At 43.8% G+C, this 144,179-nt stretch overlaps 2 protein-coding genes across 7 annotated transcripts; one reads left to right on the top strand and one right to left on the bottom strand.

Annotated features, from left to right (window-relative positions):
* Nucleotides 1-9,399: 9,399 nt before the first annotated feature.
* Nucleotides 9,400-75,858, top strand: Pard6g (par-6 family cell polarity regulator gamma). The gene is made up of 3 exons (XM_074069584.1): nucleotides 9,400-9,762; nucleotides 32,953-33,175; nucleotides 71,517-75,858. Exons 1-3 carry the CDS (start codon nucleotides 9,691-9,693, stop codon nucleotides 72,371-72,373), a joined length of 1,152 nt encoding a protein of 383 aa, XP_073925685.1. The 5' UTR covers nucleotides 9,400-9,690; the 3' UTR covers nucleotides 72,374-75,858.
* Nucleotides 75,859-104,003: 28,145 nt separating this feature from the next.
* Adnp2 (ADNP homeobox 2) lies at nucleotides 104,004-130,451 on the bottom strand. 6 transcript variants are annotated; one of them, XM_074069588.1, is made up of 4 exons: nucleotides 130,303-130,451; nucleotides 122,568-122,688; nucleotides 111,718-111,807; nucleotides 104,004-108,100 (listed from the first exon to the last, which is right to left on the bottom strand). In XM_074069588.1, the coding sequence occupies exons 2-4, from the start codon at nucleotides 122,673-122,675 to the stop codon at nucleotides 104,681-104,683; spliced, it is 3,618 nt and encodes a 1,205-aa protein (XP_073925689.1). In that variant the 5' UTR covers nucleotides 122,676-122,688; nucleotides 130,303-130,451; the 3' UTR covers nucleotides 104,004-104,680. The 6 variants fall into 6 exon arrangements, with proteins under 6 accessions (XP_073925689.1, XP_073925686.1, XP_073925690.1 ...); XM_074069585.1 differs by having other exon boundaries at nucleotides 122,568-124,024; nucleotides 130,303-130,377; XM_074069589.1 differs by lacking the exon at nucleotides 130,303-130,451 and adding an exon at nucleotides 129,725-129,968.
* Nucleotides 130,452-144,179: the final 13,728 nt, after the last annotated feature.

Genomic DNA, 144,179 nt, shown 5'->3' on the forward strand with positions numbered 1-144,179 from the left:
GAAAATAAGCATACTGGAAATAAAGGCTAATGGTAATATTAACTTGGGGTTTTAATGAAGATGAAATTAATTAAGTGCAGGAAAACACATACATCCCTGCACATAGGTAATGACCAGGATCATAATGGGAACCTGACTTAGCACAGCTTGCGGGCCTCTATATTAGATGAAGTCTTCTATGGTGGCTCAAAAACTCCATCAATAGGTTCCTTCTGCCTTTCAGATCGGCTGAACATTTACCCAATTCTGTAGTTAGCCTCCTACTCCAAGACAGCTCCTGGAGCACCAGCTATTGTATGTGTACTCTGGGCAGTAGAATACTGTTCAGAAGGAGGGGGAAGAAGCTGGACTTCACATAAGTCCTACATGATACTCCACATCTAAACCATTTCACAAAACCTAGGGTTAGAGACACAAGGTCCTGTGAGAGAGGCTGGAAAGCAAGCCTTATTCCATGTCCAGCTAAGGGGCAAGAGGTATCTTCTTACTAAGCAAGAAGGTGAAAGTGGATATTTGATAGTCAATACTTAATTACTTACTCTGTCTTACTATGCACACACACACACACACACACACACACACACAGAGGAAAATAAGCTTTAAGAAGATACATCAAAACAGTAACATTGTTTGAATGTTTCTAGTGTTTGAAGTGTTTCTAGTGCTTCTTTTTGCTTGAAATATTTTCTAATTTTTCAATAATGAGAGTATATTATTTATAGCATAAAATTCTTTTGAAGTTGAGGGGAGAACAGCTTTTCATGTTCTCATCACTGAATGTAAACTCTGGAGGAATGTACATCTTCTGAAATCACTTTTAACATCAGGCACCTAAAAGTCTGGCTGAAATCTCTGCAGGCGACTTTGGAGTAAGGTCGTCTAGGTCCCCACCTTCTTTGGTCAGTAGCCCCAACAGTGACTTCTATGAGAACAGGGAGGTAAAGCAAGGTGAGAGTTTTGTAGAAGGACTGATGCTGCTTCACAGATTATTCAGTGAGGATGTCAGTGCTTAGCACGTACAAATATGGTCATAAAGGTCAGTTCACAACAGGAGCAGGGCTTGACTATGCCTTTTAGACAATCCAGGGCAGGCACTAAATGATCGGCCCACAGCCCAGGTCAGAGTTCACACAATGGCCCTCCCTTCTTCAAACATATGACTTAGCAACACAGGGCACAGATACTAGATGAGGATAAAGTGATCAATGCAAAACCTGGTCCTCAAGTTGCCATCTAGTAGAGGAAACAGAAAATAAGCCTTGCCCCCTCCCCTGAGTAGAAATGTGATGATAGAACCAGGCACAGAGAACAGCCCCCAGAGATGCAGAAGGAGGGGTTGGCCAGGCAGGGGAGAGGACCAGGAGCTCCCAAAAGGGATTCCCACACTAACAGAGCCCTTCAAACCACCATGTGCAGAAAGAACCACTGAACACTGAGAGGACAAGCTGCAGGTGGAACAGGCAGTGGTGGGTTCTCAGATGGCAGAAAAGCAGCAGCCCTGATGCATTCCTGGGAAAGCAGGGTTCGTGGGGGAACAGATGACCACTGGGCCGGCTGGAGTGGACAGGCACCCTGCCGGGAAAGTGTCAAGGATGACCTGTTCATGGATGGACAGTTTACAACTCATGTGGTGAGGGAGAGATAAGAGCAGAAACAATGAGCTTGGCTTCACCATGTCCAGCTTCAGGTGGTGAGTATTCAGACATTGCCCAAGTATATGACTTAGGATCTGTGACATATGTGGACATAAGAAAGGAAGAAGAGGACCTGGAATACTGGGGTTTTCTTGCCACTTTGACGTCACAGGATACTAGGATTTTGCAGTTATTCTATGCAGGTATATCAGGGGATCCTGACCAAGGAAAAGATACCAGAAGGAGATGCAGAGCATTGATACTGGAAAGGGAACTGGCAAACAGAGATAAGTCTGAGTCCAGAGGGTTTCCCCATTTGTCCTTGGGCTGAGCAGCTAAGGATGGCTGCAGGGACTTCCTTGTCCATATCTTCCATGTGAGTCTGTTAGATTTACTGAGTAATGAAGAAGCAGCTTCAAGATTTCCCCACAGTCTGAGAGATGAGTCAGTGGATATCAGTTAGTTCTGAATGAATGAAATCTCCTGCCTGCTTTAGGGGTTATTGCTTTGGCCAAGAACTCACAGCCAAACAGCATGGAGGTTTCCTTAATTTGTGTTTAGCACACAGCACCATGGCAGAATTTGATAAATCAGACATTATATCAGATACAGCCATAAACTGTTCCACCCAGAAGCCATTCTGAAGTGGATGAGAGGGAAAACATTCCCATCTTTTTCTTCCACAAAGCCTGCAAGGACTTCCAACCTCTGAGCTACATTGGTAGAGGCACCCGGAGATGATCGTGGCAGCAAATGGAAGCCCAACAACTGAGCTGACCATAGTTTTCTCTCAGGAAATCACATTTGGATATATTCACCAATTCAGCAGAGGAAAGCTTGATAAATCAAAAAAAAAAAAGGTCCTAAGACTTTAACCTATGTTTAAGTGTGACCTTTGTATTTTGAATATGTGCTTTGGCATTTCAGTGCAAAACTGGAAACAGCTAGGTGATGAATTGCCTGCCTTTCTGCTTCCCACTGTGTGTGGTTCACACAGATCGGCAAGCAAGCTCTGAGTTGCAACCACATTGAGAGGGGAGCCCCATGATGGTCCAGGGCATTCAGGCAGAGCACTTTGTAAGATGAACAGATGTGAGCAACGACTTCCACATGGCTCTGGAATGAGGGGAATGTGTTCAATGTGACTGAGAGTGCTGTCTGCAGAAGGAGCTGCTGCTGAGCCCTTGCTCACAGAGCTTCCACAGAGGTGCAAAGCCTGTCCACCAAAAAGACAATAAAGGTCCTCTTGGAGCAGATAAAGAGCAAAGCATGGAAAGAAGAAATGACCCTTTAGGTGAGACTCATATGATAATGAGGTGAACTAACTTTACTATGCCATTTGCTTATTGCACTGAAATGATGCCATTTCTTGCCTCACGCAGGAAACACATTAGAACGCACTGCAAGTGCCTCAGTGTACAATTTAAATATTATCACAATGCTTCCTGATCACCAAAAAAAAAAAGTACCTCAGAGAATGTTTCCTTTGGAACTGTTTCAGCAAGTTGTCAACAAAACAATGTTTCCCCTTTTTTAGTCTTAGTGACAATATATTTAATAAGTAGTTGTCAGAACTAGCTTTTTAAAACAATTGTGTCAATGAGCCTACAAAATACAATCAACTTACAAAAACACTTTAAATATTTGGGGAGGGGGGAGATCAAAGAGACTTTGGTTATACACCTACATTTTCTACAATGCCCTTGAGGTTTTCAGAGGCGGCTCAGGCTTCCCCCTTGCCTCCAGGAGCTAGGGAGGGGGTCCACCTGAGGAGGGCAGCCCCCATTGCTAGCTGGAGCCTCTTCGCATTAGGGTCTTCAGACTCATGCTCTGTAAGGGCAGGGGCCTCCCCAGTCATCATGAATTTGGAAGTGCTTCTCTTAGAATAATCCCACATTTGTTCTTTGCTCTTAGTTTTACATGGTCACCATTTGAACCATTTGTGGCTTAAAAAGAAAAGGATAATTCTTCACTGGGAATTAGCCACTTATTTTGGTGCCTAGGCCTCTGACCCAAAGATGACCACCTTACATGTTTTAGTTCTGATATATGGAAGTTGGCCCCAAAATCCTAAAACTACTTTGTCTCCTGTACATCTCTAAGTCCACGGGTCACACAACCTGCCCTTTGCGGAGTCAAAGGACCCTGAGCCTACTGTTCAAAGATATTTGCTTGCCTGCCAGGCTGCTGGGCAGCACCGGAAGAGGTCAGTCTTGTGTGATGTATAACAGACAGAAAATGAACACATTATGACAATGTTCCCATGACACGGGACATTGAGGATGCTGGGGAGACACCTTGGCACATGTACACTCACAAGAGAACTTGGATGTGAGGTGGAAAGGACAGTCTTCCAAAGATTTTGCAGGGCCAGCCAGACTGAGATTACAGGCAGGAAACATTCCAGGCCACAGGACGAACTTGAAATGATCAGAGGAGGGCGTTGACTGGATGGTGAGACATAACAGGAGGCTCAGCAGCATTGGGAGCTCATGGAACCCACTCCACGCCTTACACCCAACCTGTAACAACAGTGGGCTGACTCCTGACAAAACTGTGTGTAGGACATATTTGGTCTTCACCCACCTGCCAATCCTGCCCTCAGTGTCCTGGCAGACCTCCAGGACCCACAGCTCAAAGGGTGCCCAGTGTCCTCTCAGCTGTAACCCACTTCCCCAAGGTCCTCCCCACACTCCCTGCTACAGATAGGATACAGTGGAAATCTGAGTTGAATGCTCTGGGCACTTCGCCTTGAGTAATAGGAAAAGGACTCTAACCATGAAATGGATATTTTGCATCTATAATTTTACCTCATTTTTGATTCTTTAAAAACCACATTTTCTTGAGGACTTTTGCACTAAAGTAACCATTGCAAAGAAAAAGCTTAATAATGAGATTTCCACTGCAATTTCATCTTATGTACATAGGTAAGTCTTGCATCATCTGCATTTCTTTGAAGTGGTAAGGAACCCCAAGGGCAGAGCACAGACTATTTATTTTTGTTGGTTTCACAGCAGGCTGACTTTCCCCAGCCTTTATCTCCAAACAGAGACCAAGAACAAAGACAACACAGATCTGTACACTAGAATATCCACAGAAATTGCAAATACTGGTTCCTACAGAGAGCTAAAGGTTAAGGTGACTAATGAGTGGCAGGGGGTGAGAGTGGAAGCAAGTAGCCTAAGAGAAAATGCTTATTGGGCATGGTGGTATATGTTTGTAATTCCAGCACTTAGGAAGCTGAGACAGGACAATCACGAGTTCAAGGCCAGTCTTGGCTACACAGTGAGACCCTGTCAAAACAAAAACAAAAACAAAACACCAAAGTACATGTTGACTTCTTTGGAAAGTTCACCAGTGTCAAGTCAGGTGGTCAAAGAGTGAGAAGGGGGACAGACTTTGCTCTACCTAAGAGCAGGAGTTTTTGTGCAAGGCCTATCCTCCCACTTAGCAGAAGCAGAACAGCCTTGGACCTGCCAAGTACCAGTGGGACCAACTCCTAGTCCCAAGTTCAAGGTACAAATCATCATTATGTTTATTATTTACTGTGTGAGGCAATGTGGTTAGTGCTTCAAGCAGCTATAACGCTCCCATTTAGGATGAAAACATGGGACTAGGAGTGGCAGCTGGGATGAGGAACAGCCTCAATGTCTATCTATTTCATTCACACCCGCAGGCTGGAGACTGCTGGTCTGCAGCCTCCTGAATCAACTCCTGCCATCACCCCTTTTATGCTCTGCTGTGGAAACCCATGCCAAGCTTCTCCAGGCACACTTGCCCTGTGTGCCTGATGATGTCCTTCCTCCTTGGCCTCCTTCTACTCTTCTCTTTCCACTGAAGAAGGCGGTGTCACAAGACCCTGACCCTACTGTTCAAAGACAGTGCCCAGAATCCATCTGATGGAGGAAAGGTGACTCTGAGACTACCGAGACTACTGTTTGGTGACAGCACTGGTGCCCCCAGTGCAGGGGCTGCTGTAAACTCAGAAAGCACTTGAGCACTCAGTTACAACCGTATGAGGTTGTAACCTGCATTTCACAGACAAAGAAATCAAGGCAGAGGCTGCACCTGAGTGAGTGGAGCTGGGATCCAAGTCAGGTGTTACCTGTGCATGCTGCTGTGCACATCTGGCCTTACCTCCAAGAAGCTTGAGTTTCAGACCCTTCGGGTTCTGAGAGACACGCTGGTTCCTTAAAATAGGCCCCTCATGACTAACAGGCTCTCAACTAATCCACTTAGGCAAGTTACTTCAACTTAATCTGGTAAAGGACTCCTGACAGGTTTCTACTCAGCTGTGAACCCATGAAAAACCAGGGCCTGGGGAGGCAGAATAGCAACTCAGTCAGGAAGGAAGTAATGCAGAGAGCCTTGGGAAAGTGAGAGTGGTGTAAGCTGGAAGGGGAAGCATGTGTGGACATCTCTAACCCTCTCCACAACAAGCACACACTTTGTCCAGCTCTGCCAATAACAGTGCAAAGCAGTGTATGGATTCTGAGGTAACAAATAAGGAAATCTTGCTCTTGGGCCAAGAGAAGAAAAGGGTAAAACCATGTGCACCCATTTCACCCTGCTGCCTCCCAGGCTTAGCATTTGAAGACACTGACTGTCCTCGCTTCCTGACTTTTCTTTTGGAAGACAGTGCATCACAATGTAGCCCAGGCTGACCTCAAACTCATCATCCTCTTGCCTCAGCCTCCAGGGTGCTGTGATTACAGGCATGCACCACCATGCCTGGCTCGCTCCTTGATTTGAAACATTAAAAATGTGTCCTTTTTTTTAACCTGAGATAGTTTACTTGTACATAACATAATCCCTAGCATTGCATCTTTTTCCTAATGCTGTTTTCTATCCCTTCACATTTATAAATCCTGCTGTGGCTTGCAAAGTTGTGGTCAGAGCAAAGGTTTTGTGATGTGCTAAGACTCTATATTTTTTTTGGAGCAGTACTGGCAGGGATTGTTGGCAGGTGTTCTATGACTTCAGCCATGTCCCCAGCCCTTTTTAGCTTTAGTTATTTTTCAGGTAGGGTTTTGCATTTTTGCCCAGGGCTGTCCTCAAACCATAATCTGCCTACCTACTGCCTTCCATATAGCTGCAATGACAGATGCATACCATCACACTGACTTATTGATTGAGACGGATCTCACTAACTTTTTGCCCAGGCTGGCCTTGAACCACAATCTTCCTGATCTCCACCTCCCAAGTAGCTCAGATTATAGGCATGAACCACCACACCCATCATAAAACCTGGTTTCTAGTGATGGATGGCCCAGCCTTCAGTTGACCTCCAGATTCCTTGGTGAAGGTGATATCTGTAATTTTGCAATGAAGTATGAAAGTGGAACATGAACGGGCTCTGCCACGGTAGGCTCTATTAGCAGTTAAGAATTCTGGTCATTTATTTGAGAAAGAGTCACAGTGTTGCCCAGGCTGGCCTCAAACTCACAATCTTCCTGCTTCAGCATTCTGGGTGGCTGGGGCTACAAGTGTGTACCACTGTGCCTGCTTCAGTCACGGTTTTTGTGAATTCTTTGAAGCCATGACTTGAGGAAGATTGGCCCTGACCCATCTCTATTTTCTTTCCTATTGTCTGGTTGAAACCAGCCCACCAGAAAAACCTCTAAAGTTCCTGTGGCCCAATGGCTATGTTGAAAGACAGGTTTCCAGTCCCTGAAGTTGGACTGTGAAAAAAGCTGTTCACAGGCATACCCAGCCTATGCACAGGAAAACAGCACAGGCACCAGCAGCTTCCTCCTGCTTCTCCTTGTGTCAAGCAGGACCTTGAACATCAGGAGGTTAAGATCTAGGGCAGCCCCTCTGGAATGCCCCGTTCACCAGGAGACCTCATTCAAATGCAACTATGATTCGATTCAGCAGGTCTGGGTAGAGTGTTGCTGACAAGCTAGACGAACATGTTAGCCTCAGACCTCACTCTGAGCTCCAGGATTCAAAAAATTGTCTCACTCCCATCAGGCTGACCCAGAAGCCAATCTGTTGTTGCTGGAAACTCAAGGCCTCCCCACTTAACAGCCCTGAACCTGCTGTTGGCCGCTCACCCTATCCCTTCCCCAGATGCTATTCATCCTCCATTTTTGAAATGGAGGTCATCCCTCTCAATGCTCCTGAGTCTCTCCCACTCACAAAACAAGGTTCCCTTAGAGTGGGAAACTTACAGTTAGGAAGAGGCCTGTGACTTTCCACAACCCCAAAGGGCTACATCCAGTTTAGGAAGCTTCCCTTCAAAGAAAGCCAGCACTTTGTCCAGGCTGCTTGCCAAGTGTGAGTCTCCTGGCTTTTTCTCCTTGCTTGTTTACTTTATATATGCCTGTTTGGTCCTCTGAGCAATCTGGCATTTCTCTTAAGAGTTGGCATTGTGACTCTGAGCCTTTGTGGCTATAGTCCCTGGCACTAAACACCTGGCATATAAGAGGATACATTTGTAGCAAAATTAAATGATAATTAAATTTGGGGGAATGCAACTTGGCAATCTGTATTTAAGGCTTTAGATATATGTGTATTTTATGGCCTAATAATTCCATTTTTAAGAGCTGATCTTAAATAATCAGAAACAAGTGATTTTTAAATAAAGCATTATTCAAACTGTAAACACTGGAAGCCAATAAAATAGAATGATTATGAATTATGCCTATAGCTTTAAAAAGCATATTTCCAGGGCTGGCAGAGTGGTTCAAGTGGGAACTGCCTGCCTAGCACGCATGAAGCCCTGAGTTCAAGCCCCAGTACGGCAAAAAAAAAAAAAAAATTCTTCCTAAGAACACTTCATTAATGAAAACGTTCATTACACAATATGTAGTGACAAAACAGATTGCAAAGCTGGATAAACAGCATGATCATAATTTTATAAACTATACGAATATAGGCAGAAAAATAGAAATAGAATATACCAAAAGTTGATAGCTGACTGCTAAGGAGCATGACGGCAGGTAATTTTATTCTTTTCGTTCACTTCCTTCTATTCCAGATTTCTTTTGCAATGAATTTATGGTAAATTTATAATTATTTAAGTTGTAAATTACAAACATGCATACATTATTTTCTAATAGTTTTAAAACCTGTGTGTCTTGTCTTCCTAACTTCTTCACAAACTCCTCAAGGGTCAGGTTGTATGTTTGGTTTCTCCCACCCTAAGGACTCCAGATTAACAAGACTTTAGTACTGTCACTAACAATTGATGCCATCTTTCTCCAAAGTTATTATTATTTTTAATACCAGCTGCCTTAGAAAGTCTCCGTTCTTCTCAAGACTGGCCTAGAGATACTTCTGGCCTTCTGTCCCTTTTCATTTGGCCTGTGCTGGACTGTGCTTTAGGACTTCGCCTCCCTGAAGGTCTAGACCATCTACAACCTGGCACCTGGGGCAGGCAGGTGATGCCCAAGTGGCTCTCATTAACATTCTTTTGAATAATTACCCAAGACAATGGCAAAACTCAGCCCCATTCCCAGGACACCCAGTGGAGGCAAACAAAATGAGGCGACCAGGGCATGTCGGCAGTGCTTCTTTACCTAAGCTATGGAATCTCAAAGCAAGGAGCCTCGAAGTACCTCGAAGGGCACAGGGACAGAGGTTTGGCGTGCTCAGGTCCTCCGGGATGGAATGCCAAGAAGGAGAGGGCGGAGGCGGGGAGGCGGGGCCCGGGGCGCTGGGAGGTGGGGCCCGGGACGTGAGAAGGCGGAGTCCGGGAAGGCGGGACCTTGGAAGACCAGACCCGAGACGCTGGCAGACGGAGCCCGGGGAGGCAGGACCTTGGGAGGCCTGGTCCGGGAGGCGGGACCCGGGGCGAAAGGGAGGCGGGACCCGGGGTGGGGGAGCGGCGCGCGCCGGCGTCCCCCGCGCTCCTCCCGAGCGCGGCCCCTGGAGTCCCCGAGGCGCGCAACCAGCCTATCTCCGGCCCGCGGTTCACGGAGCAGCCCGGCACCAGAGAGAGCGCCGGCCGGGTACCGGGGCCCGGCCGGACGGCAGGGGGCTTTGCCCCCAACAGCCTTTCTGTGGTCCCTGAGCTGCGAAGGCGAAGGTGAGGCAGAGCGGGGCCGAAACCATGAACCGGAGTTTTCACAAGTCTCAGACCCTGCGCTTCTACGACTGCAGCGCGGTGGAAGTCAAGAGCAAGGTAAGCCCCATAGGCCCGCTCCGGCAGTCTGAACTCCTTCCCTGGCAAATGAATGGGGTGCCCCGCGGAGGGGGACTGGAGCAGTGTGGGAGGCGACCGGCGCCGGCGACAACTTTCGAACTCGGGCGCCCGTACCACTGCGCGCGGGGCTGCACGGGGTGGGCGATATGTGTACGGAGGACCCCAGCCGTCCTTCCCACCCACAGCATGGGCACAAAGCCCGGCAGCCCCGGGAGGGTCCTGATGGGGCCGAGGGCCATCAGACAGGCAGTGCAAGCTCCGGACCCGCTCCCCGAGATCTGCTCTTTTGTTCCACGAGCGAGAGGCGACCCGGGCGCTCCACACGTTGGAGAGGAGGGCGGCGTTTCCGGGGCGATCTGGGGACTGGGGGCTGCTCAGATTCGCGGCCGCAGAGGGGCCTCTGGGGGCCCAGGCTCGGGGAGGGCCCTGGCCGCGCCGCCTCCTTGGCTGTGAGGAACCGTAGTTACCGGTGAGGAGAGTGGCCAACGGCTCCCGGACAGGGCCCCGGCCCAACCCCCAACCTCCAACCTGGCGCTGGGTACCAAAGCCCAGGCCCCAAGCGCGTCTCCGGCCCAAATTCAGACTCCCCCCCGGTCCCGGCACACCCCCTACCCAGACATCTCACCCGGGCGCGTCCCCAGCTTAGACACCCCCCCCACACACACACACAGACACAGGCGTCCCTGGGCCCAGACACCTTCCCCTGCAGGCGTGCCCTCAGCCCAGACCAAGACCCACTACCAAGCGCTACCCGGGCCCAGCCCCAGACCCCTGGGCGCGCCCCAGCCCCTCCCACTGCCTGCGCCCTGGCGGAGCGTGCTAGAACTTGCGGGTCGCGGTGCGTGTCTGGGTAATTGGCTGATAGGATCTGGCGCTTCTGCCCTTGCGGGGGCGGCACCCTCGCTACAGATGCTTTTGTCTGGGAGGGTCTGCGTAGTGGACCAGGTAGGCTGAAGAGCTGCTGTTGCTGAGGTCCTGTGGTAGGGACCCCTCCAGCCTTTTGCTGACTACTGTCTAGGTAGCCCAGTGGCCCTCTTGCCCTTTCTTGCTTTGCACCACTGGTCTAGGTAAAGCAAGGTGGAGCTGCCAGAGTGGTGGAAAAGGGACCAGGGTCCTGCCCCTCCCCCTCCCCCTGCACTCACTTTGGGCCCAGGGTGGTTGTTCACTTTCCTGGTCTCTGGTCAAGCAATGCCCTTTCTGAACTACCGACCTGCCCAAAAGGGCCCTTTGGTGTAGGATTTTCAGGGTGTCTACAGAGGAGGGGTTCCAGGGCAGGGCCACACAGGCCCAGTGAATTGCAGAAACTGCCTTCTCATCTTGGGAGGGCGCTTCCCACCTCCCCCACCGAAACCTTCCTTGCTGATAAGACCCTGCCTTTCCCCACACCCATCCGTTCTGGAGCCCAGGATTGTCCCCAAGCCCCCAAATCCAGTGCCCCACCATAAATTGTAGACGAAAGATCCACAGCAAAAGTGAGAATTTGAAGTAATTGGCAAGTTTCTTTAGCTCCATACAGTAGCCACTAAGCAAGGTTGTTATTTAACTTTCTTTAAACTTTTTATTTTGAGATCATTGTATGTCACAAGCAGTTGTGAGAGAGAATACAGAGATCCCAGGACACTTAGGTGACATCTTGTGTAACTAGCACTGTGTCACATATGTAAGACACTGACTGTGGATCAGTCCAGGGTGCTGTGTACTTACTTGTGTGTATGTGTGTAGGTACAGGCCATTCTTTAAAAAGATCCCTCCTGACAGTTGAGAGGTTACTTCATTTTAAGTGTGCATTGATTAGTATTAAACACTCTGTTCTGGTGCTCATTGGCTATCTGCAGTGCTGTGCCTTATCAAGTAAGCAAGACCCTGAGACAGATCTGGAGGAAATGCCTCACCAGGCCTTATCCTGCAGTTCGGGTCTGTGGCAGTGAGGGCTGCGCAAGCTAGAGAGTAAGAATCTGCTTTTGCCTTGCCTGGTGTGTTACCCTGCCTGCCTCCCCCAGCTCCAGTCAGTAGAGAAGTGCCACCCCGTGTGCCCATGTCTCCAAGTTCAGGTGCAGTAACCCTAAAAGTGTGTTGCAGAGCTAGAGTTTTGCTTGAACTTGGGAGTACTTGGAAAGGCCACATGGACATAGGAACCACTGGACAACTATCACACACTTCATTGGGCCTAAGTTACTTATCTGGAGGGTTCACATGGCTCTTCCTTTTGTATATGCCCTCCCACTCACCGCGTTTGTAATTGATATGTGTTACCATGGAGTCCATCTCTACAAGGAATGGCTGTTTCACAATGCAGGAGGCAGAACTTCATGACAGCGAAGACTTCATGCAACCTAAATGTAGTACCACAGCACCACGGGTTTGCTTGTGGGGAAATGGCAGCCAGGGAGCTGAGTGCACCCAGGTTCTATTACCTGCTGCCTTTGGGGACTTTCAGGCAAGTCATTTCACTTTTCTGAGCCTCAGTTAGGTCATCTGTAAAATGGATACCATACCCGATTTGTTTACTACCCAAGATGAAATGTGGCTATGTTAAAAGCTGCAGAGTGGCCACAGTCATGGGAGTTCAGTACCCTGTAGCACTTCAGGATACCTCATCTGAAAATTGCCAGAGGTCCTCTCACAATTGTCATCAGCCATCTGCCATGCCTGACCACCTCCTGGGACAGGATACAGCTGTATGTGCAGAGGGGACAAGACCTTGGTGGCTTACCCCCATTATATATCTCCTCACAGGGCACCAAATACCTTTAATTTCAGTGGTTCATCTATTCCTTTCCTAACCAGCAGTGTGTACTTTTTTTTTTTTTTTAGTGGCACTCGGTTTGAACTCAGGGCCTCACACTTACTAGGCAGGCACTCTTACCACTTGAGCCACTCCACCAGCCCCAGGCAGTGTGCACTTTTGATTGCCTGGTTCTGGCTGTTCTTCCCACTTACCTTTGGCTTTTGCCTCTCCTCTTACAAGACCTGCAGCTAGGAGGGGGAACTGTGCAGATGGGTAGGATAGGGTGTTTCAAGCTGAGGGAAGAAGGGAAAATGCCTAGGCCACCTTGAAGGGTAGCAGGAAGGCCAGCACTGAGGTGAGAAGTTTCACAGGGGACAAAGTAGTAGAGGTGAGTTTTCATTTGACGAGATGGAAAGCATCTGCCATCATGAGCTCAGGAAGGCCTTTCTCTCAGTAGCTTTAGTCCCACATCATTTGCTTGTGCTTGAAAGACCTGAAGGAATACAGATTCCCCATCTGGGCAGTGTCTCAACCCAGAGTCCAATGGGTCATGGTCCCAGGTGCTTTTCCACACCTGTGGTTTCAGTCCACACCTGCCTTGGCCTGCACTGCTAAACCAGGGTTTGTGACTTCTATCTGAAAGCCTCTCTGAGAATCAACCTCCTGGACTGCTCCCTCTTCTACAAAGCCATTCCAATGGTACCCACACCAGGCCAAAAGCTCTCTTTTGTCCATCCCCTTTTCTGTCATGCCAGAGTCCTGTTTGGGGCAGGATCAAAGACCACACTGACACTAATTGTCTGTGGTGTCTGGGAGAATAACACATTGAAGGTTTTCATGCCACTGTGTCTCCCTATTTAGAGAATGTCAGAGCATGAAATGAGATAAACATCACTGATAATTCTCCTATACCCAGATGAGCCATGTTAAATGTTGCCTGCGAACTTCTGATGGTGATACACATGTATGCACACTTCACATTATTGTTTTCAGAATTATAACCATAAGGCACATTATTTTGCAACCTGCTTCCCACTATTAACTTGATACTATATTGCAAATGTTTCTTCATGTCATTAATATTTTTAGAAGACATTTGTAAAAAAAAATGACTGCATAGTATTCCATTTTATGTCTAAACCATAATTCATTTAACAAATATCTTATTTACATTTCTTCCAGTTTTTTCCATAGTAAACAGTGCTGTGAGTAACATTTAAGTCTTTACATAATATTATATAGAGTTATATAAACTGTACACATATAAGGTATATTAAGATTATTGGTTCTAGCCAGGTATGGTGTCACACATCTGTAATCCCAGCACTTGGGAGGTTGAAGCAGGAGGATCACAAGTTCAAAGCCAGCATGAGTTACATAGCGAGAACCTCTCTCAAAAAATAAAAATAATTTAAAGAAAGATTATTTATTTTATAGAAAATTAGATCAGTACAAAATTCTTATTGTTTGTATAGGACAAATCCCTAAAATAAAATTACTTGGGCATAAGGTTTGCACATTTTCAAAACTTTGAATACATATCGCTAAATGTTATTCCAGAAAGTCTCTTCTGCCAGTTTATGTACGTTATCTCTATTTACACATCCATCTCTCTCCCCGCATTCTTCTTACTCCCTCCTTCCAACACTGGGCATTTCCTCATTCCTTCCCAATTATATAAGTCTTCATTTGTGTTTTTCAAGTTATTTGTGAATTGGAACTTTTCATATGTACTGGCTATTTGTATATCTATTTTTCGCTACCTGGTTTTGTCCTGTATCCTTTTCTGAATAGTGCTGTTTTTATTGACTTATAGAGCTGTTTGTCCATGGAGGCCCCCAACAATGCTGGCAGTGCTGAGCAGGACTGGTTTTCAAAGTGCTGGGTAGAACTGGTGTCCCTTTCCTGGACCTTGCCCAGGCATTAAGCTGGGCCCTCCAGGAGGGTGTAAGGAGTAAGCACCTTGATGGCCTGTTGGTATATGCTGGCTAGTCAGGTTCTTCTGTGGACAGATGGGCACACGGTGTTTTATGTCATCATTTCTCCTCTGGCCTCCAAGATCTTATCTCTGGCTGAACTTGTTGTTCACTACCATGGAGCTACAGGGACACGCCTTTCCATCTGGCATGAGACAGCAGGTGGGATGGAGCCTAGTCCAGGCCTCCCTGTTGGGTGACTGGAGATTTGCCTCCCAAGGGCCAGTTGAGAACTGCCTAGAAACAGTTTGACTCACCTGTGGGTCTGCTGCACCCTTTTGAGATTCAGGTTTGTTGTATTTGTACATGTATGTGTTTAAACAAGTTCAGAGACTTGACTTGGGAAGCAGCGTCCAGAGGAAACGCTTGTCAGGGACCCAGGTAGGGTGTCAGTCTGGATGGCATGGATGTTGTCATTGCCCCCAGAAGGCTACTCACCTCTGTAGGTGTGTGGCTGGAGTGGAAAAACATCCTGACACCTTTCTTGTGGGCACCACAGCAAGCCAAGGGGTCAAGCCCTGCCCCAGGACCCAGGAAATTTCAGATACAGGACTGCAGTTCTCCTAATTTTAGGGAAGGAATGCTCCTTTGCATGCCTCACCCCCAACTTCTTCCAGCACGCACCTGAGCTCTGCTCTGAGGCTGCGCCTGGACACTCTGGGGATATAGAGCATGGTACAGGCTGGACACTGTCCACTGAGCAGAGATTGCACTCTGAAGCATTTCTTAACATTTGTTTAATGCCTCCCATGTATATGTGATATATGTACCAGACAGTTTGCAGTCGCAAATAATAGTTCATCAGTCCCCATCATGACCGGAAGAGAGGTTCTCTTATCACTCCCATGTGCACAAGCAGACACTGAGCCACAGGTAGCTTCTCTGACTTGCCCAGGGTCTTACAGAGGGCCTAGAACCCAGGTAGTTTGGCTTAGGTGCCATAATTGTCTGTGGCCACTTGTGGGGGAGAGCTCACAGCTCTTTTTAGGAACTGTCATGCCATGAAGTCCAGAGCAGGATGCACATGCTGGTGTCCCAGCCCCCACCTGCCCCTACTGTGTAGGATGAGACAACTCTGGCTTTCCGGTCTAGCACTCATAGAAACAGCTAAAAGGGCAAGTCTCGTGCTTTGGGGAGAAGAAGTTCTATTTTTTTTCTTTTTTTGTATCATGGTAGAATGTTCTTGCCACAAGGCCTCAAGGGAAGACCTCTATTCAGTAGCTGTTCATAAAGCTCTGATTCCACCCTTCACTCATCTATTTGCTTACTATTTGATGGAATGACTATTGTATGTGGTTGTGTGTCAGGTGTAGGGCCAAGGCAGACACTATCCTTGCCTTTGTCAGGTGGGCAGATTTGGGTAGGGTGGGGTGGTCCTGTGTCTTGATAGCTGAGTGTCACCAAATTCCCAGCATCACATCTCTGTGAAGCCAGAGGTTCACCCTTCAACCAACCCAGTCATTGTGCCTGGCCTCTTGGGATACCTTAATAGGATTCTCTGCTTCAGCAGAGATAGGGATGCCTGTCAGAGGTTCTCTGGGCCAGGTCTTGGGTTGGGTCTTCTAGAAGCAGCTGGGATTCAGTCTGTACTTTTCCTCATTTGGGGCTCTTTAATCTTCCCTTCATGTCTGAGAGGTCAGCCCAGAAAGTTAATGGCATTTCTCAATCAGATGCTCCAAGGAAATAATTTAGCATCTAACTTGAAGAACAGTGCTTTGCATACATTTAGGTACCCAACAAGTGTTTGTTGAGTTGAATTCAGATGAGAAATAATTGGATTTTCCTGGTACCTACTTGAGAAATGGTCTGTTAGGGTACTTTAGAAAATACCTACTTTTTCAAGACAAGATTGATTCACAGCGGGTTTATTAGGGCATCCCAAGATGCCTGGGAGGGTAACTGATGCTAGTCCAGGAGGTGGGGATAAGAGGAACTAAATAAAACAAACTTGGGATATTAAAAATCCCTGTTGCTATTTCTGCTGCTTCTGCTTCCTTGGGGCTCTGCTTGTGGCAAGTCCACATTTCCAGGGTTCAGCATGACCTGCTTCCTCGTGCACCAGGCCCAGCACCTGGGAATGAGGAGATGGGTCACTTCCTGTGACAGGGTTCTCAGCAGTCGCCTGTGGCTGCTCCCTCTCCAGCACTCCCAGGTTCCAGTGCAGGGATGTGCTATCCTGCACCCCTGTCCTACCTGCCTCACCTTCCACCCTCAGCCTCCCTCCCCCATCTTCCATCCCCCTCCTGGGCTATTGGTATCTAGGTCTAAGGGTGGACTGTACTCCACCCCTAGCCTGAGCATATCTGCTTTCTTTCGGGATGCTTAAAAGCCCCCATGGTGTGTGATGGACTCAGCCTAGGCATCCAGCCCTCATCTGTGGCCCAGCCCACATTAAATTTGTAGTTTTTCTGCCTCCTCAGCCCACTCAGTGGTCTCCCAGCAAGCTGAAGCAGTACCCTATTGTGGTGGCGATGATCTTCCATTCAGCCTGACTGCTATGTTCTGTGCATGATGTCAGTAGTTCTTATTTCTGCTGAGGTATTTGTGTGATGCACTGTCTCCCTGATCCTCTGAGGAGGTGTGTACAATTTCTAGTATTTGGTCTAACATCCCAGTCCACATCCTGGAGTGCCACATGCATGCATTTCTCCTCAGTGTGTAAATAAAACACTTGCAGTTCTGAGGAGTCATGCAGTACCTTGTGGGATGGCCTTCACCATGTCCTTCACTTTTCTCTGGCTGTAGATGACAGGAGGCTAGCCAATGGGGGGATCTTAGCCACTGTTCTCACCTGCACTAGGACTATTCCTACTCTTACGTACGGACTATGACCCTGCCTGGATTTGGAGTGGAGCAGATCTGAGGACTCCAGAGTTCGGGAGAGTGTGAACTATAGCTTATTAACTATTTGTTAATTAGCCAAAGTAAACTAGTTTCTTATTTTGCAGAATAGGGTCCCCACTGCTGAGGTGTGAAGGGACTTTTATAGCTCTTCATTTGGTCCTGTGGTTGAATGAGTGCCTTTTATGCATTTCCTGACTTTCCGCTCATCCACAGCAGCGGATCATTCCAGGGGCTCCTATGGAAGGCTGGTTGTAGAGGAAGTGGGGACACGATATAAATGAAAAAAAGCCTGGACACCACTCAGCTGGTCATTGCTACCTTTCTTTGTATAAAAGGAAGGTTGGACAGTTCTCCTTTGAAAAAGAGTTGTATGTGTGGAATGAAGGCCCCACAGCAGCCTCACGAAGTGGTGTGCCATCGAAGACTGTAAAGCCAAGCACTTTCATTCCACCTTTACCACGAAGATGAGCCTGGCTGCCACTGGGAGTACCTCACTTGCACACAAGCTCGAGGGTGTGAGGCTCAGTGTCTTGTGGAAATGTCAGAGCACCATGGGAATTTCTCTGCTTCTCCTCAAAGTCCCACCTACTGAAAGAATACATTTATTTTCTATTTTATCACATCAGTATGCTTGTCAAAACTGAATCATTATCAGTCAGTCCATGCTGGCAGCTCTCTCTGTGCCTCTACCTCTGAAACAGGATGGATGGAACTAAGGCACACAGGACCAGAATACTACCCTTCAGGTGGCTTCTTTTGGAGACATATTCTCTGGTAGAAAGGCCCTCAGGGAGACTTTGAAAGAGAAAATTTAGGGGCTGTGAATGCTGTTGTTTTTGTAAAGGAATTTAGAAATGGAAGAAATCATGTTAGTATCTTGCTCTCCATGGCTCCGAGGCCTGAGCCCCTGGCTACCCTCACCCCCTGCCTTCCTGGCCGCTCTCCCTTGCTTGTCTGAAATAGCAGGGTATTGTCATGGAGGAAACAAACTTCTTCGCTTGCAAGATGGCCCCTTGGGAGGCAGAGGAGGTACACCTGCCCTTTTGTCCTGTAGCCATCCAGGGCCCATCAGCACCAGCACTACTACAGGGATGACAAGGGAGAGGCCACCTGGGTCTCTGCTAGGTCTAAGAGGTTGATGCTGAAGGTTGAATCCTGTGTCACCACAGGCCCTGGGTTTGGTCTGAAAACTTCACATGAATGTACTCCTGCTGGAGGTGGGAGCATTTGCCGGAAAGCTACTCTGTGATTCTGAGCAGACAATGGCCATAGATGTAGAGTTGCTGTTATAAGAATCTGTGTGTTCTCAAGAGATGAGCTGTCCTGGGACCCTGCATGTGAGTCTTTCCCTTAACAGGATCTCTCATGATCTTACATTATTCTGACCTGCCACTCTTTCTCAGAAATGTGGCCCCATTGGCACATCCCTGAGGCTAGATGGGATGTGGAAGTGCCTCTCTTAGCCCACCGGCACACGGGTTTTTGTTGATGCTCACAATACCTTACACAGTAAACGGTTTCCCTGCCATAGCAATGAGGACTCTGAGGCTCAACCAGGCCATAAATTCATGGCAGAGCCATTAAGCCATGTGTGTTGAAGTTCAGAATTTGAGTTACATCATCCTGCATCATCTAGTTCCATGATCCATGATTCCACCTCCTGGGAAACAGACAACACCTGCCTGCACTGAGGTCAGTGTCCATTCACCTCCCTCCCCAGTGTGTCCCGGATGTGGGCTCAGAGCTAGGCTGCTTCCTAAATGGCCTCCTGCATCCTGTGAGATCCCCTCTACTCAGCAGCCTGAGCCTTTGATCCTGTCCATGAGCACAGTGTGGGTGCTTTGGTCCTGTTACCATGTGTCTAGCAGATGCAGGGAGTGCAGACCAGGAGTGCAGGCTTTGTGCCTCACCCACTTCCTTCTGCAGTACCAGAGCAGGCCCCTGCAGAGATGGAGGGATCCCTGCAGCATCCCTCCAGATGCTGGTGTGGTCAGGTCACTTAGAGGCCCACTGAATTGCAAGACTGAGGCCACAGTACCCACCCAGAGTTTCAGGCTCTAGATTCTCATGGATTTATCAAAAGATTGTTTTGTTTTTAAAAATGGCCCTGAAGAACAGCCACCTCCCATCAATGTAAGTGGCTGGCCTAAGAAGCCAGACTCCAGAAGTTAGGAAGTACCCAACCCACAGCATAAGCAAGTCCCCAGGGGCTGTCATAAGTACACGCAGAAGTCTGCAAATTTGGGTCTAGAGGAGGGCTCAGTGGCAACCCCTGTGAGAGCCACAAAATGTTGTACCCCTTCTCTGGGCCTACAGAGAACAAGAAGCTCCAGGACAAGTCTCACTCTCCTATCAGCACTACATAGCATGGGACGTGCCTTCCTATTGGATTTTCACAATGGCCCTGTGAGAGCTATCTCTTCTTCCCTGTTTACCAAGGAGGCCCAGGCCCAGAGACATTTATTAAGTATGTTATGCAGTTACACAGCCAGGGAAGAAAGCAGGACTGGAAGCTGGTGTGTGCACTCCAGAGCCTGGCACTTCCTCACTTGGCTCTGTTGTGTGAACCTGGTCTATAAGTCACCCTGGCCCAGCCCATGTCCCCTTCAGCCCCCTCCAGCTGCCAGCCTGGAAACTGCCTGACCCTTCCACATATCATGAGCACACATGGGAATGTGGCCTTGTTTCCTCTACAGGGCAGAGTTCCAGCCAGGCCCAGGCCAGCTCCCAATCCTAGGGTCTCTCTGTGCCCTCTCTGTGCCCACATCCTGGGCATCCGCACTCTGTTCATGCTGCTCCCTGGCCAGCAACCCCTTTTGTCTATGCCTGTCATTGTTTTAGTCATCTCCTTTACCTAGAATGCTCTTTGCCCCTGACTGTTGCATTAGAATTCTATTCCACCTCTAGGGCTCTTTAGGGGCTTGTCTCAGTCACTCCTGGAATTTGGCCTCAGCTCCTTACTAGCCTTGTGACAGGGCAGGGCAGTAAATCCTTCCAGGTGTCACTCTTTAAAGTGGGATAGTGACACCCCTTTGAACAGGTTTGTGTCAGGATGGAAGCGCACACACAGGGTACCTGGCAGTGACTTTGTCATAGCCACTGTGCTTATATGTCTCTGGGTTCCATTCCCAGTCCTGCTACTAAACCTGGATTGGCAATGTAGAGCACATAGATGAGCTGTGGTACAGGTCTGCATGCAGGGGTGCAGAGCCTCCCAGAGGAGACCTAGGCACAAGTGGGTTCTCTACCCAGCCATCATCCTGGGCAGTCTCATGCGCCATGCACTGCTGATCCAAGCAGTACTACAGGTGTGACAGCTGTGACATCATCACTCTGGATTGAGGTAGGTGGATGGGGGCCAGACACCACCCCACTTGACTCATAGGCCTGTGGCCTGATTTTAAACTGAGTCCTAACATGTCAACCAGGAAGATATCCCAGGGCATACCACTACCAAGTCCCAAGCTCTGGCTGATACCCTGCTAGGATGTCAGCCTGTGTTTCCTCTTAGATTCATCACATCATCTTTTCCTATATAGGGTTCCTTCTACTTTTCTGTAGGGCATGTGAGTGCTCACACACCTTGGTTCTGTCCCTTGAACATCTGAGGCAGCTTGTGCTTCCTTTTCTCTCTCTCTCTCTCTCTCTCTCTCTCTCTCTCTCTCTCTCTCCCCCTCCCCCTCCCTCCCTCCCTCCCTCCCTCCCCTGTCTTTTCTCTTCCCTCCCCACCTCCCTTTCACAGCCAGGATGTGCGTAGACTTGGCTGTTAACCAGGCTCCGTCCCTTCCTGACAGACCCTGCTCTGGGCAGTATCTCAAATAGTAGGAGGCAAGTCCTGTCCCTGCCAGTGCCTGGTTAGAGTTAGAGCTGGGCATGGGCTCCACCCTGGCAGTGAGACAGGGCCTCCTTCCTCTGGGGTTGAGTTATTATGATAAGAAAATGCACCTCTATGAATATGGGAACATCAGAGATTGCTAAGGGTCTCAGCACCTGTTGGCACCTGCCTTCCTGTGAGTGTCCCCCTGCAGCACCTGATACATGACAGAGTAATCTGTGTCTGTCCTGCTCTGCCTTCCTCAGGGGCTATCCATACTCCATCAGCTTGTGCCATGGATGAAAACACTCCCTGCCCTCCCTCCTCGCCTGATTATTTCCTGTTCTTACACACCCATTTTAAATCAGGGCTGGGTTTTTCAGTCCTTTGTTGGCATTCCTCTGTTTGTAGTTACACATTCATGTGTATGGCTGCTGTCTGCCTTCCTGCTGGCCAGCAGGCCTCAGCCCCACAAAGGCGGGTTGTTTGTACAGCACCATATACTCACCCAAGCTCAGGGCCAGGTGTAGCTGGCAATTGGTGAAATTTTGTAACTGGAAAAATTCTGAAATGCAGCCCATACACCTATGACTAGTAAGATGCTCACTGGACTGTTAACAACTCTGGTTGCTTTCAGTCTTGAAAGTATAGGTAAGTCCTGAATCTTGCCAGAAAGCAGGTAATCCCTTAGGCCTGGGGGCCAAGGTCCTGCATCTCCAGTGACTCCCTGGACATTGATGCTACTAGCTCTAGGACACTCCCAGGAGCAAGAGATAGTGAGTCCTAAAAGTAGGCCTGGGCCTGCGGGCCCTGACTTGTTTGGTCTGCCAGGGAAGTCTCAGACAGGACTCCCAACCCAGCCTTGCTGCTTTGTGCTGGGTTGTGTGAAGGTGATCAGGATTACAGGGCAAATCCATAGTTGTGTTCTGTTTTTTTCACACTCACATTTGGTAAAGACTTCCCTCAGGACTTCACACTTGCTAGGCAGCCCTGTACCACTTGAGTCACAACTCCAGCCCTTTTTTCTCTGGTTATTTTAAAGATAGGGTATTGCTTTTTGCCCAGGCCAACCTGGACCAATCCTCCTATTTCAGACTTCCTGACTCAGCTGAGATGAAAGGTGCTCACCACCACATCCAGCCTTTTTCCTTTGAGATGGGGTCACATAAACTAGAGAGGAAAAAGGCTACTTCTGACCCACACTACCCCTTATGTTCAGGAGAAAATGCACTGAAGCCTGGATCATACCTCAGACACTCCTACCACCTGCCCACCCACAGAGCCCTTCCTGGTCATCCCACCTCTGCGCTCTTGTTCTTCCACCTTACTCTGGTACTTTCCTTGAAACATAGGGCAGCAAGTGCCATTCCAACAAGGTTGATTTACCTCCAGCTCCATTCTGGGCCCAGGAATAACAATAGGGGAAGAGATTCCTTGTCAGAGCCTCTAGAACACAAAGATTGACCCCACCCTAGGTGGAGTAGGGAAAAAGCCCCTCAGTCTAGAAGGAGCCAAGGAGGTATCCCCAAGCAGGGGACACCCCCAGGCACTCTGGGCAACACCCCAAGATGGGAGAGAAAGGCCTTGCCTGACGTCCACAAGCACACAGTCTGCTAAAGCCAGAGTCACAGCTACTGGGAAGAAAGGGCTGGAGAGCAGGCCACTGGGGCAGAGATCACAGGCTTCTTCCCAGAGAGGCAAGCTTTGGAGGGCTGGGAGCCTGACACCCACCAAGCAGACCCATCTGTAGAAGGCTGGAGGACAAAGTGGCCTTGGCACTGTGAAGATCTATGTCCCATATGGTCTTGAAGCCCCCCCCACTCTTCCCATGACACCACCTTCGAACACATTGTGTCTTGGCTCATTTCTGCTGAGTTCTGCCTATTTTCCAGAGGCTGCAGGTTTCCTGAGACCTCTGCTGTGCCCTCTCACATCCCCAGGTGTTCAGGACAGCACCTTGGCACAGAGGTGTTTGGGGAATAAAAGTGGGGCCAAGCAGTACATTGTTTATTCACTTGCTCACTCAGTAAATATTTTTTAGCACCTGCTGTATACCATGCTCTGTGGGGATAAAATGGACACCACTTTTCCCTTTTAGCACGCTAAAGGCCAGCACAGGACAAAGTTGCTTCAGTGAGTAAGTTCCTATCTGAAGTTTGAAGGAGTGTTTTCAACAGAGATGCGTGAAACTGCAAAGGACACTTTGTCCTTCCTGAGCCCTGGTGGTTTGGTGGTTCCTGGTTGCTCACTTGTGAGTGATGGGAAGCCTCAGCACCTGTCTTCTGGACAGTGTCCTGCCTATAGCAAGCAGGTGGTGCAGGACATGGCTTGGTGTTTGCGGCCCCAGGGCCCACCCAAGTTTAGCTAAAAGCAGAAAGTGATTTGGCCACAATGATTTACTATACTTCTTTTTTGGGTGATTTGGAAAGCCCCTCCCCAGCCCCAACATACCTTCAGGCAGCTGCTAGATATGTTGTGGGCACATGGCCTTATTTCTCGTTTACCCATTTGCAGGGATCCTTTGAAACACTGTCTCATTTTTGCCAGCATGTGGGTGCTGGAGCTGTAGCAGATACACATGTACAAGGCAAGGCTGGTGAGACTCACTGGGCCTATTTCACAACTTTTCTCATCATTTTTTTGGACATGTTCAGCCAATGTCAGCCTACAAAGTTCCAGAGTTGTAGTTTAAAGCTAGTTGTGAGGTCTAATTCATTAGTTCAATGGTTTGAGCACCTGCTGTATGTTTGTAGTCAGTGGTAATTTGGGGCAGTCCCTGTCACTTGTGATGTGGGTTAAAAATTTTAAATTTATGGTTGCTTAGGGTTTGAGAGGTGGCCCAGTCCCTAAGCAGACTCTGGTGAAGTGCATTCACCAGTCCCTGACTCTTCAGAAAACCTTCAGTGGTCAGTGTGACAGAGATGGTGCAGGTGGCATCCCATCTTTGTTCGCACCTGTCCAGGAGCCAAGTGATTTAATCTTTCTCAAGTTGGGGGGCATCTACAAGTGGTGGTCCCTCCCCTATAACACTATGGTATCCAGCAAAGGAATGTTTTCACAATATACCAATTTGGTAAGAAAACTGTAGGGTTCACCCTCCTGAACAGTTTGCTACCATTGTTTAGAAAAGAGAAAAGACATATAATCCACATGCATTTGCCTGTCTATGAATGAACTATCTTTGAAAGAGTATATTAGAACTAGAATCATTGGTTGCCTGGGGAGGAGGACCTTGGTAGCGGAATACCTTTTGAGTTTGGAGTTATGTGATTGTAATCCTGTTCAAACCATAATGAAAAGCAAGCTACACACTGTGCGGTCTTCATTTTAAAGAAATACAGGGCTAGTGGAGTGGCTTAAGTGGTAGAGCTCCTGCCTAGCAAGCACAAGGCCCTGAGTTCAAACCCCAGTACTACCAAAAAAAAAAAAAAAAGCACTTAAAGAAATGTGTGGTAGAGAAGCCTAGAGGGGCACCATGGCCATATCAGTGGTGACATCTCTATCGTAGGTAATGTGCAGAGTTTCCTCAGTTATACATCTGTGTAGGGCCCTGGAAAGCCCTATAAGATAGAACTGAGATGGCCCCAGAAAGTGCACTCTGGGCTCAGGCACATGTACACTGTTTAGTCACCAGGGGGCTCCTTAGAAAGCACCAGATACCAGACCTCAACTTTTCTTCTTTTGGGGTATCTCTGGTGAAACTGGTTCCTGCCAATTTCCCCAGAGGGGTTGCATTTACAACCACATGTGGTCAGTTTCTCTGGCTGATTCAGAAGTGAACACTACTTGACTTGGGTGTAGAAGAAGAAAGAACACTTTTAAAAAAATGTGTATTTTGAAGAAATGACAAAGGATGACAGAAAGGCAGAGTCAGACACCTGTGCCTTATAAGCTTGGTCCCCAGCTACTAGATCCAATCATTGAGAGGTGATTAGACCAAGAGGGCCCTGACCAAATTAGTGGATTAATTTATAATTTGATGGTATTGTTAGGAGGTGGTGGGAAGTGGGGTCTCTTTTGAGGAAGTAGGTCACTGGTGACGTGACTTTGAAGATATCTCATCCCTGGCCATTTCCTCTCTCCCACTCTCTGCTTCATAGCTGCCGTGAGATGAGCAACTTTACTTCTCCACGCCCTTCTGTGGTGATGTACTGCTTTACAATGACCCAGAAACAATGAAGCCAGCCAGCCATGGACTGAACCTCTAAAACTGCCAATATAAATTTTCCTCCCTTAAAAAAAAAAAAGAAACTTATGCCTTTCAAATTTAATTCTTCTTTTTCAAGAAAACCAACCTTAAAAAGGAGATGAGCTGGGGGGACAACTCAGACACTGACAGAGAGCAAGCAGAGAGACCAGAGCAAATCCACTTCTAAGTTTTCATTACCTACTTCTGTACAGGGGTAGTAAGGTAGGTATGGAAGCACACACCTGTACCCTCGACTACTGGGTAGGCAAAAAGATGGCAAATTTGAAGCCAGCTGGGGGTAAGTAGTGAGATCCCACTTCAAAATAAAAACAAGCTGGGTGCAGTGGCGCACATCTTTAATACTAGCTCCTCATAGCATCCAGGATGCAGAGAGAGACAAAAAGGAAGGACCAAGGACAAGTTATACCCTTCAAGAGCACACCCTCAGTGACCCACTTCCTAATAGTCCATTAAGCAATGAGCTCAACAATGGATTAATCCATTGACAAAGTTAGCTCCCTCATGATCCAGTCACCTCTCAAAAGCCCATCAGTTGGCAACCAAGCCTGTAACACATGAACCTTCAGGGAACATTTTTAGATTCAAACCATAGCACATGTTTCTTTGGTAAAAGGAATACATACATGGCTGGCTAAAGTGACCACTGTTTGTCCTGCAGATAGAACAGTGAAATAAGGGTCAGGAAATAAGGTCTGTTTGCAGCCTGGAATTAAGTCACTCTGTGGCTTTGTCAGTCTCTCATCCCCTCTGAGCATCAGTGTAGGGACTTGGAAGGACACCTCCAACTGAGAAGCTTAAGATTAGTTGAGGGCACAAAGCTAACCAAGCTTGAAGGACATACCCAAGTGGGCCCAGTTCTGCTGACAGTGAGACCCTCATACAATGAGGAGGTTTGCCAAGACTGAATCAGGACTCGAGACATTCCAAGCAGGCTAGGAGGATTTTGGATTTCTGTTTCTGTTAAATAGAAAAAGGGTTTTATTCTTTCTAGAGCCACTCTTACTCTAAATTAAATATGTTTCTACACAGAATGGATTTTTTAAATGTAAATTTACACATTCTTTAAGATATCTAAAAAAAGAATATTTTACATTTTAATATCTTTTAATCTGGAAAGTAAGAAACAATCATAATGATGGTACTGAATTACCCTTGGGTATAGATATTGAGTGATGAGAATAGGCTTACATTGCCCGAGCCCTATAACTCCAAAATATCATTCATATAGTTTTAGTTTCTGAACTGGAGAGGGAGGCCTGAGGAAGTTCTGCAGTTTGGAGTGAGGGTGGAGACAGGCATGTTCCACCCTGTTCACCCCTGCTTCCTTGCCATTCAAACTGGAAGAGCTTGCCCTACCAGCTGAGTGGCACAGAGCCTCACACCCCGGAAGGCCCAGCAGTAATGGAGCCTTTCTTGAACTCCTGAATTTTTATCTTCTACTCAGTTGTGTGCTGATAGCCACTGCTGGACCCCCAGTCCTGAAGGTTTCCTGTTTGCCTGAAGCAGAAGCAGAGTCTCCAGGTAGCTTCCCTGTCCAGCACCTCCCTCTGGTTTGAACATGGCTTCCACCAGCCTTCAACTGGATATTTTTTTTTAAAGAAAATTAACTTTGAGGTTAAAAACTCTTAAAATGCCAGCTCTATAAGCTATACTTAACATGAAATAAAATTCACACCTTTAATTGTAAAATCCAGCATTTTTTAGTAGTCACAGAGTTGTGCAGTCATTACCACTATCTAATTTTAGCACATTTTCTTCACCCAAAAAGAAACCCTGGGACCGTTATCAGCTGCCCTTAATGCCTCCCTCCCTCCATCCCATAGCAACATTACTGTACCTCTTGTGTCACTGATTTGCTTATTCTGGGCATTTCATATAAGTAGAATCATGGAATATACAGTCTTTCATGTCTGTGTCATTTACTTAGAGTAATGCTTTCAAGTTTACCTTTGCTGTAGCATGGATCAGTACTTCACTCCCTTGTGTGACTGAATAATATCTGGATATCTGTGTATTCATTTATCAGTTGATGTACACTTGTATAGTTTTCAATTTGTGATTAATGCTGTTGCAAACATTCATATACAAGTTCTTGTGTGACCATGTGCACTCATTTCCTTGTATACATGCCTAGGAGTGAAATAGTTAGGTCATATGGTAATTCTGTTTAACATTTTAAAGAACTGCCAAACTACTAAAGAAGTTGTACCATTTTATATTCCTACCAAAAATGTATGAAAGTTCAGAGGACCCAGTACCCCTTCAAGGGTACACCCCCTGCACAACCTAACTTCCTCCCATTAGGCCCCACCTCCAAAAAGTTCCACCACCTTTCAATCACCTGTTGACTAAGCCTTCAATACATGAGCATTTGCTGGATATTTAAGATCCAAACCCTAACATTTTAGCTTACGGTTCTGGAAGTCAGAAGCCCAAGACCATGGTACTAGCATCTGCTTGGCTCCTGGCAAGGCCTCATAGCAGAGAAATAGAAAGGCTGGCAGGTACACCCAGAGACAGAAAGAGAACTGATCTCTCATGGTAGCTTACCCATTCCTGTGAGAAAAGCATTAATTCACTCATGAGGGCTCCATCCCCTGACCCAAACACCTCCTACTAGGACCCACCTCCCAAGAATGCTGTGTTGAATAATTAACCATAACATGAATTTTGGTGGAAATAAGCCATGTTCAAGCCACGGATGGATGGATGGATGGGTAAGATGATAGAGATGACAGATGAGTTAATATGTATCTTAATTCTCTTATTGTAGTTATAGTTGAATGTTTGTTATAAAAATGAGTTTCGTTTAGAGGCTAATACAATTTTGTTTATTAGCCAGAGTTTTGTATTGAGTTTAACTTTAAAAGTTTTAAGAGGTGAAGTCCTCGCCTTCCTGTTATAGGAATAATAGTTGGGGTCACCTACAAGGTTGGTAAGTGTTGTTATCAAAATAATAATGGAATGACAATTCATTTTATTTCTGGATAACAAATGCTCTTACTTTTAAAATAAAAATGCTTGATTCTTTCCCTTTATTTTTAGTCTTCAAAATAATAGGTTGGTTGCCCTACTGTCCTCCAAAGGGTGACAAATAAATTTTTTGCTCCCAAAAGCACACGTATTTGCACATATTAGCTGGGTTCTCATCAATAATGTACTGTTGTCCAAAACACGAATGCCCCATCTTTGCCTGCAGATCATTAAGGCTAGTTGCTGGTCTCATTGTCTTCCACAACTTCATACTTCCAAAGGGTTGAATTCACCAGCTCATGAATATTTCTTGCCACCTGCCTAGAATTTGCTGTTTTAGCTGGGAATCCTGGGAATTCTTTTCATGGGAAATGATGCAGCCTAAGTCTGGTGATGGTGGAAAGGTAGGCTTTTGGTGCATTGCCTACTGACCTAGCCAGGCCAGCAAGGTGGCTTTTCTTAGTAGATACTCATCTTCAGTTGCAGTCAGCTACTCATTTGTCATGAGACTTCCCGGAACACGGCTGTCCCTTGAAGGCACTTTGCGTGGGGTGATAGATGAATAAAGGATGTACTGAGAGATTGAGGTGTACCCCCTGTCAGAAGCCCTACTATGTGGACAGTATGCACGAGGACATGAGAGTACAGGGACTGGCAAAGCTCCTGCCAGCCTCTAATGGTGGTTTGGTGCTTTTATAGTGGTCACTGGTCTTCCAACATCAAATACCTCCTGAAAGAATTTTGAAAAATTATGGCTAACTAGGGGTGTGCTCAGTGGTAGAGTGTATTACCTAGTGTGTACCAAAGCACAAAACCCACCATTATAATATGTCTTAAAGAGATAATGTGCTTTTAAGATGGTATCTAAATTTTTGAAGTATAAATAGTTTCAAAGGATATAATCTCCAGCATCCTGTAAGTACTTCACCTAAAGCTTTCAGCACATGATCTTTTAAATACAGCCAGTAACTTTAAATATGCTGTGGTGACTTGATACCACCATTTATTCCAAAACAGGACATTTATTTCAAAACAGGACAAACTGGTTCTTTTTAATGATCAGAAATTTTACCTGGCTCCTTTCCTCTCTGATTTCTCTTTGCCATTGCTCTCCTAAGAGATTTGTTCTATTATTTTGTCCTAATAATCTATGCTTGATTATCTGTCACTTTTCTCTCCAACAACAATGTTTATAAAAGTTGAGAAGTTTTTCATATGTCGGTAAGGCTGTATTTGTTAAAAATTATTTATAAGTTGTTCAATGGTATACAGTTTTAGTTGCAAGCTGAAAAGAGCTCTAGAGATTGGATGCACTGGTATGCCCCGTAATCCTTGCACTTGGGAGGCTGAGGCCAGAGGATCACTTAATTCCAGGAGTTCAATACCAGCCTGGGCAACACAAAGAGGCCCCATCTCAAAAAATAAAAAATAAAAAAAGAGAGATTGGATGTACTGTAATTAACAATCCTTAACCATACCATTAATAATGCAAAGATGGTGAATTACAGATGTTTACAATTAAAAAATTTTAGATTGTGTCACCACATTTATTATCAAATCATGACTGAAGCCAGGTGTTGATGGCTTATGCCTGTAATCCTAGCTACTTAGGAGGCAGAAATCAGGAGGATGATAATTGGAAGCCAGCCCCAGCAAATAGTTCACAAGACCCTATCTCAAAAAACCCATCACAAAACATTACTTGACAGAGTTACTCAAGTAAAAAGAGCAACTGCCTGGCAAGTGCAAAGCCCTAAGTTCAAACCCCAGTGCCACAAAAAAAAAAAAAAAAAACATGATTGAAACATAGGTGCAAATTTTGATAATGAGGCCTAGCAGAATTGCTCAGTCATAGAGCACCTGCTAGCAAGCATGAGACCATGAGTTTCAAACACTAGTACCAAAAAAAAAAAAACCAAACCCAACAATGATAGGCCATCCACAGCAAACATTTTAAAAATTCTTCACTTCATGAAAAGTGTTCATTGCTAAATGACTGGGACTATTTTTCCTTCTGGATCTCAGTACCAGTGTAAGCTTTATTTATATAAACAAATCAAATGCTTGTGTAAGTGATCCTGTGAGAACAGATGGGGGCAGGGGACGCTCTGCATGAGCAGGTGAGTAGAGAGAGGTCTCCTTGCTGAGTAGGTGGGCTAAGGGCTCTTTGAACTCTGACAGGTCACATTTCAGAAATAAGTGATCATTGAGTGTCTATTGTTAAAATTATTCAGATAATCTAGCTGAGAGTCAAGTAGGAAAATATTTAATCTTGTTGAAAGCAAATAGGATTTGATTTGCAAGACTTACTGCCTCGTCACTAGTATCATGTACATTTTAAAGTATCAATGAATGTAAGTAAAAAGGCTTTGCCAAAAATCATATGGCAGTGAGTTGTACCTACTAATTCTTTCATTTGGAGGCCCCTTGTTTAATCTGATTTTATACAAGAAATAAAATACTGGTTTTTAAATCAAGTGCTTCCAGCATATAACATTTCACATCTTTCTGTCAAAGTTCTGGAGCTCACTGAACTCATGAAGCAGTTTCACTGTGCAATGGGCAGCAGAACCTGCCACATGGTCAGACACAAGCCAGACTTATTTTGTCTCAAGAAAAGACTGAACTTCTTTTTCTTTGTGAAGATATATTTTAGGAAATGGTTAAAATACTGAGGAATAAGTCAAGAGCATCTTGGGTTAGTTGCTAAGTTTAGTTGAGATGGAAGTGTTGTGGAACTCGGGTATTCATGCATACATTTCTGGGTGTGAAGGATGAGGCATGGAAGGAACAGTAGTGTCTGGAGTGAATGTGTATATGCATCCCACTGGGGGTCACGCAAATAAAAACTACATATAAGTCAGGACATAATTACGTTGCTTTTGTGCTCAGGGGAAAAAAAGGTGTGGATACAGATGTCAGTGTATGGTGGGAAAGATGAGGGTCGCCTGTTCACAAGATAAATGTCATTGGATTGGATAACTGAATCTGAAAAAAATCACATAAAACTTACATTGTAGGATTTATTCCTTCTAAGTTTTGCAGCCCCTACCTAAAAAGGTACTTTCGTGGCCCACATGCTGTACACACAGATTGTGCCTGCATTCTGTACTTGGTTAAGGACTGAGATGAAATGTGGTGCTGGTCTGTCAATGATGGTTGCAGGGGTTCCAAGGTTTGCTGCACCTCTGACAGAGAAGAGGCCTTTCTTCTGATGTTTCCAGGGCACAGTCACATTGAGACCTATGATAGCCAGATACTGGTTCTGGAGCCACAGTTCTTTGCCTGCTAAGAATATGGAGGAGACTGTAGGCTTTTGATCAGTCATAGAAGGTGACTTTTTCCAAACTACCATTTGAATTGTCCCATTGTTGGGTGCCCAGATGCAGGGCAGGTAGCTGAAAGGTTGGTTCTGCTTTGGTGACCTGGAGCAAGTAGGAAAGAGAAATGCTGTCAGGCATGCCAGTCTCAGAAAGATGCCTGGCAGCTGAGTCTGATGGCTGGTTCCTTTAACCCAGTTTCTCACTGTGTGGCCTCTGACCACTAGCATCAGCTTCTCCTAGGAACTTCATAAAAACATAAATCCTTGGGCCACACCCAAGTTCTGAGAGCCATACTGGTGATTTTGATGCAAAGCCCATTGATTTGAGATGGTTCATCTGTGACATTCATCTAGACATCTGTGTCTAGATGATATGACAAGTTTTGTATAACACTAGATATTTAATCTTTGTACATTTTGGAACTCACTTAATCCATTTTCAGTTATACTGAAGAATGTCCTGAGCCAAGACTGCCGGCCCAGACAGATCAAAGTCTTTTTCTTGCTTCCCCCAAGAGGTAACCATAGGAGCTGGGCTGGGGTCCTCTTAGGAGGTGGCCGTGAGCTCCATGTGCAGCTGGGCCAGAGCCAGTGTATTCAGGAAAGAGGTTGGTCTCTGGGCATTTTCCAGTTGGGGCCACCAAGTCACAGTCCAAAAGGGAGAGTTTAAGGCTATCTTTTGAAGAGAGACCAACTTGGTCCTTTTGCCAGTAACAGAATTCACCATGCTGTCTCCTTTGACTTCCAAAGCAGGCCTTCTGCCAAGGTCCTTCGTTTTTTCGGATTGCCTTCCACTTCTGATGCTTTTGAAGTGTGCCCATGTGGTCCTATTAAAAAGAAATCTAACCAGGATGCTTCTTAGATAAAAATTGAACCTGTAAGGGCTCCATCTTACCCTTATAAAGAGCCTGAAAGGTTCTTCCTCTCCTGCCTCTGGGCTCCTTGAGCCCTGTGGCAGAGCCATGCAGACCTTTCTGAGGGAACTGAGGGGCCAACATCTGTCATCAGCAGGACCCCATATCTACCACGGCTGAATTTACAGTAGTCACTGCTCTTCTAACAAGCTAAGTCCAAAGTACTGTCTAATCCTACACTTAGGATCTTGGCCCACGTGGACAAGGGGCCATCCCTGGTCAGTGTGGATGAGGCAGCTGTTCTTCATCTCATTTGCCCAATGTCCACTATGAGGACATAGCCTGGGCCACTGTTTCAGGCCTCCTGGAACCCAGTAGTCACTCATGTAGTCTGGGAACAAACTGCACCTCCTCCCGTTTATTACTTACCCCATGTCTTGCTTTACAGTTTGGGGCTGAATTCCGAAGGTTTTCCTTGGACCGTCACAAGCCTGGGAAGTTTGAAGATTTCTACCAGCTGGTCGTGCACACCCACCACATCTCCAACACTGAAGTGACCATTGGCTACGCAGATGTACATGGGGACCTGCTCCCCATCAACAATGATGACAACTTCTGCAAGGCAGTCTCGAGTGCAAATCCCCTGCTCAGAGTCTTCATCCAGAAACGAGGTACTAGGAGGCTGAGCTGCTCCACTTGTTCAGCAATCATTTTAAGAAAGAAATGCAGTTTTTAATTTTGTCTGCCATGTGGGATGGGACCATAAGAGTCTACTTTCTAGTCTGTAGTAGTAGATTTTAAAAATCAATTTTTTAGTCAACATTAATTTTTTAGAAAGTCTTAAAAATCCCTACACTGTATTTTCTACCTTAAATAATATTGATTTCTGCCTTTTAAATACTGAGAAAAAATAATAATACTGGTGCTGTCAGTATTTTAACCAGCAGCAAGTGAATTCAGTAGTGAGGAGGGCAATCACAGTGCCATAAGAATAAAATTTGTGGTCCTTAGTATGTATTTTCCACATCTTTTTAGGACTGGGAAAAATGTTAGCTTTAAATTATCACTTTGATTAACATTTATCCTTGAGAGTCTAGCTTTGCTGTAGGTAATCACAACATCATTTTGTGTGAAAATAAATTACTAACATAGATCAACGGTTGAAAGGGGGCCAGGGGCTGGTTGTGGAATTGCTGTGGGACCTCATGCTGATCACAACTCAGAAGTGCATTTCAGATTTTTTTTTTATCTCAAAACGTGGATGAACCTTGTTGTTTCAAAATAATATGCTGAAGAAAAGAATGACTACATGAGAGGCTTGAAATTAGAAAAATGGCATTTTTGTAATTGATTTGTGTAATGATTATCCCTCCTTACAATGGACCCACTATGCCACAGTGCATGCTTGTTTGGAAAGGGTTGGCCATCCTGGGGAGGACCTACTATGTGCACAACGCATGCTGAGTGCCTCAGAGCAGAGCAGCCAATGGTGACACTTATAAAGCACCGTGTACTGTTACGGGTTTTACCATAGGTGTCTCTAAGGAGGGGCAGACTTGGGGACAGGATTGTGGAGGGGAACCTGTGCAGAAACCAGAGGAAGGGACAGTAGAATGCTGACTGAGAGGGCAGCAAAGCCAAGGTGTGGAAGCTAACTGTGGGGTTCACACATGTATGCCAGGTCCTCTACGTCCTGCATATAAGTGTCCTCATTTGCGAAATGGGGGTGCCAGTGATATTACCCATCAAGTAAATGATGTGATATGCTGAGCAGCATTCAAAGTTCCAGTCTGTGCTTTGTAATATTAGCTCCTGTTATTCTTGCTTGTGGTAATGGGGAATGGGAGACCCCTGACTTCACTTCAGGCCAGATCTCTGGCACAAGATCAGAGTGCTCTGCATCTGTGTTCTGGCCAAGGCTGTGTGTCCTGCTGATAGTGCTGAGAGGCCCATACTGCTGTCCCTTCCCAACAGCAGCTGGGGGACTGTGGGGACTGAGAACTTACTGTAGTTCCTGCAGCTCAGCAGCATCCCCTCTGTTCTCTGCTCATTGTCCCCTGTGATGCGGAGCCCATCAGTCTTTTTCCACTCTGTCTGTCGAGGTGGGGGCTGAAGTCTCAACAAAGCTAGCCAGAGGGAGGCACAGCCACTAACTATGGAGTCACTGAAGCTGAGGTGAGACAAGGACCTCAGGTCTATGTGTTGCAGGTGGGAATGCATCAACCTCCCACATAGCTCAGATGGTTTTGCCTCTTCTAGCTAGCAGGCTGGCACCCTGCACCCTGTCTGTATTACCTATTGGTCCTTCTTTCTCCATCCTTGGAGTAAAAGCCTGACATTTCCCAGGTTGTTGTAGAGTTTCTGAGTCTCTGGTGTTTTCAGCATGATCCTGTTGCCAATAGCCCTGCCTTTCTCTGTCACCTGAGATCAGACCTCTCTGTGAGGGAGGGGGCAGTGCCTGCCTCCTGAGTTGTTGTGAGGTCCCATGTCCACAAGCCCTTGGCTGTTGGATACACACTGTCTTGGCCCCTGATCATGTTACAAGGGAATCTCAGAGTCTTCTTCTCATGGGGTTCTGACTGGAGTTGATGTGCTTGGAGGAGAGTAGGGTACTTATATGCCTATGGGCAACTGAACACTCTTACATGCAGGACTCACTGATGAAGACCCCCTGTGATTGGGGTCCTGAGGCCCCCAGGGTTGATACTTAGTCCATCATCTCTCCATGGCATCTGTCTAGTAAGGCCATCCTCATGATGTCATCACAGCCTCACCCATTGTGTCCTTGGTAGCTTTCTACACTGACACAGATTTTAAGAGGAAACTGTATTACTATCACAAAGGAAAATTCAGCATTCTTCCTAATGTTGAAATAAACCCACAACTACATTTAGAAAATTTAATCTACTACTTATTGTAAGTGGCACAAGGACATGACAGTAAAATGATGGGCCAGCATCCCATGAAAGTGTAGATATTAAACTCCACCAGAATCGTAGCATGTTGACATCATGGGTCCATTCAAAGATCTTTCAAGTGTGCACAGCAGCACTATTCACTAACACAACCCGAGTGTCCACCAGCTGGGTAACAGAGTGCATATGTTCATCAAGGGAATATTACCCAGCCATAAGAAGGAACAAAGTGCTGACACATGCTATGGTAAAGATGAACTCAAAAAGACTATGCCAAGGGAACTAAGCCAGACACAGAATGCCACTTATCAGGGCCCTCATTATTCAAGGGATCTGTATTTGCAAGTTTGTCTATTTGCTAAATTTTACTTGGAACCCCCATAATTCAAAACCATGCACTGGTTTTGTGGTCATTTGAGGACATGCACAGAGTGGTAGAAAACTTGAGTCATCTGATATGTACTTTCCCAGCTGAGATGAAACACAATGAGGTTCTGTGTTGTGTCTAGTTCCTACAGCAAACCAGCATCCTCATCACATCCTGTTCAGTGTCCTGTTTTCACGTGTTTTGGTTTGTTTTTTGGTTTTTGTTTGTTTTGATTCTTTGCTTCTCATTGGTGATTTTGCTGTTTAAAGTGACCCCAAACTTAGGGCTGAAGTGCTGCCTAGGGTTCTCAGCACAGGAAGCTGTGACATGCCTTGTGGAGATTCATGTGTTGGAGAAGCTTCATTCAGGCATGCTGGCTATGAGGTCAACAGTACATTTTAAATAAGGTGTCTTTAACCAGACACCTGGAAAACAAGGTGATGTATCAACTGGTTTTTGAAAATTTTGTGGCCAGAACCTCACATTAAACTGACCATGTCTTTCCCCAAGAGCCATGACTCTGTATTCACTAATTCAGTGTTTGCAGAAACTTCTAAGAATCCTGAATAGTCAACTGTATGTGAAAAGTCTAGGATGAGCAAATTCATGGACACAAAACATTGGTTTACAGCTGCCATGGTGAGGAACAGGAGTGCTGGAAGGAGTAAGATGTCTTTTGGAGGTGATAGAGATATTCTAGAACTAAAGATCTCTCTGTAAATATGAAACCATGCATTTTAATGGTTGACTTCAGATAAGCTGTGTGTCATTAAAGCTGTTAAAGAGAATAACATGGTACCAGGGCTGGCTGCTGGTAGTGGATTCAAAGCACTCTTCTGATGTTAACACCTAACATGGGTTCCAGGCATGCTTCCAGCCTTTATTTCCAGAATTCAGCCATCCTTACCATGTGTGAATGCTTTGACTTTTTAACTAACATATTTGTTTAAAATATTTTAAAAAATAATCTCTTCCCCTGGTGGTAGGAAACTTCCTGTATGTTTTTGCCAGACCTGGTGTGAGCAATGCCCAGGTATGAGCTGTGCCCCAGGTGTGAGCCATGCCCAGGTATGAGCTATGCCCCAGGTTAGGTGGGAGACATGCCTCTTTCATCCTCAGCAGTAACACAGCTACAGAGCCCAGCAGTATTTTCTGCACCTGGTACTTTGTCATGAGTAGAAATCACAGCTATTTTCATATCATGAGAGACTTACATCCAGATATCTAAATATTATGTACGAATTATTATTTTTAAATAATGACACATATGTGGAGGTAAATTGTCAAGCAGGGTCTGAAAGAACTGAGACTTACCTTTGGCAACTGCATTTTGGCATGTGTTTTGCTTGCCAACAGTCAGGACTGAGAGCCAAGAGTCAAGACCTTTATGTCATGAAACTTCCTTCTCCCCACAAGAAGGTGAACTGCTGAACAGGGTCTGTAAACATTGAGACCAGCAAGACCGAGACTAGGTCTCTTAGTTCTCCCCCAGCTAGTGCATAATTCAGTGCTCTGTTTGATCTCCTCCAGTCTCTGACACATTCAGGGTCACCCCATGACTTGGACACTTACTGCCCTTGGGACACAAACCAGAGTTGGGGGTGGAACATATGGGAACTTGCCCAGCGTATAGGCTGTAAAGCTCCCTGCATACAGCAGCAGCTCTCAGTACACAAAGAGGGGAAGCCTCAATAGTAAAAGCAGCCCAGAAGTGGAAAACTGACCCTTCTACAAGAGACTCCAATTAATCTGTCCTGATCTGAGCAGTGCTGAGAATCAGGCCCAAGCCCTGAGTATGTGGGTGAATGCTTGACTACTGAGCCACAACCTCCAGCCCAGTGGTGATAAATAACAACTCACCCAGCCACTACACTTTCCTGCCTGAGACTGAGACTATTTCAGCTGAAAGACTACAGGCAATTAAAGCTTCCAACCAACAACTTGACCTCAGATACGTAAATCTCAATGTACAAACACAAGTAATATGAAAAAAACAAGACAAAGTGTCTACTCCCAAAGTTAACAATTCTACAATAGAAGATTTGAACAATAGTGAAGGGGATGAAATTTCAAACAACAAACTCAGAACAATGCTAAAATAATCAATGAAATTGAAGAGGTATATATGCACCTGAATGAATTCAAAGAGGATACAAATAAACAGCTGAAGAAGTAAGGAAGACAATACAGGATATGAAAGAGGAATTCATAAAGATACAAAAACCTTGAAAAAAATCAAATTGAAATCCTAGAAATGATAAAGCTCAATAACTCAAATAAAAACACTCAGTTGAAAGCCTTGGTGGAACAAGTTGAAAATACATTATCAGGGGAAGTACAGAAAATAGATCAATCAGACAAAAACTAAGAAAATATGAATGGAATATGCAAGACCTCTTGCATACCATCAGAAGACCAAACCTAGAAGAAAGAGAAGAGACAAAAGCTAAAGGGATAAAAAACATAGTCAACAATAATAGAAAACTTCCCCAATCTTGAGAGAGGGTCATCCGGGTACAAGAGGCTTTCAGAACACCAGACAGCAAGATCAGAAAAGAAACACCCCTAAACCTATTATAGTTAAAACAATAAATATACAGAACAAAGAATATTGAAAGCTGCAAGAGAGAAAAGTGACAAATCACACATAAACCAATCAAATAACAACAGATTTTGCAACAGAAACTCTAAAGACAAGAAGGACATAGAATGATATATTACAAACCCTGAAAGAAAATGTCAATCTACATTAATATATCCTGCAAAGTTATCTTTCATAATTAAAGGAGAAATAAAAACCTTCTATGATAAACAAAAACTAAAGGAATTCATGACCACTAAATCAGCTCTACAGAAGATACTTGAAGGGATTCCTAACACAGAAGAGGAAGATCAGTACAGCCAGGAAAATACAAGAAAGAATAAATCTCACTATACAAGCAGGTTAGCAAATATAGGTTAGAAAAAGAAGCAGACATCACAAAAACAACACAATGACAGGAAATGCCACATCCCTTTCAATATTAACACTGAATGTTAATGATCTCAATTCTCAAATTAAAAGACATACATAGGCAGATTGGATTAAAAAGTAAGACCTGATCAACCATTTGTTGCATGCAAAAAATGCATCTCACTGACAAAGACAAATATTGGCTTAAGGTGAAAGAATGAAAAAGATTTTCCAAGCAAACAGACCCCAAAAGTAGTCAGGAGTGCCTATATTCATATTTGATTTAAAAAAAGACTTCAAACTGGAATTAGAAGAGACAAAGAAGGGAACAATACATCAAGAGGAGCTAACAATCATTAGCATATACATACCAAATGGTGCACCCCAATTTCATTAAACAAACACTACTGGACATATAAGCACAGATAGACCCCACCACAATAATAGTAGGAGACTTCAGTCTCCTACTGTTCCCAGCTCTCACCAATAGATAGCTCATCTAGACAAAAAAGAAAAACAATGAAACTAAATAAATCAAACAACGATACAGACCAAATGGACATAACAGACATCTATAGGATATTTCATCCAGCAGCTGCATAATACACTTTTCATCAGCTTTCATCAGCCCATGGAACTTTTTCCAAAATAGATCATATTTTAGGACATAAAGCAAGTCTTAACAAATATGAGATAATTGAAATAACCTCCTGTTATTCTGTCAGTTTTATTCTATGGAATAAATAACAAAAGAAATACATGGAGATTGCATAATACATTGTTAAATGACCCAGGGGTCTTTGAAGAAATGGGGAGGGTAAATTTTAAAAATTCCTAGAATCTAATGAAAATGAAAGCACAACTTATTAGAACCTCTGATATACAGCAAAGGTGGTGCTAAGAGGCAAATTCGTAGCTATGAGCATCTACACCAAAAAAAAAAAAAAAACCTCAACTAGCCTAATGATGCACCTCAAAGCTCTTAGAAAAACAATAATATGTTAAAGGAGACTAAAATTTTTTTTAAAATCAATGAAACAGAAAGTTGGCTTTTTGAAAAAATATAAGATTGGTAAACCCTTAGCCAACTAATAAACAGAAGGAGAAGAAAGACCCAAAGTAATAAAATTAAATATGAAAAGGAAATATCACAACAAATACCAAAGAAATCTAGAGGATCATTGGGGAATACTTCAAAAATTTATATTCTAATAAACTGGAAAAACTAGAAGATATAAACCACTTAAACAGATCTGTAACAAGCAGTGAGGTTGCAGTAATAAAAAGTCTCTCAGCAAGGAAGAGCCCAGCCAGGATGGGATGGATTCATTACTGAATTCTACCAGACCTTTAAAGAAGACTAATACTTATGCTCCTCAAACTATTCCATAAAACAGAAGTGGAAAGAATGTTGTCAAACTCATTCTATGAAGCCAGTATTATCCTGATACCAAAACCTAATAAGGGCATAACAAAAAAAGAAAGTGATAGACCAATTTCCTTAATGAACATAGATGCAAATATTCTCAATAAAGTACTTGCCAGCCAAATTCAACAATAAAATACCTGCAAACTAAATTCAACAACACATTAGAAAGAACATACACCATGATCAAGTTGGTTTGATTTCAGTGCCACAAGGATGGTTCAACATACACAAATCAATAAACATAATACAGCACATAAACAGAATCAAGGACAAAAATCACATGATTCTCAATAGTTTCAGAAAAAGCCTTTAACAAAATTCAACACCCTGTCATGATAAGAGCTTTGAAGAAACTAGGAATAGAAGCTCAACATCATAAAAGCTATATATAACAAACCTACAGCCTACATCATACCAAATGGGAAAAAAACTTAAATCATTTCCTCTAAAGTCAGAAACAAGATAAGGTGTCAATTCTCCCCACTCTTATTCAATATAGTACTAGAATTCCTAGACAGAGCAATAAGACAAGAAAAAGAAAAGGGATTGAAATAGCAAAGGAAGAAATCAGATTATCTTATTTACAGATGATATGATCCTATACTTAAAAGACCCTAAAGATTCCACCAAAAAACTCCTAGACCTGATAAACACTTTCAGCAATATAGCAAGATATAAAATTAACATACAAAAATAAGTAGCTTTTCTGTATACCAACAATAATCAGTCTAAGAAAGAAATTGGGAAAACAATTCCATTCACAATATCTAAAAAAATAAAATAAAATACCTAGAAAGAAACAGCTAAGGAGGTAGAGGACCTCTACAATGGAAAATTTTAAACCATGAAGGAAAAAATTGAAGAAGATGCCAGAAAGTGAAAGAACTCCCCATGTTCATGGACTGACTATATACTGAAAGCAATCTACAGATTTCAGTGCATTTCCTGTTGAAAGCCCCATGTTGGAATGCTAGAGTCATTAAAGTGGTAGAGCACTTGTCTAGCAAAAACGAAGCCCTGAGTTCAACCTCTGTACTGTCAAAAGTAAAAACAAAAATCAGTAAAAACAGACACAATGACTGATGAAACAGAACAGAATAGAAGACACAAAAATAAACCCACACAACTACAATCATCTCATTATTTTTGAAAAGGAGCCAAAGGCATACATTGGAGAAAAGACAGCCTCTTCAACAAATGTTGCTGGGAACACTGGATGTCCACATTCAGAAGATAGACCCCATCTCTGACTGTGCACAAAAATCAACTCCAAATGAATCAAAGATCTTAATGTGATATCTGAAACTTTGAAGCTTGGAAAACAGAGAAAATACTTGAAAATATAGGCAATTATTTTCTAGTAACACTTCAATTGATAGGAAATAAGAGCAAGAATTGACAAATGGAGTTGTATCAAATTAAAAGGCTTCTGTGCTGGGTTCTGGTGCCTCACAACTGTAATCTTAGCTACTCAGGAGGCAAGGATCAGGAGGATTGTGGTTTGAAGCCAGCCTGGGCAAATAGTTCTTGAGACCCTATCTCGAAAAAACGCATCACCAAAAAAGGGCTGGTGGAGTGGCTCAAGGTAAAGGCCCTGAATTGAATTGGGTTTCAATTCAAAAAAGCTCAAAAAAAAAAAAAAAAACCTTTTGCACATCAAAGAAAACAATTACCAGAATCAAGAGATAACCTACAGAATGTGAGAAAGTAAGTTTTTTTATCAACAGATAAAAAACTAATATCCATAATATCCAAAAAGTTAAAAAATTAAACACCAAAAGAACAAATAATCCAATTAGTAAATTGGCAAATAAATTGGACAGTTCTAGAAGTACAAATGGCTAATAAATGCATGAAGTTATATTCAACATCCTCAGCCATAAAGGAAATGCAAGTCAAAAGTGCACTGAGGTTCCATCTCACCCCCAGTCAGAATTATCATCAAGAAAACAGGCAACAAATGCTGATCAGGATGCAAGAAAAAGGAACCCTTATTATTGTTGATGGGACTGTAACATGGTGCAACCATGGAAATCAATATGGAGGTTCCTTAAGAAACTAAAAATAAGTGGGCACCAGGGCTCACACCTAGAATCCTAGCTCTTGGGAGGCTAAGATGGGGAGGATCATGGTTCCAGGACAGCTCAGGCAAAATAAATAAGTAAAAACAAAAAGTTCACAAGACCCAATCTCAACAGAAAAAAGCTGGGCATGGTGGCTCACACCTGTCCTCTCTGCTATGGTAGAGAGGGAAACATAAAACAGGAGGAGCACTGTTTGGGCCAGTCTGCACCTAAAGTGAGACCCTATCTCCAAAATACCCAGAGAAAAAAGGGCTGGAGACACAGCTCAAGCAGTAGAGCACCTGCCTAGCAAGTTTGAAGCTTGGAATTAAAACCCTAGAATGAAAAAAAAAAACCTAAAAATAGATTTACCTTAGGACCCACTGTATCACTCTTGGCATATATCTAAAGGAATCAACATACAAAACCAGTACTATTCACAATTACTAAGCTGTGGAGTTAGCCTAGGGGCCCAACACCAGTGAATGGATTAAAAAAAATAATAAATTATATATATGGATATGCACATGGATATATACAGCCATTAAGAAAAATGAAGTTATGTCATTTGCAGGAAAATGAATTGAACTGGAGGATGTGCTGAGCAAGATAAGCCAAGCTCAAAGAGCCAAATATTGCATGTTCTTTATCGTATGTTGAATCTAGGCCTAAAAGAAGAAGAAGAAAGAGGAGGAGGGGACATGAGGTTAAAAGATCAGTTGTCTAGGGGAATCAGCAGAAGGGGGAGGGTGACAGAGGAGGTACTGGAGTGAAGAGGATCAAAATACACTTGTGTCTGTGTGTGTGAAGCTAGCATAACAAAACTACCAAATACTGTTGGAAAAAGAGTAGAGGAGGAGGAAGAGGGGTTAAAGAAATATAATAGAGGATAAAACTTGTTCAAAGTATACTGTATGCATCTATGGAATTATCACAGTGAAATCCCTGGTACTATTAATATATGATAACAAAATAAATAATGATATATCCATTGTAAATGTGTTAATAAGAAAGCATATACAGCATCATGCCTTTAATATTCTAATAATTGTCTCCAAAATAATTTATTTCCATTGTAACCCCCTATATTTTATTTTATATTTTTAAAACATGATTCCAAGAAGACATTCCCAAATATTATCTGCTTTTTGTCCTCCTGGGACCTGGTCAGGGAACATTTTCTTGAGGACTATGTGGCCTTTCTGCCCACTAAGGGGTGTGGGGGGAGGATCCGGCCTTTGGTCTCACCTCTCCACTGCTTCTTTCTTCTACATTCTCTAGACTCCTGCTCTGTCTTTCCAAGGAAACTGTTAGAGCTCTGAGCCTTTCCCTTGAGTAAAGAGCAGCTACCATTCTGCCTTCCTTAGTGCTTTGCCTGTGTAAGAAAGAAGAGCAGCCCCAGCATGAACTGTCATAATAGGCGAGTCTGGAGTTGGGTTTGGATGAGCAGGTTGCAGACCTAGTGAGTGTTAGGGACCTACTTCACTGTCTCCTGCCTTCTCCTCCTGTCCTCCTAAGCATGTAAGGACATTTGGGAAGCTGTCCTAGCCAGAGAGCACAAAACCAAAAGCTGCCACAGATACTTGAGTGTCTTCCTATTTTTAGCAGAATAAACAGGAAGTACAAACACTAACATTTGCTAGTCCATCAATAAAAATCCTTCAAGCACCAGCTACCTGTGGTCTTGCCTGCCTCCAGGCCCCACTCAGGCCGGGGAAGTATTCCATAGTAAACATACATGTTGCACTTGTGTACATGGCTGTTATATGTTCTGGGCATAAGGAGAACACATTTGTAAATTTCTGAGATTTATCAGAAGTTGTGTGAAGTTGTATTTGTGAGTTCATTTAAGTGGGTTGCTAGGAAAAGTAATAGGGAATGTTGTTCAAAGTAAGATGTATGGGACAGTTGAGACTTTAGTTACCAACACTGGCAGAGTTTTATAGTATTAGGCTATGAAACCTGCTCACTGTGTTTTTCTTGGACTCTTCTGTGTTTAGCTTTTTAAGTTAAGGGCTCCCTCCTTAGTGGGAAGCACTCAATAAGCTGTCAGAGCTCCCCACTACACTCTCATTCCTCAGAGGTACTTAGATTTTTAGGGTGCATTTTGCTGAACTGGCCTTGTCTATGTACCTGTGCTTACAGGACAGGGGTGGAGCCAGGGTATCACCCTCTGGTGCAGCCCCTCCACAAGACATGGGAGCTTCTGTACTGCTACTGGTTCCCAGAAGCTTTGTGTTTGGTAGATTTCCTTTTTCCTTTTTCTATTTAAAAAAAAGGCAAAGGCCTCCTGCTGCCCCACCGTGGGAACATGGAGGAAACAACATGCCTGCGGCTATCCCAGAGTGGGCGTGGAGAGAATGTGCTGATGCGGCTGAGAGAAGAGAAGCCACAGGGCAAGAGGCCCCCACCACACTAAAGAATGTGGCAGCTCGGAGCCCACAGCACTCTGCAGGCGTCACCTGGCTGTAGTCTGTGTCCTTGCCCAGCTACAGCCTATGGGGGCAAACACACATAACTGGTGCACTCTCTGGCAACCCTAGCCGATCACAGGTTGAAAATAGTGAACACTTGGTGTTAGGTATACTTTTACATGCTTAACCCATGTGTTCTAAACCTAGTGAGTAATAAACCCATCCTGTCATTAAACACTTTTTTAAACTATTTTGTTTTTAAAGCCTTTTCTGTTGATAGCATATTTGTGAAGGAAATTCAGGTGACATGGAAATAATCCTCTACCCCAGGTGACACTCAGCATTTGTGAAATCAGTCCAGGTCTCAAGATGTAGTGTTATATAAACAGGCTGTGGGATCTGTGCTGAGATTACTTTGACTTGGCATTGCCTCTTCTGTCTTTTGTAGCTGTGTGAAGGCGAGCATCACCTTTTCATGATGGTGATCCTTGATTTGTCCAATTTCCATCATTATAAGCTGTGCTGGGTGTTTTTACATAGTCGTCAGGTTCTTTCTGCAGGCCTGTGGCAACACTGCCCACAGCAAAGGGAACCCTGGGCCACCTGGCCACATGGGGTCCCATCCCATGGTGGACTGTCTCAGGCGTACAAACTGGATGTTTGTTTCTGATTCTGCAGATAATCATTAGTCTCTCTTAGGTACTGTGACAAACAGATCAGGTCTCTTAGCACAAGTGTCTGCTGCCTGGAACTGACCACTAAGTAAGTGACATGTGAACAGCATGGTTTCGATGAGCATGAAGGACTGTGTAGGAAATCAAGGCTGCTACGATACTGTGTCTAGAGGTCATTTGTAGAATAGGTGCTTGAGCAAGTCCTCCCAAGGAGGGCCAGCACTGCTGCATCCTGGGGATACAGGGCCAGGTCATGGCTGCCTGCCTAAGTGACCTGCAAGCCAAGGGGTGTGTGATTCTGGTGACATGACTGTAGGAGAAAGATGGCTAAAGCTGTGGGGCTAATGCTGGCCCCACAGACAGCCCCTGGGGGAAGACAGGTAGACACTGTCCATGCCGTGTGTCCCGCAACATTTAAAGGCTTTACAATGCCAAAGGCTGAATCCACTTGATGAGAGGATAGCCACAGAGATAGGAGTTGGAGGTCTAACCGGGGTCATGCACAGCCCAACCTGCAATCTGACCTGGTCAGGACTCATCAGGGAGGAGGCAACCAGGAACACTCTGCCTCAGGCACCGGTTTCCAGATCCTCTCTTGGAATTGCCTTGGTGCCACCTCACCCTTCTGATGTTGGGCTCACAGTTCTACAGTGTTTGGTTGCTTCTTTTTCTTCATTTTCCTTTCTCCTTTAATTCCCAAATTCCAGCCTGTCTTCCAGTACCATCAACTATTAGCCAAGCTCTGCCTGGCCTCACCCCTCCTTTGTGTTCTGGGGACTCATAGCTGAGCTGGTCTGCTGCCTGGTCCTCTTCCTGCTACCCAACTCAGCCCCAACAGAAGCATTGCAGTCCCCAGAGGATCCTCTGGTTGTATCTCCAGCCAGGCAAAGCCTGACCCCTCAGAGCCACCCCAGGGTCCTTAGGTGCCTCACCTCTTTCTCTGTCCTATCCATGTCACTCCCAGCTCAGTCCTTTTGGCAACCATCACCTCCCAGAGTTTGCCTCTGTGACTGTCCTGACTTTAAGAGCCATCAGACCTTGTTCCCCTTGCACAACCTGGGGTCCTCCAGCCCCAGTTCAGGTGTTATGGACTGGGCAGTCTGGGCTCACCTGGGGAGCCAGGATCCCTGGGGTTGAGGGCTATGGCCCAGCCTCTCCATAACTTGACACATTGAGGGTTCTGAACTGTTGCCCGAGAACACATAAGAATATTTATTTAAGTGTTTACTATTAACCAAGGACTTTTCAAGTTATGTGATGTTCACAACAAACCAAGTTGCGTGATTATTCTCCTTTGGCACATAATGAAACTGAAGTTTCAAGAAAGTCAAGCAGTGTAAACAGCTCGTTCAGTTAGTATTGCTTGGAATGTGCTTGGAGACACCCTGCAGAGCTTCTGCAGTCCCTGCAGAGGGGTCAGGCATCCAGGCTTCCCCCTCAAGGACGGACCCTCCCTTCTGAACTGGAGGGAATCTGAAGACCCATATCATATGAAGACCACATCATTTTCCCAGGCAAGGAGACCTTGTTTTAGTGTGTTAGAGTAAAGAAGTTTGTTGCAGAAATAATTTACCTCTGCTGATTTGGAGTCCGGAGATAAAAAATTTCCACCGTGAACTCTTCTTTTCCAGAAATGTAATTTTCCAGACTTGACTTTCCTCTTACACAGCAGTTTCTCTTCCTGTTTTGCCCCTATCTGTGTACTTCCCGCCTCCCCTGTGGGAAAGTGGTTCAGCACAGGGTCACCACCTGTGTCTGGCCAGCCGCTCATCCCCCCTCATTCATCCTGTTGCACTTAACAAGTGCACATGGAAGGTTAGGGACAGGAGCCCCCATTGCAATTGGAGCTGCTTGCTTCAGCATTGTTTTTGTGATGTTGGGTGTGGTCATCCTAGCCAGGCTCCAGCATTCCTACCTGGAGCCACATGGGTGGAAGTGGGTAGGGGGTGAGGTGCTGACTTTATCAAACTGTAAGGACAGTGTTAGCTCTAACACATACTAACTATGTGTAAATAATGAATATTATTTACTTTTATAGCATTATAGCATTTTTAGGTACATATTTCAGTGGCATTACCACTACCCAGATCCAGAACACTTCAATCTTTGGTACCTCCAGGTACAAATTCCTATAAAACGTTTATTAATGGGGCATCTTTAGAATACTGTCTGTGGCCTTGTCAGGTTACACTTTTTCAAAAAGTAAACCACTTGAGGAGTAATTGTCCCTTGCTGAGGTCCACTGAGTACCTACGAGACCCAGGGACCTTTCCCACTGACTATAACTGTCTTAACCTGGACTGCTCACCCCTCAGCTTCTGTGCAGACAGACAGGCCCTTGGAAACAGTTTGGGGAACAAGTGAAGTGGTGAACAAGTACCTCTGAGATTTGACTAAGGCTTGCAACATGCATAGGGGTGCTAGGAGTACTTCCCAGCTCTTGTTGGAACATGCGGGTGCCAGCCACCCCAGTCTACCACCTGCCTTTCCAAACCAGGACAAAATCCTGTCTGGGAAGTGAGTTCTCAAGATGGCAGAACTTAGTGCTGCGTTTGTTGGGAGCAAGGCCCAGAACTGGTAATGCTGGACCTTCCTATTCTAGAAAGGGCTGCAGACTCTTTACCTCTGGGCAGCTCTCTTCCACTCCCAGGTAGGAGGGAAGGGAAGAGCCCAGCCCCAGCGCAGAGTCTCAGGATGAGTCCTTCCAGGGTGGGGCAGCTGGGGCCGGGACCAGGACCCTCCCACTGGCCTCTGTGGGGAGGGCAGGTTCAGAGAGTATGTGTTGACCCCGTACTTTCAGGAATGAGCAAAGAGCCCCTTGTGTGGTGTGTCCTGCAGGATACACTGTGTTCACCCTGTGACCTCAACACTTCCAAGACTCTTTCATAAATCCTAAAGACTGTATAGAACAATTTATGTGGCTATACTGGCCTTTCACATTGAAGGAGATGTGAAGATGCATGTGTCTGGTGTTCTGGACCATCATCAGGGTGCAGTTACATACCGCTGACAATTTTTATATTCAGGCTTAGGAGACTGGGGTGTCCATGCCTAGCACATTTAGTTAATAGACATCATCTAGTCTTCTGTTGGTCAGAATCATAGAACTGTGAATGTGCCAGGAGGTTAAAGGTCATCCAGTCCAGCTCCCTTGTTTACAGGGAGAGAACTGACCTAGCCAGGCATGGACAGCCTGCACTGAGTCTCTGAGAAATGTTTTCATGTCATGCATTTGTAGACTTAGTTTTCCTATAAACCAAAACATAAATAGGTTAAGTACTTTTCAAGCAGATTACTTAAGAACAGATCAAAGAGCCAGTAGGACTCTTGTGACTGAGCTCCCTTTACTCTGTCATCTCTAGCAGAAACTTTACATCTGTGTCTTAGTATCTCAGGAACTCACATGGAGGTTGCCAGCTACGAGCTGCTGTGTGGGAATCTGGTGTTTTAGTAATGGCTTCTTTCCTCTTTCCCAGGACAGACAATCTTCAAAGCCCAGAGAACTACATAAGGGGGAAGGAAAGCAAACTGTAAAAAGTTTGTTCAGGTTTATAGCAGTCAGTGGAACCCCTGTCAACAAATGAATGACAAGGAAAGAGGCTCACCACGGACAAGGGTTTTGGGGGTGCAGCCTGCTCGCAGAAATGGTATAGCAGCAGCGTCAGGCAAGGACAGCATTCTGTCATCCAAGTCCAATGGTTTTATAGGAGTTTCTGCCTGGGCTTGTCACGAAGTGCATGTGGCCCTGCGTGTACACTGGCTTCCAGGAAGATGGTGGAGATGCATCACCTCACACAGTTCAAACAGGCCCCAGCAATAGTCAGGTGTCCAGTAGGGAGGTGGCCAATTTGATATGAGGAGTTAATAGATGTATTTAGGGTTCTGGACTTTCTGGATTTGCCAACAAAACCCTTGGAATAGCCTTCACAGATCTTCCTGCCTATGGCCATGCAATTCTGAAATTAACACTATGTGCACTTTACCCTTTGCTAGTGGTTAAGTCCTTGTCCAAATGGTGTTACATAGCCAATTAATTCTCATGCCTACTGCTGCTGTGATTGTCTTGAAGTGTGAGACAGGTGAGGTAAAAGCCTCCAGGATGTGCTAGAGGACTGTAAGTGGGGACGCTGTGGAAGTCCTGCATGTCTCATGGGGTCTGTTGTTGCAGGCAGGGATTAACAAGCTCTGTCTCACACATGGTTGATGATTTTATTGTATTTCTGAGACTCAAAGGAGTTCCAAGGGCTTGTGGTCTCACTGAGGAACCAGGACACCTTCCCCACGGGCACACTTTCAGCAGTGCCTACCTGACCAACCCTCTCCTCAAGTCCAAGGTCTCCCCACTTACAGCTACTTTGACAAGGGGGCATTACCCCCTTTACAGAGGACAAAAACTTAGTCCCAGAGAATCCATGGGACTTCCCAAAACCACATGGTCTCAGACAATGGGCCAAGATCACATCCAAGTCTACTTTTGAAGCCCTCATTCCTCTCCAGTGTCCTCTGTGGAGAAGAGCCTGCTGTCAGGTTTGGAGTTATAAATGTAGGTGTCATGGCTCTCCATGTGCTCAGTTGTAGAATCTAGTTGCATGTGCAAATCAAGAATGCAGTCTAGAATTTCATTGGACCAAGTGTCTTTGGGCTGCTAGTACCCTTTGGTGATGAAATTTGGGTGGGACACAGACATACAGTCATGCCCAGCCCTACAAGAGTTTGTCCACTCCTGGAGGCTGCCATTTAGGACCCTCTATCCCACAGATTCACATACCTGGGTCTAAATTATCATAATGTACGACGGCTTCTTTGGAACAGCTGGAAGACAACTTGTTGGTTCTTAAAATCCAGGGTCTTCACTACTCTTTTAACAAAAGAATGGAACAGAGATCCACATTCATAATGACCCATATTTGCATAGACTCTGGAACAACCCCTAAACCAAGGGAAAGTCCCAGCCTGGGGTAGTGAGCTGAGGATGGGGATGGACGCCTGTGGGTTTGAGGTTTCTTTTCAGGGTGATGAAAACGCTCTGGTATTAGACTGTGGTGGCTGCTGCACATCTCTGAATACACTGAAAGCCACTGAATTCTACACTTCAAGCGAGTGACGTCTGTGGTAGATAAACCATGTACTGTGATATCTCAATCCAGTGATTTAAAAATGTTTCTCTCAGCAGTATTTCAGAGGTTTTGTCTCAGTAGTTCTGCTTCCTCCTAAAAGAAGTTGAGTCTGGTGGGAGATGAGGGAAGAGCCTGGGACTGAGGGGCCTACAGGAGGCATACTTGAAACCATCTCTCTAGGGTTCTGTGAGCTAGTAGGGAGGGGAGTTAAGGGTGACCTTCATGCCACATGGGTTTCTGACATGGCATTGGTGGAGCCACTGAAGTTAGCAGTCCTCTTGCAGGCTCAGAGGAAATGGTGTTCTGCCCACTGGCATTTCCTCCCAAGCTCCCGAATCACCAAACACACTCTGCCAGTGTCCTCTGTGGAGAAGGGCCTGCTGCCATGTTTGCCTTGAACTCGCCTTATTATTTGAAGATCCAGCCCCACAGCTGAGGTTGGGGCAGGGCCTGTCAGCATATCCCATCAGGATCTCATTGGCGTCTGTCTACTGGCCCTCTGTGGGGCTTCTTCTCTTCTCAAGAGACTGCAGAAAAGAAAGACAACGACAGTTGAACTGGTGGCTTTGCAAAGCCCTGAGAATTACTGGAGGAAGGCTGCCCTAAGTATGGGCTTTTCTGCCAACAGTTATTTTCGGTTGTTTCAATTACGGTTGTGTTCTCTGTAACCACTGCAGTGTCTTATAAATACAGGCTGAATCACAGCCAGGCTGCAGAGCCAGCTCTGGGGTGGGGACAATACGTGGAGAGCCCAGAACGGGTCCTCTGCCTCCAGCCTGAGAGGGTTAGGCAGCCTGCCAAGCAGGGCAGAGCCAGGTGGTATCCATATTCTGGTCCTCCTGCATCCTGCACTCACACCTGAAGCTGTCAAGTGTTTGGGAGGCATGGCAGGTTTACCCTGCCCCCATGAATGTAGGGAAGCTGAGGAGGTGTTCTTCACTGAGCTTCCTGCAGCCTATCACATGTTCTGCCCAGCCAGATGATGACCAAGGGTAATGACCAAGGCCTCCTACATCTGCCCTACATCTCTGCAGTAAGTTGGGAACCCTTGTTTCCTTTCATTCTCCTACATGGCAAAAGTTCAAGGGAAGAAGGTGGGAGACAGCAGTTCTTTCTCTGGCAAACTAAGGACTAGAAGAGGCGGAGGGTCTCTGGTGCTGTTCGTGCCTTGGAAGGACATGTTGGGCCCAAGCTGATGGAATTCTAAGCCACTGACTTTTGATGCTGAAGACAGGAATTTCCAGAAGGGATGGCATGAGGAAGTGCCCAGGCCTCAGAAATACTGTCATTTTAGCTCCTCAGTTCTGAATAACAAAAAAACGTCCTGGTTGGATGAAACACCAGCTCTGGAATCCAAATCTCTATTCCCCACACACCCATATGGGTAGCATGTGAACCCGAGCCCCTGACACAGTAAGGTCAGCCTGTAAGGGCCTTGAGGTACCTTGGTGGCAGGGCCAGCAGTTGGCGGGGGTGGGGGGTGTCTGTGACAGGTTAGGGCACCAGAGTGTGTGGCTTGCACTCCCAGTGTCATGAAGTGCTAAAGTTAAATAGTTTCTAATGAAACTGCAGCCAAGACTGGGGAGGGATGGGAACACTGCAAAGCAGGAGGGACATTGCTATCCCAGGAGCCTCACTATTGAGCATTTTCATTTAAGTGTATTACCTGAGAGCAGCACCAGATCCTGGGTTTTCCTTCTCTCACACCCTTGGAACCAACAAAGTGTTATCCACTAGGTCAGCCTGGCCTCAGATGTGACAGACTTACAGCTCAGTGATTAAATTGAGACTGCTTCATAACTCAATAGCTATAAGGCCTTAGGTAAGTTCTCTTATCTCTCTGTCCCTTGGTTTCTTCATTAGTTTGACATTGGTCAGGACAGTTGATTCTGCAGTCTCTCAGAGTGGCTCTCATGAGTGTCAGCTACTGTCACACTGGGCCCACGCAGGCTTCGAGTACAGGAAGAGAGTGATGCTCACAGGGCAGGAGTGTGAGTATGGGAAGAGGAGCCAGCCACCTTTCAGGAGTGAAAATGGTAGCATGGGGTACCTGGTACTTATGCAACAAGCAGGAAGAGGCTGGGTTCCTCTCTATTTCCTTTGGCCCTGCCACAACCCCAGAATTGACAGGTGGAGTAAACCTTCCTACAGTGGCAGGGCCATGCTGAGGCTGCCTTAAGGGTGCTGTACATTCCCCTCATGGAAGAATGCTGTGCATTTATGTCCACAATGTTAGAATTCTCATACCACCTGTCTCAAGGGATACAAGTTCCATCTGTGAAGCAAAATCCCCAAACCATTAAAGCCCAATTTCCCACAGTGAGGTCCTCACAGGAAGGAGCCTGTTGTGTGGAGCTCCACCGTGGACTACCCTTGCCAGAGTAGGGCATGGACCTTGCAGGGCCAGACACAGCTTGTAGAGGGCTGTCACAGGTCCTTGCTGAGAAGCCCACAGACTTCAGGGCCAGAAGAGGAAGTCTACATAGAAGCCTCCTTGATTTCTTGAGCCATGTCCAAGGACTAGAAAAGATAAGACAACATTGGTCTAGAAGCAGATTTAGAGATTGAAAGTAAAATTTTCTGTGTTACTTTTAAAACAGTAGGAAGAATGATAGCTATAGACAGAATGCCTCTCGGTACTTGTGTGTGTGAGCTGAGCATGTAGTGCCTGTGTGCACAATTTGTGCAAGGGTATGTGTGTACCTGTGTGCTGCAAGAGCATGTGTGCACCCTGTGTGCGTACATTTTGTGTGAGCACTGTGTGAGTGTGAAGGTGTGTGAGTGTGAGGGTGTGTGCATATTGCTTGTCCTGGAGTGCCCAGGGTCTTTAGTCAGGTACCTAGAATAAATGCACCTCAGGGTAGTATGACATTCAGGTGGCTTATATCAAAGCTTAACTAGGTAGGAAAGACAATTAATTTACTTTCATTAAAATTAATTTTAAGATCACTTCTCAATACAGTAACATTTACGTCACCTTCTGAAGGTCCACCTGTGTTTAAAGTCAATCTGAGATGGAATTGTGTGCTCATGGATTCCCCACTCATCTCAGTAGAACAAGTGACACTTACCACATTCTCCTGCAGTCAGCCAGGACAGCCCAGCCAGAATCTGGCAGAGGTTCCCCTTTGGGGCCCAAGCGAGTCCACCCACTATCAGTGTAACTCCTAGTGACTTCTCCAGCCTGGCACTTGCCAGGCCCTCATCCTGGGACATGGATGGAAGTGGACCTGCTTGAAGATGGATAACAGGCATGTCCCAGGGATAGAGCAAGGGTATGCAGACAACCCATACTCACAAGTAGCATGGCAGAGACAATTTGTTGATGTGGTTTGTAGTTTAATTTGAGGAAGATGAGTAGATTCAAAGAAAAGAAAAAGTTGGTCTCTCAAATCTCTCAAAGCCACCTGAAACTTCAACCAACAGGAACATGCCATGTCAGGAAGGCCATGTACTAATACTAGAAGGACCCATTATTTTTCTTTTTTGAGATAAGATCTTGCTATGTAGCTCATGTTGACTTTGAACTCAAGATCCTCCTGCCTCTGCCTCCTAGGTGCTTGGATTATAGGCATGCATCACCATGCCTGACTCATTTATTTCTTTGCATAAGAGTTTTGCAGAGGTACATTTCACATTGTATCACTCACCTGCCTAAAGTGTTCCATCTGGAATATCCTCAGAGTATTATAAAGTTTGGAGTATTTTCATCACCCCCAAAAGAAGTCTTCTGTCCCCATTAGCAGTCATCCCACACCCCACCTGCCCCTGGCAACCACTCATCTACCTTCAGACTCCACAGATTCACCTATTCTGGACATTTCATACAAGTGAAATCATACAATACGATACATGGCCTTTTGTGTCTGGTTTCTTTCAGTCAGCTTAGCATTTTCAAGGTTCATCCATGTTGCCACATGGCTAGTTCCTCGTTCCTTATTGTGGCATAATGTCCACTGCACCGATGGGACATTAGTGACCTACTCACATTCTTCAGTCAATGGGCATTTGGGCTGTTTGCACCTTTTGCCCATTGTGAATGAACATTCATATACAGGTTTCTGTGTCCATATGTGCTTAGTTCAGCATGGTGGTAAACAAAGTCACAGTCTGACCCAGTAATTCCACTCCCAGAGAGAGCTGTACTGCTCACCTGGATCTCTTTTTATTTCTTTTTCTTATTTAATTGACTGCCTAGAAGGGTGAGAGCAATTCCCTGTCCTGCCTATGACCTCTGGGGGAGGCACCTAGCCTCTCATCCTTGAGTAGCATTAGCTATTTATGTTTTTGTAAATGCCTTGTCTAGTTGGAGACCTCATGTTTCTATTTCACATCCAGAGGAGATGAAACTTGGGCCAATGCAAGTTAGGCCCTGAGCAATGTCCTCTTCTGCCATATAGGACACTGAAGTTTCAGTGACACATATGTGTGGCTAGGCTGTGTGCACTATGCTCTCCCCAGAATGGCAGCCACATTGCCTCCCTGACTGAAGGAATTTAAACTTTATTTAGAGGGCTCATTTATTGTATTTCCCCTACTCTCCTGGTTAAAAGTTGTATGGAAACTGTTAAGGCCTGTTTTGATACAGAGGGATCCTTGTAAGTGAATTGCTGAATTTATCTTTTCAAGGTCTAGGCGAGAGCTGAGGCCAAAGGAATGTCTACAGAAACAAATGAGGTTTCTCCTCGTGCAGACCAAAGATGAAGCGGTTCCCAGCCTGATGGCATGGGAGAAAGCTGCTGTGGGCTACACTGAGCTGGGGTTTGTGTGAGCTTCATCCAACACCATGGGGGCCTGGCTGGCCCTGCCCACCCTTACTAGCATATGCCCCCAGGAAGCCATCACCACCTGACCATTGAAGCCAGGAGAACTGTCTGATTGCAGAGGAAGGCTAGCATGGTAGTTTGGGAGCCACTGGGGAGACCAGTGCATGGCCCACTCTGTGGTGTTCATTCCCTGTGCTCCCTCTGCTTGCTGTGCAGAAACTTCTTTGTGGCTCTGTGTCTCTCATCTCTCTCACATTGCTACGCTTTCCCTTTCATCCTTAATTCCCCTGCAGATGCCTAAATCAAATAGGAAGCTGGCTGTCAGCTACATCCTCCTGTAGGCCCACCTCTCTACATGCCCGTGGGTGTGCTGTTGTGAAGGACTGGGAGCCAACCTCTCACTTTTTCCCACGTGCAGCTTTAGCCAAAAGTTCAGGACTATGCCCAGAAAAATGAAATAAAATAAAATATCAAAACAAAAAAATTAAAACAGCCTCCCAAAGTACTTCTCTGTTCCAAATAATAAGTAGTAATTTTTAGAGAATAAATCTGAACTCTGATGAGCCCTGCGACTGCCTCGTGCAGGAACTGAGATGCTGCAGGTACTCAGATTTAAGACTGTTCTTGCTCCTGCATGTCCACCCAGGCATTTGAGAAGTGTTGGATAGCACCCCTTTTCCCTCCTGACAGCTATTTTTATGCAGTTTTATCTTTGTTTTCAAAACACAGTGGCCAAAAACACTACCCTAAAGTGTGAATTGATTTTTTTAGTGTGTGTTTTCAGATATCATTAGCAATGAATTCAGAGTTGAGATGTCAAAACATGGAAGACTGATTCCTTAGCCATTAACAAGCATAGATAAGCAGATGTGTTTGCTCACTGCTTTTCTGAGTGTATTTCCAGGACCTCAGGGACTAGGCCAGGTGGGAAGATCAGCAGGAGGTAAGGTACTTGGCAAAGAGAAGTGGTGATTGTAGAGCAAGAGGGGCTGGGAACAACCAGGAGCCATGGAATACGTGTTCAACCCTCTCTACCAGGAGGCCTGCATCCTCAGTTTCCCTCCTGACAGAAGGGCCTGGCCCATCTGCTGCTGATCTCTGGCAGCTGCACTCTGCATCAGAGTGGTGGAAACACAGGCCTGTTGGGTGGCTGGTCCTGCCTGTGCCTCTGAAGCACCTCATGTGGGTGAAGTTTCTGCACTTTCCCCACCGGAAGAGACAAGCTGGCCACTCTCGGTGCCTGTGGGCACACTGAGAAGTCTCCAGGAGGAGATGGTCTGGCTCTTGGGGGATAAGAGGAAAGGGGAAGAGCCAGTTCTGAGCCACGTGTAGAGTGTCCCCAGCAGATCCGTGGTTGACTGGGCTTTCTGGGCTGTATACCTTCCTCTCCCACCCACCAAGGCTGGTTCTTAGCCCACACCTCAAATAGAGATTGCTCATAAGATTTCAGACAGGCCTTTGAAGAGGCCCCTTTGTTGGAGGTGTGGGTGTGAGGCAGGACCCCCCTCCCCCCGCCCAAAGCACTGCTGACATTTTACTGGATAATTCTTTGTGTGTTTGTGTGTGTAGGGGAAGGGAGCGTTCTGTGGTGTTGGTGGTTTATCAGCACCACCATCCACAAGTTATGACAACTAAAACATGTCCAGATATGGCCCTGTGTCCACTGGTGGTAGAATTCTCTGGATTGGGAAGCAGGGTGTGAATGGTGGCTTCCCCTTATCATGAGGAAGGGCTGGGGGCTGAGGGTCTGGCCTCCCCCAAGCTATGCCAGGGTGGATGTAACTGGGCCAGTACCACCCTCAGCAATAGGCAGTCCATACCTCAGGATTGTGAGGAGCAAGAGCAAGGTCACTGGCAGGCACTGAAGTCAGGCCACTTTCTACAGAGATAGAGGGTCTGTAGTGCTGAGCAGCCCAGTCATTTGCAACGGATAGAGGCAACTCTGTTTGAAAATGAGATTGCCCTTCCAAAAACAGCCAGAGCCACAGGCAGAGTAAGAGCCCTGGAGACTGGTTGGATTGGTGTGGAGTGGGTCCCTGGCAGCGCCTAGGATGCAGCTGTGGATCAGAAGGTTCCCAACTTGGGAGTCCTTGTGAAGCCAGTACCACCACCACCCAGGAAGGTGATGGCACTTCCTTCCCCACAGAGCCCCTCCTGGCTGCAAGTTCCTGCCTGCCAGCAGCTGTCACACCCAATCCCTGGCTGCTCTACTGGATGGAGCAGGAGCCTCAAGGCAGCACAGACTCCTCAGGCAGCACCTCAGGAGTGGCTCACAGCCACCAACTCAGGCAGGCAGCAACTCCTAAGAGCCAGTTACCTACCTGCTGCCCAGCAGGCAGCTCTGCCTTCCTGCGCCACCAGTAGTTCTTGGACCACTGCGTTCCACCCAGAAAGATGAACAACATCATTTTGGACATTGCCTTACCGAAGCTATTTGGCTTCTGATAACCAGCCTTGTAGTGTCTTGGCAGATGTGTCACTGAGTACTCTGTGAGGTAGCAGTGGCCACTAGGCCTCACATAACCCTTGGCATAGGCATTTATCCTGTCTCCTGACGAGGCAAAGGCCTGGCTAGAGCAGGGTCCATGCACTTCTGACCTTCCTGAGCCATGTGTTCCTGAGGATCTGGGAGAATGCCTGGTTTCAAGTAGCCCAGAGGCAGAGAAGGAGTCTCAAGCCAGACCCCCTGGGTGGGCCACGGGAAGGGCCAGGGTATGTCATGGAGACTCTTCCAGTTCCTCTATGCTGGTTTGGGGGCAGTGGCCTCTGAAGACAGGGCACACCAGGCAAGGGAACACATGTGGGAAGGAGGGCATGTTGTTGCCGTTGGGCGTGTACTTTGCTGCTGCCGGGCAATCTCACTCTTCCTGCCTGACCTTTCTGAACAGTGAAGCTTGCCTGTGGCTTCAGCTCCTAGGATTACCAAGTGAAAACATTCTCCTCTAGTTAAAAAAAAGAAAAGAAAAACGACTACAGCCACCTTCAGGCCCTTGCTTTAAGGGCATTGTGGGCCCCGCCACCTGGGCCTGGCCATGGCATAGTGCCGGCCACAGGCACTCCCTGCTGGAGGTTTGCAGAAGAGCAGCACATTCCCATTGGAGCATTGTGACCAGCTCCTCCTCTCTTTGTAGCCTCTGCAAATATGTACAAAAGAGGAGACTGTCCTGGAGGTTTGTTCTCTTTCCTTGCACCTTGGTGTGTTCCTTTTGATCCAGCTTCACAGGATACCACCTGCCCAGGTGGCTCTCCTGCAACCTCCTGCTCCTCCCTCCTAGGAAAAAGGGCCAGTGGCCTGAGCCCTTGGGGTTGATTTGGAGTTGATGAGGGGAAGCAGGGACTGGAGGAGGGAAAGGAGGCCAGAGCTGCCCCCAAACCACTTCCTTCCCTTGTCCTAAAATGTATCCATCTAGCACCCACCTCCCATGGGGCTAGTACCTGTCTCCCCCACCCAACTCTGCTGACTTCTGTTCTGCTGTATGTTCAATGGTAAAACGTCCTTTCTTTTTTAAGTGCTGTATTGAAGGGGCATCTTCATTCCCTGGGAGGCACTCCCAGCCCTGTGAGGACCACAGTACACATGCCCACTCCATTGGGCTTTTGCTAGAGAGGCCAGGAACTGGAACATGTCTTACCAAACATCCCTAGAGCAAAGACTACCAAAAGGTCAGACCGGACACCTGTGCGTGTCTCCCCTGCACTTCAGGATGCAGCAGCAGCATCCGTGGTTTCTCCAGGTTCACACCTCCCGTACTCTTTCGAGAACTCAGGGCACAGCACTGGGGATTTCTTCCTTTCCTAAGAGGAAATGCTGTTGCTGCCATTGGACACTACTGCAGAGCAGGGGAAATGAGCAAGGAGGGAGAGCAGGCAGGAGTGGACAGTGGGTGACTCTCCTCAGCAACAGTGACCATGGACACAGAGTTTATGTGTTCATATGGGATGGCCACAGACACAGGCCCTGGAGGAGTTTGGCCAAGGGCACCAAGTTTGCAAAGCCTGAGCCACAGTGTCACCAAACAGCTGGTCCAGCTCCTCCCAGGGCCTTGGTACTGCTGGTGGGGAAATATTTTTGTTGATGGATGGAATTGTAAGGACAAGTCTGAGAGGTCTCTGTGTACCATGTGCCATTTCCCCAAGCATGTCACTTCCAGGATTCATACGGTTACAGTCCAGGTGCCCTAGACTCAACGCTTACAGCTCTCTGTGCTGGCTAGTTTTTAGGGACAAGTCATAGCCATGTCAAACTGAATACACAGAAGGAAGTCAATATTCACTATTCATGGCTATTCAGCCATGTACATGCATGTATACAGCATGTCCTATTTCTCAGGGCTTGTGAGGGACTTTATATGTAGGCTGACCTGAATCCACATCAGCCAGCACTCACAGCCCAGTGTACAGAGGCATCCTGAGAATATCCACCTGGCACAGCTTCTGGTCCACAGTGGCTGTGTCCACCCTCCCACCCCTGGGGAGAGTTAACTGCCCCTCTGCGCTCCTTGAGGCTAGGACCAGGTAGAGCTGAGATTCAAGATCAGCCACTTGTCTGGGTATTTGGGGCTTTTTTTGGTTTTGTTAATTTTGAAGGGAGTAGCAAGTGTACAGGTTGTCATTCACTAGAGATCAAGTCTAGAGTTAAAACAGCAAAATACTGGTTTTGAAAATAATTGTGTATTCTAAATTTAAAGCAGACATAAGGTGTGCCCATCAGTCTTCTTGTGTTAGACTCTCCCAGGTGGAGACATAGGGAAAACCTGAATAAGAAGTACATATGTTGAACTGAGCAGGTTACCTGCTGTTCCCTCCTCTGATCTGCATGACTCACAATGCTCACAATACAGTGTGAATTCCCATCTGTTCCAGAGGTATTGCTTATCCATTCCACCTGACCTCTCCTCATCAGGTCCTTATAGCTCTTTCCTTGTCCACCTGTGGGTCATTTCCTACCACAGACCCTCATCTAACAGAAAAAAATCAGCATCTATTTCTCCTTTCTTCCCCCTTGTCCAGGCGGGTGTCCATGGGATCTAACTGCCCCTACCTGTGCTGTGACCATTTCCAAGCAAATTGGTTTGATGCCCATCATGTCCCCACCCCCCAGTAGTTCTGCATCTCCTGCCTGACTGACTTTTTCGGCAGCCACATGTGTAAAGTGGTGGCTGAACATGATAGGTGCTTAATCTCTTAAACTGGCCTGTTTGCTTTTACATCATGCTGGTTCCAGACAAAATTAGTGCCTTGTCTTAGGGAGGGACCACTTCTCCAAGGCAACAGCTATGTTGTTTGTGACTTAGAAATGCACAAGGACATGACTTTGGATTAGACAGTGATTTCTTAACTATAACACCAAAAGCACAAGGAACAAAAGATAAATTGCACTTCATCAAAATTTAAAACTGCTGTGTGTCAAAGGATACTATTGAGAAAATGAAAATTCACACCACAGAATCGAAGACAATATTAGCAAACCATGTACCTTCTATAAGGGACTTGTACCCAGGATGTGTAAAGGATACTCACATCAGTGATTTAAAAAAAAAAAAAAAAGACAAAAAATCCAATAGAAAATGGGCAAAGGATCTGAATAGACATTCATCCAAAGAAGATCTACACAGCCAACAAGTACATGAAAAGATGTTTAGCATCACTTTCATAAGGGAAATACAAATCAAACCATTTCACACCTACTAGGACAGCTACCACCACAGACAGAGACAAGCAAGTGTTGTCAGAAATGTGGAAAAGCAATCGGGACTTTGTGCACTGCTGATGAAATGTTGAGCCACTGTGGAAGAGGCTGGCAGTTCCTCAAAACATTAAACTTGAGGCTTGGGGTGCAGCTTAGTGGTAGATACCTGCTTAGCATGTGTGAGGCCCTGGACTCCATCCCAGCACCTTAAAAAAAAAGTCAGTGATCACTGGTCATAAAACTTACACACATAGATATTCATAGCAGCATTCATAATAGGCAAAATGCAACCAAATGTACATCTGTGGCTGAATGAATACATATATGCCATTGTCTGTACAGGGGAACAGTATTCAGCCATACAAGGAAATGAATGTTGGACACAAACCTGTGATAACACCTTGTATGCAAATCCATACAAGGTGATGAAATGTCATTGGGGACATTGGGAGGTATAGGTTCCTTTTGGTATGATGAAAATGTCCTATAATTAGAAAATGGTGATGATGCCACAGCATATTAAAAGCATATACTTTAAAAATACTAAAGTCATATACTTTAAAAATGATTAAACTGATAAACTTTACTCAAAAAATTTAAGCCAAGTGAACAAGGAACAAATATGGGCTAGCAGTGAGGCAGCAGGGCAGGCTCCAAGTCTTCCTGGTGAATGTCCACATGGATGCCGTCTGTCCCCTCTTGCTTTTGTTAGTTGCCCACCACAGTGACCCCTTGGAGGCAAGAATGTGGAGTAGAAGGGATGCTGCATGACTTTTTCCCAGGGATTACTCCTGTTTGTCCAAAGAGATTCACCAAAATGCCCACAGGCAGACCAGGAGTACAGGGACAGTGTCTGCGGTTTTTTAATTATTATTTTTGCACTTTTCTACAGTAGATTCAGATGACTTGGCACTTTTGTTTGTTTTTGATGTGTATTTATGTTGCAGTGCTAGGGATGGAGCCCAGGGCTTCATGTATGCTAGGCAAGTGCTGTGGCATTTAGCTACATTCCTCAGTCCCATGACTAACTTTGGTTGATATTTTAATGGAGGGACATAACAAAGATCCAGAACCACTGGTTCTAAGGAAGGCTTTCACTCTTTCCTATGGTCCCTTTCCTGCCTCTCCTCTTGTGTCAGGACCAGGATTGGTCCCTACTGCCCTCAGCTTTATCCTGGGAAGGCAGTGGTTGGCAGGACATTCCAGAGCAAATGCAGAGACTGGACCACTGTAAGTTAGAACTGTATGCCCCCAGGATTTCTTTCTTCCTGTGTTAAGTAGAAATAAAATTTTGCTTAAGGGAATACATGTCTCAAAGTTAAGGGGGTCTTGGTGCCCTTGTTAGTAAGTTTTTCTCCCAGAATAAATCTTTGTGCTGTGCCCTTGACTCTTCCCTCACTCCCATCCTCCCCTGACAGCCGAGAGCTGCTTCCCCTGCCTCTTGATGGGTACATGCTCCTATTTCCATATTTCTCGTGCTGCTTGTAGCAGGATGTGAATAGGTGTCTCTCAGAACCCCAGGTGTCCTGCTCACCTGAGTGTTGCCCTCGGGCTGAGTGTGCTTCTAAAGGTCATCTTGCTACCCATCAGAAGTGAAGCCCCGTGTCAGAGCACGAACAGAGCCAGGTGTCAGAGCACTTATGAGAAAATGAAAGGTTCTTGACTCCATTTACAAAGAAGGGTGATCCAGCATGTGACGATAAGCAGACCAGCTTATCGATAAGCTTTCACCAGCTTTGAGGGGAGGTTGTGACCACTTGAGGCTGCTGGACCACCCACCATCATGGCAGATGACTTCTGTGTGGAACACTGAACCAGAGACCTGGTGGGTGCAGAGGTGTAAGATAGCTGATCAAAGGCCTACTACCCTCAAACTTCAATCCTCCCAATCTCAGCCTCCCAAGTAGCTAGTATTATAGCCATGAGCCACCACATCTGACAACCTGGATGTTCTTGGTCACCAGGAGCCACCAGTCCTGGTATTGGAGGAAGACCGACTGCTCTGGCAGGTCAGTGGTGTAGAACTATCCCCTGCTGTGGTGGTCACTGGGGTGTCCTGTTGCTATGGGATGCAGTGTGAGGCAGGCTGGACCATCTCTGCCATAGCCTTTATTCCTGGCATCTGACATTGTGCCCTGAACAGTGTGGACCAGCCTCCTTCCCAGGACAGAGACATATGTGCCTCCAGGTATGACCTCCTGTTTCCATTTGCCCATGTGGAAGGAGCCCTGGAAAACATCCACCAGGTCCAGGAAGAGTGTGCCTGGTCAGAGCAGGACAGAGATAATGGCTGCTCCTAGGGAGACAACCCCACTTTAACCCCTCAAGTGAGGGGTCTCAGGATGCACTGACCCTGAGATGCTGGGTTGGCCTCAGGCCCAGTGTTGTCTACTTCATGAGCACCCCATCAGAAGGTCTTGATGGACCCACTGCCACATCCTACTCTGTGCTGGCATTGTGTTGTTTCTCTAAAAATCTCACTGAAATTCCCTTTTAACTCTAGAGTACCCTGACAAAGCAACAATAGTACTAGGACACTCATATGGGTGTGCTCTTAGAAACACATGATCCTCTGTGTGCCTTCATAAGCTATTGCCTTTGGGCAATAAGCCCCTTGTTTCAGAATGACATCTCTGTGCCTTTGTTGCCTTTCTAGGTGGAGGGCATAGCAACAGTGAAAACAACCCCTTGTCTTCATAGACTGTCTGATTACAAATGCAGCCCTAAAATCAGAGTCAGCATGTTCTGATGCTTGGCAGCTCTGCTTAGCTAGGAACAAGAGCAACTCCCACACCTCTGGCCAGCATCCGTGCTTGCCCACGTGAGGCCTGTCCATGCTGTACATTTTCAACTCATATCACTTTGAGCACTGTGTGGGTGGGGGAGTGAGGGGAAAGTACAGGAAGGAGATGACAAGTCTTACAATCTAAAGATGAAGTTGGAGGAAAAGATAGCACTGCTGGGGAGCTGAGGACTCTGTCTTAATGCACAGCACATTTTGTTTTTCAACTCCCATGGCAGGCTTAAAAAAATGTTGACATTTCTGGTTGTCTTTAGAAATAGAATCTCCCTCTAGCTTGTTTTTGGTCCAGTGGTGGAGTTCCTCCATAGTCTGCTTGTGGGTATTGTGGGGAGGAAGCTGGCTGACCTTGGCTGCCAGGACAAACGGGGCTGGGGATGCACTTGTACAGGCCTGCCTGCTAGGCAGCTCAAGTATTCTGTGTGGATGGTCATTCTGTTTGCTCTCAGCTTCCTCCCTCCTTCTTTTCCTCTCACTTCTTTGCACTTGTTCACCTTGTAAGCCACTGGCCTTTTGCCTGTGGGCAGGATTCACAACTGCAAATAGAGTCATCCTAACTTTTTGTGTGTAATCATGATGGATACAACCCAAGCATACTTTCAAACTGCTAAGAGCAGCTGAGGTGGATTTTATAGTACACACTGAGAGTCCTCATGACAGGCTCACTATCAGACCTGGACTTCACCTTCAGGAAATACTCAGATGTGCACAGCCTGAGGTGTCCACCTCATTATCACTATGAGATGAAAAGCTAAATAAAACTAAATATACTACAACAAAGAGTGAATTAAAGAAATTTATGAAAACCCATACATTAGAATATCATGTAGCCATTAAAAAGCAGAACATTTACTGAACTAATACCCTAATCCACAAAATTAATGAAAAAAAGCATCAAATGTACTATGTGAGCTACACACACAAACACCACCAAAGTTGGCATCATCATCCTGAAGTATGGGGAATCAGGTGATGTGGTGTCCAGCTGTATGTGTGCACCAACTGGAAACACAGTGGTGAGCATGTGTTATTTCTGTAATAAAATCTGTTGGGTCATTTGAAACAAGAGCTTCTAGGATAATCGGTGGTGAAGTCAGTGCTCCTCCACATGAGGGCTGTTCCAAACATAATGAGGGCTGGCGGAGTAGCTCAAGTGGTAAGGTTGCCTGCCTAGCAAGTGTGAAGCCCTGAGTTCAACCACCGTGTCGCAAAAAACAAAAAAAAAAGAAGGTGCCAAAGACAGAATGAGCCCAGGAACAAGGCCAAGAGCACCAGGCAGAGCAGGTGTAAGCCCCACCTCCCTTCTCACCCTCCTCCTTCACCGGGGGATGTCCCCGCACCTCCCCTTGGTGCCTCATGAGCGAGGTGACAGTACAAGGCATGTGGCAAGAGCTCCTTTTAAGTCAGTGCAAAACTGGCCCATAAACTTGTCCACAAGCACAGCACATAGAGGTCATGTCTCCAACAAGGCTCTGGGCTCAGAGTTCAGATCCATGGACTCCAAAATCCCTTCCTCACTTTTGTTGATGTTCTCAATTCCAGGTGACATGCAGAATAGCTGAAGCTGAACCACAGACACTGCTGTCCTGGCAGACTCTGGCTCAGGATACAGTTCTCAAGGGTCCTGTTTTTATAGAATGAAGAAAGGGCAGGAATTCAAATTGGAGGACAAGCATGGTGGCTCAAGCCTGTAATCCCAGCTACTCAGAAGTACAGACCAGAAGGATTGCAGTTAGAGGCCAAGCCTGGGCATAAAGCTGGATGTGGTGGCATGCACTTGTCATCCCAGCTGTGTGGGAAGCATTAATAGGAGGATCATAATCCAGGCCAGCCTGGAGATCCTATCCCAAAAAAATAACAAGTAAAAAGAGCTGGAGTGTGGCTCAAGAGGTAGAGCACCTGGCTACAAGCACAAGGCCCTGAGTTCAACCCCTTAATACTGCAAAAAAAAAAAGGGGGGGGGAGGAGAGGGGGCAGGACTGATGTCACTCACTCACTGTTCTGGGTGAAGGTCCCCAGGATGGGGGTAGAAGACACATAGTACCTATCTGTACAATGTCTGCCTGGCAGGCCTACCACTCCTGATAACAGCGAGAAGCAGTGTCTCTGTGTGTTTGTGTTTTCCCTGGGGTGGGGCCACAGCAGGGAAGCACTGGAAAGCATGGTGGAAGCACATGACCCATGGGTGGTGAACTCTGTCAGGACACAGAGGGAAGGGTGTGGGAGCTGACAGTGCCTGCCTCATCCGCAGAGGGGCCGGTGCTGCCATTTCAGAGTCTGCATCCTGACCTAAAGCCTCCCCAGTCACTTAGGAAAGTCCTGTCCAAACAGGCAGGTGCTCCAAAGACCAGATGGGGTGACCCATGATGGTTCTAGAGAGTTCCAGGGCAGCAGGGCCAGGTGGTCAGGGTTAGGCTGTGTCAAGGAGCTTACATGCCATGAGGCAGCACCATCCTCTGCAGCTGAGTGTGGAAGGGTGCTGCCTGGGGCTGGCCAGCTACATTTCGTAATGTAGGCCATGGGATGACTCGCTGCCACATCTGGGACCTCACTTTTGCTGGTCATTACATATTGCACCAGCAAGCCAGCCACTCTGGGTTTTCCATCTGTAGCAATGATATGCATCAGTTATTCATAAGGGAACCCTGATGCACATTCTGAATGCCTGATGAAAAGGGCCTTTATGCCAAGAGCTACCAGGACTGCCACTCAAGCCGTGGGTGCCCTGAATCCTCAGAAGTAAGTGACTGCCTTCATAGAGCAAATCAGTGCGTGAAGACATGTGCCTTCCTGTTCTCCCCTTGCCAAAGTCCAGTTAGACAGGCTCTCCAAAAGAATGGCCCAGAAACCTTTGAAAGAGGCAGGTTCTTCCCACCTCCCAGCCCTTCCTTAGGGTGAGAAGTCTCAGCTCAGGGTCCATGTCAAATGCATACATCATGTGAGGGATTCTTTTGTAAGAAATTACTGCTTAAAAGTTTCTAGTTTGAAAACTTGAACCATCAGAACTTTCTAGGACCAGGCTTCTATTTCCCCTCTTATTGAGGACATCTTGAAACAGAGGTGAGAAAAGAAAATACAATTTGAATGAAAACAGGATACAGGAGACATTTGCCTAAAAATTGAATCTCTCAATTATTTACTTTGTGGAAAATATAAGTTTACATATCACTTGATAAAGAAGCTGTGACAATTTTGCCCTTGTACAAAGTATTTCAGAAACCAGGGTTGGAATTTTAGGAATGGGCACTCTTTAGAACAAACTTTTTTAAGATAGCTTAGAATTTTTTACTAATAAAGTCCATGTGTGGTGGCTTATATTTAAGAAGGAGAGACATTGCTGTCTCAAATTCCAAGTCTTGTGACCCCAGCTTGTTTGCAGGCTGTGTGCCTTGCTCACTATGTGTCCTGACACAGACAGGCAGGGGCTGTATTTTCTCCACTTGGTAGTAGTTCACCAGGAACCAGGCCAGATGGCTGGAGGTGTGCAAACCATGGCCCTTGGACTGTAGGAAAGGAGTCCAGGAGAAGCATACAGCTATCTTATCTCTTCAAGAGTTAAAAAAAAAAAACCAGAGTCATATACACAATCCCTCTTTTGAGGGGCATCTGCATATTTCCCCACCAAACACTACAGTCTTTCACCTCCTGTCTAGAGACCAGCACATCTCCTCACACAGCCATTTACCAGTAGTGGACACATTTCTTGTCTCTCCAACCCTTTGTTACTCAGAACGAGACCATAACCTACAGCATAGTGTTGGCACTGAACAAGGACCAGGGTTCAGAACCTACATGCTTGGACCAGGGCTCAGAACCTGGACCAGGGCTCTGAATTGGCATCCTGGATTGGGTCTTAGAATTTGCATCCTTGGACAGGGGCTCACAGCCTGTATCCTTGGACCACAGCTCAGAACCTGCATTCTTGGATCAGGGCTCCAAACTTGCATCCTTAGCCTGGGGCACAAAGCCTGCATCCTTGGACTGGAATTCAGAACCTGGACCAGGACTCAAAATTTGCATCCTTGGGCTGGGGCTCAGACCTACCTGGCTGGTGTGCAGGCCTAGTCAGTGAGAAGCACTGGGGAAAGCACACATCCTGCTCTGTCAGAACCACTGAATGCTCTCCTTCTGGGTTACATTCCCCGCAGTTTAGCCTCTTACTCCTTGTCCCCAGGAGGAGCAGCATGGGTCAGGGCATCTGACACAAGCCACCACCTATGGAGGGGACATCTTCCCAGGCTGGCCTGGAGGAAGTGAGTGGGAGTCTCAGCAGCTCCTGCCCTATCTACCTTCTACAGAGCCTCCTCCCAGAACCCCTGGGTGTCTACAAAGGCAGACAGTGAAGCACCTGCCACTCAATCAAACCTTGCCCTCTGTGGGGCTCCACACAGGACCCATGCCCTCCTTCCAGGTTATTCTGGATCCCACCCCCATCCAACCAGTGCACATCTCCAGGATTACCAAGCTCACTGCCCTGAAGTGCATCATGCAGAGCCATGCCCTGTCTCTGGCCCCCCATGTGCCATGATGCATACACACACCATACACTGTCCCTTCACACATCAGGAGCTGTGCCCTATCCCCAGCCACCAATGTGTGATTCTGCCCAAACACACTCATGTGATGTCACACTTCTGGGACCTTTGCCAAGTGGGGCATGGCCCTACTAGATCCAGAGGTCCCACTTGTACTCAATTCACTTTCACTATGTGGACAGACTGGTGTCTTGTACTGAAAAGTAAGAATCATTCTGTAGTTCAACATACTGGGCCCCGAAGGGAGCAGCTGGCTTTCAGCACTTTTTGATACGCTACAATTTCCCCAGATGCATAGGAAAATAAACATGGGAGTTGGGAACACAGGTCAAGGCCAAAGGGGTCAGCAATGGATGTTAGGGTCTAGTCAGCACCATATAATCAAATGTTAGGGGACCTAGTTTGTCAGGTCTTAGTGTTTACAATTTCAGAGTCCTAAAGAAAGAGGCTTCCATGGTATATAGAACAGACCCAGTGTCCAATCCCTGCATCAGCTCACCTACAAGCAAGGGGACCTCAGTAACAGCAGTGGGCAAAGGTAAAGTGAGAAGAGGGAATAGATCTCTAGGACCCGGCCTCATAGCCCTTGGCCAGATTCCAGCCCTAAAGCACTCTTGTACATTTCTGGAATGTATTAATGGCAACATACCTAGAGGTAGTTGGGGACCATCTACCAAAATTAAAATGCATAAATCTAAACAGTCTGAGAATTTACCCTACAGGTATTTGCCTCTCTCTGCACACACACTCCATCTGATTTACTATAGGTTTTTTACTATTTATTACAAGATAGAAATGCTTATATCCACAGAGTAGAACACTGCCATACGCAGTACATCCTGTGGTATGGGGAATATATCAAGTGCTTAGTTTTATTGTGTCACATTGTTGGCAAAGAAAGGGAAAACCCGTTTTTCTCAATACTGTGTGGGTTTAGAGACTGTAAGGACAAGACCAACAGCAGCAATCACAGGGAGAGGAAAATGAATGCACAGTAATCCAGGGAAAGGTGTGGTCTGGGGTGTCCATAGTGCTTCTCATCCAGTTACAGCTTAGAATTGGCTTGTTGGGGGATGACTGAATGTCCGTTTATACTGGATGAGGTGGGTGAAAAAGGCAAGATGACAGAAGCTAAGAATAGACCTAAAGACACAGGTGTAAATCCAGAGGAACTTGGCTTCAGCATACCTACTCCCTCAAGTCCCACTTCAGAGGAGAGGCAAAAGTCCCCCTGGGCAGATAATAACTTTTTGGAACAGACAAAATGTATGCATACATTAGTTTCTTGGTAAGAAATTTAGAACTTCCAACTTATGAACATAATTCCATTTGTTAAAGTAAAACCAGATCATATGGAGCCCTGGAGCTGAGAACCAGCTTTGATCTTTGGTAAAATTTGAAAGAGAAAGAAGCTGCACTACAAATGCTCACCTGTCTCCATGTTCACAGTCTCACCTTCTACAGCCTCCACTGCTTGTCACAGCATCATTTGAGGTATTTGGGGATCTTCACATCACAGATAGCAATTTTTGTGGAAGTGGCAATGACCACCTCTCAGTGCCGAACCAAGGGAAAGAGGTCCGGTCACAAGCAGCAAGACACAGCTCTGCTGCTTCCAGAAACCTCACACTGGCCTCTGTGGCTCAGTTGGGATGTCCCTGCATGAAGCAAACTTGTAGTATCCTCCGTGCTGACTACAGGGCCTGTCCCGTGTTCTGGCTTTCTCAGTGTACCTTCTGCAGGATGGTGGTTCCTGTTGCACATGGCCTCTGGAACATCTAGCAGATGGGAGCATCAACCGGTTCCTCTGAAGATAGGGTCTCAGCTGCAGCAGGGCCTTCCCTTTTTGGACTCTGCAGCCTTGAGGCTGCCTCCTTTAGCCTTACCCAAGGCACCAGCCCTCTTGTCTTCAGATTTATTCTCCTTAGGGTCCAGCTTCTTAGCTTTGCCACCTGTTCTTTTACTGGTGGCTCATGCCTGTAATCCTTGCTACTCAGGAGGAAAAGATCAGGAGGATCATGGTTCAAAGCCAGCTCCAGGCAAATAGTTCACGAAATCCTATCTTGAAAAAAAAACCCTTCACAAAAAAAGGGGGCTGCTGGAGTGGCTCAAGGTGCAGGCCCTGAGTTCAAACTCCAGTACCACAAAAAAAAAAAAAAAAAAGAAAAAGTTCTCTTGCCAGTTCCTGTGACTATTCCCAACTTTCTCCCTTCTTTTCCTTCCTTTCTCTTACCCAAACTTCCCACCTAAACTGCCTGTAGCCTATCTCTTTTTATGCCACCAATCATTTGTCTTTTGCAACCATACAAGAAGAGCTAGTACTAATGTCAAGGCTGGTGACAGAGACTGTTCTGTGGGTGCCCATGAGCTGGCAACTTTAGACCAAGCTCCTTAGCATCCCCTAGCCAGTTAGTTAATTCATCCGACATGGTTTGTTTTGCAGTAGTCCATGTCAGGGCAGTGTTCACACTTCCCCCAGCATGGAGTACTATATCTCACTTGGTCAGTCACTGACCAGAAATGGGAAGAAATGATTCCCTAAGAAATACCTTCCATTATGTGGAGCAGTCAAGCAGCTAGTTACAACTGTCAAGCTTATACCTAGGGAGAGAAGAATGAGTGTGGAGAGTCTGTCTTCCTGGAGATTAACCTAAGACAGAGCTAGCTCTCTGCCTTAAAGTTGAAAGAGAAGGAAGAAAAGGGAGACTCATTTTTAGGGACTCAGTTGGGTAAAGTTTAAGAAGCCTCCAGTCCAGCCTCCCATCTCCATGAAAGTTCCATGTCCCAGGCTCTGCTAGGGTTCAGCCCACATCTTCTGCACTTACCAGCCTGCTGGGCACTTAGACCTTCCTTGTATCACTAATTCTTTTTGTTGCAGGATCTTCTTCCCACCTCTTACCCTCTTAAGTCATTTGGTTGTCTGTGGGCCAGTTTGGAGATCTCTACAGAGTTAATCTTAGGGTGGTAGTCACACTTGCACTTGGCCTCAACGTGTGCATGGAATCCTCTTGGGCCAGATGGTGTTTGGGCTTGGTGAAGCAATTTGTAAGTCACTTCAGTTTGTATGTGAAGTCCCAGTGTGTGTGACCATAAAAGATCTACATAGAGCTCTGCCAGGCCTCAGAGAACCAGAGGGAGGTAGTTGAAAGGCAAGCAGCAGGAAGAACTGGGCTTTACCAAGATGGCAACCCCAGGCTTCCCAGTTTTGCAATGTTTGGATTTACTTCTGTTCTTTTCTGAATACCTGTGTGATATGCACCTCTGACTGTCCCCTTTCTGGACTGTTTCAGAAGAAGCAGACCACTACAGCTTTGGGGCAGGCACGCTGTCAAGGAAGAAGAAGGTGCTGGTGACACTGAGGGATGAGGGTCTACGCCGCCGAGCCCACCTCGACATTGGCATGCCACATGACTTCCGCCCAGTGTCCTCCATCATTGATGTGGACATCCTCCCAGAGACACACCGTCGAGTGCGGCTCTACAGGCACGGCTGTGAGAAGCCGCTGGGCTTCTACATCCGAGATGGTACCAGCGTGCGAGTAACCCCCCATGGGCTGGAGAAGGTTCCAGGCATCTTTATTTCCCGCATGGTGCCTGGGGGCCTCGCAGAGAGCACCGGATTGCTGGCTGTGAATGACGAAGTCCTGGAGGTGAATGGGATTGAGGTGGCCGGGAAGACATTGGATCAAGTCACAGATATGATGATCGCCAACAGCCACAACCTCATTGTCACTGTCAAGCCTGCCAACCAGAGGAACAACATTGTCCGCAGCAGCCGCACCTCAGGCAGTTCTGGCCAGTCCACAGACAGCACTACCAGCCACCACAGCCTGCCAGCTGCTCACGTCCTGCAGAACTTCCACCCTGAGGAGATGGAGAGTGATGAGGAGGCCGACATTGTCATCGAGGGGGCTCTGGAGCCTCAACACATTCCCAAGATGCAGGGTGTGCCTCCAGGCAGCCTCTCTCGGGCCAACGGCACCAGCCTTGCCCACAGGCTGCATCGGGACCTAGGTCTGCACAACTCCGGGCGGGAAAGCAACGGTAGCATCCACAAACTTCTCAGCTCCCTGAAGTCGGACCCCCGCCACAGCCTGGTCCTCCCCCAGGGAGGAGTAGAGGAGCATGGGCCAGCTGTTACTCTCTAGGGCCCAGGCCACTGGGGCAGGCTGAGGTCCCAGACAGTGTTGCCATATGACCAATGAGTGGGGGATTGTTGAGGGGAGCTAGCAACACTATCAAATACATAGTGATTCCAGAAGTAAAATCTCCAAAGGGAAATATTTTTTAATTTTTATGCCAATTTTAAAATTAAGAAAGCTAATTGTGTACTTTTCCCCTGCTTTTTTATTTCAACTTCTGGACAGGAACCGAAAATATTGTATTTTTGTAGGCTTTCTCTACAGAACCTAAAATACACACACATGCACATACATTCTGGGTCAGATCTAAGTGCCCATTGCAAAATGGAAAACCTAAGTGCAGAAAAAGTTTTATTTTTAAACTGTAAAAATACTTCATTTTTTAAATGAAGCTTTAAAGTAATTTTTTAAATAACAAAATTCATTTTTTAACTTGTGCAAAAACACACTCTGATGCCAGACCACTCTGCTGACCAGCAGTAAGACTGGTACAAAAAGGCAGACTTTCCAAGGGATAGGTGCACCCACACCTGTGACAAGTGCAACTATAGGGGAGGAATTTCAATTTTCAGTGTTTACAGCACACTGCATTTGTGGAGTCTCCCAGGACATTATGTCAGGCCACCATCTCCTGCCTCACAGAGTCAGTGTAGAAAGCTGACAGCTCTGCAGGCTGGAAGGTGAGGCAGCAATGCTGAGTGTGATTAAAATCCAGTGTTTATTCTGAGATATGTCAGTTTTCCTTGGGCTAACTGGCTCTAGGCCAGTTTTTAAGATGTTGTCAGTAGAAATGAGGGCCGAACAACATATGCCCCCATAGAGCCTGCATGAGTAGTCAGGTGGATGTATGTATTGTATCTTTGCTTTTAAAACAGCCGATTCTTTTTACAAGTACAATATGTACTTCTAATGCTAACTTCCATTCCTTGAATAGTGGTCAGTGGCAGGAGTTCTTTTAACTATAAAAAGTCATGTGAAACTTAATGGTCTTGTCAAATACTAAATTTATTGTCACTTTCCTTTGGCCTTCTTAGAGGTTACTCTTGTTTGATCCATTTAAACTTAATGAAGTGTATTTTCTGTTTGGATACAATGTCAGGAGAAAAAATGTCACATTTATGCTTTGAGAACAAACTTTGACCAAATGAATCCTTCATACAGGTAAAAGTATTTTCCAGGGTTTCTGGCCACAAGCCCCGCCTGCTGCCCGTGTGATCCAGCACCACCTGCTGGTCAGTGGCAGAACTGTCCTGATTTCACAAATGTCAGATGGAAAGGGTGTGTCTCAACATCTTCGTTTGTCCTGAATTCATTAAGTGAAAATTCTTTTCCTTTGGAAACTATTTATTGAGCAGAAATAGGTTTTGCTGAGTAATTGTTTCTGGGACCCAAGTCTGAGTTTCTTATTTGTGTGCATAAGAACCCTGACCACCCGTTTCTGAGCAATGAAGAGCAAAGTGCTCCCCACCACCGTCTCAGACTGCTAGAGCGTCTCCTTACTGCAGCAGTCAGAAATGTTTTTTACCAAGTATTGTAGAACCTAAACTCTGATACTTAGTTACCACCACAAAGAAATGTTCCCTTATTAAGTTATTGCTGGTTGTTGAATATCTGTTGAACAACTGGGTTTGCTATCAAGAAGGAAAGTTATATTTCTTACCCTGTTTTAAGTTGTTCAGCAAATGTGAATCCATTTTTTAAAGAAAAAAAGCTTACTCTGAACTTTGTGTGCTATTGCTTGTAATTGTAAGAATTACAAGCTGCTTGGAGTAACTGCTTGAGTGTATTTTTCTATCCAGGTCTATACTTCTGCCATTTTCTTCTTTAAAAAAAAAAACTGTGTCATTATATATTAAAGTTTTTTGTTTTATATATCAGAGAATAAAAATGTTTTTTTCTTTTGAGTTAGCAAAATGCATTACTAATATATTTCAATTGTAGGTATTGGTACCAATGGCAGAGAAACTTGCCACTTAGAAGGACTGACTAGTATTTATCAAGATCCTATTATGTGCCATATCCCCACACCCTATGAGGTGTTATTCCCATTGTACAAACGAGAAAACAGACCAAAGCTCAGATTGATAGGTGGTCCAGAAACTTTCTTTGAAGTCCTTTTAGAGAAGGTTTCCTGAATAGTTACCTAAATACACTGGTTTGCAAAAATTTTCCCTAGTGTTATCATTCTGATATTACTAAAAGTATAATGCTTTCACAAAGATTCACTCAAATCACAAGTATTGTGATGGCAGAAAACACCAGTAATTCATAGAGGAAACACACACACCCTGAGAGGAGTTTTACACATATTGTTCACCTTATGAATCCCATGGCGACCCTAGACTGCAGCCTGCTCAGAGCTGGGGAAACATAAGTAGCTGGACAGTTGACTCCTGCTATCAACTAATGGGATGGTGCTGTGGTGGTAGGAGGAGGAACCAGCACTGGACACATCCTCTGAACATGCCCAGTTTCATGGCCCCTCACATGGTTCAGTGCAAGATACTGAGTGCAAGCAGAGGCCACAAATCCAACCTGTCACAAATCCAATCCATGTCACAAACCAAGAGCATAGATGCTGCCCAGGGAGCCAACCCAGGTGAATTGTTTATCATAAGTCTGGGAAGTTATTAAAATCTTCTGGTTTTACATGAACTGACTCCAGAGAAGGAGTGAGGTCTTACGGCAAGTTGCACAAGTGACATAGGCAAACATCACCTCTGTCCGATGTTTGTAAAAGGATGCAAATATGAGTCACTGTGGTAGACAGGTCCCTTCTTAATCCTTGCATGAGCAAGAACGGGTCCTAGAATGGATGACAAGTTCTGTTGGGGAAAAATCTCCATCTCGGCAGTAAAGTACTATGAAGCGTCTTATAGTGTTCTAAAGATTAACCAGTCACTGTGATCAGACTTAAGATGCAAGACTGAACTCTTCATGTGAGAATGAGGAACATTTACTGTTTCCCAAAAGCATGGACCACATAGCTCATTTATAGCTTCATCTCCTGAGAAAGTTAACAGATCAGCTTAAGCACAAGGACTTCCCATGTCAGACTGTCTGGGGCTAGTTAAACAGCACTTGGTCCACTGTGGGGCTCAGGACAGATCTGGGTGGAGTTCAAGAATCTTTGTCTCCAACAAGTCCCCAGTGATGATGCTGATGCTACTGGCCCAAAAATCACACTCAGAACCCCTGACCAATCCCTCTAAAAATGTTTCTCAAGAAAATAGGATTTGGCCATGATCTTGGGCTTGGTGGCAAAAGACCAAGTATTATGTTACATACTGACTGTGGTTTAAATTCAGGCAATCTGGAAAAGCTCCTAACACTCTTCCATACTATCCTTTGCATTACTTTTCACTCCCCACCACCATGTTGCAATACCACAAAACCACCTGTTCTTTCTGACTCTAGCATGCATTCTTAGAGCAATTATCCCCTTGGGACAGAGAAGACCCAAGCCAATATGTAGATGTATTCTTCCCTTATCTTTGCTCACTTAAGTTTTATTCTCCTTTGTCTTCATAAAAAGAGATTAAAGAGACTTAAGGTATCAAAGATTTTTTTCAGTCTTGAAACGTTTCTAATGAATGGTGTAAATTCTTACTATGTTGATGTCACGTGACCTATCAAACATGATAGCTGTGCCACCTATCAAACAGGGTCTGTTTCACAGCACAAAACCAAGGTACATCTTCCAGTGAATCCCAACAAGCCCACTGCAAGGCAGACAGAAATAGGAAGATCAGACATTGACCATGACCCACATAGGGCTTTCTATGTAGTTCAAAATCTACCTGCCACACCCAATTCTTGAACCAAGCAATCACATGTGAGAGGTCAGAGTCCCGCATCTACCTGCACAAACTCTGACTAAAGATGCCCAGTCGCAGAGACAAGAGGGTCAGGGTCAGCACTCCACCTCCATAAAGGTGCTGGTTACAGATGTCCCAAGAAGCACTGCATCATGTCTTACCATGGTTTTATGTCTATTCTTCCTATACCAATGCAAGCTCTTCATTCAGATTGTCATGTTCTTTCTGACATTCTGCTATTGATTGTTTTATATTGTGCAGCTCTTTCCATGGGTCTTATACCTGAGAAACAGGTAATACCTAAACAAAGTGCACTGTGTATAATTTGCGAAAAAGCAAACAAAACTAGGAGGAGATGGTGAGTTTTTATCTACTTTCCAGATGTGGACATGAAGGCAGGCTGCTATTTCCACCATATACAATGATTTCTGAAGCTACAGCCAATCAGCTGCTTCCAGAAGCACAGTGTTGACCCACCTGGACAAAGCCATCCTACACCTCTGATCATGCCGATGGAGCCTCGGACCTTCACTACTCCCATCACTGCAGACACAGCTCCACCACAGCCATGACTACACAGAAAGGGCAGTTTCTTGTGTCCAGGCTCCTCTCAAGGAGTGGTTTAGCAGGTTTGAAGGGACTATTACCTGCTCAGCATGGACCACAGATGGAAAATCAGTGAGAAAAAGGTAATGCTTTCCCTTTGTTTGTCAAGAGCCTTGGATTTGACAGCAGTTTGGAAAGTCTCTCAGATGGAGACCCCTACCACACAGCCAAAGTGGAAACCTGATTCATTCTTGCTGGTACCCACTCACCAAGATCAACCTTGTCTCCCCCAAATACTCACACTCACATGTCTCCTCCCCCTACCTCAGCCCACAGCAACCAGTGTCTGTTGGTCTTCCCCACCAGAGCAAATCCTGCAGGCTCAGAGCAGCAAGTGGTAACTTAGTGAGGAAAGAAGTACATTTCCAAGAGCTGTGCAACAACTGGCAAGAGAAGTGAAGAGGGACAGGACACATATCACCCTGCACAGGTGGCTAGACTGTGGCAAACAAGAAGGGATACCACAAACATCCCATCAGGTACCACAGTGTACACACAAAGGTTTTCCATCTGTGTTGCTGTCACTTAGGCATGCAGGCTTCACACCTCCTCATCCCTCCGTCAGAGCTAGCTACATGACACCTCGGTGTCTGCACCAACCAGGGAATGAGCACCTGCCCTAGAAGTGGAGACACCTTCTCTGCGCTAGGGGGGCTTTGTGACAAACAACCTGGACTGCACTGCTACCTCACAGCAGGGCTGTCCCTTCTGTGCTTCAGCACACTAGCCAGGAGCTTCCTGTGACACAGGCTCTAACCCAGCACCCTCAGCGTCTGTTCCCTGCCTCAGCCATCCCCTGTTCCCAGAGGCTCGGGACACCGCCTCTGCTACATCTCCCAAAGCAGCGCTTTTTCTGAGGACAGCACTTCCTAATAGGGTGGGCTCTGCCATCCCTGAAATGATGGCCATGCCATTCTTTATTCCTCTCTCAAGATCACAAAACCAGTGAAATCAAATCGGTTTGAAACAATCTAATCCCAACACCTTTCATCACTGCACTTGGGCCAAGCCTCTACCCCTAACCCAGCCCTGACTGGAGGTAGGTGGAGATAGGAGGCAGAGAAGTGTGGGTGAAAGGGGACTCATAGCCTTCAGGGAGGGTTGTGAAGACAAAACAGTGCTACCTCAAGGGGTTAGCATTCACGAAACCCAGCAGACTGACCTTCCTGCTTGGAAAGGACAGAGACAGACTGGTTTGTGCCCCACCCTAGGCACATGGATAGGGAGTCACTCACCTTCTATCCCAGGTCAGAATCCTTCAACTTCCAGGGGCAGCTGGTGTTTCCTCCCCAGCTCACATCACTCTTACAGCAATGGCTCATGTTAACATGTGTTCTCACACTGGTATGTCTCAATTCCCTCAACCCTGAAGAAAGGCAGCGGTGTCATCGTTTAAAGCCAAGGAGACTCAGTTCATGGAGGAAGTACTCAAGGTACTTCCTCCAAGGACTCCAAGTACTCAAGGTACTTCCAAGTACTCAATGACTCAAGGTCATGAATCCAAAGTCTATGCTCCTTAGGACTGGTGCTCCACAGAGGCACTTGGGACAGAGCCTGAAGGGTCCTGAGAAGTCCACATGCATATAATTCTCATATCCTAAACCAAAGGTCTACTCATGCAGACCTTTTTGGCCCACTGTCTCCAAATGTGCCAACCCAAAATATCCACAAAGTGCTGCCAACAATGTGAATCACAGACACACAACCTCAGCAAAGCACCCGAGGGCATCCAGACAACTCACCCTGACAGCACGAAGCACACACACACAGTATGAAGGACAGGGCAAGACAGTGGCTGCCTGGAGGATGGGATGGTGGTGACTTTTTTTTTCTTACTCTTTGAAGTTTTCAGAAAAACAAGTGTGATCAATTTTGTAATCAGAAGGAAAATAGAGACTCCTATGCAAGTATAAGAGCAAGAAATGTGTATTCACCTGTTTTGTGTTACACCTGAGGCCCAGGTATAAATGAGTTTACTTAGCTTGCAGCTCTGGAGGTATAGGTGGGAGTGCTTAGGATAGTGAGGCCACATTACCAGGCAGAAGTCAGAGGGTGACTCAGGGTCAGGATCAGGCTTTTACAACTGGCTCTCACTGAAACGCTGAGTCCCAGAGAACTGTGTTAATCCATCCCAGAGCAGTACCTGCAGTGACCTGAGGACCTTTTACTAGACCCTGCCTCTTAAAGTTCCCCCAACTATCAACAGCACCACACTTGGGGCCTCCAGCACGTGAACCCCTGGAGGACATAAAACCGCCAGCCCCAGCAGGTGCCTTAGCTTCTTTTGAAACCTTTGAAAGGTTTCTGAAAGACAACAGAGCTTTGGTGTGTGTATGTGTGTTAACCACATGTTTTTTCCTATGATAAAAATAACATGCTCATTTTGGAAATTTTTAAAATATCAAGTGATCAAAGAAAAATCTACCAGATAATTACTGTTGATGTTTTCTTATGCCTTTAGAAACTGTCAGAGAGAACTTGATAGATGCTAAATACACTATGCATGCCTTATTTGCAGATTTGCTGCACAGTTTTGACCAAGCACAGTCAAAAAATAATAATTTTTTAAAACTCAAAAGAAATTTCAAAAACAAAAATTTTAAATCCCTGCATGCACATTGGCACAGAGCTCTGTCTCATGCTTATCATCAATTGTGCTTAGATCATTGTGTGATCTGTTTCCCTACCCTTAATTTTGTGAAAATCTGCCCCCCAAAAGGCAAATTGTGCCCCAAAAGCAAGGTAAATGTTAATGTGTTTACTTTAAGTGATAAGGTGAAAATTTTAGATTTGTGAAAGGTACAGTCTTTAGTGGAAATTGGGCGGCATTATGGGAAAAAAATCAATCAAGTATCTACCATACAGAACTCAACTCTGCATCCTCAGCGTTCATGGGTTTTCCTCAGCTGCAAGCTCCTTGGACCCTATACCCTGAATACCAAGGATCAGTATGACATAGAATATTACTACACTTTACTTTTTCATATAATGTGTATGACTTTTCCCATGGCAATAAAAGTTCTTCTAAAACAGTGTTTTTAATAGCTGCAAAGTAGGGGAGTTACCTAACTTAAGTAAAACACTTTCCTACTAATAGATACTGGCTTTTTTTTTTCCAGTTTTCCTATTACAAAAAGCACTGCAATGGGAAACTTTGCTTAGATCCTGATTATCCCATACAAGTGAAATCACTTAATCAAAGGCTTGTGAACATTTTCTGAGGTCCTGTTTTTGTCTTCTGTTTTTCCTTTGAAATAATCTCAGAAAAGTAGCAAGGTCAGCACAAAGAGTATAGCATCAGGTCTATGATGGAGACAATGCTGTGTTCTTCTTGGGCACTAAGTAGGCAGCTCACTACCATCTCAGTATGTCCTACAGCAGTGATGTTAACTGTGACCACTGCTGGAAGATGGTGTCTGCCAGGTTTCCCAGTCATGACACTGCTCTTTTCCTTTTGTAACTATGAAGCATTTTATAAGGCACTAATTTTCAAGTAATTCTTAATTTATGTCAATATAAATTCATGGATTTGTATTTTATTCAACATGTATAATCCATTGCTATCATTTTGACATCAAAAGTACTTGACTAGTGGGAAGGTCTTTGAGCTTTTCCACATTTCCAATTATTCTCAGAGCACATTCTAGCTTTTAGTTCATCTTTTATTTTCCCTGCCTAAGACCTGAAGTCATCCTTTTCCTCAATGGGTTCTGGTTCTCCTTTGTGGTGAATGGTGTTGAGAAGCCAAGACCTGGGCTCTGGGTGTGCTCCTTGTTCCTGGGGTGTTCTGGGGGCAGAGCTAGGGAATCATATGCACAGGTGTGCAGTAACATGCACATACATGCATGTGTGTGCAGAGTGAGCATCCCAAGCCTTCCCGGGGACAGGAAATTAGACACATTGCAATACCTACACATACAAGTACATGTGTGCAGGGCAAGCCAGTCCTAAGGCCCAAATTGCTCATATCCTTGCCCATTCCAAAAGGGCCCGTTTTCCCACTAGCCCTCAGCTGTCTCCTGGGGCCCTCTGGGAACATGCTCATGGACAGTGTCACTCCAGTTTGTCCAGTCTGCACAACAGTGTTACTAATGGTGAACCTGCTGTCCTTCTGGACTCTGAGGTTCCTGTGACCTGTGGGACTCAGGCTGAGCGAGGACCTTGGTGACACACTTCATGTGTGTTACACCCTGTGGCTGGAGGAAGAGCATCTGTACATCTCCCAGAAAAGGCCTCTTGACTTCCTCCAGACTGCATCTCAAGGCCCTTCCCCCTCACTATGCCTGTGGCACCGAAGCCATCTGAGAACATCATTGAAACTTGCTATGTGTGCAGCTAAGGCTTTTCCTTCAACAGTTATTAAATCTGAGTTTAGAGAGAAAACATTTTCTTACTCTATGGCCCCTTGGGGACATAGATGATGTTAGTCAGCTATTGGGGGACCAAGCCAGCCAGATGACCCACATCCTCCCAATTCACCTCTGAAACTCACACCATCTAAAGCACCTCAGCCAACAAGAATGACAGCAACTGGACAGACAAAAAGTCCACTGCCATTTGGGTCTAAATCACTTTGTCCACTGGCAGAACTACTAAAGAGCACTCATAGTTGTAGACAACTGAATGAACACACTCATCTTGCATAGGCTGCCCTGTATACTTATTGCTTGAGAACACCTTCATGCCAGAACACATGAAGCTATAAATCAGCTTTGAGTGTTTGAAGGACCCTCTAAGGCCACGTGGTGCAGTCTGTTGACCAAAGCTAAGTGCATTACTTTTCAAGTGCATCAGGCTGGTTCTTGGTTGCAAGCAACTAACTTGCTCAGGCCAGCTCAGGCTGTACTAAGGTTTCTTTAGTATCTTCTACTTTTCTTGCTGACTTGAGCATAATTTGGAGGTTTCCAATGTGGGGTGGGGCAGTAAGGTTGGGGTAATAAGCAAAAACCTGATGGTGCTGCTTTCTAACTGGATCCAAAACTCGGTACCCAAAGGAAAAGTTCAGAATAAAACTCCCAGACAACAAAACATGCCCTCAACACTGGCTAAAGAGATGGGATTCTACAGTCATGTTCCCAGCACCTTTCAGCACTGTAGCCAATAACTTGAAGAGCTGCAAGAGTGCATCTAGCTGAGGTTCGTTCTCTCTCTCTTGTTCCCCTTACCTTTCTTTGACCCTGATTTTCTCTGACGGGATTTCCTACCCTCCCAAGGTTGAAGGCTGTTGTTGAAGAATATGAGCATCAAATAAATTCAAGCTGAAGCACATTGCCTGTCACTTGCTTATGTGAAGCCAGAGGCCACATAAGCTAGAGTTTCTACTCTGATAACTGTGTTTACCTTTTCCTAAAACTGGCCTGTAGGGGAAACTGTGGTTTCCCATAGCTGGGGACCAGCTCAGGCTGCACTCAGGTTTATTTAGTATCTTCTACTTTCCTTGCTCTTTGAAGTCACTTGTTATCATGTAGTTGGTTGTTTTTTAAAGACCTGTCTTTATTATGAGGTGCATGTGCACTTTAGATGTGGTTCCACCAAGGACCCAAGAAAAGTCACAGCCCACAGGGCCACAGTTTGTTCATCTGTAAGGGATAAAGCTGACTTACCTCTCTTCCAGGATAGGTAACAGAATGCAAAGATGAACATAGTCTGTAGAAGAAACCATGTGCATGCAAGCTATGTTCTCCAATGAACCATATGGAACCACAGCATCAAAAAAAACTAACCTATTTTGCACTGAAACTCTTCCAAACTTGCCCTTAAAACATATGCTTTTGTCTGATGTGTAGCTGGCAAATATTTTCTCCCACTCTGTGGGTGGTCTCTTCAGTTTAGAGACCATTTCTTTTGATGAACAGAAGCTTTTTAGTTTTATGAAGTCCCATTTATCTATGCTATCTCTTAGTTGCTGTGCTGCTGGCGTTTCGTTGAGAAAGTTCTTACCTATACCTACTAACTCCAGAGTATTTCCTACCCTTTCCTGTATCAACTTAAGAGTTTGGGGTCTGATATTAAGATCCTTGATCCATTTTGTGTTAATATTGGTATAGGGTGATATACATGGATCTAGTTTCAGTTTTTTGCAGACTGCTAACCAGTTTTTGTTGAAGAGGCTGCTATTTCTCCATCGTATATTTTTAGCTCCTTTGTCAAAGACAAGTTGGTTATAGTTGTTTGGCTTCATATCTGGGTCCTCTATTCTGTTCCACTGGTCTTCATGTCTATTTTTGTGCCAGTACCATGCTGTTTTTATTGCTATTGCTTTGTAATATAGTTTGAAGTCAGGTATTGTGATACCTTCTGCATTGTTCTTTTGACTGAGTACTGCCTTGGCTATTCGTGGCCTCTTGTGTTTCCATATAAATTTCACGGTAGATTTTTCAATCTCTTTAATGAATGTCATTGGAATTTTGATGGGAATTGCATTAAACATGTAGATTACTTTTGGGAGTATAGACATTTTTACTATGTTGATTCTACCAATCCATAAGTATGGGAGATCTCTCCACTTTCTATAGTCTTCCTCAACCTCTTTCTTCAGAAGTGTATAGTTTTCCTTGTAGAGGTCTTTCACATCTTTTGTTAGATTTACACCTAGGTATTTGATTTTTTTTGAGGCTATTGTAAATGGAATTGTTTTCATACATTCTTTTTCAGTTTGCTCATTGTTAGTGTATAGAAATGCTAATGATTTTTCTATGTTGATTTTATATCCTGCTACCTTGCTATAGCTATTGATGATGTCTAGAAGCTTCTGAGTAGAGTTTTTTGGGTCTTTAAGGTATAGAATCATGTCGTCTGCAAATAGGGATATTTTGACAGTCTCTTTACCTATTTGTATTCCTTTTATTCCTTCTTCTTGCCTAATTGCTCTGGCTAGGAATTCCAGTACTATGCTGAATAGGAGTGGAGATAGTGGGCATCCTTGTCTGGTTCCTGATTTTAGAGGGAATGGTTTCAGTTTTTCTCCGTTAAGTATAATGCTGGCTGCAGGTTTGTCATATATAGCTTTTATAATGTTGAGGTACTTTCCTTCTATTCCTAGTTTTCTTAGAGCCAGCTATACATCAGACAAAGGACTGATAACCAGAATATATAGGGAACTTAAAAAACTAAATTCTCCCAAAACCAATATGAACCAATAAAGAAATGGGCAAGTGAACTAAACAGAACTTTCTCAAAAGAAGAAATTCAAATGGCCAAAACACACATGAAAAAATGCTCACCATCTCTAGCAATAAAGGAAATGCAAATTAAAACCACGCTAAGATTCCACCTCACCCCTGTTAGAATAGCCATCATTAGCAACACCACCACCAACAGGTGTTGGCGAGGATTCGGGGAAAAAGGAACCCTCTTACACTGCTGGTGGGAATGTAAACTAGTACAACCACTCTGGAAAAAAATTTGGAGGCTACTTAAAAAGCTAAGCTAGACATTGATCTACCATTTGATCCAGCAATACCACTCTTGGGGATATACCCAAAAGAATGTGACACAGGTTACTCCAGAAGCACCTGCACACTCATGTTTATTGCAGCACTATTCACAGTAGCCAAGTTATGGAAACAGCTAAGATGCCCCACCACCGACGAATGGATTAAGAAAATGTGGTATCTATACACAATGGAATTTTATGCAGCCATGAAGAAGAACAAAATGTTATCATTCGCTGGTAAATGGATGGAATTGGAGAACATCATTCTGAGTGAGGTTAGCCTGGCCCAAAAGACCAAAAATTGTATGTTCTCCCTCATATGTGGACATTAGATCAAGGGCAAACACAACAATGGGACTTTAAGCACATGATAAAAGTGAGAGAACACAAGGGAGGGGTAAGGATAGGTAAGACACCTAAAAAATTACCTAGCATTTATTGCCCTTAACACAGAGAAGCTAAAGCAGGTACCTTAAAAGCAACTGAGGCCAATAGGAAAAGGGGGCCAGGAACTAGAGAAAAGGTGAGATCAAAAAGAATTAACCTAGAAGGTAACACACACGCACAGGAAATTAATGTGAGTCAATTCCCTGTATAGCTATCCTTATCTCAACTAGCAAAAACCCTTGTTCCTTCCTATTATGGCTTATACTCTCTCTACAACAAAATTAGAAATAAGGGCAAAATAGTTTCTGCTGGGTATTCAGGGGGTAGGGGGGAGAGGGAGGGGGCGGAGTGGGTGGTAAGGGAGGGGGTTGGGGCAGGGGGGAGAAATGACCCAAGCCTTGTATGCACATATGAATAATAAAAAAAATGCAAAAAAAAAACATATGCTTTAAAGTGAACATGCATTGGAAAGCACCTCAGAACATGGCTCCCTCTTCCTTTCAGATTTTACAAATACCATTAATGGAAATCAAACAAACCCCCCCAAGTTTATCAAATTGAATTAATGGCTACCTGTACTTAGCAGCTTCTATAAGCTTAATACATAAGCATTCCAGAGATTTCTGGAGTAAGATGGAAGGTGAGGAATTTCTGCCAAGTGACTCTGTGAATAAGAAGGGTCAGGGTAATAAGGGAGAAACAATATTCCAAGGAGAAAAAGAGAGGAAGAACACAGGGAATCAAGGAAGAGGTAGCAGGATAGTTAATAAGCATGGAGAAATGAAGGCAATGCAGAGAATAGTAGGAAACAGTTTATAACTCCAACCCAGCTCCCCGAGAAGGGGACCCAAAGCCACAACCACAAAATAAGCCTAGAGAGTTCAGGCAGCCCTGGTGACAACAAACTGGCAGTCTTGGCCACAGAACACCACAGTTCTCGTCGTACATCCAGTATAAGGGATTTGGTGTGACAACAATTCCTCCTACATTGTCGTCACAATGTAGGAGCATGTAGTCCAGCATTGGAAAAGAAATCCCATGTGTGACACTGTATAGCTTGGAGTGCTACAGCCAGTGCCATCTTGAGAGGGGGAGCCTATTGTATGAGATTGAGCTACTCTAGGGACCTGAAAACAAAGAAATATCAAATGTTAGGGAGTCTCTGGATACCTTTCCTCAGTGTCTGGGTAGGAGACAGTATTGAGAGATAATTGTGGAGAGAGGGAGCCACTGAATTTAAGCAACAGGAAGCTCAGGCTATGGAGAGTGTGGTGGTCAATGGTTCTGCCCTCTGTGACCAAGAGTGAGACCCAAGGTTGTGGGTTACTGTGGGCAACTCCAAACCTGTGCCCAGATTATTCCACTTTAGCTGGCACAGTGGTTCAAGTGGCAGAGTGCCTGCCTGGAAAGTGTGAGGCCCTGAGTTCAAACTCAGTACAAAGGGAAGGAAGGGGGAAGGGAGGGAGGAAAGAAGGAAGGAAGGAAAATAAAAAAGAAAAACTTCCTGCAGTGGGATGGTTTACTGCTAGGCAGCTTTCTGAAACACTGAGACAGAGGCAAACAGAGTCCTTGGTTCTGTCTTCAGCACAGAACTCAGTACTATATGCTTCCCCAACTCTTGAGGAACACCCTTGGCTTGGACATTTGCCATACCCCTGGGTGCACAGATTGGCAGGCCTCAGAGCAAGTGAGAGCCTGCCTGACCTACAGACCATAAAGCTCACTAGTGCAGCAGCAGCTCCTGGTAGGCAAAGAAGGGAATTCTCCTAGGGTAAATGTAGCCCCAATGCTGATGACATACCACTGATCCTCAGTCTGCACTCCACATCCGCCTGTATGGTAGGATTAGAGAGGAACTACAGCAGACCTCAGCTACAACCCACTTACCTTCTTTCAGGTCTGACGGAAACAGTATTAGAAGACCTAGAAGGGGCTTCTCCAGTTCTTTGCCTTCCCTTTTATTTTTCTTTTATTTTTAATTTTTTTCATTTTTCTATCCTTTTACTTTTCATTTCTCTCCCTACTTTTATGTAATGTTGTTATTTAGTCTTTATCTTGTAATTGGATGCTTTTGCCTCTTACTCTTTTCTCTTCCTCTTCTTCACATTTTGTTAAGTATATTTCTTTAACATTTTGTTAAGATTTTGTTGTCTTGCTTCTTTTTTTCCCTTTCCTCACACCATTTTATGTCATTATTTTATTATTACTTTTGCCTTTACAAACTTTAACTTTGTATTTATTCTACATTATTTCTCCCCTTTCTTTTCATGGTTATTGGTGGCATATAACTTGATTTAATTTGGTTTTGTTGTATTTCTACACCTAATTTGTTTTTGTTTTTGTATTTTTGGTATTGTTGCTGGTACAGTGTTTGCTTTCTACTCTCTGGGCAGTACTGGGGATTGAGCCCTCAGGAGAAGGGTGCTTACTAATATGATCACATAAAAGAGGAAGAACTATCCATCCCAACAGCTGAACAAATCTCAACACAGAAAACAAGAAATAATGAAAGCATAAGACAACATGACTCCTCCAAAAGTTTATAACCCCTCAGTATCTGAATCCAAAGATAGCAAAGGGTATAAAATTTCAGAAAAAGAACCAAAGTTTAATTTTAGAAGTAATCAATGACTTCAAAAAGGATACAAATAAACAGATGAATAAAGGAAGAAATATAGGATATGGATGATAAATTCAGAAAAGAGAGATTTGCTAAAAAAAAATGAAAACCTCAAAAAATTAAAAATTTTAATTCAATATAAGCACTGCCAATAGATCAGATCAAGTAGAAGAAACAATATCAGGACTTTGAGTCAAGGTTGATAAATTATTACATTCAGATAGTAATAAAGAAAAAATAAGAAATTGTGACCTCAATTTTCAAGACATCTGAAACACAAGAGACCAAACTCATAAGTTTTTGGTATAGAAGGGGGTGTCAAGATAGACTAAAGGCATAGAAAACCTATTCAATGAAATAACAGAAAAATTTCTAAATCTGGGGAAAGATATGGACATCCAAGAACAGGAGGCATTTAGAACCCCAATAGACAGTGACAAGAACTTCTCCACATCATATTATATTTAAAATGACAAGAGTAGAAAACAAAGAACACTTAAAGCTGCAAGAGAGAAATGCCAAGTTACTTACAAGTTACTTACAAAGGTAAATTCATAAGAATTACAGCAAACCTCCTGGCAGAAATACTAAAAGCCAAGATTGTGGACTGATGTATTTCAAACCCTGAAAGACATAACTGTCGATCAACATTACTATATCCAGGGTTGAAGGCATGGCTCAAGTGACAGAGCACCTGCCTAGCAAGAAGGAAGTCCTAGGCTCAAACTCCAGTATCACCAAAAAAAAAAAAATTACTATATACAGCAAAGATATTCTTTAATATCAGAGGAGAAATAAAGATCTTCTATTATAAGCATAAACTAAATAAATTTATGAGCACTAAACCAACATTGTGTACTTAAAGGAACACTACACACAGTAGAGGAAGAGAGATGCTCACAATCATAATAGCTTGGGAAAGAACAAAATTCACCAGAAGAAGAGATAAATACATGAGAATTGAGAAAGAATCAAACATTATTAACTCAGTAAGCCAGAAAACTTCTGAGATGAATAAAGGAGAAGGAAAAACACAAGAGTATTTCAAACAACCAAGAAAAAACAACAACAAAATAACAGGAGTTAGTATATATCTTTTAGTAATAACCCCAAATGTAAGTGGTCTTAACTTTTCAATTAAAAGACACAGCTTGAGCCAGGCATGGTAGCTCAAGCCTATAATCCTAGCTACTTGGAAGCTGTGATCAGGAAGGTCACAGTATGAGGCCAGTCCATGCAAAAAGTTTGCAAGACCCCCATCTCAATCAAGAGCAGTGTTGTGGTTTATGCCTGTCATCCCAGCTATGGTGGGAAGTATAAAATAGGTGGACAGAAGTCCAGGCCAGCCCAGGCAAAAAGTGAGATGCTATGTTCAAAATACCAGAGCAAAAGTGATGGAGGTATCACTCAAGTGGTAGAGTACCTGCCTAGTAAGTATGAAGCCCTTGTATAACCAAATAAGAAAGAATGTGAGAGAGAGAAAGGAAAGAAGGAAGGAAGGAAGGAAGGCTATTGCTGATTGTATCAAAAAACAATATCCAACTGTTTGCTGTTTGTCAGAAACTCACTTCACTGACAAAATACATACAGACTGAAAGTTAAAATGATATTCCAAGCAAATGAAATCCAAAAGCAAGCAAGAGTTACTACACTTGTACCTGACAAAGCATATTTCAAGTCAAAATTATTCAGAAGAGATAAAGAAAGTCATTACATATTAATAAAGGAAACAATTCCTCAAGAAGATATAGCAATTAAAAATATATATGCACCAAATGTTGGTGCACCCAGTTCATAAAACAAACACAACTGGACATAAAGGGACAGATAGATTCAGATAAAATAATAGTGAGTGGCTTCAACATCTCACTCTTATATCCTGTCATCCTGACAAAAAAGTCAACAGATAATTCAGAGTTATACTACACCATAGATCAAATGGCTTAACAGACATCTATGGAATATTCTAGCCAACAGCTATGGAATACACATTCTTCTAAGCTTATGGAACTTTCTCCAAAACAGATGACATTTTAGATCATAAAACAAGTCCTAACAAATAAAAAATTTAAACAATTCCTTGTAACTTTTAAGGTCATAATGGACCAAAACTATAAATCAACAGCAAGGAAACTACAGAAGTTATACAAACACATAAAAATTGAACAATACACATTTGAACAATCAGTGAGTCATTGAAAATATCAGGCAAATATTTCAAATCCTAAAATCCAAGGAAAATGAAAACACAACTTACCAGAACTTTGGGATACAGTAAAGGCAGTTCTAAGAAGGGAAGTTTATAGTTATGAGTTCCTATATTAAAAAATAAGGATGGAGCCAGGCATTGGTGGCTCATGTCTGTAATCCTAGCTACTCAGGAGGCAGAGATCAGGAGGATGGTGGTTTGAAGCCAGCCTGGGCAAATAGTCTGCGAAACCCTACCTCAGAAAAAACCCCATCACTTAAAAAAAAAGGGCTGGTGGAGTAGCTTAGAGTGTAGGCCCTGAGTTGAAGCCCCAGTACTGCAAAATAAATAAATAAAATAAGGATGCCCTCAAAACAAGAACTAAATGATGTATCTCATGATCTTAGGAAAACAAAAACAAGCCAGACCCAAAATTAGTAGAAGGAAAGAAACAATAAAAGAACAGAGCTGAAATTAATGAAATGGAAACCAAGAGGAAAATATAATATTTCAATGAAACAAAGAGCTGGTCCTTTGAAAAGATAAATAAGACTAATAGATCCTTAGCCAAACAAACCAAAAGAAAGAAAGAGAAGACCCAAATTAATAAAATTAGAGGTGAAAAGGAAGATACTACAATCCATTCCAATGAAATCCAAAGGATCATTACGGAATATTTTTTAAATGTTTATTGCAATAAATTGGAACATCTAGAAGAAATATACAAATTCCTAGACACACTATGACCTACCAAAACTGAAGCAAGATGTTATAAAGAATCTGAATAGCTCAATAGTGAGCAATGAGATTTAAACAGTAATAAATAGTCTTACAACAACAGAAAAAATCCTAGGATCAGATGGATTCACTGTTGAATTCTACTGGACCTTAAAGAAAAACAATTCAGCCCCTTGAACTCAAGCCAATTCACAAATAAGGAGAACAAGGTTTTGGAGAAAAGGAAGTAAAGGTTTATTAATTTTGCTAGATAAAACAAGAACTGCATGGTCTGGTATCTCAAAAACTACAGTACTACTCACAGTGGAAAGAATGGGTTTTTTAAGGAAAGTCAAGGAATTTGGTCTTCTGAATGTATGTGCTAAGGTATGACAGAGCTGGAAGGTGGATTTGGGTCTGTTTATTTCCTGATGTGCTAGTCATGGAGTTGTATCCCTTGCTGTCTTGGATGTTCCTTCTTTCCTATGGTCAGAGAGATGTGATGAATGGGATAACTTGCCTGGAGCTGTAAACACATTCTTGAATTCTCTTGCTTGGAGGAATGGGGGAGAGAAATACAACAAAGAAAAGAAAAAATGTAACTGAAAGTAAGTTAATTATTGTGCTAAAACTACAGCCAGTTGTGAGAATATTTAGGTATCCATTTCCATTACACTAACACCAATTGCTCATAAAACAGAAGGGGAAGCAATGCTTCCAAACTCATTCTACAAAGCTAGTACTACCAAGCTACTGAAACTGAATGATGACACAACAAAAAAGAAAAGTATAGGCCAATTTCTTTCATGAACATACCTGTGATCAGATACCTGAGGAAACAACTAAAAAGAAGGAAATATTTTTTTTGGCTCACAGTTTAGAAGCTTCAGTCCATGTTCAGCTTGCTCCATTGCTCTGGGCCTCTGGTAAGACAGAACACCATGATCACAGGAAGATGTAGCAGAGAAAAGTTGCTCACCTCATGGTGGCCAGGAAGCAGAGACAAGAAGGGAGGAGCCAAGGACAAGATATCCTTCAAAGGCACACTCTCAGTGACCTCCTTCTTCCAACCATAGCCAGCCTCCTAAGGTTTCCATCAACTACCAAAATAGTGCCACTACCTGGCAACCAAGCCTTTAACACACAAGCTGTGAATGATACTTCATACCCAAACCATAGCATTCCACCTTTTGCCCCTAAAGGTTCACATCCATCACATACTGCAAAAGGTATTTTGTCCATCTCTGAGAGTTCCCAAAGCCTTAATGGTTCCTGCATTGCTCAAAAGCCCAAGACCAAAGTCTCTTGAGACTCAAGGCAAACTCTTAGTTGTGAGCCCCTGCAAAATTTAAAAGCAATTTATATACTTCTAGCATACACAGAGTAAAATTCCAATTCCAAAAGAGAAGAATTAGAGGATATAAAGGAAGAATGGGACCAAGGCAAGACTGAAACCAACAATGGCAAATTTTAAATCTCCATGTCCAGTATCTGTGGCATGTGGTGGCATGAAGATGCTACGATAGACTTGGGCAGCCCCACCCCAATGGTTTTGATATTCACAACCCAAATTTCTCTCTTGGAGTGGCTCTACTCACTACTGAAGCTCCCTTTGGCATACATTTCATTTTCCTGGCATCTCCAATATTCAGGGGTCTCCACTGAAGCTTAGGCTTCATCCTCACACTTTCATGTCTCTCTCTCTCAGGTGCTACCTGCCGGGACTCTGACTTTATCATTCATTGCCTGGCCTTCTAGGCTTTCCTTTGAAATCTGGGTGGAAGCCTCAATGACTCTATAACTCTTCCATTCTATGTGCCTGCAAAATCAGCATCATGTGAATGATGGCAAGTTCTTCCACCTCAAGCGGTATCTGGGCCACACTGGGCCATGGCTGCTGCAGTCTCAGAGTGCCTGCTTGACTGAATGAGAAGAAACACTCTCTGAAGTGGCCCTATATGAGCAGAGAATCCTAGCACATTCTTCTCAAAGTAAAATCACTTAAATGACTTTATTCGTTTATACTCTCAGTGCTGTGATGGGTGGAATCTGGCCAGTTCCTAAGATGCCCTCACAAAGTATTTTTCCTGTTGTCCTGAAATAGTACTTGGCTGTGCATGCGTGTGTGTGTGTGTGTGTGTGTGTGTGTGTGTGTGTGTGTGTGTGTGTGTTACCAGAACTCAGGGTCTCACACTTCCTAACCAGGCACTCTACTACTTTGAGTCACTCCACCAGCCTTTATATGTTGAGTATTCTCGAGATGAGGTTTCAATTTTTTTTCCTAAACTGGCCTCAAAACATCAATCCCCCTGATCTTTATCGCCTAAGTAACTAGGATTATAGGTGTGAGACACTAGTGCCCAGCATTGGCTTCTTTTTCATGCTTGAGCACACTTTCAGTCCATTTTGCTCTGATTATTTTGTAGGTGGGGTCTTGTGAACTATTTTTCAGGGCTGGTCTCAAACTGTGTTTTTCCCAATCTCAGCCTCCCAAGTAGCTGGTATTACAAATTATCTCTATTTTCAGACAATATGATCCTACACTTAAAAGACCCTGAAGACACCACTAGAAAACTCTCAGATGTGATAAACACTTTTAGCAATGTTTCAGAATGCAAAATCAACATTAAAAAAAAATCAGCAGCTACCTGGGTGCCTATGGCTCATGCCTATAATCCTAGGTACTCAGAAGACAGAGGTCAGGAGGATTGTGGTTCAAAGCCAGCCCTGGGCAAATAGTTCCAACGACTCAACCTCAAAAAAAACCATTACAAACAAAGACTGGCAGAGTGGCATATGCAGTAAGAGTGTCTGCCTAGCAAGCGTGAGACCCTGAGTTCAAACCCCAGTGCTGCCAAAAAAAAAAATCAGTACCTTTGTATATACTAATAATGAACATGCTGAGAAAAATTAGGAATACAATCCCATTCACAATTCCCTCAAAAAATACTACGGAATAAACCTAACAAAGGAGGTGACAGACTATGAAGCCTATAAAGCACTGAAGATACTAGAAGATGGAAAGATCTCCCATATTCCCAGAAGAATCGGTGTTGTTAAAATGGCCATATTACCAAAAGCAAATTACACATTCAATGCAATTCCCATCAAAGTTCATGAACTAGGAAAAACACTTCTATGATTCATATAGCAGCACAAAAGACACCAAAAAGCCGAATCAATCCTGAACAAAAAGAGCAATGCTGAAAGTGTCACAATACCTGACTTCAAATTATACTACAGAGCCAAAGTAATAAAAACAGCTTTGGTACTAGTCCCAAAACAGATACAGACCAATGGAATAGAGTATAGGACCCAGAAATAAACAAATACAGCTATAGTGATCCTTGATACAAAAACATATATTGGAGAAAAAACAGCCTCTTTAACACACGGTGTTGGAAAAAACGGATATCCATCTGTAGAAGACTGAAACTAGACCTCTCTTTGTCACACTGTACAAAAATCAATTCAAAATGGATCAAAGATCTTAATGTAAGACCTAAAACTTTGGCACTATGGGAGGAAAACTTAGAGAAAATGCTTCGAGATACAGACATAGGCAACAACCTTCAGAATAGGACTTCAATAGCCCATAAAGTAATAGCAAGAATTGGCAAATGGGATTTCATCAAACTAAAAGGCTTCTGCACAACCAACAATACCAGAGTGAAGAGACAGCCTTATAGAGTAGGAGAAAAATCTTTGCCAGCTATTATCCAACAGGGGGATAATATCAGAATGTATGAAGAACTCAAATCTATTCTTCAATAGCCAAGTTATGGAATCAGCCCATGTGCCCATCAATGGAGAAATGGATAAATAAAGTATGGTATAGAAAAACCACTGGAGAATCATTCAGCCATAAAGAAGAAAAAAAATCATGTCACTAGCAAGAAAACTGATAGAACTGGTAATCAGCACATTAAACAAAATATGCCAGACATGGAAAGATAATTAACACATGTATTTAGGAAAACAGAAGAGGAACTATTAGGGAAAAAGAAGGGGATTTGCAAATGGGTAGGTGAATATGATAAAGACACATATATGCATTTTATGAAATCACAATGAAACCCATTCAGTAAAATTAATATACTAATAAAAACATAAATAAAAGTCACTAAATAGCCTAAAAAGACATTAAAACCTAAAAAAGAATAAAGACATAATATGCACAGTATGGAACAAACACCAATTTTTTTTTTCTGTGAGGCTGGAGTTTGAACGCAGATTTTGGTGTTTGCGAAGCAGGAGCTTTACTGCCTGAGCCACACCTCCAGTCCAGTTTTGCTCTGGTTATTTTGGAGGTGGGGGTCTCATGAACTATTTGCCTGAGCCAGTCTTAAACCTTGATCCTCAATCCTCCTGATCTCAGCTTCCCAAGTAGCTAGGGTCACTGGCACCCAACTAGCACCAACTTTTTGAAGGACTATTTTTAAATACATACAATGTATCTCAAAAGCTATGAGGGGAACAGCAACAATTATTGTTTATGAAGTATTAAGGAAAGGGGGACACAGTGGGAGGAACAGGATGATGGAAAGCAAACTTCACTATCCCTCTGGAATATTTTGTTTTATATTACTTATTAAAAAATAACTCATGGCTGGGAGTAGTTGATCATTAATCCCAGCTACAGAGGAGGCAGAGATGGGAGGGTCGTGGCTCCAGACCAGCCCAGGCCCCGCTGCCAAAATCAAAAAGTTAGAAAGACCCTATGTAAACAAGAAACAAAGCATGGTGGTGCATAACTGTAATCTGAGCTATACAGGAGGTGGAATTAGAGAATCACCATCTGAGGCCAGCTTGGACACAAGTAAGACTCTATCTGGAAAGTAAGGGCAGGGCTCAAATGGTAGAGTGCTTGTCTAGCAGGCCCAGTACCACCCATATGTAAGTAAGTAAATAAATAAAAATTTTAAACCCTCAAAAACTAGCATTAAGTTTTGCTTCAAATTATGCTAATAATCAACGTTGTTCTTGCAGAATTGTTTAAAAACTGTAAAACTATTCTTATCAATGCACAAATTTAGTTAGTATTAAATTCTGTGTTATAGACCAAAGCTCCTAAACAAGGGTCATGAAAACCTTCTAACCAAAATTTGGGTTTGGGGGTATCAGAGAAATGGTGTGCTTTGCTTATATATCAAACACTGCTGAAATTACAAGTGCAATCCTCAGGTGCAGCCGAGCACCACCTCACCTGGACAGTCTGCGGGGGCAGAAGGTATGCGCAAACTGTCACATGTACCCCAAGCTTCCGGTGATGACAGATTAATTCAATTGAATTCTTGTGGTACAAGATTTAAAAAGAAGCCTGTACATATGAAAATAGTGTTAGGGGTTGGAGATTTAGCTCAGTGGAAGAGCGCTTGCCTGGCAAGTTTAAGGCCCTGAGTTTGGTCCCCAGCACCGGAAAAAAAAGGAAAAAAAAAAAAAGAAAATAGTGTTAGACCACATTTGCCCAAAATTATGTTGTCAACATAATTGTTTTAACCTCATCCTTTTTACAAATGTGATTTTTTTTCTTTTTTGGTGGCACTGGGATTTGAACTCAAGGCTTCACGCCTTGAGTTCTTACTGCTTGAGCCACTTCACCAGCCCTAATCTCATCCTTTAGTTTTCCGATTGCTAAAGCCACTGAAATGAGACACGTAGAAAGGTTCCCTGACTTGGGATATAAAGATTCAAGTAAATGCAATGAACTCACAAGGAGGAGCTGTCTTTCAGTCTCTCCACTGTCTCTAAGAGTCAAAGTAGCTCATCGTGTTCTATTTGGACCCAAGTTGCCTTTTGTATTTTTCTGATCATCTTTCTACTCATGGAAATGTCATCTAACATTGCTTTAAGTGCCAGGCATGGTGATTCGTGTCTGTAATCCCAGCTACTCAGGAGACAGAGACTAGGAGGACAACAGTTAAAGGCCAGCCTGGACAAAAAGCTAGTGAAACCCCATCTCAACCAATAAACTGGGTACGGTGGTACACATCTGTGGCCCAAGCCACTTGGGAGGCCATAGATGGGGGGATCTTGACCTGAGGCCAGGCCCAAGTGAAAACACAAGCCCTTATCTGAAAAATAACTAAAAGAAAAAAAGGTCTGGACACATGACTCAAGTGGGAAAGCCCTTGTCTAGCAAGCAAAAGAACAAGTTCAAACCCCAGTACTGCCAAAAGTAAAATTGCTAAAAGCTTTAATAGGCAGACACATACATATATGTAGTACACAGGCTGGCAAGTTTGGTTCAGAGACATTTGCTGCTTTAGGGTCTGCAGTTCTATCACCATAGTGAAGAAGTTCCAGTGTTGCTGACACATTTGAGTGTAAGGAGTACTCTATAGTCTTACTATGCCCACACAAATGCTTCAAGTGAGAAAACATTGTTGGACTTATGTAACATTAAGGAATGTAGATAGATTAATTTTTCAAATTAATGGGTGTTAAATATCTAAATTTTAAAAAGTCATCCTGGCACTGCTCTCCAGCACTTGCCCACACAGCACCATCCTGGGGATGACACAAGCAGAGGGACCTCAGGACAGAAGACCTCTTGCAAATCTCACACCAATCTCAGGCATTAATTCTGCCATCAAGTGATTTGGATTAGAAGGAAGACTGGCTGGTGTAACACACTTTCTCATGATCCTGTTCTATCTGACCTAACTGGGGGTGACTGGAGATGCAGAAAGGACAAAAGATAGAAGACAAAGCTGGAGCCAGGTGTGCTGGGCGCTCGGATGGAGATGCACAACAGACTTGTTACTTCTTTTCTCTGTAATTCTCTTCTTTTACTTTGCTTCTTTCCTTCTCTATTCTCTAAGGCCTTACTTCTTTACTATTCTTTAAAAACTTGCTTCTTTTCTATTCTTTAAAGTCTCTTTCTTTACATTCACACTGTCCATGTTCCCTTTAATCTCTCTTAAAGTCTTGGTCCTTAGACTTGCACTGTCCCACATTCCCTTTTAAAGTCTTGGTGCTCAGACTTGCCCTGCCCCATGTTTCCTCTAATCTCTAGCATAACTCAGCAGCAGCAGTGTCATTCTCGCAAGCAGCCTACCAAGCAAAAACCCCCATCCTCCTTCAGCAAGTCTTTTATATACAGTGGTAAACAAAGAGGTAGAACAACAGCTCTTGAGGAGGGGCGTGACATTGTAATAAGAGAAACTTGCATTACTCTGGGATCGTAAACAACTTAGGAAAAGCAGCTGTGCTGCATTTTGCCTTTACCCCCTTCTGCAGCTAGGGCCACGCCAAGCTCAGCCTGTAGATCATTGAACACAACTGTACTTATGTTAAGTTCTCATAGGCTTCTCGTAATCCACTCCTTACAGGCTGATACACCTTGCTCAGGCACATATTGCTTTCTCAACTTATTTTGCCTGTGGCCATTTTGCCAGCCCTCAGGAGAGCAGACTGTAGCACCAGCTAATCTCCTCATGCTGGTCACCATAGGTAAGCAGCCTGCTGAGGAACTGCATTTCTGATTCTAGTGCCTGGGAAACAAGACATGTGACATTGAGGAATCAGTCATAAGCATTTTACGAATGGAAAAATAGGCACAGTGTTACAAGAGCTTACATAGGTCCTCAGATCTAGAACAAGGTCAAACAATTCATATTCAGAGCTTCTTACATGTTGAGAAGTTATTTGGGGGATATTGTTCAAATTATACCAGTTCCCTTAGATGTTGTAGGTATTCTGAGCCTGGAAACAAGGGGCTTGATTCGGACCACAGTGTGCAGTTCCAAGTATGTACTAAAGGATTTCTAAGTAAGACTCAGTTAAGAATTTATAGACAGAGCAACATCCTCAGATGTCTAACTTTCTCAACCATTTTTTATTTAGGTGCTGGAGAATGGACCCAGGACCTTGCACGTGCTAGGTTAAGTGTTCTAGTTCTACCACTGAATTACATTCCTAGCCCACTAGTATCGCAACTTTTGCCCTATCATCAAGCCAATAGACATGGAATGCTATGTAGCAGCCCAAAAATGGCTGATGTAAATAGCTAGGATATGGCTAATGTACAATACTCAGTGTTGATATATATATACTTTTGCTTCTAAAATTGTAGCTTTTTAGACAAAGATGGTCACCACCACCCTATGAATAAAACCAGCGCATCAACAGTGAAGTAGACTGGCCAGAAAACAGGCCACCAAGACCCACTGTACCTGCAAGATGGAGTTCTGTATGAGGTTATCAGTTTCCTAGCATGTAAACTGGGCAGAGCTAGAGTGCTAGCCTTAGAATTAACATGAAACCCTCAGCTGCCTTTTCACCCACCTGCCTACTAGGTCTTGTTAGGAAACTGGAGTCTCATGGCCAGAGCAGGGACAACAGCAGAGGCTGACTGAGTCTTACCCAATACTCTTACAAAGCCCTCATGGCTTCCTCCTGTTGTGTATGTTATCTTACAATGGCATCCATATTTACTCTAGTTACTTCACATATAATCTCTAGGCAAAATTATCTTTTAAAATAAAAAATGTGCCAGGCATGGTGGTTTATACATGTAATCTCAGCACTTTGAAGGTTGGCCTAAAAGGATTATGAGTTCTAGGCCAGCCCCAACTACATGGCCAAAAAACAAAACAAACAAACAAAAAAACCTCTAATGAAGTTCCTCTTGTTTTCAGAAGTCACCTCCCAGAAAGTAACAACAAACAGTGGATGAATCTGTCTCTTTTAGGGACACAGACCAGAACCTGGTAATGAGCTTCCTCCCAGGGCCCACAGGGCAGCTCTTCTAGGTATGTACAGCCTGGAGAATCAAAGTTTGACATCATATTACTAAATACATGTGAGTTGACAGTGTGAGGTTTTTTATTTTCAGCAAACTGTCATTTTCTGTATGTCCAGTATTTCATATATGTGACTTTACAAGTCATGGGTCTTTCAAGTCTTAGCAAACTGCTTGATGGGAGAGTGGGGGTACAAAACGAGTGGACTCCCCTATGAGCCCCTGCACAACTGCTGTTTTAGCGGATCTTAGGAATCCACCATTCATGTATAGAGAAAGAATATCTGCTGGCGGATTAGCTCAAGTGGTGGAGCGCCTGCCTGAGTTCAAAGCCTCAATACCACCCAAAACAAACAAGGAACAAAAGAAAGAGTATCTGAAGAAAAAGACTGAATCGTTAAATAGCCTTATTACTCACTGCTGAGTTACTCAATTTTTTCAAGCTTACTTTTATGTAAATGGTAAATTGTTTAACATTACATTAAACTCTCTAAGTCAGGAGTTGTAAACTAAGAGAAACTCCACATTATCTGAAGGAAAAGTGATTCATGTTAAGTAATTCTGAATTTGTATTTGGAACTGTGAAGAAAAGTACATAATGTACATGTCAATATGGTTGCTAAAGTTTGGCTTGTAATTTAAATAAGATTTTAAATCCTTGTTGGAAAGTTCCCCTTCTGAAAAGGACTATGCATTTTCTTCCTAAAAAAAAATAAACAGGGTTGGAGGGTATAGCTCAGTAGAACATGTCCTTAGTTATGTGTGGGGCCCTGGGTTCAATACCTAGCATCAAAAAATAAAAAACAATCACACTGCTCATGATTTTATGAGTGTAATAAAGAAAAAAGTGATCTGGGAACCAAATTATTTTAAAGGCAGTGAAAACTAGCCTTAGCTCCTATTTGATTAGTGCTATGTGAATTTTTCCTCTCAAAGTGTACAGCCAAGTCATTTCCATGAATGACTGCTATTAGTGTTTGTTTTCAACCTGACCATACAGTGGGCTAAAAGGTCCCTTTCAGATACAACAGGCTCCAGTTTTTAGAGCCTGTTTTTACTTTCAGTTTTTACTAGAAAGTAGTGCCCTGGTTTGGGGTTATTTGCATAGGTCTTTGAGGTTACCAGTATAAGTAAATTCTCATTTTGCTGTAGTGAAAAACCTGATACTATTATAGATTTCATCACTTTTTCAATCTCTAAGTCACTCCTTTTCACTTTTTACTCAAGTGGATCACAATCACAAATTAAGACCCTCTGGCACACTATTAAGGGAGCCATGTGCTCTTGCAGCACATTTGCTGCACTTCCCTTTCAATCTAGGTCCTTTATCATCTGTGTTGGTAAAATGTTTAAACTTGTAGTTTTATTAAAGACTGAGTAATAATTAGGACAAATTATCAAGAATTAGAATAGCCCTGAAGCTGGGATTCAGTATTTTTGTAACAGAAAAGTTAAGTTGCAGAGGCCTAAATTAGTAGGTATGCCACAAAGTAACCCATGTGATTAGGAGCACAAAAGGCCAATACTGACTTCTCCACTTAAGAAAACCAGAAGTATAATGACCAATAAGGGAATGAAATTCAGTTTAAAATCTGAAAGCTACAAACACATCTAGCAGTACCTCATGGATGGAAGTTTTACCCAATAACAAATTTCAGCAGGGACCAAGTCACAGGAGACATCATTACACACACAAATAACAAAGTTGTATACATATTACTGTCTGTCTCAACCGGGACTCCCCCTTACTCATCAAAAAAATGTCACTATTGGGTTTATTACCCAGTATTTAGAACGGTACCTGAAATGCAGTAAGCACGCTGGCAACCACCTTCAACTGGATATTGTTATCAGCCAGAAAAGGACATCTCAATACCGAAAGGGCTATATAACAAGTCTAAAGACAGCACTGCCTCATTTCCAAGTGACAAACTTGTCCCTCTTTGCCTGAGACTTTCCAGTTTTAGCACTGAAAGTCCAGAGAAATCCAAGTCCTGAGCAGATCAGAACAGCCTGGTCATCTACCTGAGCCTCCGCTTCTGCATCTGTAAGACACAGGTACACAGTTAAGATTACTGTGAGGCCTACAGGGTAAGATGTATAGCAGCCGCAGCATGTCAATTAGATACATAAGCCCACCTTTGCCCAACCCAGGAGCACTCTAACTTGGGTAAATTACTCACCTCCTCTACATCTCAATTTCCTATGTGGAAAATGGGAGAGTTCCACTTTTTAGGACTAGATTGATAAAGGGCAGAACATACTGAAGACACTGTAAGCAAATTTACGTTGGCAAGAACTCCATGTGCTTTCTGAAGCTCAACTTTTATCCAATTTTGATCTCTACCACTAAAAAATAGTTTAATAAACAGCAATCAACATAACAAAGATAAAGCATTGAAAGTTGTGCCACATCTAAAATACAGAAATCAGAATGCCTCGAGAGCTTTCTCGAGCTCTGTTCTCCCGACCTAACTGGGGGCGACTGGAGATGTAGAAAGGACAAAAGATAGAAGACAAAGCTGGGGTCAGGTGCGCTGGGCACTCAGATGGTAATGTACAACAGCCTTAATGCTTGCTTTCTCTATTAACTGTTTTTACTTTGCTTCTTTCCTCTATTCTTTAAAACCTTACTTCTAAAGTCTTTCTTCTTTTTTATTCTTTAAAGTCTCTTTCCTTAGACTCGCTATCACATTTTCTCTCTAGCATTCTTAAAGTCTTGGTGCTCAGACTTGCACTGTCCTATGTTCCCTTTCAAAGTCTTGGTCCTCAAACTTGCAGTGTTCCATGTTCTCTCTTTAGCTTTCTTAAAGTCTCAGTACTCAGACTTGCACTGTCCATGTTTCCTCTAATCTCTAGCATAACTCAGCAGCAGCAGCAGCAGCCAGCTGCGTTACTCAGTGGCAGTCCCCTCAGCAAACCTCCCGTCAATAGCTTCTGCTTCTCTCAACCAGCCAACCAACCAATCCCAATCAATCCTCCTTCTTATATACAGTGGTAAACAAGGAGGTGGAGCAACAATTCTCAGGGAGGGGAGTGACACTGTAACAAGAGAAACCTGCTGTCTACTACGCTGATCTTAAAACTTTAACTTAGGAAAAGCAGCTGTGCTGCACTTTGCCTTCACCCTCTTCTGTGGCTGGGGCCATGCCAAACTCAGCCTGTAGATCACTGAGCACAACTGTGCTAACGTCAAGTTCTCATAGGCTTCTCATAATCCGCTCCCCACAAATGCCTTCATCACCGTGATTCTCCTTGGAGCTTTCTGCCCCAGCAGGGGCCACTGGCAGTGACAGTTTTGATGAACACAGCTGGGGTGAGGTGGGTGAATGGTTCCTACTGGCCTCAAGGGTATGGAGGACAAGGATGCTCACAATCCCCGACAATGCAAGACAGTCACCCACAGCAAAGAACCATCTGGCCTGGGACTTCAGTGGCACAGAGGTGGGCACAAAGCAGGGCAGGCAAGGATTAAAATCAGGTCGGACAGCAGACTGCTTCTGCTATATCAACACTAATGGAGCATGGCCAGAGTAAAACAAACCTCATGACACAGACATCCCAGTTACTCGTCTTCTTTGGTACTTTAGGGACTACAATTATGACATCAAGTACCTCTAGCCATGCTATGATGCTATGACCTGAGTGTCCACCAAGGGCTCACTTGTCCAAACTGAATCCCACTGTGAGGCACTGAAGGTGGAAAATAGGCATAGTGGTACATGCCTGTAATCACAGCACTTGGGAGGTGGAGGCAGGGGAGGAGCACACGTTCCAGACCAGTCTAGGCTATTTAGTGAGATCATCTCAGAAAACGGAATATAGAAAGTAGAAACTGTATGACAGTGGTGTTTAGACAGGACCTTAGACTAGGATTAGATAAGGTCATTAGGGTGGAGCCCACAATTGAACCCTGGTGGCTTTGCAAGAGCCCACAGGAGACACATGCTCCCTCATGATGCCATGTGCTGCTTCAGGACTCTGCCATCAAGAAGCCATCACAAACACAGCCTCTGCATCTTGGCCCTCCAAAATCATGAACCAAAATAGTAATTATCTTTTCTTTATGAAGTTACTCAATTTTGACTACTTTGTTACCGTAATAAAAACAAAACAGACTAACACAAACCACACCTATTCTGTGATTCTGGTTAATTAATTAGCCCTTTTGGGTTATGCTGTCCTATTTTCATAACTGACAAGTGATGATCTTTTGGGAAAAAAATTATGGTATCTACATCCATGCTTGCGTTCTCATGACTCACAGTAATTTGTTTTATGAGCTGGAGTCTTACTGTGTTGCTCAGGCTGGCCTCAAACTCCTGGGCCTAAGTGATCCTCCAGCCTCAGCCTCCCAAGTAGCTGGAAGCACAGGCAGACACCACCTGGCTCATGGTAGTACTTTCATGTTAAAAAAAATTAAGCAATTCTATTTGCAGAAGTGTAACAAATTTTAATTCAAAATAGACACTCTGAAAATAGGTTAAAAAAAAAAAAAGTCCAACAAACTCTCTGAACTTACAACAGAGCACACCATAGTCACAAATCAGTTTCACAACTGCCTAGAAAAGCACACTACAGCAGTTGCATGCAAGTGTTATAGTTTTTAAAATCCATATAGTAGCATTGTTGTACTTCCCAGAGCCTTCACATCTTCCAGATACCTGTATCCCAACAGGATGACTCCAGTCTAAGCTGGCATCCACATTACTAGTTCTGGCACTTTATATTGTGTGGAAAAAAACAAGGTTGACAGTGATATGATGGGGATGCTTCAGCAATCCCTCATCCCATTTATCTGTACAGCTGGTCCACTGGAAAGCCCATTTCTCCACCTTTACCATGCCTATCCCAAACTAGTCCAACCATCAAGATGGTGGCTCTTGGCCCACACCTTCACCCTCTGCCTGAAAGCTGAGCTCCATTTCATGCAGGTGCAGAAATTCCATGTCTTAGTGTCATGGTCCTTTCATCTTGCTAATTTATGAGTTCAGGTAAGAAGAGTTCTAGGTATGTTTACTCAATGTTTACTCTAAAGGCACTAAAGATTTACTGTCTTACCTTTGAGTTGGAGAAATGACTTGTCACCATATCAAAAGAGAAAGTCTACACTGGAAAGTATTTCTGCTCCCTTAAAGACTTTATTTATAAAATAACGTTTGATTATGAGCAGCACACCAGACCTCAGGGTTGGGATATTTTTAATAAATGAAAACATTTGGTTTTCTGTGAGTTATGGTTTAAAAAAAAAAAAGCTGTCGGGCAACCTGTAAATGCAAAAGTGAAAACAAAAATTATAATCTCATAAGCAAATAGCATTCACAGAATTAGTAAAAGTTAATGCTTACAAGTGTGTCCTTAGGGAGTCACACACCACAGTGCTCACTTCTCTAAACACGTGCTGTGCTATTAACTACTGCCTATAAAGCTGAGGGAGAACAATGCTCTTATTTTCAATTAATCAGGTATTCTCAAACAAGCAGAAATTTCCAAAAATGAAAAAAACAAGTATTTGTAGATATCAGGTTTAAGATTCGATACTGATACTACTGGGAAAACAAGGCGTGCATGGAATACCAAAAAATTTAGTTTACAAACATGACAGCAAAAAAAACAAGAATAACTGTTACAAATCGAACTGTCAGAAATGGTAAATCTGGAGAACTATCTGCTTCAACAGAAGTCGTTCTGAGCACCTGGAACCCCTGCAGAGCCGCAGACACTGACACACCAACAGAGCACAGGAGGGCGTCCAAGTCAGCCGGAAACACTGCCTAGGACTTTAGACTTACTTTTTCACAGGTTTTGTGGCTCATACTCAAAGTTTAATCTGTGTTTAACATTTTTAAGTTCAGACATATCAAAGCCTAGAAGTACAGAGGGCTTCTGGGTTTTTATTGCTTTCATGCAAATATACCTTCTTTTTCCAAAAAATGAAGCCACATCAATTTTCCACACCCACAAAAGTGAAGTCAAGAGTTCCATTTCTTTTCTACTAGGATACGGTCTCTTATGGAAATAATCTCTAAGAAACTGTTTCTTTTCCTCATATGAACGGCCTTCATACTTTTTAGGATCTAATGCTAAAACCTGAAGTGAGTCATCATTGGCTACCAGTCCCTCTGTCCGGCTTTCATTCCTTTGTCTCTTCAAAGGCACAGCAACTGTCCCTTTCTCTGCATCTGGGGTTGCATCAGCATTTAGGACAATTGGGTGCTCCTCACCATCTCTCTGGTCTTCAGCCTCCACATGGCCATCAGGCAGCTTTCTCTTTACAGGTAAAGTGGAATCAGGAATCACTTCCCCATTGACTAACAACAGTTCACTGCTCTCAATAAAACCTGGCTGGACTTGCAGGTCTGAGCTGCTGTCCTTGGGAGCACTTCTACAACGCAGTAAATGGACAGCAATAGCTCCCAGAGTCATGTTTCCAGTGTAGACTCCACAGCAGTGGATGCACTTGAAGGCTGGAGACCTCAGCATTGTGTGGACTGTAGGCATGACATGGTGCCTCTCCTTCAGGTGCAGTTCGTAGGCGTCAGCTGCCACGAATGTGCCAAAACAGAAAGGGCAGGTCAGCTTCTGTTTGCTAGAGATCTTGGGTACAACCTCGGGCTGAGGCCTGACTTTAACATACACAGGAACCAGTGACTTGGAGTGTATCCCAGCAAGGATGGCCAGGTAGACCTCCCGCTCCCCCAGCTTCTCCCTTGGCAGTATGGTGATGAAATCGAGATGGGGGAATAGCAGGTTGCCGTTAGCATCCAGATCCAACTGGAAACCTCTGTTACTGTAATCCACAGACAGCCTCTTACTCCCAAGGTGTTTAGTTCTGCTGTGCTCCAAAAGACCTCGGACATCATGGAAAGTGCATGGGCAAAACAGGCACCCCAAGCCATGCATAAGCAAGTGGTGCATCAACTCCTCCTCAGAGACCAGGCACTTGCAGGAGAGGCAACGCACTGTCTTCTCCCTCATCCACTTCAGAAATGGTGCACATGCTGCTAACTTTTCCGGCTCAAGTTTCTCGCTAGTTTTGGACTCACTCTGCTTATGAGCCACTTCCATGTGAACCTGATAGACATTTGAAGGGAAGAGCTTGTTGCAAACACGACAAAGCTGGGACTCACTCTGCTTGTGAGCCACTTCCATGTGAACCTGGTAGACATTGGAAGGGAAGAGCTCGTTGCAATCCCGACAAAGCTGAGACTTACTCTGCTTGTGAGCCACTTCCATGTGAACCTGGTAGACATTGGAAGGGAAGAGCTCATTGCAAACCCGGCAGGTTTTCCACTGTTTGGCCTGTTTGAGCACCTGATTCGCATCTGCCGTAGGCGAGGTAGCCTGAACAAACACACTTGGGGCAGCACTGACCAGCACCTGTGGGGAGGGCAGGCTGGGCAGGGAGTTAGCCATCTGTGTGCCTGAACCCGAGGGCAAGAACTGGACAGGCACCTGGGGTGGTGTGACAGTTGCGAGGCCACTGCCAGGAGGCACAGGCAGAGTGACAGACACGGGAGCCAGTGTGTAGGTGGGAATTCCATTCACCTGTTTCCCTGTAGGGATAAGCTGCCTGAGAATGGAGCCTGATGTGAGGAAGGTGGTATTCTGTGATGTTCCAGCTCTCACTGGCTGGCTCACAGGCAAGATGTTGGTGCCAACAGACTGACTGAGCTGCAGCACACCAGGCCTGACAGGTGGGCCCACAGGAAGGACTCCGGATGTGACAGGTTGACTGAGCTGAAGAACACCAGAGCTCACACCCTGGTTCACAGGGACGACACCTGAGGGGACCGTCTGGTTGGGAGAAAGCAGCCCAGATGGGACCACTTGGCCTGCAGGGAGAACCCTCAAGGGCACTGTCTGGCCAGGGGGGAGAACCCGTGATGGGGCCGTCTGGCCAACAGGGAGAACCCCTGATTGTACCACCTGGCCAGTGGGGAGGACCCCAGAAGTTGCTGTCTGTCCAGGAATCACCCCAGCAGGAGTCATCTGGCCTGCAGGAAGGACCCCTGAAGGGACTGCCCGACCCACTGAAATCACCCCTGGTGAAGTGGCCTGCAGAACCCCAGGGTTGACAGTGGAACCAGCAGGCAGGACACTGGGCCCCACAGGTCTATTCGTGGGTCCCACAGGTCTGCTTATGGGTCCCACAGGTCTGTTTATGGGTCCCACGGGTCTGCTTATGGGTCCAATGGGCTGAGTGAGAGGTAAAACCCCAGGTCGGATGGCCTGATTCACGGGGCGGACACTGGCTCCAACAGACTTATTCCCAGGCCCAGCTGGCTGACTCAGGGGCAGCACAGGAGAGTTCACAGGCTGGTTAAGTGGAACCCCATGAGACAGAATAACAGGCGGGGGAGCTGAGGGCTGCAGAGTGAGGCTGCTCTGGCACACAGGCAGAGGGCTGGAGACCAGAGCCACGTGGGACTGGGCAATAGCAGGTGGGGAATGGGTAAGGCTCCCCGAAGTCCCCGGAGTCACAGTCACCGGCTGCACTGTTGCTGGATTTTGATTGTTCTGTGGCAAGGCGAGGCGGAAGCAAGGTGGTGGGGCTGCAATGCCTGGAGCACTGCTGTTTGGCGGTATGGCCAAGCGGGCCATTGGTTTTGGAGCAATATGCATTTGCTTCAGAAGCCCAGTCCTCTTGATGTGTTCTGAAATCACAGACCTCAGCTTATTCTCCAAGTCCCTGTGCACATCGGATGTCAGAATATGGTACATCAGAGCATCCTGACTGCTGGCATTGGCGCTGCACTTCTTACAGTAATATCTATCAGATGGCGGGGTCTTGCCCACAGAAATAGTGTCACTCATTTTTGGTTGCTCCCCAGTTTCCTCAGTTCTCAGGCCAAAGTAGGAGTTAATTAAGTAATGAAAATGGGCTACCAGCACATGCTTTTTCATACTGTAGTACAAAGTGTTCGAAAAGTTACATTTTAAACATGTGAAGCTTATCACATCACTCCTAGATGATTTCGTTTCACCCAGAATGTTCACTGTGTAGTTCTGGACTTTGCGGACAGGCGCATGGAACATCCTGAAGTGCTTCCCCACCACCTTAGGCTGAGAGGCAAATGTGCAGTTGGGGCAGGGTATCACCAGCTCCTGGTCAGCCTCATCTTCATGGTAACGATGCAAATGATTTTTGAGCGAAGTAAGCACCTTTGTCGAGTACTTGCAGAGGCTACAACAGTATGGCTTTGTTCTGTACCTCTGTTAAAAGAAAAGAAATCTTAGGCAGAGTAAGAAGCTACCAGAGGCTCCCCTTCTGCAGGGCACATAAGCAGCACTCCTCCTCTTCTGGGCACTGCACTCTGACATCATCATCCCTAAGGAGCAAAATGCTCTCCAAGCTAGGATCGTTCAGGAACTTTCTCCATATACTTTAGGCTGGTGGCTGTGGGTAAAGTCCCTGCGGCCACCACTCAGCCTCAGCACCACCACCACTGTCATGAGTGTACAAGGACCAGTAAATAGCAAGCATTGTCCAGGTACAGGTATGTTCCAATAAAACACTCTACGGTACTAACTCCAATTTCATATAAATTTCACAGGTCCCAAGGAGTATTCTTTTTTCTTAAACATTTGAAAATCTAAATCTCAGTACCTGGTCCTAAACTTTGAATTAACTGAATCCGCAGAAATAAACTCAGTTAATTTTTTACAAGAGAGTGTTATTTTCTCTCCATTCTTTCTCAATTCTCTTAATTCCACTATCATTTTTACCCCAATTTTTAAAACTTTTGGAACTCACCTACAATATTATCTATCTGACTTTCAACTTGTCACACCCATCTTTACTGTCTTTTTATATCCACATAACTAGACAGTAGAGTTAAGCAGACAGTTCTCAGCACATGCAGGGGCCCAATAAATTCTGACAACCACAGAGAAAGGGTAACAAAACTCATGCTGTGTGTGATCTGAGAGGAGTTTCAAACCTCCTCTGACTCTACAGAAGCCTAATGTAAGGCTCACTGGGAAGAATTCAACAAGCTTGAGGCTTAGAACATTTATACAACTGTGGATCAACTGAGTAGCACAGCCTGCTTCCATCAGTGAAAATTTGCTAATTGGGATGACTGAAGAGCACACGAAAGTCTCTAGTCTCATGAGGGTGTGAGATCTGCAAAGCTTGTAAGCCACGAAACACCTATGTCACTTCATAAATGAGGACACCAAGAACTGGACAAACTCAACAATTCCTTGAAGGCTCAAGGTGGACCATGGCCCCCCACCACCCAGAGCTGACCCACACCTCTCAAAAGCTGTGGTTTCAGGATAAGGTACATATACATTATGGTCATCCTCTCTCCTAGTCCCACAGTTTTTCCTCTGGGGTCACAGGTCAGAAAATGTATCCACACATTTAGACCATGTTACTGTTTTCTAGGCAGTTAGCAAAACTCAGATTCTAGAATTTCTTAGCACCTACAATACCAGCAGCAATAGTCACAACCCCTGACCACCCCAAAAAGAACAAAAACTCCATGAGGAAAGGAATTAACTTTTATGTTTCTGTAGCAGGCACTCCAAATCTATTACACACTCTGCAGCAGGAATTCAAGCAATATTTTGTGTTAGAAAGCATGTAATTATATACAGTGCATGCTACATTACAGGGTAATTTCAACAACTCGGATGAGAAAAATCAATGAGGCCTGATATTCATAAATTCAAGATCTTCAGGGCTGGGGTGTGACTCAAGCAGTACAGCATCTGCCTAGAAAGCAAGAAGCTCTGAGTTCAAACCAAGTACCATGAAAAAGGGGAGGGAGGAAGGGAGGGAGGAAGGAAGGAAGGGAAGAAGGGAGGAAACTTCAAAGCCATGAGCTTCATGAGTAGGAGAATAAATCATAGTGGTCTCAAAGATCTTGCATATGACTAGAGACTATAGAGGGTAATATAGTCTCACTGATAAGTGAGACTGAGGGTATATAGGCAAATTTTGGCAAAACAATGAGTAATTACAAGAACTTTGCTTTACAGCCAAATTTCCCAAGGCCAGTGTGACTTAGAAACTTCAAGAATGGAGAGGACAGCCAAGTCAAATCTGGGACCAATTGAGCTTGATACTGATGAAGGTGCTAATGACAGCTGGTGTGTCCCAGAAAAAAACACCTTAGTAAGGAGAATTTAGTAATATACCCCTTGTTTTAGCTTGCAAGTTTGAGGTCTAAAATTCATAGGAATGTTGTTCCTTGCGCTTTCCTAGCAAGGCCCTCAGTTCAAACCCCAGTACTGCCAAAAACAAACCAAAAGAAATATTATGCCTTAACTCAGTGGTCTAGGTTTTCATTTTAGTTTTTGGAACCAGGATGTGAGAACATCATAGAGTACACTTACCCAAAAACACTTACCCAAACCTACATGGTACTGGGATTTGAACTCAGGGCTTCACATTTACTAGGCAAGTGCTCTACCACTTGAGCCACTCTGCCAATCCCCCCAAACCTACATGGGACAGCCTACCACACCACCGTGCTATAGACCTATATACAGCATTTACTGAACTCTGCAGGCAGCCGTAACACAATTTAAGTATTTGTGCATCTCAACATATCTGCACATAGAAAAGATACAGTAAAAATGCTATATAAAAGATAAAAAGGAATGCCTGTACAGGGGCCCTCACCATGCAAGGAGCTTGCAAAACTGAACTTGCTCATAGGCAGTGTTCATAATTTATTACAAAAATTTTCTTTCTTCAGTAATAAGTTAGGGCTACCTTACTGTAATATTTTCACTTTATAAATTCAACTTTTTGACTCTTGTAATAACACAGCTTAAAACACATTGAACATCTGTATGAAATTATTTTCTATCTTTATTCCATATATTTTTATCTACTTTTTTTTATTTTAACTTTTGGTTTCTCTCTATCCCTCCCTCCCTCCTTCTCTCTCTCCTTCTTCTGTCTAGATCTATGCAGGGTCTCAGGATCACTGAACTCCATCCCACTGGGAAGTTTTTAGGGCAGTGACTCATATGGAACTTTCCCTCCTGAGAAGACAATGCCCTCCTCTGGGTCACTCGCAAGGGCACGTCTGATGTTTCCAGGAATGTGCCACATTGGTTTGCCTACTCTGCTGCCTTTTCTCATCACACATGTTCATGTGAAGATAACAGGCTTCCTCTTTATTAAAGCAAACCTTTCAGCACTGGGTCCATGCTGTCTGCACTGGGGTGTGCGGTAGGCTGTCCCATGTAGGTTTGTGTAAGTACACTCTATGTTATCACAGCAACGAAATCACCTAAAGACACATTTCTCAGAACATATCCCCATCACTGAGCAAGGTACTCATAAAAAAGTACCACAGTCGTTAATACCATTACCAAGTATTATTTACTCTGCATAATTATATAGACCCACTGCACAGCAGGTTTGTTTTTAACAGCATTACCAAACTCCTAAGTAATGCACCATGCTAAGGCCTTATGACAACTACAGAATCACTGGACAACAGGGATTTTTCAGCCCCATTATCTCACAGGACCACTGTTACACACATGGTCTATAACTGACTAGGATGTCATTAACCCTGCATGACTATGCACTTAATGTTATCCATTTTTTTATTCAAAACAGTTATTAAATCAATGGCCCTTCTTCTTACACCAAGGACAAAAAGTAGTTTCACTGCATCACTGCACCAGATGTGTATGCAGAAAACTCTAGAAGCATCAATGGTCCTAGGCAACCTACTCTGGACTGTGCTTTCTTCCCTCCTTCCTGAGTGGCTCCTCTCAATGATTCACCAGTTGCCCCAACACCTGTTATGTTCCTCATTCTAAATCCCTTACCCCTAATGAAAATTAAAAATACATACCATTTTCTTTCCAGAAGATTCCCAGAGACAAACATCTCCCCATGATGTGTTATAAAAGTACTTCTCTCCTGGATCAAAGTCTTTCAGATCCTTTTTAAAAAATGAAGAAAAAAAGATTATGCAAATTCAGAAGATACACAAATATTTATAGTGGGACATGGTGGTGGCATGCCTGTAATTCTAGCTACTCAAGAGGCTGAGGCAGGAGGACCCCAAAATCTAAAGTCAGCCTGGGAAACTTAGCAAGACCCTGTTTTCGAAATAAAAAATAAGTAGGCTGGAGGATGTAGTTCAGTGGTAGAGTGCTTGCCTAATATGCATGAAGTCCTGAGTTTGCTCCCCAGCATCACAAAAAAAATAAATAAAATTCATTGGAATCTGCTGAGATTACTTGGTGCCCAAGAAATGAAAGCAAGGCAATCAGCAAATGTTGACACCATACCCACTACAGTATGAGAGCTCAGGAGATGGTTGAAATGATCCAGTTTAACTTGATACAGTACCTCTATCACTTGAGCCATACCCCTACCCTTAAATACATTTTTATACATAAGCAAAGCCTAAATGTATGTAAGAATTCTAAAACTCCTTCAAAGTAAAGGAATTTTTACCCTGAACAGAACTTGCCACTATTGTTCAATTCATTTGGCTTAAGGCATGAAAGTGTTTTTATTCTAACCCTTTGAATATCTTTCTGGGCAGACATTACAACCAAGATCTAGAGCATACAGTTTTTTCTTGTATGGAGCAAGTCATTTTTCACTCAAAGTAGGTACATGCTCCAGTGAGAAAGTACAAAAAAGGGTGTTAGGAAAACCTGACCACTGGCTAGGAAAATGAGCTAAATAAGGCAACTCTTTGAGAAACACTGACTGTGACAGAACCTAGGAGTAGGTGATGAGAGGAATAATGAAGTGGTGGGTCCTAGATAGGAAAGAGCAAGAACAGCACATGATCATGTAGGACAACTGGGAGGAAGGAGGAAGGGTCAGGGATGCATCCACACACTTGCAGATGACAGGGTTAAGAATGAGCTGAGGTAGGAGATGGAACACAGTAATTTGCCTCACCTTTTCTCACCAACACTAATTCAACCCCCAGGTATTTACTATTGGACCTTGAAGGCTCAACTGTGATGAGACAGATGCTAACTTCACAGTTTCACAGGTGACACAGATGACTTAGGAAAAAAACTTCACAACCAAATGATGCCTCCCACTGGCAACAAGTGCTGTGAAGTTAGTTCAGGGGTAGAGGAATATAAAGCAGGGGAGCTACAACCCAATTAGCCTGGCCTGAGCATGATGAGAAGGTGGTAGAAGGACGGGTCCTGAGTAAGAGGAATGCAGAGCAGAGCACTAGGGAAAGCATGAACATCAGTCACGAGGGGAGAAAGTGTGCATAGCCGTGGGAAGCAGCACCACTACTAGAAGTAACATTTTCAAGTTCATGTGGCTCATGATACATTCTCCTTTTCACTTCTAAAGTTGAAGGAAAAAACAAATACTGTTACTTTGCCCTTGAGTGGTACAAAATTTTGCACAGTCATATCGGAATCGGGGATATGATGCTCGGATTCATAGGAATAATATGGTGAGGCAGAGGGTTTTGATGGTGAAGTTGATGGTGTATAGTTCTGGGGCTAGGGGGTTGTGGAATGCTCCTAGGAATATGATTGTTGTGAGGGCATTTATTATGATGATGTTCATGTATTCTGCTATGAAGAATAGGGCGTAATTCCTTCACATAGAAACGCAAACTGTGTCAACAGTGGGCATGACTTTAAGGTATGTACAGCCCTGGGAAACAGCCAGCAGTACATTTAAGAGAGTCTGTCCATGACACCAACTCAAGATGGGTCATCATCACAAAACCCCTGGACCCAGAGTCATGACAGAAGCCATCAGGAGCCACCCGAATATTTTAACATTTGAGCATCAAAAGAGAACCAATGGCTGTAGAGAACCGAGACATACATCACGGGAAATTCATAATAGTGCTCAGAAAACCCAAAGAAATTGCATAAATCACCATCTGAAAAGGTTAAGTTACTAATTCACTCCTTTGAAAAGTGCTATCTTAAAAGAAAGGATAAAAACTCCGGCTCCTTTTCCAAAAGGCTCTACAGTTCAGAAACCAATGGTCCTCTGAGGAACATCTGTTCATAGTACGTAAGTGACAGGACCAGCCATCAGAAACAAACCCCAAGTTATCAGCTGACACTGAGTGCTGCACTTTCTGCCAGCAGGAAGAAAGTGACCACAATGGAGATGACCGCTACAGTGGTGAAGCAACGTGATGCTATGAGTTCCAATGTGATTCCAGAAGTGCACATCACATAATATACATTAATCTAGCCCAGACTGTACAACTGAATCTACTGGGCCTTTCATCAGATCTTCTAATCTAAAAGCACCTCACAAACAAAGATGAGGCAAACAGAAGATTTGGACAGTGTCTCTGAAGGACAGAAGTATACCACTATCAGCTAACACCCATGTTTACTGCAGCAGTATCCTAACTGTCAACATGCGGAATCAACCTAGGTGCCCATCAACATATGTGTGGATAAAGAAGTTATGGTACATATATACAACAGACTATTATTCAGCTACAAAGAATGAAATCATGCTATTTTCAGGAAAATAGATGAAACTGAAAGTCGTCACGTTAAGTGAAATAAGCCAGTCTCAGAAAGACAAATACCACATTTTATCTCCTATGTGGAAACGTTAAAAAAAAAAAAAAAGAAGAGGGACTATTAGGGAAATGGAAATGAATCAGGGGAAGAGGGAACATCAAGAAGGCAGATTTGATCAAAGCACGTTGTACACATGTGGAAACATCACAGTGAAACCCTTTAATCTGTGTAAGTAATAACAGAATAATTATAATTTTAAAAATTCACCCTGAAATACTGGCTTTGTAATAAACTTGCACAGGTTTCCTAGAGACTGTAAGCACAGAGGTTCTCATGTGTATGAGTAAATACTGGGCAACAGCCAGCAGAAAGGAGAAGCAGCACAGCTAACAAGAGTCCACCTGGCAGGTGAAGCAACAACTGGGAACCAAGACACGAATAGAGCCTCACAGAGGTACTGCATTCAAAGTGGGCAAAGGGATCTAGGCTATGGTGGACCCATACTAAAAGCAAGCTCAAGAGAAAAAAGGCTCTAAAGGATCCTAAATGCTTTAAAAATGTCTTAGAACAAAGCCCCAAAATATCTAAAGGAAACCACAAAATCCAGGTTTCTCAAATTTCACGGTCCAGGATCCAGTCAAAGTCTGCCAATGATCCAAAGCAGTAGGAAAACATGACCCAAAACCAGAAGTACAAACAATGATAGAAAACATGAGTGCAATGAGAAGAAAAACAAGACAAATTACCTCAAATGCACTTGTATGAATGGAAAATGCAGTACCCACAATGCTTAAGTACTGCAAGTGCTTAAGAACAGATTCAACACCGCCAATGAGAAGCCCAGGAACTTTTTTTTAAGAGAGGATCTCACTACATAGTACAAGCTGACCTTGAACTCATGATCTTCCAGCCTCATCCTCCCAAGTGTTGGGTTTACAGGTGTGCACTGCCACACCCAGGTGGCCTGGGAACATTGACACAGCAAGAGAGGAAGACTGCAGAAACCCCATGAGCCCGAGTGATCTGTGGACAATACCAGTCGGCAAATTGTGTACTGTAGTCTCAGGGACAGCAGACAGAGCAAAAAAAAAAAAAAAAGAAGATGGCACAATGTTCTCCACACCCAACAGAAACAATAAGCCCTCAAATTCAAAAGGTTCAGCAGTCACAGCCAAAGAAACACAAAGCAAACCAAGCCAAGGTACATCATAATCCCAGTGCTGAAAACAGAGAGAAAATGTCTGCCAGGAGGTAATAAAGAAGGGAAAAAAAATACTGGAATTCTATACCTAGCAAAAGTATCTTCCTAAACAAAGATAAACTTTTTTTTCAGAGAGAAAGCACAGAGCATTAATGAAGTAGACCAATATTACAAAATAAGTTAAAGGAAGTCTTTCAGGCAGAAGGAAATTGTTCAAAAGGGAAATTTACATCCACATAAAGGAATGAAGGCTGGTGGAGTGGCTCAAGTGGTAGAGCACCTGCTTAGCAAGCATGAGGCCCTGAATTCAAGCCCCAATACCACAAAAAAGAAAAAAAAAAAAAAAAAAAACTTGTTGGAGGTGTGGCTCAAGTGGTAAAGCACTGCTTCCCAAGCACAAAGCCCTGAGTTCAAACACCAGCTCCACCAAAATAATAGTAAGCACAAAATAATTGGGACTGGGGATGTTGCTCAGTGGCTAAATGTTTGCCTATCATGAGCAAAGCCCTGGGTTCAGTACCCAGCTCACACACACACACACACAAAAAAAAGGAATGAAACGTACCAGAAATAGTAAATGTATGACAAACCCAACTAATATTCTCTTACAACACACAAGCATAAAATGCTTTCCAAAAATAGAAAAATGGCTGACAGGAAAGGATGCATGCTGCTAGATACATGGAACAGTATCACAGTAGACAGAGAATGAGACAGAGCTAACAAGACAATATGAAGGTAAAAACAGAGCCATGAAGAATTTCAATCAAGGAGAAAAAGAACAAAATAATGAACAAATGAGACAAGTTAAAAACACACTTAAATACCAGCACTCAAGAGTCTAGAGTAAGAGATCTTGAGTTCAAGGCCAGGCTGAGCTACATAATGAAACCCTGTAGCAAAACCAAACACCTTCAAGATGAGAGACGTAAACCTAACCATATCAACAATCACATTACATAATAAGGATTGGCAACTTTTCTTTGTACAGGCCAGATAAGTGGTTGTGTTCCAATAAAGCTTATTTCCAGATTTGGCCCACAGACCATATTTGTCCATCACCACTAGTTTAATTACTCAAGTTAAGAGACACATAGCCTTTCTTGGTGGCGCACACCTGTAATCTCAACAATAAGGCTGAAGCAGGAAGATCTTGAGTTGGAGGCCACCCTAGGCTACATAATGAAACCCTGCTTTAAGAAAAAAAAAGAAAAACTTAGGAGTTCAAAATAAAGAACAAAGACAAATAAAAAATACACGGATACCACCAATCAAAAAAAAAGACGAGTTTGAACCCAAGTACTGCCAAAAAAAATTTTTTTGAAGGCTAGAGGAGTTATATTAATAGATTACAGGTAGAGAAATATTAAGTATGGAAAATTACTTCATAGTCAAGGGGGTCAATTCATATAAATAGTAATCTTAAATGTGCATGTACTTCAAAGGGTTTCAAAGTTCATGAAGCAAAAACTGATAGAAGTGAAAAGAGAAATAATCGAATCCAAAATTATAGTTGGGAGATTTCAATACTTGTCTCTTAAAAATTGATAAAATAAAGTCAGGTGTAGTGTTGCATGCCTGTAATCCCAGCACTCAGGCTGAAGCAGGAGGATCCAGAGTTTGAAACTAACAGTTAGAAACTCTCCCACAAAGTAAACCACTCTAGAAAGCTTCACTGGGATTCCTATATTTACAGAAGGAAGATCGATTCTTCAAAGATACTGCCAGCAATGAAAAGGCAGCTCCCAAATCAGTCCCCTAAGCCAGTATTTCCCTGACACATGACAAAAAACTTATAAGCACGGAAACAACAGTGCATATCCTTCATGGGCAGATGCAAAGCATCTTAGAAAACCTTATGCTTTATCCAACATATGAACAGAACGAAGCAGAATTTATCCTAGGAATATACACTAGTTTAACAACTAACAACAACAAAAAGTCAAGCCATATTAACTGACTAAATAAATACAGACACTACAACTGTCTTATCACAAAAAAAACACTTGGCAAAATTCGAAATCCACACATAATCTCTGCTTTCAGCAAAACAGGAAAAGGGAACCTAACGTGTATGGGGAGGGATCTAGAAAAAAACAGGCAGCTATCAATCATACTGTAAGGTAAAATAATGAACAACACTCTTACTCCTATCACAAGCCTTACTTCAAAAAGGACTAGTAAAAGCCCAATATAGTAGTACATGCCCGTAATCCCAGCACTCCAACAAGGTGAAGAAGGTAGAAGGACCACAACTTCAAGGACAGCCTGGGCTTCATAATGAAACACTGTTAGGATATAAAATCATATTACCTTGGACAAACTTTCAGCCATTGCTTTTAACACTGAACAACCTTATGATTCCACATTTAGGTATTTTTTACAAGAGAAATAGAAACAAAGCACAAAAAGACTTTTATAATATTCAGGTCTAAGGACATAGCTCAGTGGTAGAATGCTTGCCTTGCATGCACAAGGGCACGTTGGGTTCAATCCCTAGTACTGGGGAAAAAAATTCATATGAACCTTATCATAACAGCTACTGGGAGAATGAACTGTAATCTACTCATCTATTCATAGAATGAAATATTACTCAGCAACAAAAAGGACCAAATGGACATGCAACCACACAGAAGAATCTTCCACAAGAGTAGATAATATGCAATTTCACTTACACAAAATTGTAAAAGCGGCAAATATAATCTACAGTATTTAAACATCTTGGAGAGTGGTAGCCAATGGGGTGAGAGCAGGGATTAATGGAAAATGTTTTTCAGGACCTTTCTGGAGTGAGGAGGCTATGTACTGATGGGGATTTGTACAATGTGTGCATATGCATGTCAAAATCATCATTACCACCAACCAGTCAAGGTCAGATGTATGGATGCTTGCAATGCTTCTTTAAAATACATCAAAAATAAGATGCAATGATGGATGCAGAAACAGAGAGATAAGTAACACAGCAATCATGAAATTTCAACAATTCTGTAGGATGTAGGTGATTGATGAGTGGGTTTCCATTGAACAATCCTTTCAAATTTCTGTATCTGAAAACAGCAGAAAAGAAGGAAGGAAACAATAATGTTATATTATAAGAAATAAAGGAGAAGAGCTTAAGGAAGGAATGCTTCCCATTATCAAAGAGAACCAGCAGGAAGAAACTGAAAAGAAATTGTTATGAAATAAATGGGAGGTATTAATACAGATACAGACACATAGGTTAACAAATTTTAAAATCAATTCATTCTGTACATCTCTAAAGAGTTAATAGGAATGGGGCTCTGGGCACCTAGTTTTTAAAGCTTTCCAAGCAATTTAGCGTAGTGCAACAACGTTAACAACTTGTTAGCATTGGCTTAAGTGTCTCAATCTAATCTATGACACTACACACAAGTTGGGGTTAAGGGTTCCCTCAGACACAAAAACTAGGAATAGGATAACACATAGAAACTTAACAACATGGAAGGCAGACCCAAGAGTAAGAGTATTCACATCCAAGTGAAGTTCCTGGGACTCCTGTCAGGAGAAAAAGGAAAGGACCTCCAAAGTGACAGCATTTGACAGGAGGCTAACAGGAAAAGTACAGGTGATCGCCCCCAGGTGATACAAAGGCAGAAACGACAGTAGATCCATACTTCTACCAGGTAGTCACTTGAATTCCCTTAACTCATCCTCCCTCAGTAAGGCTTGGATACTTGAAACTATAACAAGATTTCTCCTGGCCTCCATATGATAGCTTGTTTCTCTAGCAACTATTAACAAAGAACCTTTTCAAGATGATAAAAACTGCTAAGAATAGCAATATTTTTTAATAAAACTGGATTATCACATATCACACCAGTATCTATTAACATTTGAAATATAACAGTAATTGAACAAACTATTTATGCAATCCTCAAATGTTTCACTTGCTCACATATTCTGTAACCACCACAGAAACAATACTAATTCCCTAATAAGTTGTTGATCCCCAAGGGTCCACCACCTACACAGACAGACACTCCCACTCTCGACCACACACACACACACACACAGAAATCTCTCTCATCACACACTCATCTCTCTCACTTCTGAGTTTATGACATTTGTGGTTTTTGGCAACCCAATACTGTTTTCTCCTACATTTGTCTTGTTTTTGCTTCTGTTTTTTGAGATAGGGTATCACTAGGTAGCCCAGAATGGCATTCATTTGTGATCTTTCTGCCTTAGCCCGCTAAGTGCAGGGATTACAGGGATGTACCACCTGGCTAATAATGGATATTTGGAGGTAATGGTTTATAAGTGAGTCTTTTTTTTTAATGTGAGTCTTATTTTCATCTTTGTGTGTATTTTCTAATTTTCCTGTAAGGAATTTTTACATTGCTTGCATTTTCAAAAATAAAATGCAAGGTACAACTATTTTATTTAGTAAAAATAAAAACTCCCCCCAACCAACAGTTAATCTCACTAACTTAATAGCTTTAAAGGCACTGAAATCTCCCAATTTTCTCCCGTAACATACATCCATCTCAGTCAGTAAACAGTCCTGAGCATTTTCACACAAGTGAACATTCTCAGGCTGACCATATATATGTTCAACTCAACTCAAAAACTAAGGACTAGGCCAGGACAGACCCGTCCTCCCAGCACTCAGGAGGCTGAAGCAGAAGGATCACCAAGTTTGAGGTCAGCCTGGCTACATAAAGACCCCATCTCAAAAAATAAAAACAAAAGCCTAAGGCTCAAGGATGAAAAATTTCAGTTGTTACTGACATTTTGACTAAAGATGAACCAAACCAAGCCATCCAGTGGCACACGTCTCTAATCCCAAAACTCAGGAAGCTGAGGCAAGCTGGAAGATAACAAACTTGTGGCCAGCCTGGGTTACAGAGTGAGACCCTGTCTCGGAAAAAAAAAAAAAAATCATATAACAGAATTCTACTACTAGGAATTCAATTCACACTAAATGGAGACTAAAGAGACTTATCAACCAAATGTAGTACTGGATCTATTACTGAAGGGGAACAATGATGGGTGTGATTAGATTATCCTATAGGTGCTGCATTCACCTAAGCTGGTAATGTCCTGTAGAAACATCACAAACTGAGTGTGAAACACAGGTATTTAGGCTCAGGGACAATTCTGTCCACACAGAGAGCACACAGCCAGAGGAATGCTGCAGGAAATGGGATTGCAGGCTCACAACTGTGAATATGGGCAAGGGTTAATGAGTGTCCTCTGCACTGTTTTTATTCTTTTAAGCTTGAATTATCTCCAAACACAACATTTTTAAAAGCTGAATTCCCTCAGCCTGGTCTGTGTTCTTGGGTTCTCACATCTACATCACCCTGCTTTCCCTGTACATGCCTAAAACATGACTTATAGGCAAAGCTGCAAAGAAGTCCACAAGTTTTCTCATTCACGATTATTTCCTGAGCAACACACTCTACCTAGACACTTCCACTCTGAGCATCTCTCCTATCCTTATACTTCCAAGAGAACTTTTCAGTGACACGGTTATTTTAAATATTTCTCTAGTTGTGTTCTGCTTTTATTCATTCATTCCAACAATATATGTGAAGCATTCATGTGACAGACTCTACTTCTGATTGTAGGTAGAACAATGGATAATAGGACGATGAAGTCCTTCTTACATTGGGGGGATGGGAACAGGGGACAGATGAGCAGATGACCAACAAATAATCTCAGGTAGAACAAGTGCTGTGAAGAAAACAGGAGGGTATAAGAGAGGACAGCAAGTTAGGGTGAAGAGCTCTCTGAGAAGGGAACATCTGAACAGAGATCAGGACCATACAGAAATTATTTATCTACCTGAAAGCAAAATTAACTCTGATCATTGTCACTCAGTACCAGATTGCCATTTATAAGTAAAATCTGATTCAAAATCTGTAATCCAAATATTAAAAACTGGGCTCTTCCTAGGCTGTAGTACTCTGAATAAAATTCTTTACAAGTTGTAATATTATTTTTATAGCTATGAACAAAACATATACAGTATTATCAACGACTGTAATGGATAGACAGTAACCTTATTTTTTTTTAACATTTTTTAAACTACATATGCCAACCACAAACTCAATGTTAGAAGGATAAAATTACAGGAAAGCAATGAAGTATGTGACTCTGACCTTAATTTTCAAACTTTCATAAGACTGTACATATATAAATTCATGAATGAGGACAAAAACAGACAAGAAAAAGAAATCCTATTGTATGATGTGCATGCCTATTCGTTGATCACTCTAACAAATACTGGGAAATTATAGTCTTTTGCTAAAACAATAAACAATTCAACACACTACCCTCAAATATCGAAAGCAAGTAGTTTTTATAACTAAGAACTATAAAAATTTCCTCCTAAGCCAGGAATGATGGTCCACACCTATAATCCCAGCACTCAGGAGGCTAAAACAGGAGGATCAAGAGTTTAAGGCTGGCCTGGGTTACATAGTGAGACCCTGTCTTTTAAAAACAAACTTCTAAAAGTAGCTTTCAAAATCTGAATACCTTAGATAGCCCACTTAGTCAGAAAGACTGAAGTACTGAAGATACTTTTACACAGATATCTGAAGCATTAGCTATTCCCATTTCAAGGAATCTTACCCATTCTTCAACAACTTTAAATCCGGGCTGGGGGTGTAGCTCAAGTGGCAGAGTGCCTGCCTAGCAAGCTCAAGGCCCTGAGTTCAAACCCCAGTACTGAAGGAGAAAAAACAATTACCTCAAAATTAATGTCTGGGTTAGGGGTGTAGCTCGAGCAGCAGAGTGCCTGCCCAGTAAATTCAAGGCCCTGAATTCAAACCACAGTACTGCCAAAAAAGTTTTTTTTAAACAGGGCTGGGGGTGTAGCTCAAAGGCGGAACACCTGCTGGCATGGACAAGACCCTGGGTTCAATCCCCAGTACCATGAAGAAGAAAAGAAAAGAAATTCCACAAAGTCTTTACATCTTACTTCCAAAGGCCAATACTAGCAGCTCCAATACTTGATCTGTCATTACATCTACTTACCTTCAGCAACTCCTTGCAGCTGTCAAGTCCAATATCCACAAGAATGCCTTTCACCCTCTTCCGCACCTTTCTGATACTGTCAAGATTTTCCACAGGAATTTGAAACATTTTTGAAATTTTCCTTAAAAGAGAAAACAAAACTATAACACGTATTTTATGTAAATATGTAAATGTGAAAACATGAGGGCTGGTAAAACAATAGGAGTGGAATATAATTTTCAACAAATGATGCTGGGAAAACTGGATAACCACATGCAAAAGAATGAGACTGGACTCCTTCCTTATAGCACACATGCAAATGCAGATCAGACATCTACATGTAAATATGAGCTAAACTATAAGACTTCTGTGAGAGAACGATTGTCATGGCTTTGAATTTGGCAATATATAAGACACCAAAAAGAATGAGCAACAGAAGAAAAAAGTAACTTAGACTTCAACAAGATTAAAAACTTTAATACCTCCAAGGCTACCATCAAAAAGGCAAAAATTCCACAAAATGGGAAAACATTTTCAAATCATATTTCTGATAAAGAATTTGTATCCACAATATATGAAGAAATCTTGTTAACTCAATAACTAAAAGGCAAGTAACCCAATTTTAAAATGGACAAAGGATCTACAATTATTTTGCCAAAGCAAATATACAGACATTAAGCACATGAAAGGATGCTCAATATCATCAGCCATGGGAAATACAAATCAAAATCACAGTGAGATGCTATATAGTAGAATGTCTACACTTTTTAAATAAGGAAAACAACATGTATTGGCAAGAGTGTGGAAAAACTGTAACTCTCATGTCTTGCTAATAGAAAGGCACACACTATAACCAGTTTGGAAAAGTCTGGAAGTCCCTCAAAAGACTAAGCATGTAAGAACCACTTGAATCAGAAATTTTACTGGCAAGAAATAAAAAACACCTATCTACACAAAAACTTGGACAAGGGTGTTTGGGGCAGCATTACTCACAATGACCAAATCTCCATCAAGTGATGACAGGACACATAAAATGCATACACCCATATTTGGAGCCACAGAAAGAAACAAAGCATGGATACACGCTAGAAAATGTGGATGAACCTTAGAAACATTCTGCTGAGTTAGGAGAGGCCAGACGCAAAGGACCATATGTGTATGATTCCACTTACATGAAGTGTACAAACAGATCTATTTATAGACAGAAAATACAACAGGGGTTTGCCTGAGGCTGGGGAGAACTGGCCTCTTTTTGGAACAATGACAATGTTCAAAAATCAACTGTGAGCATACATGGTGGCACATGCCTGTAATCTTAGAAGGTGGAACACTGAGAAAGGAGGATCGTGAATTCAAGGTGAATTGAACAGGGAAAGGTGGTACAGGCCTGTAATCCCAACACCAGGAGGCAGGAGGATCGCAAGTTCGAAGCCAGCTTGGGCTACACAGCAGGTTCCAGGCCAGTCTGGGCTATGAGGCTGTCTCAAAAAATCAAATACATACATACATAAGAATGGGTCATCTGTACAGTATGTACTATGTACACTATTGCAATAAACCTATTTTTTAAATATCTGAAAAGGCACAGAATTAAACACTATGGTACTCAATCAGACTAGGAAGCACTGATGTGACCTCATCAACACAGATAAAAATCAACACACTGTGAGAGTGTATGCACACAGATGTTTATATTCCACAACTCTGTCCAATCCACAACTCTGTCCAAAGAGAAACTGTCAGAAGTCACACACCCTGGCAGCAGTGGGCCTACCTAGGGCCCCAATCTTCATTTCTAAATACTACTTTCTGTTAAGAACTAGGGCTCCTTGGGAAACAGCCAATTCTAGGGCTAGAGCAAGGCAAAGACAAGATGAGCCTAACCATCCTGTGCCAAAAAATAAGACAGTTGCTCAGAGAATGATGAGTCATTCACAGAACACAGAAGAAACCAGCTTGGAGGTTCCACAGGCCAATATAGGACACTGGCACCAAGTAAATGACAGTAACAGATCATGGCCTGAAGCACAAAACTTTCCAAAGATACATGTACCTATTTCACAGAAAGCTAATGCTCCTCCCAAATGCTAGGCAGAACTTTTATGGCTACCTAAATCAACCAAGTATGGAGAGTGCAGTGCCATGAGAACGAACCCCAAGACTAGATCATGAAAATGTCACACCTTTTGCTCTCAACACCACATATGGAATCCAGCCACCATGTCTACACGCATGAACCCAACAGAGATTCAGGGTTCCACACCCACCAGCACAGTGACACCACCTCTGGAAGGTTCTGGCCTAACTTCAAGGTCACTAGTGCCTCCCAGGCCTCCCCACACTGCACAGGATGAGTCCTTTCCCCACTCCCTGTCTAAATTCCTGACCCGCAGAACTAGTGAGCCTTCTTAATAAAATGCTCTCCACTAAGTTTTGGCATGGTCTTTATACAATAATAGTAAGTACAACATAGTTCCCTAGAATATAAACTCAAGTCCCTATTAATATAAATAAACTGACAGTATGATAAAGAATGGAATATCTATACCTACCCACAATATATCTATTAATAAAGCAGGCAAAGTGGCCCACACCTGTAATCTAACATTAATAGGATAGTAAGTTCAAGGCTAGCATAGGCACATAGTGAGACCCTGTCTCAAAAAAAAAAGGAAGAAACAACAAATCTATTAACTAAGAGATAAAGAACAAGTCTGGCAGACAAGTCCAAAAAGAGAGACATTGTACAAATCAACTATCCCATATTCAGAACTTTTAAGATCATATAAGAGAACATACATTTGGCTAAATCTCAGAAACTTGGAAAAATCCAGATGTCCATCAAATGGTTCAAGGATAAGTAAATGTGGTATGTCCATCCAGCAGAATACTGTTTGGCAATAAAAAGGAGGTACTAATGCAAGCTGTAACACTAATCTCAAAAATACTGAACTAAGTGAAAGAATCCAGAAGCCAACATACCCTTATTGTCTGACTCCAGTTATATAAAGTGTCTAGAGAAGATAAATCTACAGTTGAACAGCACATTAGTGATTGGTGGGGGGAGCTGGGAAGTAAGTGAATAGGGGGACTATTAATGTTCTAATATTAGATTGTGGTGACAGTTGCACAACTGTAAATTTACTTTTGTTAAAAAACATCATGGAAGAAAAAAACTAAAACTATTCCAGATTGAAGGAGACTAAAGATAAATGAAAACAAAGTGCCACTCTAAATTCATCATTTTTCTACAAATGACATTATTGGAATGACTGGCAAAATTTCAAAGGAGTCTAAGATCAAATCTACAAAATATAAATTTGTAAAATACAGCTGGACACCAGTAGCTCATTCTGTAATCCTACCTACTTGGGAGGCTGAGATCAGAAGGATCACAGTTGGAGGCCAACCAGAGCAAACTGTTTGAGAAACTACATCTCCAAAACAACCAGAGCAAAAATAGACTGGATATGTGGCTCAAGCAACACAGCACCTGCTTTGCAAGCATGAAGCCCTGAGTTCAAACTCCATTCCCACCAAAAAATAAAATATATTGATTTCCTGATTTTGATGCTATTGCTATGGATACGTAGAAGGATGTTTGTGTTTTGGGTGATAAGGTATCTTGTTTGGCAAAAAAGCTCTTTGTACTATACTTGTAACTCTTCTACAAATCTACAACTATTAGGGCTGGAAGTGTGGATCAAGAGCATGAAAGCTGAGTTCAAACCCCAGTACAGCCCACAAAAATAAACAAATCTGCAACTATTTTTAATTGTGTAAACTATGAAAGCTAAAAAAAAAGTCAAACACACGAACACAGTAGTACATGACTGAAATTCCAGCTACTGAGGAAGTGAAGGAAGGAGGGGAGAAGGATCATGGGTTTGAGGCCAGCCTGGGCAAAGGCAGAAAGACCGTTTGGAAAACAAAATACTAAAGAGCTGGGGATGCGGCTCAAGTGGTAAAAATACTTGCCTAGTATTTTCAAGGTCCTGGATTCAATCCCCAGTACTAGGGGAAAAAAAATAGTAAGGTAAAAATAAGTCAACGTCAAGTGGCAAACATTTTGGATACTCAACTTAATAACTGAAGAAATCCTATATGAAATAATAAATGCCAATTTTTTTACTGTGAACCCCCAAAACTCAGCAGGGCACCTCCTTCATTCACTCCCCTCACTATGCTGTAATCACGCAATTAGCTGGACTGAACTTCCTCAGTCAGGGAAGGAATCATGTCACAGTACACAGAAAATACTAAGTGAATGATATAAAACAGGGTTAGAACCATATAGGAAGTGTAGTAGAGCCTCAAAAGAGGGAAAGCCTGTATGGGCCAAACACATTCCAGGCAAATAATTCTAAAAAAATAACTGAAGTAAAGGAAAGAATACCTGAATATATTTAGCAATCATTGAGTAAAACCAAAAAATTAGACTGTAATCAAACTGAGAAGAAGGCAGAGGAAATTAACAAAAAAGATAGGAATTTTTGGAGGAAACAAAACTCAGTGTTTAGAGTGGACCAATTTAGAATGGGTATGTTTCTCTTTACTCCAGTTACCCAGGTACAAAGTATACATTAGGGCTTTGGGGACCATTAGCAGTACAAAACTGGGGGATATAAAATCACAGGAAATGAAGGAAAAAATAATAAAATTTTAAAATAAAATACATTGAATTGGGTTCTACCCTTCCAAAGTTATACTTTAGCAGAAGAACTTTCAGGAACCTCATGATGCTTTTCAAACAGTCATACACATATAAGGTCACTTTCTAGGCCAGACTGGCTGGGTTGGCCAAAGTGCACAAGAATTTGGTCACTATCAGATGCCCACTCACTCTATCAGACACACTCCCACTTCCTCCTTCAAGCTGCACTACTGTCAATCCTCCAGGGTTCTTCTTTCTCCAAAAGCTAGCTGTTATGCAGGATTATCTAAGGTTAGGACCCTCATCCACCCAGCTCAAACAGGGAAGCTAAATTTACAAACACAATCTCAAGTCATACAGCAAAAGCTGCTCTTCTAGGGTCTGAGAAACAGGCAACTGGGCATTGGTGCACTTTGAGAATCAAGTTTTGAGGACTGGCTGATTCTCAGAAGCGCAGGGTTTCTAAAATGAGGCTGTCAGTGATCTGGCAAGTTTGAAGCAGGCTCTGTAGTTAACTTGTTCACAGCTGAGATTAGGGTCAAGAACTCAGTTTCTCCTTCAATTTGAAGAATGGGAACATTTTACTCCCAAATGTAAGTGCCTTACTACCTCATCACTGTTACTGTGATCCCCAAAAGAACAAGCACATAAATCCCTTATTTAAGAAAAGTAAAGCGTGGGAAAACGTTCCCTTTTTTAGCAGTTTACAATGTGCTTTAGGAAAACCAACTGAGAATAACAAAAAATAAAACACTGGCAATTACAGAAGTTTCATCACCTTCAAGCCCATGGTCTACTGCTGCAAATCACTTTGGGAAGGGCAAGCTGATTTTTACCCACAATTTCTGAACCATCCTAAAATACAAGATTCAAAACAGAATGTCCAGTAGACTGATTAGCTAAGAGGAAATCATTTGCTGTTTTCACATTTTTAGACCCTGATCTTCACCACTGCAAACAGCAGCTGGGCTTCACTTACCAGTGCAGGGTAACTTACCTTCAACCTCATTTTGTAGCAGACATGGAATTACCACAAAATTCCACAAACCAACATCTCCTAAAGGGATATCCCTTTGGGAAAAAAGGGTTTCTTTTGCTGTTTTTGGTGTCCTCGCTATTCTAGGATAGTTCATTATGAAAAATATCCACTCTAAAAATGACTACTTTTTCCAGGTGATAATACTTTTAAGTCACCAAACATTCTCTTCAGTTCCTGTGACTTCTAAGTTTTAAAAGGATTTTTCTTGAAAGGCAGCACAGCACAATGATCACCAACAAAGGAGTGCTGTGTGCCTAGGTGAAGTCAACTCCACCACTGATCAGCTGTATAATCTTAGGTAAATTACTTAATCTCTCTGGGCCTCACTGGCCTGTCTGTAAAACAGGGTGCAAGCAACCTACTTCAAGGGCAGCTGTGAGGTGGCATGACTTAACTCATGTGAAGCACTTTGCACCTAAGCATTATGAGTTTGCTACTCCTAACTCCAAAACACTAAGTAAAATGCCCCACCTATTAGGATACAGGACTGTCTTTTAAAGCAACTTTTAAAAGACAGAATGTGATTCAGTGTGTGTTCAAATCACAGCAAAACCAGTTCCTAACCATATGATCTTCACCTATCAGCTTTCTCCTGTGTGTCACGGTGCCCTAACTTGCAGCCAAAGGGTTGGGGGCAGGATGCAGAACTAGAATTTACCACCTCAGAGTAACAACAAACACAAATGCACCAGTAGTATACCGCAAGTTGATTTCAAATTTAAAAGGGGTCCCCCAAACACTAGTACCTCTTCGGTCAAAAATCTTTCCATAACTGTCACCATGACCCAAATATCCATTCCTATTAGACATGTCCTCATCCAGCCCTCATCTCCTCCCATCTCTCACCTCATTTCCTGCCAACTCCTGCCCATCATTTCTAAGCACAGAACTGTCATTGCTGTGCTTAAGTACCATTGGCTCGCTGCTGTCTTCAGAGTGAGGTCCCAAGTCTACCTCAAACACTGGGCATGTGGCCAACTCTCCAGCAATATCTCTAGGTAAATTGCACATACATGACTTCCAACCATAGCTTAACACTACACTTGTCACAACTCCTACGTTGTACACATGGTCCTCTCTCCATCCCCACGTCAGCAGGTTGCAAGCACCTTTTGGACAAACGTGTGCGCACCTCCAACCACCTTGCAAAACGCTCCGTCTGTACCTACCTGCTGTTGATTACCCGTGTACCACCTTCCTCCCGACCCCGAAACTCGAGATTTCTCAACATCTCCAGAGGCTGGTCACATGAGCTCTAACAGCACTTAATACAAATCGACTCAAATTCAAAGACAATATGTGAACACGCAGCCCAATTTCCACGTTCCTAGGCCAAATGTCTGTAGAAATTTTGCACACAGAATCCACTTCAATGGCAGATGCAAAGTGAAATTTAAAGTCAGTCTGTGCTCGTCAGTCATGGGACTCACATCCAGATCACTGGGAAAGGAAGAGGGACTTGCCACGGGCAGTCTTTAAACAGACCTTTCCTTCCGGGAAAACGGGGCGCTCCAGTTGTGGCAGGAGTCCTGCCCCGCATCCCCTCAACCGTCCAGCATCCAGTCATCCGCGGCACCTCCCCGAGGGCCGGGCCCGGCGGGCGGGCGGCGCTTCGGCTCCGCTCCCCGGGTCGCCGCGGAGGGGCGTCCTGCTCGCCGCCCGCGACGTCATCCCGCCCGCCCGAACTCTTACTCCTCCCTACCGTCTCTCTCCTCAGTCCTCCTGGCCCCACCCCCTCGCTTCATCTCAACTATCCCCCCGCGTCCCCTTCCCAGTCCGGTCCCCTCTCCCGCGTCCCCGTAGTCCCCTATCCGCCCCTCCCCCCGGGGCGGCCCCGCTCCCACGTGACCGGCGGGCGGGGCAGGCGGGCGCGTCTGTGGCCCGGAGCCGCGCACTGCAAACGTCCCGGATTCCTGAGGCACCACTGAAGGGACAGCACAGCGGACCGCAGCGGGGGCGGCGTGGCTGACCGCAGTGGGGACGCCGCGGCGGAATGGACGACTGATGGGCCGCTGGGGAAGAGCAGCGGACGTCGCGGCGCGGGCCGGGCTGACTGTACCTACCGCCCGGCGCGAGGAGCGCCGCGTCCCGCCGCCGTCGCAGCGCTGCCGCGTCCTCCGCCCACGCGGCGGGACCCCCGCCCGCGCCCACCCCGCGCCCGTCCCTCCTCCCGCGCTCCAGAAAGAGAAGATGGCGCTCAGCTGCCTCAGGAAGTGACGTTGCCTCATTTGCATGCCAGCGCAGCTAGCCAATGGGCACAGAGTGTGCTTGGGGACCCCTGGGCGCTTCCCAAGGGCCCCTGGGCCCCTCAGGCCTCGAGGCTCTGGAAGGGGTGGGGCCTGTTGGGGCCCCCTCCCCCTGGCCTTCCCTACCCAGTGGACAGTCTGCCTGCCTCTCACCACCTCTGGGCAAGCTCTCGGGAATTTGAGTCAGTAATGACGTCATTAAATGGGTGGGGAGAATGCATCATCAACCACGTGACCAGTCACATGGGCTCAGCAGGGCTCTGGCTCCTTTGGATGGAATGGGGGTGGAGCTAATGGCAGCTCCTGGAGCAAGTGGCCCCGCCCACACCTAAGAGCCAATAGGATGTCAGCTCTGAGAATAGTGCCTTGCCATTGGATGATAGAACTTAGGCTCTCAGAACTTGGACCAGTGTGCACATGATTGACATATCTTGGTGAACCAAAGGGATAGGGTCTCATGACTCATCATTCTTTTTCTAAGAAAATTTTTGTCACAACTCTTGTTGAGGATTTTTCACTCATAAGTACGTGTACTGCATGTTGTGTAAGAAAAGAGTTAATTACATGTAGTTGCATAAACTTAAATGACCTCAAAGTTGCCCAGATTGTTTTGAGTTATATAGTAATAATAGAATATTTCTCAAATTGTCAAAAACATGGAGTACAAAGTTTCAGAAATGGTTCTGGGTCTTCATCCATTGAGTCACCAAGCCCGTGAAATGCTTCTCACATTTAGACAGAGCAGGAGGCCAGCGCAGGTGGGAGACCTCAGGGAGCCATGAATTGGGAGGGGAAGCAGGAACACCTACTTCTAAAATGCTTTGAAGACACTTTTTCAACAGGCTGTGTCCTATCCCCTCCCCTTAAAGACTGCTCCAGAGCTTTCCCAGTCTGGCAGGTCCTTGAATGACCCACTGGGTTTCCACAGAAGACCATGTCTCCTTCAAGGAAACCAAACCAAGGAGAATGATGGAGGGGTGAATTCAACTATGATATATTGTAAAAATTTTTGTAAATGTCACAGTGTACCCCCAGTACAACAATAATATAATTTTAAACAAAGAAAATAAAACCAAAACTTGGGCTCCATCAGCCACCCAGCCTCACATGCACACCTATCTAATCAACAGCCATCCCCTTATGTCCATCTGCAAAGGCTGACCAATTGCACTTTGTTTGCCCTGCCCTCTCCAGAGCATCCTTGTGCATCATCTGATCTTCCTAACTGCAGCTTTTCTCTACAACCTCCTTCTGCTCAATTTAGCCCAGTGACTAGAAACAATAGGCACTTAATAAATGTCCACCAATTTTTAAATTGTGTTAAATGGTACTCCACCACATTTTCTTTAATTTCCTACAGGAAGACAAGTCATAATTGAAGGCTGGTTGCCCTTTTTATTTGTTTATGAACTATAATTTGATTCTGAATTACAGCTGTTGGTGGGCATGATGTACTTATATCTTCCTTGAGAAATTATGGGTGGGATGAAAAGTTGGCTTCTCTTCCATGACTCATCTCATTTCTTTCCATTTCTTAAAACAACAATCCCTTTCCTGGCCTTCTCTTCACTCCTCATCCCCATATCTTCACACACACTTCAGCACCACAACTGCAAAAATTCCTTGGTCACTGGTGACTTCCCAGTTGAACCCAAAGACAGACTTTAGTCCTCCTCTTTCTGGACCTGTCTTTCCTCTGTAACCCCCCTGAGAATCCCCTTTCCTAAATCCTTTCCCTGTGACCCCTTCCCAAACTAGCTCCTCTGTCTTCCCCAGCCTCTCTCATTGTTCCCACACCTTCCTCAGCTCTCCTTGAAGAGCAGTGTTCTTGGATTCTTCCTGCTTTCTTCCACATTCAAACTATGTTATGGTCCTAGGTATTGGACATACCATGCCTTTTTAGTCTGCATATTCAAACCTCATTATTTCAATCCCAGCACTCAGGAAGCTGAGGCAGGAAGTTGGAAGCCAACCTGGGTTACATATCAAGACCCTGCCTGAAAAAAAATTTTTTTTAATTTCCACCTTTTTAAGTTTCCATTTTATTTTCTGGCTGCAAATTGGGCAGCTGTACTTGTGCTTCACTTCAAAATATTCTGAATGGAGCCTACTGTTCCCTTCCTTGAAGCCCCTCACAGCAGGCGGTGTCCTTCTAGGCAGGTGCTCTACTGCTTCAGCCATGCCTCCAGCCCACTGCAGTGTGCTTCTGTATCCTCCACTTTTCCCATCTGCAATTTTCCAGTTCTATCTGCAGCCCCATCACCACACTGTATGGTAAATGGAGCCTACTCTTACACCAACACAGGCTCCACCCAACTTCTACTTTGCCCTTGCAGGTACACTCTACGGTCATTTCTATGACCTTTCAAAAAGAGGTCTGATTATGTCATGCCCTTCTTGCCTTCAGCCATTCCAACCTCCTGCAGGATCATGTCCAGCTGGTCAGAATGGCAGAAAATTCTTCATGGTTGGCCAGTCCCCAGCTGCATCTTCTGTTCCAACAAACACATGTTCATGGAATTCCTGCCCCACTACCTGAGCTAACTTCTATTTCCTGCCACTCAAGGCTTAGTTCAGCTAGCCCTCTTCCAGGAAGGTGTTTCTGTGACCACTCACACAAATGAATGTGCGAAAATGTGGTAGCATTATCTGGTCTAACAATTATCACAAAGAGGAAAGAAAAGAGGAAGGGAGAGGCTATTATGAGTGAACAACAATCAGGGATCTACAGAATGATTATAAGCAAGAGATGAAAAACAAAACAGAAATTACATGGCCTTGTGTCACTGTCTTGGTCTTTCCACTATGTGAGCTTGTTCCTAAGGCCTTGGGTCAGCCATTTACTTCCTAATCTGGGTTGCTTGTAAGACTCTGATGTTTGAGGTCCACTACTGGAGAGTGTTCCAATTGTTGGGAAATTTGAATTGCCTCTTTAGTTGAGACATGAGCCCAACTTGTGAAATGTGACTCCACTTTCACTGTTGAATTTGTTGTTAACAGTAGATGGTAAGCCTCTACCCAAGCTTTTGCAGGTTCTCCAATTAGTTTTCCTATGCCAGTGGAATTTTTAGCCCATAGAGTGCCAGGTCAGTGTCAAAGCCCTTATCTGGGGTCTGCAGCGAATATTACACAGAAGCAAAGGCACATGGAGAACAGTATTATGAACTCAGGAAGTGGTCCTCTGACATTTTGCCCACAGACCCATTGCATGACAATCTTCTCCCTACCAAATTTGTAGGGCAAGTACCACAGGGCACAAAGAAGTGTTTTTCAGTAAAGGGCCCAAAGGATAGGGGAAATCAATGGAGCAACAATACCTGCCACCTGTGTGGCACTGTTTACTGAGGAAAGAGGTTGGGCAAGGTCACAGTGTTTAATGTACAAAGGGAGAGGTGGGACTACCATAAATAAATTGATGGGGTTGACCATCACCTTGAGTGATGTTAACTCAGCTAACCTACCTTGATTATTTAAGGTATGGCAGGACAGTGGACACTTCCCTCCCTTGGAACACACTCATTTGTCTGAATTATCTTGGTTTCCTTTAATAAAATTGCATGATTTCTTTCCCAGCCTGCCTTCTGTGTACACTATCCGCCAGTGTCCCTATCCATCAGTGGCAGCAGGGAAAGCGGCCACTCCGCTGTTTGAACTTCAGGGCCACAAGTTCATTTGGGTTCTGTCTTATATTTGTTCTAGTGCCCTTTTAAAATGCTCTGCCAGGTGTTACAGTTCAGCTAATGGACTATTTCCCACTCCTGCTTCTGTTACTGAGTCAGGACTTCAGTGTCACACTGAGTTCCACTGACAACAGGAAATACAAGTCTGCTTGTTGCCCTGACACCTGCTTTTACAACCCAACACTAGGGGAAGACATTTTCCAGTCTGTCCCAATGCTATGATTGACCCATCTTTTTTGTTTGTCTGCACAATGATTTATGGTCAATCAGTATCTTCTGGAAATGTTTTAAGTATGACTTTTAGGAGATTTCAATCTCCTTTTCTGGCCTTTTTGATCTTGGGTTTGCTGGGGGAGAGGGCTCTTACAGATGCCTTTCCAAGTCAGTCTCATCAGCTTTTGCCACACAGGATTCAGCACCTGAGGTTCTGACCAACATGAGCACAAGTTGATATAGGTCAGTGCTGTGGGTCAGACATGGTTCAAGTGTCCGCCAAGGCTTCATGTGTTGAATTTTAATCCCTACTGTGAGGCAGTCAGATTTGGAAACTGCATCTGACAATGTTGTTTAGAGATGGGGCTTTGGGAGATGATTAAGATTGGATAAGATCATCCATGTGGAGCCCTATGAATGAATCTTGGTGGCTTTATAAGAAGTTGGTATATAGTTCAATAATAGTACAAGCCTCTATCATGCTTAGCAAGGCTCACGATTCTATTCTCAGCACCAAAAAAGGAAAAGGAGGAGGAGGAGGAGGAGGAAGAGGAGTAGGAGGAGGAGAACAATGAGGGGAAAGAAGGGAGAGGAGGAAGAGAGACACACACATATATACACACATGCTCCCTGTAACGCCATGTGATGCCCTGAGTCACCTCAGGGCTCTATCAGCAAGAAGATTATCACCAGTTGCAGCCCCTCCACTTTGGACCTTCAAAACTATGAGCCAAAGTGATCTGCTTTTCTTTATAAAGTTATCCAGTCTCAGGTATTTCAGGTTACAATAATGAAAAATAGACTAGTACAGTCAGATAACCATGGATCATGTAGATCCAAAAGTATTCTAAATTCTTCTGTGAATAGTTGCTGGTCTAATTTTGGTTTAGGGAAATTCTTAATTAAAGCTCTTAATTCAGTTTGGGTTCAGGTCTAAATTCCACAATTGCCTATATGCCTGGTTTATAAAAGGAAAAATATTTATAGGTAACTGACATTTGGGGGTTTTAGAAGAGTTATTGGGGGAAAGTAGGAGTGTATGGAAAGGGGGAGGAGAAAGGAAGTGTTGATGGAGTGTGGGAGGAGAGAAGCAAGAGGAGAAAGGAGGCAGGAGGGCTACATAGCCAGGCAACTAGAGGACAGGGCAGGTGAGGAGTCACCAGAGAAACAAATCACTTGGTTGTGCTAAATTTTGTCAGGCTTTGCATTCACTTTGGCCAAACAATCTCTTAGGAAAATAATTTTTATTCATAATTTCATTTGGAGGCCTCTACATACTAGTTACAAACTGCTGCTATTTGGTTCTTAGAAATATTATCCCTTTTCTTTCTAAAGACATTCTCGGATGAACAACTTTACTCAAGCAAAATGTTTCCAAAGTTGCCACAGAAGACAAACACCATCTGTGATGGTTACTCTTGGTTGTCAACTTTGATTAGATTGAGAGATGCCTAGGAAATTATCTGTGACAGTGGTTCCAGAGACAATTTAGATCATGACAACATCAGTGATTTAGTCCACTGGTAAATTCATAACTTGAGTAGATTATTAGAAAGTGTGGAACTGTGGAAGGTGGAGCCATGTTAGAGGAAGTGGGTTGCTAAAGGTGTACCTTTGAACAGAGTTATGTTGTCCTTTGCCCCTTCTCATTACTCTTCTCTGCCTCCTGACTACCATGATATGAGCATTCTGCTTCACTATGCCCTCTTTCTGCCATGATGCTCTGCTTCACTGTGGCCCAGAAAGAATGGAGCAGACTACCATGGACTGAAACCTCTGAAACTATGAGCCAAAATAAGTATTTCCTCCTTTTAAGTTATTAGTCTCAACAATGGAAGTCTGAGTAGCACATCATCCTTGGTAAAGTTATATCACTCAGAAAGATGGACACAAAATGAGAATAGCAATGGGAGTATGTCTAAGAAGTGGGAGTCATTCTGGAAAGGCAGGGGCCAGACCCCAATGCACCATGAGAACTAAGGATTGCTCCCACATACTGTGTCAACCTTGTTAATCAAACTTGCTGGTCGTTGTCATTTACATTTGGCAGAAACTCCAAGGCAGGCTGGGGTGGGAGAGCCTTCAGAGAAAGAAGAGAGGGCTCTAGGCACCCAGGCCAGAGACTGTAGGTTGTATGTTTATAAGTACAGTGACACTGGGATAACACCAGGGGCCCTGATCTCACTGCAGTAGGAAATCTGCACATACTTTTCTAAAAAAAATGTTAACACAAATATTGGTAAAATGATAGATTAGAAGTTTCTTCTGTGTGACTCTGAACGAGAAGAGTTGGGGTAACAAAGGAGAGCCTATATTTCACGGACAGAAAGAGAGGGAGAGCATTTGGAAGCAGAGCATGGAGATAGCTGGGGTAGGACCACATGTCTGTAACCCTAAGACTCAGAAGGCAGGATGATCATGAGTTTGAGGCTAACCTGGGCTTAATGGCAAGTTTTCAGCCAGCCTGAGCTTTACATTAAGATTCTTTCTCAAATAAAAAAAAGGTATGGAGAAACAGAGAAGCAATGCAAAGAAAAGTAGGAAACAGTCTACAATTCCTCCCTGCTTCCTTGGAAGGGGACCCAAAGTCACAGTACAAGGTAAGCCTGAAGAATTCAGGCAGCCCTGGCAACAATCCAACAGGCCGGCAGTCCTGGCTGCAGGAGAGCCCCACGATTTTCACAAGCCTTATCACCAGTGCAGGAGATTGTGTGTGACAGTGACTTGTTGCATGGCAATACAGCAAGCAATCCATTGCACCACTCTCCATATTTCAGAGTACTATAGTCAGACACCATCTTCAGAAGAGGCCTATTATTTGAGACTGAGCTGCTCTGGAGATTGGAAAACAAGAAACTCCCTGAATCACAAATCAGGGAGACAACCGGCCAGTGTCTGAGTGGAAGGCAGCAATGAGAGACAGTTGTGAAGAGGGGGAGGGTCTGACACAGGCCCTTTGAGACGTTTAAGCAGCAGGGAGAGTGCAGTGGTTGGTGGTCCTACGCTCTGTGATAATGAGTGAGCTGCATCACCTGTGGACTACCATGGACGCTGAGAGTCCTGAGCCCGTGGATGGTGAGTGCTCAGCTTCCCGGATGCCTCCTTGCTGCATGTGGTTTGCTGCTGTTTGGTAGGGTCTGAAAGCTTTGAACCCAAATCCAATGGATCATGCTATCCCCCAGCCTGCAGGGTGATTTACTGCTGGGTCTAAAAGCACTGGAGGCAGAATGCTTGGTTCTCTTAGGTCTCTTCTCTATGTAGAACTCAATACTATTTGCTTCTCCTACTCACTGGTGCACTGGAGGGACACCCTTGGCTTGGACATTTGCTGCCCCTGAGTGTACAAACTGGAGCATCTCTAGAGTGAGTGCGAACCTGCCAAGCCCACATGCCACAAAACTCATTGGGGCCAGCAACAACTTCAAAGAAGGAAAGCTTCCACTGTGAGTGAAGCCCTGACAACGTACGCTTGATCATCCCAGCTCTCAACCCCATACAACAGCACCAACCAGTATGGTGAGAACAGAGAGGAACTACGGTGGACTCCAGCTACCACCCATAATCCCCCCCAATCTGGTGCAGTCCAATCTTAGGGGAACCAGAAGTAAGTTTTTTCTAATTCTTTGTCTTCCTTATTCTTTTCCTTTTTAAAGTTTATTGTTTTTACTATTATCTTAGTATGGTTTTAATAATAGATTAAATAAATCAAATAAATTAAATAATTCAATTAAATAGATTAAATTAAATAATAATTTTTAAATCTATTATTTTTATTCCTCTTCTTTTGTCTAATTTTATTTACTTATTTTATTTCTTACTCTTTTCTCTCCTCTTCCTCAATATTATCCTTTTTTCTCCTTTTTCTTTTCTTTAACCTTGCTTCATCTTCCCTTTTGCCCTTCTCTGCCCCCTCCTTTATTTCATTAATTTTTATTTGTTTTATCTTTATTAATTTTTAACTTCATAGTTTATTCTAAATTATTTTGTGCCTTTCTTATCTGTGGTTATTGTGGCATGTTACATGTCTTCTTTTATTAGCATATAATAGTTATATGGGGGATTCATTATGACATTATATATGCACTAACAGTACATCTTAGATTCACCCCCTCCATCATTCTCCCTCATCCCTCTCCCGCCTTAGAACAATTTCAACAGGTTTCATTGTTCTATTTTTCATGCATGCATAATATTAGTTGTCTTAAAATGGTTTTTATTTCTATATCTGGTTTGTTTTAGTGTTGTTGCTGTTATGGCAATTTGTTTTCTTCTCTCTCTGTGTTATTGGGGATTGAGCCCTCAGAGAACGGTGCTTACCATATAAAGCTAGAAGAGGATCCATCCCAACAGATACACAAATTGGAAGTAAAAACACAAGAAATATGAAAAAAAATAAGGCAACATGACTTCAGCAGAAATATTCCCAAATATAGGGAAAAATGGAAATTGAAGTACAGGAGGCATTAGAACCCAAAATACACATGACCAGAAAAGAATCGCTTCCCATCATGTTATCATATTAAAATGCTAAGAGTACAGAATGAAGAAAGAGTACTGAAAGTTGCCAAAATACTTAAAAAGACAAATGCATCAGAATAACAGCAGACTTCTCAGCATAAGACCAGAAGGGAATGGTCTTATGTGTTTCAAGCACTGAAGCAAAACAACTACCAAGAAAGATTACTATATTGGGAAAAATCATCCTTTAAAATCAAAGGAGAAATAAAGGTCTTTCATGATAAGCATAAACTAAATAAATTCACGATCACTAAGCCAGCATTGCAGAAGATACTGAAAGGAATACTACACACAAAAGAGGAAGAAAGATATGTACAATCATGAGAGCTCAAAAAAGAATAAATTCCTCAGGCTAGGGACAATGAGTGGTAGAGCTCATGCCTAGCAAGTGCAAGACCCTGAGTTTAAACCCTAGTGCCATCAAAAAAAGAAGAAGAAGGAGAAGGAGAAGAAGAAAAGAAGAGAAAAACAAACAAGAATTAGGAAAGACTAAAAAATTGTTAACCCAGAAAACCAGCAAAACTATAAGGTGAATAATGGAGATATTAGCACATACCTTCAATAACAACCCTAAATGTAAATGGTTTTAACTCTCTAATTAATGAAAATGGGGTGAGTGTGGTAGCTACAGTTTCAACTACTCAGAGGACAGAAATCAGGAGGAACATGGTTTGAGGCCAGCCTAGGCAAAAGTTTGTGAGATGCTCATCTCAGCAAACAAGCTGGGTGGTGGTTCATGCCCATGATCCCAGCTGCCTGGGAGACACCGGTAGGAGGGTCACAGTCTTAGGCCAGCCCCAGGCCAAAAAAATGTGAACGCCTATCTGACAAAAAAAAAATCAAATGAAAAAAGGGCTAGGAGCATGGTTCAAGTGGTAGAATGCCCGCCTAGCAAGCATGAGGCCCTTAGTTCACACCCCAATACTGCCCAAAAAAATGAAGATGCTATATGTGGTGGTACACACCTGTAATCCTAACACTCAGGCAGCTGTAGCAGAAGTATTGTGAGTTTGAGGTCAACCTGGGCTACATAGCAAGACCCTGAATCAAAAACTAACAATGACAACAATTTACAACAAAAATCCCACAAAGACTGGCTAAGCAAATTAAAAAATAATTGTTATTTGAAAGAAACTTGCCACACTGACACTGAAAGACACACATAGACTGAAAGTGAAAGACTAGAAAATTATATTACAAGAAAATGGAATCCAAAAGAAGTAGAAGTTGCTATACTTGTATGTGGCAAAGCAGACTTCAAGTCAAAATTAGTTAGAAAAGATTAAGAAGGTTATTAGGCAATAATAAAGGGAACAATCCATCAAGAAGATAGAGCAGTTGCAAATAGATATGCACCAAATGTTGGTGCACCCAATTTCATAAAACAAATACAAATGGACATAAAGGGACAGATAGGTCCAAATACAATAATAGTGGGTGACTTCAATATCCTACTCTCATCAATAGATAGATGATCCAGACAAAAACACTGTAAAGAAATGTCAGAGTTAAGCCATGCAAAAAATCAAGGAGATTAACAGACATCTACAGAATATTCCACCCAAAATTGTGAAATATACATCTTTCTCATCAGCCACAGAACTTTCTCCAAAATAAATCACATTTTGGGCCACAAAATAAGTCTTAATAAATATAAAAAATTATTTTCTGGTATCTTATCAGATCACAGCAAAATTACAAAAACTATAGAAACTATATAAATATATGGAGATTGAATAGTACACTTTTGAATAATCCATGGGTCACTGTAGAAATCAAGGGTAAATTTAAAATCGCCTATAAGCAAACAAAAATGAAAATACAACTTACCAGAACATTTGGAATACAGCAAAGGCAGTATAAGAGGGAAATTTATTGCTATGAGTGCCTACATTAAAAAACCAGAAAGATCTCAAACAAATTAATGGTACACCTCAAGGTCTTAGAGAAAAAAAAAAAAAAGAACAAGTAGACCGAAAATTAGTAGAAGGAAAGAAATAATAAAGATCAGGGTAGAAGCCATGTACAGTGGCTCAAGCCTGTAATCCTAGCTACTTGGGAGGCTGAGATTGGGAGGATTGCAGTACAAGGTAAATCTAGGCAAAATGTTCACAAGACCCCATCTCAACCAACAGCTGGGTACAGTGTCACACACCTGTCATCCCAGCTGTGCAAAAGGCTGAAATTTGGAGGTTTACAGTTCCAGGCCAGCACAGGCAAAAAAGCTTACAAGACCCCATCTCAACTGAAAAAGCTGGGCGGTGGTACATGCTTGTCATCCAGCTAAGGAGGGAAGCATCAAATAGGAAGATTGTGTTTCAGGCTGGTCCAGGCAAAAGGTGAGGTCCCATCTCAAAAACAACCGGAGCAAAAAGGACTGGAGATAGAGTGCTTGATTTCATACCCCATTATTGCCTAAATAAATGAATAAACAAAAAGAAAGAAACGAGATCAGGATGGAAATTAATGAAATGGAAAGTAAAATAACAATACAACAGATCAATAAAACAAAGATTTGAAAAGGTAAACAAGATTGACAGATCCTTGGCCGAATTGACCAAAAGAAAGAGAAAGAATTCCCAAATTAATAAAACTGAGATAAAAATAGTGCTATTACAATAAATACTATTGAAATCCAGAGGATCATTAGGGAATATTTTGAAAATGTATATTTCAAAAAGCTGGAAAACCTAGAAGAAATGGATAAATTTCTAGAGCTACGAATACCTACAAAATGGAACCAAGAGGTTCCACCTCTCCCTAGTCAGAATGGCTACTATCAAGAACAGAAGCAATAACATATGCTGGTGAGGATGCAGGGGAAAAACCTTATGTATTGTTGATGGGAGTGTAAATTAGTGCTGCCATTATGAAAATCAGTACAGAGGTTCTCAAAAAATCTAAAACTAGGACTGGTGGAGTGGCTCAAGTGATAAAGTGCCTGTCTAGTGAGCATGAGGACCTGAGTTCAAACCCCAGTACTGCCAAAATAAAATCTAAAAATAGACCTACTATATGATCCAGTTATACCAGTCCTATATAGTGTATACACTCAAATGTGTCAAAGTCAGTATACAATAGAAATTCCTGCATGTCTGTGTTTATCATGACACTATTTACAACATCCAAGTTATGGAATATGCCTAGGTGCCCATCGATAGATGTAAGGAGAAATAAAAAATAATAATGCTTCATATATAATGAAGTCCAAAGGATGGAACTGGAGATCATCCCATTAAGTAAAATAAGCCAGTCTGTGAAAGATAAGTACTACATGTTTGCATTCAGATTTGAATCTGGGGTGGGAGGCATGAAAATAGAAAGCTGGAAGCATGGCTCAAATGGGAGAGCACTTGCCTAGTGTGTACAAGGTCCTGAGTTCAAATGCCAATCCTCCTGAAGAAGGGGGGAAGAAAAGAAAAGAGGGACCATTAGGGAAAAGGAAGAGGGAAGGGCATACCAGAGAAAGGAGTGAGGGGTGATCAAAGTAACTTATATTCATATGTGAAAATGTCACAATGAAACCCATCATTTTGTACTATTAGTATATGCTAATAAAAATATTAAACAATAAAAAATTAGTAGGTGCTTGAAGTTTGTTGACATTTGGAAAATCAAGGTATAAACTTTCATTTCAAATTAACAGATTTGAGCATGTATAAAATAATTTAAAACCTTTAAAGATATGTATTTTTTAAAAACGGGCTTTTAACAAAAACATACATTTGTCACTATCATGAAGACATCTTTAGGAAAAATAACTAAAAAGAAAAAAAAAAACACCAGGTGCATGAGTAATAAAGCTATTCGTATTCCCTGGTAACCTTACAAAGCAAGCAGTTCAGCACCAACCTTTGACTCACTTGCTGGAATGTCAAGTTTGTTTCTTCTTGTTGGGTGACTAAGCCAGATGATGTGGCAGTGGCAAGCTGACATTACTCAGCATGGCCCAGCTCAGCCCGGGCAGTGATAGATTCTCAGATGGTGGGTTTGGCTGCCCTTTCCTCTTTGCCTTCTTGTGGTTTAGGATTTTCTGGGTGTCTGTATAAGCAATCGAAGTTATAATAGCATGGAAGTTGAGATGGCTGCTGACTTTGTGTCTCTGTGGTATTCCTTATCCTCTTCCTTGAGTCCGTTCTTTCCATGAAGAGAAAGCCCCTGTGAAGCATGGTCTACAAACCCAATGAGATGGTTTGTAACCCCAACACATAATTGTCTCCATGGTCTACCTTGTTCTCCTGCATCTGGCTGTCAGCATCCACACAGGAGGATGAAACACTGTGGTTGAATCTGTGGTGTCTCTGCAGATAGTAAGGTGGAAATGCTGGCCTATGGTGGGGCAGCATGTTTGGGCTGGGCCCTCTTTTTTTTTTCCCCATTCTGGTTGTTCTGGCAACTTCACTGTAGCTAGTCTTGGACCCCTACAATGTGTGTAGCAACTAGAGTAGTTATGATCAACTGCACATTTATTGCCTGGAACTGGAGCTCCACCAGGGCTTGACACATTTGCTGCCTCCCACCACTTCTCCTTCAACATAATCTAACTCCATGGTGCCTCCACCTCCTACACTATGCAAGATCTTCATGGCACTCTGTGTACAAATGTATATTCCTTGGTGTCATTCCTGCTGATGGTACCATGTTTGTCTTGTACACTGAACCATTTTACTGTTCCCAAATCTTCCTTGGAATGATCTTGTCCGCATAGTAGATACCGCCAATATGAGGCCACATTGCCACCACTCCTGCACTACTGTTCATGATGTGGGTGGGTATAATGGTGATGTGTTGTGAGTGATGGTGAAATGTTGGGTGTGATGGTGATATGTTGTGTGAGGTGTGATTGTGATGAGTGTGTGTCTGTGTGATGGTGACTGCCTAGAGTATGCTGGTGATACAGGGTGTAATACGGACAATGGTAACTGGAATAGTGGCAGCTGTAGCAGCTGCTCAAGTTTCCCAGGGTCTTCTTTCCTCTCCCACTCCACATCAAACCCTGCCTGTAACTTGAAACTCCCCCAAACTTAACTAGTAACAACCTACTGTTGACCAGAAGCCTGCTAAGATCACAAGTAACCACTCACACACATTTTGCGTTAGCTGAGTTCTATATGTGTTATACCCAGTGAGCACTCCAAGATGGCTTTTTGCCAGGTGCACAGCTCCTTGGAGTCTAGCTAGTCATGGCAGTCATGGGCACACTTGTAATGTGAGCTTGCTAGGGTGGCAACTGGAGGCAGCCACACAATGACCATGGTGCAGTGCTGCTACAGTTAGTTTTAT

The sequence above is a fragment of the Castor canadensis genome, chromosome 4 (assembly GCF_047511655.1).
Source record: "Castor canadensis chromosome 4, mCasCan1.hap1v2, whole genome shotgun sequence".
Taxonomy (NCBI): domain Eukaryota; kingdom Metazoa; phylum Chordata; class Mammalia; order Rodentia; family Castoridae; genus Castor; species Castor canadensis.

Coding starts and splice junctions, on each gene's coding strand:
- Pard6g (XM_074069584.1), top strand. CDS start 9,691: ATGAACCGGAGTTTTCACAAGTCTCAGACCCTGCGCTTCTACGACTGC. Junction 9,763..32,952: donor CGGTGGAAGTCAAGAGCAAG/GTAAGCCCCATA, acceptor CTTGCTTTACAG/TTTGGGGCTGAATTCCGAAG. Junction 33,176..71,516: donor AGTCTTCATCCAGAAACGAG/GTACTAGGAGGC, acceptor GGACTGTTTCAG/AAGAAGCAGACCACTACAGC.
- Adnp2 (XM_074069585.1), bottom strand. CDS start 122,861: ATGTGTGCTATAAGGAAGGAGTCCAGTCTCATTCTTTTGCATGTGGTT. Junction 111,808..122,567: donor GCTGCAAGGAGTTGCTGAAG/GTAAGTAGATGT, acceptor TTTTTTAAAAAG/GATCTGAAAGACTTTGATCC. Junction 108,101..111,717: donor AATCTTCTGGAAAGAAAATG/GTATGTATTTTT, acceptor TTCTTTTAACAG/AGGTACAGAACAAAGCCATA.